We start from the raw sequence: 111,713 nt of genomic DNA on the forward strand, positions 1-111,713 counted from the left end.
CGCTCCATGGTATTCATAAATAATTTGTAAATTAGATAGACAGTGAAGCGAATTTATTCCGTTTAAGAAAAACAATATCTAAGGTTAGATTAAATGATTCGGTGTCAGAAGTTAAATATATGATTTGCATGACACTTTCGTCAACGTTTCGTTTGGATTCGGTAAAAATCTCGATGAGCCACGGTTCAGGCTCGTCGTCGTCGGTATCGCTGTCTTTGTAGGCCTCACTGCCTGAATCGAACAACTCGAGAGCGTTAACTCTAGTGCATAGATACGCATTTGATTCGCGAGTACGGCAGAACGTAAGCCGAGGTAGTTGTCGCTGTCGAAGTCACGGGTGCGCAAAGAGCCATAGTCGAGAGAGGGTTTTTTTAATAATGAGAGTATAATATTGGTAAATTAGGGTCCGACCTTCAATGTGAGAAGTCTACATTTGTACGTGCCTGATTTACGGTGGCACACGTAAATGTAGTCCGTACGTAATATCCAGCTGTTGCAGACGTAAATATGCGAAGCAACGATGGTGCCCTCTGGTAATAATCATTCTGGTCAATAAGCGTGGTCGCCAAAGAATCGACCGGATGGACCCGCACTACTAATGATTTGGAGTGCATTAAGCACGTACTTGCAATATTACATTTGTGGTGCCACTAAGAAATTGTGCGCTAGCAAAACTAAATTGTTAAACCGCTGAGAAAAATCTAGTAGCGAATAAGCGACTTCAAATTTAAATATTGTCACGCACAGATTTTTGCTTAGCTACGCAAACCCGGCTGCTCCAGGATCGAGCTATCGTCATTAAATCTAGCACGTACAGTTTATTTATCAATCATGTATGTTGTTTTCATAAATCATATCCAATAATGTGCGCTAAAAAGCGTTACAGACACGACAATTATGCGTGACGAATAGACAGGTTGCCGCAATAGCTGTTTAGAACTAGCTATTCGCTACGCGGCGGGGTGGTATGGTTTGTTGGAGATGGGTTGGCCATAAAATTAAGTACTTCGTGGTGTCGCGTGTTTCACGTGTCTAGCCCGCCCCGTTAAGTTGTGGCTTCGTGTACTTGAACCACTTACCATTCCGCAGACGCAGGGGGGGCTCTTACGATAATGTGGTTTCGTTCACTACCGTTGCCCCGTACCACCGATTGGATTTCATATTATTTCGTGGCCCGTCCTCTTCGGTATCCTTCCTGGGTTCGTCGTCCCCTGCTCCGCGGGACCACGCTGTGTAGTGGTTAAAAGGTCTCTCTTTTGGCTCCACATGCTTCCGTAGTACGGCGCTCTGTCGTGGGTGCTGGCTTAAAACGCTTTCGTGGGCCTAACACGTTTCGTGATCCACAATCTTTCGTGGCCGGTGGCGCCCCATCACCGGTACCCTCGATAATGGTGCTTTCCGTGATTTCGTTGTCATCTCCCCCAGTTATGGGACCCCGTCGCCCATGTATCGCGCTCTCCTGGTGTAGGTCAATCGACCGCGTTATCGCACAATCGTGCTATCGTGCTATCGCGGTGTGGCCGTGCCGTCTATGATATCATGCCCGCGCAGTATATCTGAGCTGCCCGTGTTATCGTGTTCTTCGATGCTATCGTGCTCATCGTTGTGCAATTATGGCCTTCCGAAGCATTCTCCCATGATTGCTTCACTGGCCCGCCGTCCGTGCAATCGTGTTCTATGAACCATCGATAATCGTGGCTCGGTGATCTCAGTCTCTACGCTGGTATCGTGCTCCGTGGATCGGTGATTTTCCGTCTCTAGCTTTAGTGGCTGCATCTTCTTTCATGGTTTAGTGGTTTAGCCACAGTCCAAATTATCGTGTTATTTTGTGTTGTCGCCGCTGGTGTGTCGCTCCTGCTACCGCAGTATCGTGCTTCGTAGATCAGTGAGCTCCGGTTCTATCCTGGTATCCTGCTCCAATACTAGGTGATCTTTAATTAATCATCATTTAACAAAACAACACCATTTCGTTTATGGCCCCTAGCAGGTTCATATTTGATCCGTCGACCGCACTCCCTGATCAATCGTGGTATTATGGGATAATTCCTTTTCGTGCACTGCCAAATTTTCGTATTCTACTGCGGTTTCGAACGTACGTGTTCTTCCGGGGCCCGTGCTTTTCAGCATGTTGGGGTGCCATTATTTCAGTTATCGTCTGTGGTCCGTACGCTCCCGTCATTTTCTTGTCCTTTCACGTTTTCATGATAGCGTGCTCTTTCGTGGTTCGTGCCTTTCATAATCGTTTGGTTCCTTTATCATCGTCCGTGGCCTTCCGTGCTTCGTTTTGTTCCTTCTATCCCATCGTGTACTTAGTCTGGCACGGTGCTCCTCCGCGTTTGGTGTTCTTGCTTAAGCATGGCCGTCCGCGCTATTTCAATCACAAACCCTGTTTCCAGTGCGTTTGATGTGCCCAACGTATCGGGTTCGAAAGGGCGCACATGCCCTTAGGGTCGCACACTACGATCGCAAATACAAAGTAGGACGATCTTTTCTCGACGGCAGAGTGGTTTGTGTGGTGTCGGATGTTTGGAAATTACTCATATAATTGCATTTTAAACGTTTTATTATACTTGTAATAATTCTGCTTTGCAGCTGTTTTGCCGTATTTTTAGGCGCTAATAAAGGGAGCCCGTCATTGTAATGTGTGGAAAAGAGTCATTAATCGATGTGGCCACAAGGCTACACCAGCAATAAAGCCTTACGTTTGCGTTGGTGAATCCATCCCAATTTGATTGTACAGCTACGGGCACAGGTGAACAATGCTAGAATTAAAGTATAAAAAGTGCAATATTGGTCGTTTTAGTGTAAATCATTCTGGATCACGGCTTTATGAGCTCGCATTATCGTAAATCCACCACCAACTACTTATAAATCTAGCAAATTTAATCCAAAATCGCTGCAAAGCACAATACAAAATCGTGCTTAGCTGATATTGTTAATAGCAATTAATATTATTATAACAACTAAACGTTGCGCTCAAAAAATTGAAAGATAATTTGAATATTACCGCATAAAAAATTAGTGAAACTATTATAAAAGTAGTACGAAGCTTTAGCCATCATTTTTTTAAATAATAAGAGCTAAAAATGACTATTTAAGCCGGTTTACCCACCACGGACTGCAAATTTTATCAGCAGTTTCTAAGACCATATTGTACGTGCACCACATCATGTCGAGTTTAGCTAATGGGGGAAGCCTTCGCTGCGAGCGGCATCTTTTTAGCCAATCGAGGCTTCCTCCGCTGAACTTTTCTTCGCTTGATGTAACGCCTCAATTGTCGACCAAGCCGTCACCACGGTCAGTGCTCTGTTTCTCATAAGCCAGAAGTACTAAAAGATAAGCTTGGCCGGAATTAACAAAATATGGACACCATTACTACTACAACGTCAGGAGCATGAAGTAAAACCCCGATGAGCTGCCTTTTGTGAAGCTGAAGACATGGTGCATCAGCGAAGATGTTCGTCATGCCGGTCAAAGAGCTTGAAAAGATGAAGGAGCCACAATCTTTTTTCGAGATAATTAAACGTTTCAAGAAACATTATGGGGTTTCTCCGCACTCGTCAATATAGCGGGCTCTTATCTCGCCAGGCTATACCAGAGAAAAGCAGGGTATCATCTGTTAAAATGAGTATTGAAATTAACCAGGTAAACGCTTAATTTTGCTCAACATGCCCTAAGAGACTAAGTATACCGGCTGCTTTGAAATGCCTAAAAATGACAAGAGAATGTTATCATAGCTGGAATAGCTTTAAAGGCTCCCGGAGTGCACGGGTAGGGAGCACGGTGCTAGTAGAATAGCAGTAACAAGAACATAAATACACTCTCACGCTGGAAATGACGTCTGGGAGCACTTTTCGATGAGCTCTTTGACTGTTCAGCTCCTCTAGGTATAGCCTTCTAATTGCGGAAATAAGCTTGTACTAAAGAATAATACACCTGTTCCGAGTAAAGTTCCCTTGCTCATGTACTTAAAAGTACATTGCTACGTTTATTTCTCTCGAGTTCACTTCAGTATGGCAGCACCGAGAAGAGAGCATAAATACATTTTTAGGGGCGACATGCAAGTGAAGTCGAATTTAGCCAGTAAACTCTTTTTTTTTAAAAAAGAAAAAAGAGTTTACTGGCTAAATAATAAACGATAACCTCGTCAAAGATTATAGGTTTCGCGGGCCATTCTTATGGCGGTTGATCTTGATTGACCTAAGATTTATAAACCACTCCGAATAGTATACTATGTACAACGAAGTAGCAAATTGAGGGGATTAGTTTAAAGCAACATCGCAGTAAAGGTCGTGACTCACCCAAGCTTTTGCGTGGGTTGTGAATGTCTTCAACGTAGACATTCCTCGTAGCCGCATACTCTACTGCCGCGACGAGACCGATAATGCTCCGGTATTTAAAAAAAATGGTTGTTCCGGCTGCCCAGACGTTTAAAAACGCTGGGCTCTCTGACCGTAGAAAGAGTCTCAACTTATTACACGTGCTTGTATGGTTATTCCGGTCAATATTAATAGTTCCAAGACTTGGCAAGCATCCTTGAGCACAGCCCCGTACTGGCTCCCCGAATCTCTATCCGCGGAGCCAGATGCGTGTATGTAATACAACGTGAATCAAAGGATGTCTGACCATAGTCAATCCTAGTTTTGGCAAATCCGAGGTGAAGGTTTCTCGCAATTGTACCACGACTGTTTAGGCCGCTCGTCGACGAATTTCGAGGTTCTCACAGACACACGTTGAGTGTATGCTGTCGAACCGAAGTCACTTTTCTTTTTAGCATTGCGTCAACTTGTCGTCATGGGCCTCGAAGAAGGTGTTGTGAAGCAGCCTCTAGGTGAATCACGGTCAACCCGAAGACCATGGACATCTTGGCGTCTCGTAGCGGTCGCAGCCATCGGCGTCCTACTCGTCGTCACCCAGTTAACCAACTGTACGCACCATTTCCACTCTCACATTGCCAAGCACCATATTCTTCGGAACCTTCAGGAACAACCGGCACTTCGACTCACTTTTGAGCTCAAGCGTAAGGCCATGTATGTGCATGGCGCGTCGACTTTTGACGTAATTGCGACTCCGGCACTAAAGCGCTCGGCTGACGACAACACTATGGTATACAACGGAATGGCGTCGTTCGAGGAGGACGGCCACACTCACGAGTACTCCCTCGTGGACGGTACCACCTACTATACTCGTCGTCCGAATGGTCTCCCGGCATCAGACGCTGAGTCGGGCTGTCTTCCGTCGGGCTCGGTACCACCTATCGAGAGTGTATTGAGCGCCATTTACGGGGCTACCACGGCTACACAGTCCGGTACCTCGAACGACAAGTGCCCCGGTGGCTCCGTTATGGTATTCCAGCTCGCCGGAGAAGACTTCGTGCTATGTTCAGACCAATCTTGGCTTGAGGATGGCGGATTCCAGGTCTTTGGTAAGCACCTGAACGTTGGAGTGAAATACGAACAGACTGCTCCAGTTATCGTCGCTCCACGCGTGTCGACGGAGTTACTGACCTCATGTGGAAAGGTTCCATTTGGAGAGCGTGTCACTCCGTCTCTGCCGTCAATGCTGACTCGATCGTTCTCGGAATGGAGACACCGTGCTCTACGCGAACAAGTGGCTGAGGGTTTCTTTGACAGCGCTTGGGATCTCATCACGGACGATAGTTGTGGCTGCAAAGGCGCTAAACGCGCATGTGTGTTCGTCGCTGGTCTGAGCTCATACGACGATTACGGTCTAACAGAGGACGACCCCGAAGGCTACTTTGGAGACGAAATTAAGGATCACTCGCCGTGCTGCTCCAGCAGGAAGTTCATTACACTGGCCACCAAGGAAAACTCGTGGAATGACTCTGCATTCCAGCAACGACTTGTCGATCTGCTAGTTCAGGTGAGCGATACGAGTGACCCGGCCACGGGAACTATCAAGGACACGATCTACGTGGGCCACTCGATGGCGAACCTCATTCTGGCAGGAGCTATCGCCAACAAAAAGGCCACTCTTGACGCTTCGACGACTTGGGTTTCTGCCAGTGCCCCCATGGAGGGAAGTATGGGGTCCAACTATATCCAGGAATCGTGTGCGGGAAAGCAAACTGGCTTCGTTGCCAGCATCATTGAGCTGCTGGGCAACTGTCCAGCCAACACGGGTGAGACGTCACTTGCCTACCAAGGCACCAACTTCTCGTCAATGCCGCTGAACGATGCCTACGCTGGCGCCCAAGACGCGTTTGCTAAGAACGTGGACGCTGTCATGTGCAGCACCAGTTTTTCGGGATTAGTGACAGTAAAGGCGGCTATCTATGCGCTGGCTGGTAAGATTCTGCCGCATCATTCCACTCAAAATGATGGTATTGTGGAGTACACAAGCTGCGCGTTGGGGCTCAATCCTGACATCTTCGACAACACTTACACAAGTGCGCACTACCGGACTGGATTGAACCACGTGGACACGTCTTTCCGGAACGGCGATGGCATGTTCAATGATAACAAGAAACCATTGAAGTGGTTCGAGTGCCTTCTGTAGGGAGTGGAGATGGTAGGTCAATGCCACGTTTACCTGTTGTGGAAGTACAAATTTTTTTGTATTGATGTTAACATCATATTGCTCGTAACGTTATTTCTTTAGTATTAGCAACTTTTAAGTTGCTTACACTGTCAAAGTTGAATGCTGTTTGCTCTCTTTAAAACTAGTTTAAATACATGTTTAAATACTGTGCGTCGAATAGTACTTCAGAAGTAGTAATTATCTCATTCACCGCCGGTGAATCACCGGTATCTGCATTTTTATCTATTGAATGTCAAAGCTACAATTAAATAATTACAGTAAAACCTTTCCTACATGATAAGTCCTATGGACGAGGTCACTATCAGATATAGCAAGTTTATCAGATTTGGGAGGACCATTAGCTTTTTATCACCATGTCCTACCTCGGCTGGCTCCCCTTCCTTCTCTACGACTCTCACTTTGGCTTTTACCATGCCTCGAAAACAGAAATACGTTGGCAACCTCAATTTTGAGCAAAAGACAAAAATGCTCGTGGAAACTGGAAAACCCGACGCTTACACAGGAGCAGCTTGCCCAAAGGGCACAACGAGAATTTGCAATAATCAAGAAGCCTGCTCAAGGGACTATTTCGGCAATACTATCGCAAACAGGTCGCTATCAAACCGTTCGAGAAGAAGATTTGCAAGCACGTCGGCCGCGACTACTTGCATTTCCAGAGCTAAATGACGCCCTTGCTATTTTGGTTATTCACTGTCAAGCACGGCGCGTTATGATAGATGGAAATATGGTGAAGGCAAAGGGGGCCCGGCTGCTCAAGCCAATGTCTGCTAATGAGTCGGACAGACTATCATTTTCGAATGGATGGCTTGATTCCTTCCAAAGCCGGCATGATTTTACAAGCTTTACGTCGCTCGGTGAAAGTGGTTCGGTGGATATGGCGTCACTTCCAATTCAACTTGAGCGCATTCGTGCTGCCGCGAAAGATTATGCGCTAGCGGACTTTTAGCAATTTCGACGAAACGGGCCTATTTTACAATTTGTATCCAGATCGGACGATTGCACGCACTCAAATTGAAGGTATCAAGAAGAGTAAGACACGAATAACGGTTGCGCTTGCCTGCAACGCAGATGGATCGGACATGAGAGAACCTTCTTTTTATTGGACACGCTAGTAAGCCAAGATGCTTCAAGAAGAAGACCGGCGCTGAACACGGCTTCACGTACAGAAACAACAAGAAAGCGTGGATGACAGCGATACTTTTTCTCGAGTGGCTACACGATTTTGACATGGAGGTGAAGAACCTCAAACGCCACGTTGTCCTTCTTATTGATAATGCGTCTTCGCGCATTACTGTTAGGTTGGAGTTGCAAAATGGGAAAATTCACTTTTTGCCGCCAAATACAACTTCCAAATTGCAGCCTCTAGACGCAGGAATTATTGCAGCAATGAAGCGGCGTTATCGTCACGGACAACTCCAGCACGCATTGGATCTCGAAGAAGCCGGTGATGACGGCAATATCTATGCAATCGACCAGCTACTAGCTATAAAATGGGTGAAGTCTTACTGGAGAGATATCGACGGCGAACTTGTACTGAATTGTTTCAAGCACACAGGGGTAATACGCGGCCGCTCATCATCCCACCGTTTCCGAAGGGAAGTTGACAGCATCTTGGAAAGTGAGTTGCTCGAATGTATGACACGGCTACGGGTTCGTAACCCAATGGACATTGCAGACTTCGTTTGCAACGCTGCGGAGGAGAACACGGAAATGCAGTCGTTTTCAGCAACGAAACTCTTGAGCAACACAGCTGATATTGCTTTTCTGGAAATTGCTACGGAAAGCATGCCTACCAAATATGATGATGCTGTAGAAGAAGAGAGCTACGCTATGACTGCAAAACAAGGTGTTGATGCAGTCCGAGGAATACTTCTAATGATAACGGACCACCCAGATTTAGAGAAGAAGTCTTAGAAGGGCCTACGACTCCTTCAATCGCGTGCGCGAGAGAAACCCCGGTTAGAAACTCAGACTTCGATTACGAGCTTTTTTGCTGCCACTTCACGCTCTTAAGTAAAGAAATGCATACAATTTATATATTTTTTGGGAGAAAAGCATATCAAGTTACGCGTTTCGGCACCATCAGATTTGTCCCATAGAATTGCTAAATACCAAGTCGGTGGATCGATTCCATATCAGATATATTAGGATATCAGACTTGACGGGGATCATTTAGGACAGGTCTTACTGTAGTATGAGCCTTTTAAACACTAGAAGTAGATTATAGTATCAGATAATTTGGTGCACCACAAGCGCGAGTGAAATATCAAAAGGAATGTTAGACGTATGACATAGATTATTGCTGTATTAGAGCATCTCCACCGTCGACAAAAACTTCAACAGTAGCAGTTTTTACCAGAAAAAATGTTGCCTTCCTGCAGGCAACGTGCCCTTGCCAACCCAGTGTCGTGTTGCTCGTGTAGTCGATCCTCGTAGCCTCCTCCGCTGTGGCGTCGTAATTTGTCTTATCGGGATCTCGGCCGTATTGGTAACCTTCCGACACTGGCGACAAGCTGGAGAACGATGTTACTGGTGTCTGGCCGGCCTTGCCAGAGAACGATCTGCAATGGCGGCAACTGTTGCGTATGACACACCGCAATTGGTTGATAAAACGTTCAGCAAAGCTCATAAGATTTTGAAGTTATTATTGACTCTTTTTGCGATGTGGAACGAGTTGTTGAAAAAGCAGGTTAGTAAAGGGAATTTTCTAACCAGGTAATAAAGCTCACTTTACATTCTTCTCCCTCGAGCGCAACAGAATCTGCCTTAAAATTATGAGCCCAATAGCACAGCATCCTCTTTAAGGTGCATCGAGGTCACCGCTTGGGCTCATAACCTGATGTTGCTAGGTAAGCTAATGAATCGCGGGTGTTCGCTGGTCGAGATCAACGGAGGCTAAGCCAACGCGAGCGGCAAGGAAATCGTGTACCCTGTAGAGCTCGATAATGACGTCCTTGTCGCTGAACTTACGGCTGTACGGAAGTCGACGACAGCATCAGCTGGCTACATTATAAGCAATTTGGCAGAAGAAAAGGCGACGACGGCACTGCAGCACGACACGCTCATGGGCTTCCACGAACGGTTTGGCGACTTAGGATACGACATAGTTTAGCGCAAAGCGCGTGACCTGAAATCTGACATCGCCATCACAGATTACACCCGTGAAGTGTGTATAACGCGCGCTGAGGGTGAGCAAACGAAGTCCACGCAGTCACAGATACCGGGAAGAAAGCGCCAATCGAGTGAGTCGGTGGTGTCATTTGCAGTGACTTAAAGAGCCCGATGACCCCATGCGACCGCCATAAAAACCGATACCTTGTCAGCTTCATCGACCACAAGAGTAATTACTGCCGCATTTTCGCGGCGAAGACGAAGGACGAAGCAGCTCGGAAGTTTAAGAAATTTCTCGTCTATTTTGAAGAGACGTTTTCGTGCAAGATCCATGTGCTTCGCACAGACAGCGATGGCAAATCGCAATAGACGTATTCTGTGAGGAGGAGGGCGTATCACGGCAGATCAGTGAGGCCTGAAACCAAGCTTCGAATGGCAATGCTGAACACATGCCACGAGCCATTTTAAATATGGCCTGCTGCATGTTATTTGGTGCAGGCATCGCGCTGAGTTGCCGGAGTGATGCTGCTGAATATGCAGCTTTCATCTTGAATAGGAGCCCGACCCGAGCCAACGAGAGGCGGGAATCTCCGATCGAAGTACTTACTGGTAAGGCACAGAGTCTACGAGACGTGTGCAACATTTGGCGCTAAGTCTACTGTGCGGCGCGATTAGAGAAGAAGTCCCTAAAGAGACGAGCTGTCAGCGGACGCATGAATGGAAAAAGCGAGACCACAAAAGAATACTTTGTGTACATGTCTACCGATCGAATTGTGGTGGCCACACAACCTGTCGCGAATTTGGAGGAGCCAGTATCTCTTAGCAACCCTTTCACTCGTCAAGCCATCAGCCAAAACGAAGAAGGATCTGCTACGAGCACAGTCGCCCAGGATCATGAAAGTAAACAAGCAGCAGCAGACCCAAGACGACTGCAACATTCGACTAGGAAACGACGCAAATCCCGCAAGCAGAAAGATGCCGATAACTCCAGTGAAATCGATCAAAATGAGACTGACTGGCTTGCGGACGTGGCACACGCGACTGTAAGTGGTCCTGAGCCCTCACCTGAGCCTAAACATTACCGAGAAGCTTATCGCAGTAAGGGCGCTTCTCAATAGACCAAGGCGGAAGAAGTTGATCTTTCAGCCTTAATCGCGAATGCAACTTGGACGCCCGTAAAATGCTCTTCTAAAACGGCGCGGTTGCATACCAAGTTTGTAACAGGACTGCACGCAAATGGCTAAATATAGTTATTTGGCTACAAAATTGGTTCTCACAGAGATACACAAATGGTTACATGTGGCAGACTGCTGGTCTGCATGCATTTAGGGCATATGTTGGCTAAAAGTCAATATCTTCAACCAGTTAGAATAGTAGGATTCTGTCAACCATTCGTTGATAAATACCTTTCACTCAAATATTAGATTAGGAAGCCCCAAGCAAACAAATAAACGCCTCTCATTTTACCGAAAATCGGCTTTGCATTCCTATTAAAGTAAATCTATACTTTCGGACGAAAGAAAGAAGCTAATCTAAGTGAAACGCAACTTACGCTTCCTCATACACGTGCGCTAACGTGTGCCGAAGTAGTGGGCTTAGCGTAGGCCCATTACAAAGTGAAGTACAAAGTAATTGAGCGCGGAAGGAGGTATCGAGCGTTACAAAGCTAAATGGTGGCGTGCGGAAAAAGCAAATATTGGGCGTTAATTACACGCTGATATTTGCACCCGTGCTAGAAATGACATGAGGGAAGGCAGTATTGGTAGTAGCTTGAATTTGGGTTGTTCCAGCTCGCCACGGCGACGTGCCGAACGCTTACGTCAAGGCATAGGCCAAAGAAGAAGTAGAGATCATCCTGTACATCCCGGACGGAATGAAGATCAGTAAAGAATTGATCTTAGAGATCGGTGCAACCGATGCCAAGGCGCTGGGGCTGCGACTGTACCGGAGTCTGTACGGGTTACAGCTGGCTGGCTACTTGTGGTACCAACATTTTGCATCGGACACTGCTAAAACTGATATTTCATCAGTGCATTATAGATACCTGTCTGTATTGTAAGGTGGACACGCAAGGAATGACAGCTGTGGGCACCTACGTAGATGACATGCTGGTGCCTGGGGCGTCGACAGACTATGTGGATACGTTTCTTGTAGACAGACAGGTCTTGTCACTTAAGGACCTCGGATCAGCTACTAAATTCCTGGGTGTCCGAATTCCGTTCGATGAATTGACTGGATATTCGTTAGACCAGGAGCAAGTCATTAAATAATTACTTGTAAAGCATGGACTCGAAAATGGACATGCGGTGCAGTGCTCGACTGGAGAAGAAGCCCGTAGACCGGAAACTGAAGTTCTACCGTCTGAGAATGCCCGTGTGACCCATGGCCCAGCGACGGTGACCATTATTGAGATGCTCCAATATTTAGTCGACAGTTTATTGCAGATTGCAAGATGCACTCGCCCTGACATAGCATTTGCGGTACAGTGAGCGACTCGACGCATACACGCGCCAACGTTACAAGACTGGGAATTAGCAAAACATATTACCCGCTACTTAGCAGGATCGATGGATCTAAAGCTACACATGAAGGGACGGCCAGGACCAGAACCGCCGGACATGATTCAATTGGAATGCTACACGGATGCGGATTTTGGAGGAGACAAGAATGTCCGCAAGTCGGTTAGCGGAATGGTGATCAAGATGAACAGAATGATTGTCGGCTGGCAATGTACAAAACAAGGAGTTGTAGCCCTATCAATGGCGAAAGCAGGATTTGTGGCTGCAGTGTGCGGTGGACAAGAACGGCTTGGGCGGGAAGAACTTCTGACCAAAATTGGGCTACGTGTCCAGCTGCCACTTACTCTGTAGATCGACAATCAAGCTGCTATTAAACTAATTGAAAGCGAGGCTAGCTCTGGATGAGCACAACACGTCGATATTCGCCTGAAGTTCCTGCCTAAATACGCTGTCAAGAGAATCGTTGCTCCAGTGCACATGCCTACCGATGACATGGTTGCAGACTTACTCACGAAAGCGCTGCCAGTTCCTGGAGTACTCAAGCTGTGTGGTGCCTGCGGCTTAAGTGATCTTACCAGCATCGAGAAGAGATAAAAGGTTACCAATACGGCCGAGACTCCGATAAGACGAAGTACGACGCCAAAGCGGACGAGGCTACGAGGCTCGACTACACGAGCAGCACGACACTGGGTTGGCAAGGGCACGTTGCCTACTAAAGGCAACAAAAACCAGGTTAGTAAAAAAAACCCAGGTAATACAGCTCACCTAGCATTCATTTTCCTCGAGCGCAACAGGATGTTCCTTAACCCCCCAACGCCCAACGGTTGTACGTACAGCAGGAATCATGTTGTACGTACAACATGTTAAAAGCTGGGCTATTTCGTTGCAAAAGATGGGCAAACTTGAGAATTCACAGGGCTGGGGTTGTTGAGATCAGTCTCTTTGGCAATAAACAATACAGATTCGCCCCTTGGTTGGTGGCTGAGAGCTCATTTTGAGAAAAGACCTGAAGGGGAGACACGTGTGCACAATGGCCCCGCCTCGAGAAACACGCCGCGAACGCCGGCAGCTCCTGCAACATCTGGATGGCCGAGCTGCGCACGACCGAGAGCGCATCAGGAAGGAGCATGCGGCGTACCTGGCAGACGAACGAGAGGAGGATGCTGACTTCGGAGAAGATCCAGCACCTACACGCAGCGCGACAGCTCGTCCTCTGCTTCCGGCTCCGATCGGCAAAGATGCCTGTTACATGCGTGCGCAGCGACGTTTGATCTCGCAGCAGCAACGTGCTGTCGCCGCAAAGACGTTGGCAGGCTCCGGCAAGAAACGGTTGGCTGCTAGTAGGGACTTGAGCGACGATGATGAGGACTATGATCTGTTCGACGAGGAAGCGGATGCTGATGCAGACGATGAGCGACTGGATGCAGCAGACTCCCCAGTCAAGACACGGCCATCAAAGATGAAGAAGAAGAAGAAGACGGTTGCGGCGACTCCGACCAAGAAGGCGACCCCGACCAAGAAGGCGACCCCGACCGAGAAGCCACGAAATCCCACCGCGTCCGCAAGTTGCTTAAGGCAGCGGCAAAAGCAGCGAGGACAGCAGCTGCCGAATCGCGCTGTGAAGATTCGGCGAATGCCGAGGAACAAGGGAGCATCGCTTTGGCCGAGGCCAGGAAGAGATTGGAGGCGATAGCTGAAGCGAACAAGAAGAGGAGCCGCCAACCAAGTGGGACACCTGAGAGGTACACCATGTTTTATGCTGTCAGATACTACATGTTCTCACGAAGTGTTGCTGTACGTTGCGCAGGTACATACAACATTTGGGACATACAACATGGATACAGCGTCGCTATGCTTTCCCTACAACGTTGTTATCGACAACATGTATACAACATGAACAGCAGCTAACATATATTGTCTATCGACAGGGGTTCCACCGATCCTTAAGATACGACAGAAGCACCGTAGCCTCGAACGTTGTCTGCAGCGCCTGCGCCACCACCGACTCCTGAATGTCCAGCTCCTGAATGTCCAGCTCCTGAATGCCCAGTTACAGCACCAGAAGACGATTGGTACGTGGCAAAGTCTTTGATGCTGATTATGTATACTAACGTTGTGCGTATCATAGTGAAAGCTCAGCATCCATTTCCCAGACTTCTGTCCCCGACGCGGCAAGCTCTACCCCTGTTTCGCCGACTTCTGCTCCAGCCTCGCTGTGTTCCGCTCCAATTTCGCCTCAAAGAACGTCGGTCCCAGCCTCTCCTATCGCTGCCCCCGCTTCCGCTGACGAATTTGATGCGTTGAACTCTGATTGCGAGGAAACAGAGACCGAGATTACGTTTTACGATGATGATGACGAGTGGAGTCGAGCGAGAAGTGAAGGTGAGGGCTTTGCGTCGGGTGAAGACTACAGTGATGAGGACAATAGTGAGGCTGGATCAGATACTATGAGTGCTGATGGAGAAGCAGCTGGCTCGACACAGCAGTGGAGCGTCTTGGATAAGCCGGATATGGTTGATTTTGTGATGGACGATGACAACATGGGTGCCATGCGAGTTAACGGGTGGAACTTAGGTTCGTGACAATGAGGGGTGTATCCTACAACATATTCTAACCTGATATATGATGTATATACAACATGTAGACCCAGACAGCTTCCCGCCTGACCAACATTACCCAGGATTATATTATGGGGAGTATGGACCAGCCGACGAGGTACTGGCCCTGGCACACCCACCGCTCAAGCTATTCTTCTTTTTCATGCCGAAGAGTTTGTGGAGACAAGCTGCAAAGGAAACCAATCGCTACTTTGTGCAGAACCTCACTTCACGAGTGGAGCGTATGTTCAGCTCGCAGAAGACACCTGCCAAGAAGTCCAAAGAGTGGTTTTTGCATCGCGAGGCCAAGAAGCGGGACGTCAAGCCGCACGAGATACTGCAAGCGCTTGGATTACTGATGGCAAGAATGCTGAACCCTCACCGCCGCAGGTTACGTGATCATTGGGGCACTAATGCAGTGGGAGCTATCCCACGGGGGACGTTCAACGATTTTTTGCCGCGAAACCGCTTTGAACACATCATGGGAAATCTTCACTTCACCAACAACGCAGACACGAGAGCAGCAACTGACCGCGCCTGGAAAGTCAGGTCTATCGTTGAAACGCTGCAAGAAACGTTTCCGTTGGGTTACAAAACGCCGCCGATCATATCATTTGATAAGGGCGTTCTACCTCTGAAGAACCGGAACAATCCTACGCGTCAATATCTCAAGGCAAAGCCTCACAAGTAGGGCACAAAGCTTTTTCTGACGTGTTGTGCAGATACTTCCTACTGTATGAGGTGAGATGACTGCGAGTCCGCAAGGACTCGCATTTTTTTTTTATTTTTGACCAAGTCTATAATGTTGTATCTAATGTTGTATGCTTGTATGCTGTATTCTACAACAAGAAGACTTGAGGTGTATTGTGGCAAAGCGCAGCAGGTCCATGAAGTAGGCAACGTTCCAGACAGTCAGCGATCTGCAGATCCAAACACCGGGCATCAGCAGTTATCCGAAACTTGGAAGCTGTCCTGCCACCACCCGAAGATGCCGTCTATTACATTGTAGTGACGGATCGATTTTATACGTCAGTTCAACTGGCGTTTCAACTACTCCACAGGAATGTCTACAGTATCGGCACGATAATGGGTGACAAAGTGGGCTATCCTTAGCAAATTGTTGAAAAAAATCGAGACCGACCCAAAAGCATACCGCACGGTTCACAAGAAAGTGTAAGTCCTGATGCTGTATCTGTATCATGTTGGATAATGCTGACATGTTGTATGACCCACATGCTGTATGTTGACAGCCAAGACCACAAGAGACGGCAGCTGGCGACGGGCTTCCACCCTTGCCACCTGGCCACGAGCCTCGGGAATATCCTGAGTACCAGATCGTGAAAGGCGTGCGCAAGCGCCGGCAGCGCCAATGCAAAGTGTGCGCAATTCTGAAGCGCCGGGTGGGAGAGCGTCGAGCCACCAAATACTATTGCGATGCCTGCAGCACTTCTGATAAAGCTCGGTACGTACAAATTCGATATGGCTGAAACGACTACTAACTGTTGCTCGTTATGTACAGCATGTATCTGTGTACTCGTATTTGGCCGCACCACTATCCTGGCAACGCTCTAAGCTGCCACCAGATCTGGCATCACAAGTGGGCAAATGGAGCAAAATGCCCCAGGGCGCGATGTGGACGAGGATTCCAGAATCGCGAGGCTGGAGGAAAGGGTAAGCGCCGCCGCCGAAGTAGTGATGGAGAGGAGGAGGAAGGCATTAGCGAGGGTAGCGACAGCGACAGCGTAGCGCACGACGACGACAGGGAAGGTAGCGAGACTGAGTGAGCCGATAACTGGTGGTGGATGAACGTAGTGCTGCAATATATGCTTTTTCTTACTGTATTCAATTGATGTGTGTTTGGTTTCGCTTTTTGTTGTCTTCAAACTCCCCAGCTTTGCACCGGTTTGATAGGCTTCGTACAGTCTCTTGATAAAAGATACATCGACACCTTTTTTTGAAACCTCCATCATGCTGGATGTACGCCATATTCAAGCAGTCTGCCGGTGTATATACAACTTTGATCTGGTGTACATACAGCATGGTGACGGGATTTGCAGAAATTGTCTTGTTGTGCGTGTACAAGAAAGGTGCTCGGAATTATACGAGACTATAGTAAAGTCAAGTGTTGCACGGTTTTACATGTTGGATGAGTACTATGTTGGATGATTTGAAATAACGTCAAAAAAACGGCTTGGGCGTTGGGGGGTTAGGCCAGTGTCGTCCACCTCCAGCTTTTCGTCAGTGACGTCCTCCTTCGCTGTGGCGCCGGCATCACAACACATTGAAATATGTTGTACAGAAGAAGGTATCAACGCTCTGTGGCAGTGATGTGAGAGCAACATTGATGGTGGGATCTTGCTGGGAGGATCAAAATTATATCGAAGATACGCTGACACTCTACATGGATGTATGTGGTGATGCCTTTAATCTTATACAATGCTGAACATTTCTTCGTGGCAAGCCAAAACGGGCTGAATGCGTTGGTGTACTCCATGCCACGCCGACGTTTACTGAATTTTGTACTGGAGCAGGCACGAGTGATGGTCGCTCCTCGGTTGCTCCGAGTGGTGCCCATAACGATGAAGGAAGTAGTCGTAACAGCGCTTAGTTGCAGGAACTGAAAGTCCAGCGGGGGAAAGCCGAGTGCTGCTACTTGCTCTTGACGGCGCAGGTTGTCGAGTGGGCAGCGGCACACAGAAAAAACCCGGTAATATTATCGTAATATTAGCAGTAGGATGGAGCTGGCGGCTCGCCAGCCAATGTTCCGTCGAAGTCCGGCTTCTGGACGCGAGCATTGCGTCCTGGAGGCACCTGAGCCTCAGGTTGGAGCTGGACGCCATCCTGGCTCTTCCTCCACACTTGACACTCCAACTTGATCTTGTCAAAGCGCAGCTTCAACATGATCATCTTTCAGAGCTCACCATGATGTCCTTGGCGTCTTCTAACTGCGTTGTAGCACGACGCTTCGTCCTTGGCAGCGCCCTTTCTCCTTCTTGTCCTTCGCTTGCATGAACTGGTAGTAGTAGCTTGCATTTACGCACGGCGATGATGTTTGGCTCCCACTGAACGAGCTAAATTTTGCTGACGGTCGACGCGCAGCACCTTCATACCATCACGACAGTGTTCGAACGTGTCCTTCGGTAACGGCTTCGTCATCGCGTCGGCGATCATGTCGTCGGTGCCAACATGGCGAATCCGTAGCTGCTCGTCCTCCACGAGGTGGCGTACCAAGGGGAACGTTCATAATGTGCTTGTTCTTGCTTTGCTTGCCCTGCTTGGCAGTCAGATAGACGCACGACTTGTTAGCGTCGATGGTCTCCGGAGTCGCAACTCCCAGCATAGTTTTTCACAGAGTCCACGTAGCCACTGTAGATCTCTAGTACCTTCATTCTTGGCAATGTACTCTGCTTCCGTTGTGCTCTGTGCGTTGGTCTCTTGCTTTCTTGATCCGTACGAAACCACGTTACCATTGCCGAACGTCACGAACCCGCTTACACTCTTTCGGTCATCAGGGGCATGAGTGTAGTCAGAATCGGTGTAGCTTGACGTCGTTCCCAGTAACAATGTCCATTACTAAGCCGTGGTCTTGAGTACCACTCAGGTAGCGTAACAGCTCTTTCCCATAGCGTAGTGTGTGTGGTCGAAGCAGGATAGGTAATTGCTGAGATTACGCACAGCGTGCGCAATGTCCGACCTTGAGGCTGAAACCAGATATTGTAGTGCACCAACGAGCCCTCGGTACGGGGGCGGGGGGTCATCCTTAGCATCTTTGTCCACCTCAGTGCGCAGTGCTTCCGGTGTTGCAACCGTATTGCAAACCTCCATGTGAAATCGCTTCAGCTCCGTAACATGTTGCCGCTGGCAAAATACCGCATGTCGACGCCCGCTGTCGATCAGTATCTCCACTCCTAGTAGATACTTGACTGGTCCGAGAGATGTAAATTCATATTCCTCACTGAATTGCGTAGCAACCTTAGCGCAGAAGTCACTAGGGCCGAGGAGCAGTAGTTCGTCGACGTACACCGTGAGCAACATGGTGACCTCTCCTCCCACTTACCTGGCGAAGAGTCCGTAGTCAGATTCGAGGCGTTTGAGTCCGATCTTCGTCAGGAAATTGTGCAATGACCTGTTCCAAACGCGAGGCGCTTGCTTTCGCCCATACCGACGCTTCTGTAGCTTGCATACGTAGCGCGTAAAGTCTTTTCCAAAACCTGGAGGCTGCTCCATGTAGACCTCCTCGTCAAGATCCCCGTACAGGAACGCGGTCTTGACGTCGAATTGCAAGATGGCCCGTCCGCGTTGCAACGCGTATACGATCACGCATCCGATCGTCTCAAACCTGATAGCAGGTGCATAGGTTTCACTGTAGTCGATACCCATGCGCTGTAGAAAGCCTCTGATCACTAGTCGAGCCTTATATCGCTTGATCCGGCCCGTAGAGTCTCTCTTGGGCGCGTAAACCCACTTACACGAAATAACACGCTTGCCCTTGGCCTCCGTGCGGCGCACGAGCACCTAAGTTTCGTGCTGCTGCTGTGAATCCATTTCGACTTGCATCGCCGCTTTATTCCTTCCACTTCTTTTACCTTGCCGCATGCCTGTGACTGACGGAGACCTGCACATCCTCGACATTCTGCTTCGTCACATTCGTCACTACGTAGTCCTTGCGTCGGGCAGATGGCTGTCGCTTCCGCTTAGGTCGCGAGGTAGCTGCACTGTCGTCTGGTGACGACTTCTGCTTCGTACATGGCTCCCAGTTCTCGTCTCCATGAGCGTCACGTCGATTGTCCTTGTTCTTCGAGGCTCCCACTCGATCTGCACACACTTTCGCCTTCTTCTTGTCCTTGGTGCTCTTCATCTTGGAATAACACTGAAGCGGCTGGCTTTTAAGCGTCTTCGCTTGGCCGCTGCAGGTCACCACTTTGAGTCGCAGACTCGGCTTCAACTTCAACCCCTTGATCCTGGCTCTCACCAGCCGTGGACAATCCGCTGCTCGCTTTTCTGCAAGCTCTGCAGGCAGCTGCAGGTACGTAGACATCGTCGTCCGGATCAGCACGATCGGGATCTCCGCGTGTAAGTCGGTGTCTCCGTAAGCGTAGGTGTTGGCAAGAAGCTGCTCAATATACACAGTGTTCACCTTGTACTTCTCATTTGCCTTTATGTTTCCATCTCTGCACGTCGTCACTGATCCTGTACGCAGGTTCAGCAGCTAGTAGCTCTTTGCCTTCTTGCTGTAGCCAAGTAGTAAACACATCTGCGTCCTTGGAGTCAGCTTCTTCTTTCTCTGCCGAGAGTCGCCAGGGATGTGCGCGTGCACCAAGCACCCCCACGTGCGCAGCACGCTGAGGTCTGACCGCTCTCCGTACAGGGCCTCATACGGGGACTGCTGGTCCTTCAACACCGGCGTCGGCGTCTTGTTGAGCGTATCGATTGCATGTAGGAAGGCTCATAGTGAAACAGGCATTTGCGTAGCTTGTAGCATAGATCAGACGTGCCGCATGGCAATCTGGTTCGTGCGCTTCACGATAGCGTTCTCCGGCGGGCTGTAGGGGATGTATGAACGCGTGTCGATTCCGAGGTCCTCACAGAAGGCCTCGCGCGGTGTGTTGTCGAATTCACCATCACCACCACCTGAGAACAGCACCTTGATGGTCGCCTTCGGGAACTGGTTCTGGATCCAGCGAAACTGCTTCAGAATCAGCTCCGTAGCTTCGCCTTTGTAGGCTAGTAGAGATCCCCACTTGTATCTCGTGGCTTCGTCGATAATCAATAGAAACTGGTTTGATTTCGATATTGTATCCACTCCAACACGCATACGTCGACACAAAGATTGTGCAAGGGCTTTGCAGAGCGAGAAGGCTTGCGCTTGTAGCTCATGCGTTTTGTCTTTGACTCTAAACATGGATTACATGCATAGGGAGCAAAACTCTTCGACTGCATGTTGATGCCAAAGTTTTAGTTTCCTGCCATAGTCTTGATAGTTTCCATGTTCACGTGGCCCATGCGGTTGCAGCAACGTCATGGGGCTCTCAGCTGACTGGTCCTGACGCTCATCACGTTTGCTCTGACGTGGCGTCCACATGCGGTACATCCTGCGGATGTACTTGAAGCGCAGCTTCGATGTGTTCTTGACCAGCCACGTAGTCTTCTGATCATGCGAGACGCGCACCTTGAAGTTTCCTTTGAGCTGCATGTAATTTTGCGAGATCAGGTTGAAGGCAGCCGACTTGACGTAGCTCACGTCAGCAAGGAGGCGCTCCTCGATCTTGTTCGTGAGCTCGTTCAACACCTGCATAAACACTGATCCCACCGTTGCGCACTCGGTGGTGCCATTGCCAAAAACTTACGCTGCAACGGAGTCTTCGTGCAGCTCCAAAAACAAGGTAAGGTAGCGCCGCTGTCCAACACCCACCCCACTATGTCCTGGCCCTTGACCTTGTCCTTGGAATTGAAGTTGTCACGCACCGCAAGTACATATTCTTGTCCTTCAGCTTGGGTCGGCACAGCCGACTTGACTGCCTTCACAGTAACAACATCTATCATCCTGCGCGGCGGGTTGCTCGAGCTGTTGCCGGAGCTGCTGTTGTTGCCACGCTGGCGGCACTCAGTATCGCCACTCCAATGTCCTTGCTCTCCCCACGTGTTGCACTTCGTCTTCGCCTTGCGCATGGCGATGTCGTCCCTCGCACGGGACGCGCTCTTGCTCTTCTGCCGCTTGTTCCGCCCATGCGGGGATGAGCTGCGGCTGCGACGATTGTTGCGGCTGTTGTTGCCTCGCGCTTGGCTGCTGCTCGAGTTTCGACGTCCTCCACCGTCGTTAAGTCCGTTTCCACGACTACCAACAAATGCGACATCTCGCTGGGCGGCACGTCCACCTCCACCGCGTCCTTGCAGTAACTCGGTCTCTTGGCGTAAGTGGTCAGCGACTCGATCGCTTGCTTCCACGTGATGGACGCATCGCGTCCAATGCGTACTTCATGCTCGCTCATCACTGCCGGGTACACACCCACTGCGTTCAACAATAGGATAGAGACGGCTTCCTGCTCAGGCAGCTGCTTGTTCGCGCGGCGAAGTCTCGGCTGGTATAGTCGATGTCCCGAATGTAATCGTTAAGTCGTTCGCCACGTTGCAATCGACAATTCAGCATATCTCGCTTGAGGAACACGCTGTTTACTCCAGGATGGTTGTCAAAGTGATCTTTCAGTGTACGCCACAGTAGGATAGGATTAGCACGTTGAATAACACTTGTAAATCGCATCTGTAGTTCTTGACTACGTCTCACCGTAAGTTCGCGTTGAGCAGCACGCAGTCGTTGCGTGAAACAACCGCATTGTTCTTCGTTACGTTGGTCTGCCATCGTCTTGCGCTCCATGATGGGTTCCAAGAGGTGTGCGACGTCGAGAATGGAGAAAATATCGACGCGCCACGTCTGATAGTTAATGTCGGTAAGTCTAGCGCTTAACTGCACGTGTCCACTCTGGTTCATGCTCCGCGTGCATCTGTGGTCTCCAACCATGGCTTCGTCTGTCGCGGAGTCGGTCCCGGCCTCGGTCTGGACTGGCTGCGCTGCAGCCACGGACGGTCTTGAGGTTCTTGGCGGCTCGCCCTGACGCATGCTGGCGCCGACAGTAAGATCCTCTGTGCTTGGTTTTCCTCGGCGGCGCCCGCAAGGTGTCGGTACTCGCTGCGGCTGTGCTCGAGCTACTGAGAATTCTTGAATGAGCTGCCTTTGTAGGCGTCGCATGGATACTTCCACTGGAGCGTTCTGCACTTGCTGCTGATTGGTCAATGTAGCTATAACGGTACCAAATTGGGCCAATAGGAGCTCGGATTGCTGTTCAGCTCGGGTAGATGACGATTGTGACGTCGCAGGTGCCTCGACTGACGTAGCCTCGTCTGCTTTTGCAGGTAGCGGCAACACGTCGGACGCGCGCGAGCTTTGCGCACTCCGGGCTGGGCTTCCTGCATCCCTTCTTGGGCTCATACCTGAGTGATGGTCGCTCCTCGGTTGCTCCGAGTGGTGCCCATAACGATGAAGGAAGTAGTCGTAACAGCGCTTAGTTGCAGGAACTGAAAGTCCAGCAGGGGAAAGCCGAGTGCTGCTACTTGCTCTTGACGGCGCAGGTTGTCGAGTGGGCAGCGGCACACAGAAAAACCCCGGTAATATTTTCGTAGGATTAGCAGTAGGATGGGGCTGGCGGCTCGCCAGCCAATAATTTGTCGACGACCGAATACTTATGCCTCGAAGCATACACTTTTCTGATGAATAGCAGAGAAAGGACGTGGGATGTGGTCCACATTATAACCATCTTTCCAGATTCTCGAATGAGAGAAAAGGCCTAAGCGGGAAACGAAGGCGGTGCCACAAAAAAGACAAATAGCGAGAGCTTGAAATCTGCATCGGAATGCGTCCTCTCGCTTCAGCGGTGTCGAGAGGACTCTGCCGATCCTGTTTAGAGGACTTAGAATACCTACTTGAGACGCATTGACTCAATGATCTCAGTCGAGAGCGTGAGGACACACTCAATGGAATTGAGCGCGTCCCCACGCTCTCGATTGGCCAAGCGGTCGGCATCGTTAGTACCTGGCTGCGGTGGAAAAGTGTATCCTCTAACTCTCCTTGTGAAAAAAGGCTTTGAAAAAACACTGCCGGTGTAATGTGCCGGCTCTCACTACTCGCAGCTACTACATGTAAAGTAATACGCGAACTCTAATGGCATCAGAGATGTGTCTCGCAGACTATTATTATAATACTGTCCTACACCACCTCTAGGGTCGGGTAGTCCGCGGCTGTTTAGGGAGTACGGTCTCGAGTAGTGGCAGGAACGGTAGCACAAGATAACTTAATACACCAAAAAGCTTCTTGTTTGTTTCTCTCACTCAGCTTAGGCAAGAGGTAGTAAATGTAAGACTGAGACTAATGAACGAGGGCCTACCGCCAACTCGCTTTCCTATACACGACACCGCTTAAGTATATCTTGATCCAAAAGAGTCCTTCTCCATGACATCCGTCCTCGTGCGGCGACAGGAAGGTCCGAGACGCGGTCCTCCTTGCGCATCCGGCCTTGTCCCCAGCCACGTAAGACGATAGGAGGGAACTCGCACACCGTTCCAGTACTCCACCGTAGCGTTCCAATACAATCACACCATAACTTCACCAGTCTCCTGTGCGAAGTGAGTGGGAGCTTGCGGGGTCAACGGGAACCAGCCTCCCGCCGTCGCAGCACGCTGACCTTCGCCGAGGTCCCTTGTCACAAAAGCCGGCCCGCCAGCGCCTGGCACGACGCCTACATTCCCGGGTACGGGACATACTCCCCGACTTGGAGTTTGCCGTCCTCGGCGAACGGATGGCCAACGCTGGCGGCACAGGCGAGCCATTGTTTCGGGCGCACCCGAAAGGTCAATAGGACGTTCCGTGGATTGCTCGGTTCCATAGGAGTTACCCAGGAATGCTTCCGTAGTAGGGGCCTCTTCTTCCGCCGCTTGAAAGTCGCGTAACCCTTCGAAACCATCCTTGTATCGCAAGCGTTCCAAGCAAAGCGCCTCGGCACGCCTACGCTTCGAAGCGTTCAGTTGGGTGTTAGCCAAAGCTTGACGGACCACACTCTGGGGAGCCATCGAAAGCAGCGGGTTATCCTCTTCGCACAGACGCAGGGCGTGCGAAATCACACCGGTCACTGCGACGAAGAGAGGCCCCAGCAGGTCCCAGCGAGTCCATTCGTAACAGTAGTCGTACGTCACTAGCAGCATAAGTCCGATGGCAACACCGATAGGTCCTTGTAGGACGAACTCCACTAGGTCGTAGAGGTTAATAGGTACGAACAGCAGCAACGACAGGCACAGCAACGCGACCCAGCAGACGAACTCGCCAACTCCATAACAACGAAGTAGAGTAGCCCGGCTGGCTTCCCATGAAGCGTTCCAGTAACGCTTCGCAGAGTCCTTGGTGTCCACGAGCACGTTAGGTAGGTACTCGGCGAAGGTGACCTTGCATGCCATCCACCAACTACGGAGCATCCTCCCATAAGCACCGTATCTCGCATCCTCGTCCTGAAGGACCCAGGTAGGGGCGTTAAAGAAAACACTCCACGCCGCGAAAGCGTACACCGAACCGCGTAGCTGGCGGAATTCACGGTCTTGCAGAGTGTGTCGGTAAGAAGAGGCACACTCTCCACAGATTTCGAGGTTCATGGATAGAACGCGCCAAACCTGCGTCAGGAACACCCACCCGACGCTCCTAATGGGAGTCGTCAACACCCAGGCGACGACCACGCTGGTGTATACTGGCCATAGCTCCCACCGCGCGTATTCCAGGACGAGGCTTGCTTGAACCCCCATTCCTTGTGAAGAACTTTCACAAATGAGAAGAAGACACGTCCGACTCCGCCGTGTACCGTTCCTCCAACTGCGTGGTCATCGCCCATCAATCGTTCACAGTCGACACCTGGGAGAGGGTAGTCGATAACCAACGGCGAGGTTCTCGAGAAACGCCAGAGACGGCAACCAGTCTGTCAATTTTCCGCCTCATTCGGCAATTGGCCTCCCCGCGACGCAGACGCCAACACCCGACGACCCGTCTCCCAGCACCAGCGCCAGCGGTATGGTCGGCTCCGGCAATAAGGATCGCTACAAGAAACTCCGTGAGGTCGTCGAGGAGGAGTCCTCCGACTCGTCCGAAAGAACGCCTCGGCCGCAGGACTCCGCCGCCGATGTCTGCTTCTGGCTGGCGATGCGCGACGTGCTCGCCATCAACGAAGGAACTGTGGGGATGGGGATACTGGACGAGATAGCGGCGGCCATCATCCAGGGCAGCGGTAAGGCCAGCGAGGCCTTGACAGGTCCAGTTATGATCCTGCCTTCGCCCTCGCAACAGCACGCCCGCGGAAAACCACCACAGGATCACCTCTTCGCTAGAGTCCCGCTCCCTGCGCCACAGAAGGCTAGACCGGGCTCGGGAAAGAAGAAGACGCAGGGCTCTCAAGGCACGTCGTCGCAGGGGCGCAAGGACCGGTCTTCCCCTCCCTTCGACTTACCATTCGAACTCGCCGACAGGACTCCCCCGCGGGTGCGCCGCGATCTCGAAGATATATATCAAGAGGCCGTTTTGCTCGGGCTGGAGCCGTTCATGATGGCTTTCCCGTGGAGAGGGTCCGTCCTCTGGTACAGTCCCTTCGATTTTCCCTTAGTGCACGTAGCGCATTGGCGCTTCTGGAACCGGAACCGCGCCCGCTTCTGGGACTGGCAGCTCAATGCGCCTCTCAAGAACTCCAGCGCTCGCCGTAAGGCTAAGATGTTGGCTCTCGTGGCCCGCGTGCGCTTCCTTAGTATCTGCATCGAAAAGTGGGGTTACTACGGCTTTCTTGAACTGTTCGAGAGGTGCACGAGCCGGCGTCGTTTAATGTGGATGGGCGGGCAACCAGGCCGGAACACTCCCGATGCCAAGTCGTACCGGGGCCCCGTGATCGATAGTTTGACTCGCCTATATCAGCACGACCAAAAAGGTTACGTTCGACGCATCCGGGGCGCTCTGAAGCCTTTCGGCATCGACGAGGGCGGCTTTGCTACTATGACGGAGCTCTTACTCCACACGGGCGCCCTGGATCCGAACAGCGCGAAGGCAGACAGTCAGCTCTCGGATCGCGCCTTGGCTCGGGTACTTCACGACGTCAAGTCCAAGGCCAAGCACGCTTCTCATTGGGTTGGAGATCTCTCAGACGGGGTGTGGCACGCTCTTACTCACTGTCCACGTCTCAAGAAGTTGGAGGTCAAGATAGCCCGCGAACTCCGCGATGGGACGCTCAAGGCACCTAGGATCGCTCCCTTTGATTCCTCTGAAGCTGATCAGGACGGGTACGCACCGCTCGAGCGTACCAACGGAACCTTCACCGCGTCTTGGGCAGGGGTCGAGGAAGAAGACGCCGAATCGGAGGACGAAGAGTCCGAGAACGAGGACGACGGACCCGACGGAGTTGACGGCAAAGACGCACGGGGCTACGAACCCTGTTCGGACGAGAGTGGGGCCGGTGGCAAGCGTCCCGTCAAGCGTCTGCACTTGTCATGTTCTCCTCCTAAGTCGAAGAAGTCGGCCAAGCGTTCCACGTCACGCTCTCGTTCACCACGGCGTTCGTACAAGCGGAAGAGTCGCTCGCGGTCGCGCGAGCGTTCACTGACGCCCGAGCGGCCTCCTTCCCCCAAGCGCGCAAGCGGCAAGCGCAAGGCTAGCATCTCGTATTCGGAGCGATCGCGTTCGCCTACTCCTGTAAAGAAGAAGTCCCGACGCGCACTGTCGCCCAAGCGTTCTCGCCATCCGTCACAGTCTCGGTCACGATCGGCGTCTCCGGAGAAGAAGAAGTCGAGGCGCACGCTTTCTCCTAAGCGCCCGGCGCCGCAGTCCAAGTCTTCGACCAAGCGGGATTCGGCGCAGGCCATTCGACAGCGTTCGGCTTCTAAGTCTCCTCCTTCAAAGGAAAAGGGGGCGGCGGAGACTGCTCCTTCGAAGCGCTCCAAGTCACGATCGCGTTCGGCCTCGCCTGCCAAGAAGACTCGACGCGCGCATTCGCCCAAGCGTTCGGCATCGCCGGCGGGGTCGTCGTCCAAGAGGGGAACTTCGCGAGTCTCGCGTCGGCGTTCGTCTCCGAAGCGTTCCCCACACCGTTCGCTCTCTCCGCCTCCTGAGACGAAGAAGCCCGAAGAGTCGCCAGACAAGCAAGCAGCGGAAACTCCGTCGGCCACCAAGAAGAAGTCCGAGGATCCCGAGGAGCGTGCCGAGTCGCATTCACCTTCGCCTAAGAAGGCTACGGTGTCTCCGGACCGTTCGTCGTCCAAGTCGCTAACATCGAAGAAGTCAGCGTAGTCACGCTGTCCAGCGTTCCTTTCCCACGCCCGTAGTGATCCAGACCGTCCCAATTAGAAGCGGGTAGGAGAAGTAGTGTCGTTTCATAACTAATTTTTCGTTTTGTTTTTCTTTCAACAAGCCCCTTGTAGAGTTCATCTCGCGTCCGATGACTTGTTGGTCTCTCTTCGTAATGCATGAGGCTTGAAACCGTTTCGTAATATCCAGAAATATGCAAAATAAAAGTAGGGAGTGTTTCACTGCACACTCCCCCTCAAGACTGACTTTAGAGTCCACCGTGACTCGAAAGGCCAATCTCACTCCACTACTCTTTAGAAGAGTAGTTCATCTTCGTCCACAGCGGCGTTAGCTTCTTCCAGGCGCGCGCTGCGGCGAAGTTCCGGAAGCCCAGCCTCCTTCCTTCTCGTATCTTCGAACGCTTTAATCAGAGTGGCGTAAGTAGGCAGTAGAGTATTTCTTGGTCTCCATAAAGTCTCGTAAGTCGCCAATAACACTAGGAACTGTTCCTCCCGATTCTTCTTGCGTCTCGCAACGATGTCTATCACAGGGCAAGGCACACCTGTCAAAGCCGTCTCCTCACCACCAATGAGCAGTCTTTCCACGTAACTAGTGGAAGGGAGATCACCTTCGGTCAAAGGACCGTCGTCATCCAAGCTGGGGCTGGTCAGTACTCCCTCCGGCACTTCAGACGGGAACGGTCTACTCCAGCGTCCACGGAAACGCTTCAAGCGGTTGACATTGATGGTCACCACTCGGTTCGGATGGGTAGGAATGGCTATACGATAAGCGTTTTCACCCACTGTTCCCACCACACGATAGGGACCATGCCACGAGAAGGCTAGCTTCTTGGTCGTTCGTTCGCCACGTCGAGCCCTGAAATACTGGTACACCCACACCGGGTCGCCTTCTGCGAGCTTCACTGACACTTGACTGCCCAAACGTTGTTCGTGCCGACCTTGAGCTTTCAGAAGTTGGCGTTCTACCATGCGTCTAGTGTCACGGAAAGACAAAAACAGTTTCCGACGATAGCTAGCGACCTCGTTGCTCTTCCACTCGTTGTTCGTATTGAGGAACGCTAGATCCAGAGGCAATACTGGGTCTCTACCATAGAGACTGAAGAAGGGCGAATCCCTCAACGCCTCATGATAGGAAGTACGGTAAGCAAAAAGTACCCGCGGCAAGTACAAATCCCAGTCGGTCTGCGACTCGTTGACGTACATTCGTAACATTCCCAAGAGCGTACCATTAAAACGCTCTACCAGTCCTTGCGTCTGAGGATGATAGGCAGCGCCAAACAGCTTCTTGATTCCGAGAGTCTCGTAGAAAGAGCGAGCCAATCCCGAGATGAAGTTGGAACCTTGGTCACTGAGCAGCCGCTCAGGAACACCATGGCGGGAGATCACTTCGTTCACCATCACTTCCACGAACGTCACCGTATCAAGCCGAGCCACCGGGAACGCCTCCACCCACCTAGTGAAGTAGTCCGCGAAGACCAGAATGAACTTGTTACCTCTAGGAGTAGCCACCAAGGGGCCTACAGCATCAACGACCAACAAGGAGAACGGTCCGGATAACTCTTGCACAGGCATCTTCTGCATGAGACCATTCTTCCACGGTCGATAACCTTTACCACTTCCACAGACAGTACACTCCCGAACGTACTCAGCTACATCCTTCTTCCAACCGTGCCAATAGGCATGCTTACGGACTCGATCCATCGTCTTGGTAACTCCCACGTGTGCCGATAACACATCCTTATGACAGTGGTGAAGAACGGTTGAGATGAACGGTAGCGGAATCACGGGCACTTCGAGGTTGGACGCGGGTCCAGCTCGAGCCTTCAGGTGTACTCGACGCATCAAAACACCGTTCTTCACAGTGTAGTTAGGAGCCATCAGTAAGACCTTCGTCCGTAGCTGGGGATCCAAGGCGAGAGCTCCGTCGTTCAGGAACGCGATCATCGCCTGAATCCAAGGCGTTCTCTTCTGCTCTTCTAAGAATCGAGTCTGCTGGAATCCGAAAACATCGACCGGGGACACCAAGAGCTGTTCCTCGGGCTCGTCTTCCTCCGCAGGCGCGACAGGGTCAGCACTCGCAGCGTTCTCGGTACCGGACGCTACCACGACGGGGTCTACACCGGGAGTCGAAGACTCCCCGACTTCGGCTGAATCCGGCTGAGCGTCGTTCGCATCGTTAAGCAGATCCGACATCGAGATAGCACTGATCGTTTGAGAGTGAAGCCGAGATAGACCGTCCACGTGACCCATGGACGTCCCAGGTTTGTGGAACACCTTGAAACGCAGTTGAGACAGCTCCATCGCCCACCTTGCCAGTTTAGCGTTACTAGTACGGTTAGTCTCGTTTAAAACCCAGGTCAACGCCTTGTGATCGGTATACAGGTCGAATTCGCACCGGTCCAAATAGCAGCGGAACTTTCGAGAGGCCCAGACAATTCCCCAGCATTCAATCTCCGAGGTGCCGTCCTCCTTGCGAATCCAGTTCTTCTCGGATCCTACTAGCAACTTAGAAGCGTACGCCACCACTCGCTCTCGCCCATCGACAGTCTGCATCAAGCACGCTCCAACTGCTAGCTTCGAGGAGTCCACATACAGCTGGAAGCGTTTCGAGAAGTCAGGATACCCTAGGATAGGAGGTTCCACCAGTTTGCGTTTCAGTTGTAGGAATGCTGATTCACAGTCTTCGGTCCAGACGAATTGAGCTCCCTTCATCTTCAAGCGTTCGATCGGAGCCGAAATCGCAGCGTACCCAGCAATGAAGCGTCTGAAGTAGCTCGTCAGGCCCAGGAACGCTCGAACCGTATGCAGATCGTGAGGTCTCTGGACGTGCATCACTGATTTCACCTTTTCAGGGTTGGGCAGTATGCCCGAAGGAGTGACGATGTGTCCCAGGAACGCCACTTGGTCCCGGGACCACTTGCACTTCTTCATCTTGAGCTTGAATCCAGCGGATCGGAAACGTTCCAGTACTTGCTTTAGCCGTACTAAGTGAGTAGGGAAGTCTTCGCTGAAGACCACACAGTCATCGAGGTACACCAGACATGTTCTCCACTTGAGATCCACCAGAACCGTCTCCATCAGACGCTCGAAGGCCGGAACAGCATTGCACAGTCCGAAAGGCATCACCAGCCATTCGAACAGACCGTACTTACAAGTGAAAGCTGTTTTCTCCACACTATCAGCAGCCATAGGGACGTTCCAATATCCAGAGGCAATATCCATAGTTGAGAACAGTTTGGCGTTCCCTAAAACGTCCAGGATATCGTCTATAAGGGGCATGGGGCAACAGTTCTTGATGGTGACAGCGTTCAACCTTCGGTAGTCAATACAGAACCGTATCCCTCCGTCAGGCTTGCGGATCATCAAAACTGGGCTGGCCCACGGACTGGTAGACGGTCGTATGAGGTTCTGACTCAAGTATTCTTGGATCTCAGATTCCATGACGTCGCCCTCGGCCTTGGACACTCGGTAAGGAGGTTGTTTAATCGGCGCGTGGTCGCCCGTGTCGATCGAGAATTCCAGCAAATCAGTACGGCCAGGACGCATAGAGGTCTCAACGAACATGTCCTTGAACGGTTGCAAAACTTCGCGGAACAGTTCTTTCTGTTCGTCTCCGAGCTTAGAGCTCTCCAAGTCGACTTCCAACTTTTCCGCGGGGCCACGGTCCTGGTCAGGCGGAGGCGTTTCGGTGTTCTCAGACCTCGCGTCCGCGGTACCTTTGACAGAGAGGATCCAGTCAGCAGGCTCTCTGGGGATAGCGTACGAGGGTGGCTGCGGTAGCTGAGGGATCGACTTCGCCAGACTGTTCGAACCGCGCTTGATAGTCGAAGTTCCCAGCGAGAAGGCCGACTCCGGTACTACCGTTAAAGAGGCCAACAGCGTTCCCCTTTTAATAACCACGTCTTCCTCCGTAGGGTTGCACACTTCTACAATAACTCGACCCTTGCCGACTGTACACAGTGAGCGAGCGATCTTGACAGTATTATCCAGAGTCGCGAGACCCTCGACGAGAACGGTCGTACCGTCTTCGACCTCACCCTGGACGTCAGCGACTACAAGAGCTTGCGCTCCACGGTAGACACGAACATTAGAAGTGATTCGAGACAAGTAGCATTCTTCGACGCGAGGAGAACCGATCGGGAACACCTCTCCAGTGTCCTTCAGCGTCACAGTGTTAGCGTCCAGATCTACCACGGCTCTGAATTCCCGTAGAGCGTTAGTCCCTAGGATAGCATCCACGTGTAGAGTATCGACGACTGCGAACGGAATTCTTCTCTCGACGGACCCTAGCGTCACCGGCAGGTCAATGACACCTCTGATGGAAATAACGGATCCGGACACTCCCTTTAGGCTTCCAACATAGGGCATCCTTGGAGCGTGACTTAGGCCTAGGCGAGCTAATACGCGGCTGTGCACCAGACACGCTACTGCTCCCGAGTCGATTAGTAGTTCCGCAGGAGTGTCTTCTATGAAACCCCACGATAACGCTTCTACTCCGCCAACAGATCCAATCACACGCTTGCCGTTCGGGACCACAAAGTCGTCATCTTCGGTCGAGGTGTCCGCCATAGAGTCAGGCACTTCTCGGAGACCAGGATTTCTCTTCGGAGCGGGTCGGTCGGCCACAACGCTCACGTAACCGTACAAACCACTTTCCGAGTCTCCCGACGAGCAGCGTGACCCAATAGCTTCGGAGCGTCGGCTGAAAAGAGATGAACAGTCAAAACTAACCCGTTTCGCGAGGGGTGGCTTCTCAGGGTCAGGTTCTTTCGGACGACATTTGCGGCCAGGGGACCTCCGCTCTATGATCTTCACGCGCTGTTTGTCTCCTTCCTTCCTATATAGCTCCATGATTCTCCGCACCAGCAGATTCTCCAGCTCGACTGCAGACGGATCAAGGAAACGCTTGAGAGTGTCCCGAGTCCTGGTCTCAAGGTCCTGCTTCCATACAGGAACGCTTCCCTCTTCCATCAGTTTCTCGGTCCTCAACTCTTCAGCAGGGCAACCGGGGCACAGCGATCCTTTCTGAATTTCTTCGGTCTTCACGAAATAATAAACAGTCTGCCAGATTAGAGCACGCCACCGCTCAGGCACTATTCCGTCAGAGATGAGAGCATCGTGGTCCTCCGCGGAAGCACCAGAGGGGTTACCCGGTTGTCGGTTGAAGTCTAAGGCGATATTGGTCTCGATCACGGTAAGGTCCACGACTTCCGGTTCCTCTGCAGGGGTTGATCCACTCGATTCAGGAAAGTGAACGGTTTCCACCTTAATCTCCTTGAGGGGACACACTTTGGGATCGGTTCCTCCTCCCTCGTCTCGGCCATCCGAGTCGGTCGTCACTACGGGATCGACAGTGGTTTCCACCTTAATCTCATTGAGGGGAAACACTTGGGGATCGGTTCCTCCACCCTCGTCTCGACCATCCGAGGCGGTCGCCACTACGGAACCGACGTGATCCGGGGGTTCTTCCTTGAAATTACGGTTGGCACGCTTGGACGCGCCCGTCGAGGCCAGCGTCTTGCGATACCACTCCAGCCAGTATTCAGGGGTAGACAACCGTCCGGGTGAAGACTCACGAGTCCGTTCCAATTTCTCCTCAGGAACGCCAAGAAGTGTACTGAGCTCGGCTAGGGACAGTTCCCTAGACCGTTCAGCGTTCTCCGCTTGTCTACGTTTCAGCTCGACCTCGTCCAGGGGAAACAGTCTATCTTCGAGCTCTTCGTCATATTACTCCTTCTCTTCAGCTGCTCCAATGTCCTTTCCTTCTTGTAGGGCATCCAGTTCCTCCTTCGAGAACACTCGCGCGTACGAAGGCATTATCTCGGGTTCTTCGGCAGCGGTTACGATCTCTTTAACGTCTCTCTCCGGGCTAGTGTTCTCTTCCAGGCTACTCTCCGAGTCCGTTCTTTCTAGTTCAACGCTACCGTCTGGAATGCCTTCCTCAGCGACTATAGGCTCTTCCGGTTGGGTTTGAACGAACACTTCTCTCTTTTCTTGACTGTGTCCGCTCCGACCCAGGTGACTCCTCGGGTCGTTAATGATGTTAGCGAGCTTACTCACACTCGACTCCACATTCTCGTAGTTATCCTTCACTATTGGGGCTCCTCGTTCCACTGCGTTCTCAGGTTGTAGTTTTATCTCTCGCAGGTAACACGGCTCCTCAGTTATTGTTTTCTCGTTGCGTCGGCCACTCATCTCGTTACTGTTACTGTCTTCTTCTTCGGCACTCTCTTGCACTGCACTTTCTCGTTCCACACTCCACTCTTGGCTTGCTCCGGGGACCATCGACGCACCGTCTCGTACGGGCTCGAGGGCTCCAAAGGTCATAGGTATTCCTTGCTCTACTTTTCCAGTTACACACTCTCTTTTTTCAGGCGATTCACACTTATCCAACACGGTGGGTTTCACTCCACCCAGCATAGGACGCACTTCATACCTCGCGGCCGACTCCTCCAAGGAGTTCAAAGTGTTCCTACTTGTGCCGTTCCATTGACAAGAGGAAGGAGCGACACTCCCTTCCCCTCCCTCTCGCCCCCATCACTGCTGTCGGGGCGCTTGTCCTTGGACTGGTGTAGACACTTGAGGAGCAGCCGTTCCAAGAGTCTTCAGAGACGCCTTCAAAGGACAGTCCGAAAGCAAGTGACCAGGTTCGTCACACAAGCAACACTTACGACCGTTCCTCGGCGGGTTGTTCCGATAACCGTTCGTAGGAGGATGTTCACACTCGACGCTGATATGACCCGCAGCCTTACAGTTGGTGCAAGTCGCCCTACCTCGGCGACAGTTGAGCCGGTTACATCCAAGAACGTGACACCTACCACACACAATCTGACCGTCTTGAGTGTACAAGTCCGGGCCATGACGAACGCCACGGAACGGGGTAGTAGGGGTGGTCGCGGCCGGTTGAGCCTGAGGTATCGGAGCACTCTGAGCAGCAGGAGAGTAAGCAGCAGCCACATTCATGGCAGGAGCCGGGTAAGCAGCAGCCAGAGGACGTTCCAGCAACTGTTGCTGCTGTTGCTGTTGTTGCACTAGCAAATTCTGGGTCTGTTGCATCATGTTCATCATCCGTTCCAAAGCAGAGTTCTCGGTGTGAATCGTCGAAGTGTTCTCGAACTCATCGTCGTGGTCAGAAGGGAGATGCATGTTCTTGAACAGTAACTGCGTTACAGCACCACGGATAGAGTCAATCATACTCCCGTCGAGAGCGGCTCTCCACTGCTTGTTTCGTAGTCCCGTTAGGAAGTACTGGTAGCGTATTTGCTCGTCGTAACACTGAGCGTCGTCACACAAGCCCGAGATCATGTCGCCCCACACTTCGGCGGACATTCCTCGAGGACGCTTAGTGTTCTGTAGCTTCTCGATCAGCTGCAACGGGGTCTGGCAGATAAACTGGTTATGGAACCGGGTCCGGAGAGTATCAAAAGAGTTGATACGAGAGTACGTCCACCAATCCTCACCAGTCTTGCCCTTCAGGCACTCGCGGAAAGCACTGAGACGAATGGATTCCTCCAGACCCACTGTAGCACGCTCAAAAGAGTCCCAGAATGTCTTCGCCTTCTCGACCGACGCTCCATCAGAGTAGAACGGCTGAATCATGCGGATAGCGTTCCGGATGTTAGTAGGCATCCCGAAAGGCACCACTGCAGCCGACGGCGCGGGATGACTGTACCCAGAGGCGTAGTTACTGCCATAACTTCCGTTAGGGCCGCTCCAAGGAGCTCCTCCAAGGTTAGCCGACGAGTAACCAGGCACAGCGGTCCCGTATCCTCCAGACGGACCAACTCCAGCAGCAGAGGGTTGAACAGTCGGACCGAACCCACTCGTCGTCGGGGAAGTGTTTACCGGGCCTGGACCTTGGTTAGGCTGAACAGTCGCGAAAGAGACGGCAGGCGCCCCTCGTGCTGGAACTCCTGGAGACACTTGGGACGCTTGAGTTACCACCGGGGAAAACCCCACGCCTACTCCTCTGCTAGGAGCCTGGGCGTTCCAGCTAGCAGCGCCCGGCTCACTCACCCACGAACTTGGGGCGACGGTCACGGGAGTGCTTCTCTGCGTCGCGTCCGACGTGAGGAAGGGATCAGCTCCTAGTCCCACTGTCATCGGACTCTGGATAGTGTACCCTTGATAGGACGGTATCGCCATCCGGACTCTCGCGGGGGAAGGGGTCACTTGCCCGCCGTTCGGGGGCACATTTCCCGTGTTTCCAGTGCTCCAAGGCTGCGAGGGCTGCTGCGAAGCACCAGGGAGGCTCGCCGCCACCTCAGGAGGCGCCATAGATTGGAGCCATCTACACGCGTTAAGCCAGCCTTCAGTCGAGTCGGTAGATCCGGGTGGGAACGCCACGAACGTGTCAGGGTTCGAGTCTTGAGGCACCGCGGGAACGCTCGTCAAGGTGTCTCTCGGGACCGAGCTTTCTTCAATTCTTCCAGTACCCGCATCCGGGCCACTCTGACCACGTACTCGGACACCGGCACGCTGTACCATAGAGTGCACGGCCCCAATACCTTCAGTAGTAGTCAAACTCGGTCGGGAGGGATCAGTTAGGATCTCCTGCGGTCCAGCGACCGTTTCTTCGTCTCTAGACTCGTCGTAGACGTCTTCATAAGGGCCTTGCGCGGAAGACATCTCAGCCCCAATGTTTCTCCGTCGAAGTAGTAGTAGTACACGCTCTTCTGCGAGTCTTCACTCAAACGAGACCTTCTCCAGCAAGCAGACTACCCTGCTTCTCCACCAAGTGTCCTACACCACCTCTAGGGTCGGGTAGTCCGCGGCTGTTTAGGGAGTACGGTCTCGAGTAGTGGCAGGAACGGTAGCACAAGATAACTTAATACACCAAAAAGCTTCTTGTTTGTTTCTCTCACTCAGCTTAGGCAAGAGGTAGTAAATGTAAGACTGAGACTAATGAACGAGGGCCTACCGCCAACTCGCTTTCCTATACACGACACCGCTTAAGTATATCTTGACCCAAAAGAGTCCTTCTCCATGACATCCGTCCTCGTGCGGCGACAGGAAGGTCCGAGACGCGGTCCTCCTTGCGCATCCGGCCTTGTCCCCAGCCACGTAAGACGATAGGAGGGAGCTCGCACACCGTTCCAGTACTCCACCGTAGCGTTCCAATACAATCACACCATAACTTCACCAGTCTCTTGTGCGAAGTGAGTGGGAGCTTGCGGGGTCAACGGGAACCAGCCTCCCGCCGTCGCAGCACGCTGACCTTCGCCGAGGTCCCTTGTCACAAAAGCCGGCCCGCCAGCGCCTGGCACGACGCCTACATTCCCGGGTACGGGACAACAAGAAGGTATTGTTATACATGTGCTTTTAATATAACAAGTCTGAATGTATCAATACATATATGTTTTGCGTTGGTTTTACCAATCTATTAATTGATTGGTAAAACCTACTGAAGTTCAGTTGCAAGATGGTCCCTTGGAAAGCCCGATTTTCGATAGCTCGAAGTCGCTTAATCGCTGGTTTTCTATTCAGTTATCTGTGCTATTCATTTGTTATGTTATTAAAAGAGGCCCTTTTAATCTGGAGCGCCAGTGAACAATAATCACTGATTCCGATGCTAAGGAGAGATCTGACGGCCCTGCACTATGTTCAACTAGGGTCACCCCATTCACAAATTGTGAATTACAAGTCGGGATCTTAACTACGTGACTAATAATAAATATTAATACATGCTTAGTTTGTGATAAAAAAATTATTATAAAACCCAGCCGACAGATCTTTCATCACCACAATAACACGTACTCAGCTTCTCACTTTTTGCGGCAAACTTTGCCATCAACACTATAGAATTTTCATGACGGGACTCACACGTGATTAAAAAGTGGCAAAAGCGGCAGTTGCGCTCTACCAGCAACCGGGAATCCGTCCACCTTTATCCTGGCGACTCGCACAGTCCGCCATCGTCGGCATGCTGCTCATTATCACTCAGCTCACAAGCTACTCTCACCACTTCCGCGCCAAGCAACAAATTCTTCGCAACCTCCAGAATCAGCCGTCACTTAGAATAGCTTTTCACCTAAGGCGCAAGGTCAGCTACATACATGGGGCGTCAACATTTGACGTATACGCGACGCCCATTCCAAGTTACTTGCAAGACGTTGATGCTACGGCTTACAAGGGAATTGCAACGTTCAAGGAAGACGGAGCTATGCACGAGTACGCACTACACTCGCCGTTCTGCAGATAACGCGTTGGAATCGTCGGGATGCCTCCCTTCTCACTTCGTGCCACCAGTTAAGACGCTTCTAGAAGCAATCAATGACGCCTCAATAGCGACCCATCTACTACAGCCCAACAACGCAGATGACAAGTGTTCCGGAGAGTCGGCATTAGTATTTGCATTCGAAGGCGAGAACTACGTACTCTGTTCTCGAACCTCAAGTTCATCGTGGTTTCACGACACTGGATTTCAGATTTTTGGCTCCGACATGACTATCGACGTGAATACGAGTAATCTGTACCGAGAATTGTGGCGCCGCGTGTTGCGTCTGACGTCGTGGCATATTGTGGTACGGCTCCGTTTGGCAAGCGGATTACCCCATCAATGTCTTCTCTGTTCGCGCGGTCCGTCTCTGAATGAAGTCGCCGTTCACTACGCACTGAAGAAGCCACGTTCGGCTTTCAAGATGTTATCCAGAAAATAACTGGAGCTAGTTATGGGTGTACATGCAAGAGCAAACAAAGAGCATGCGTCTTCGTTGTTGGCCTAAGCTCCTACAAAGACTATGGTTTGACTGATGATGATCCCGCCAACTACTTCGGAAAGAAAATAGCTGATCATTTCCCATGCTGTTTGAGCATCAAGTACATTACATTAGCGACACAGCTGAATGCCTGGAACAACGTGAAATATCGAAAACGGTTGGCGAACTTGCTGCTGCGTGTGAGCAGTACAAGCAGCAGATCGTCAAAAATGATCAAGGACACCATCATTGCCACTCACTCTCTGGCAAATCTCATGCTGGCGGGGGAAATTGCATCGGGTCTAGCATTTTTGGATTCGTCATGCAACGAGACCTGTGATGGAGCTTTGACTAAGGTCGTGGCAGCAGTGTTGGATCTGCTGGGCAATTGTTCTCCTAAGCCGGGCCGTGCTTCTCTGGTAAATCAAGGATCGAATTACAGCAATCCGAAACTGGACAGAGACTTTGCTACTGCTCAAGCCGCATACTCGTCGAATATTTCTGCTGTCTTGTGCAGTAAGAATCACACCGGTTTAGCCTCAATTCAGGGAGTAGTGTACTCGCTCGCGGCGAAGGTGGTCTCGCACAAATCTCCTCAGAACGATGGTATTGTCGAGTACCAGAGCTGTGCTACCTAGTAGACTCAAGATCGACCGCTCATAACTAAACTGGATCTAGTATTCGAACATCTCAAAATGTTCACACGGAAATATATTATTGGCAAATCCGGAGTTTTGCTTAGATATTCCTTTCTTCAACTACAGAAACTACAGTTATCTAATGTCTTTGCCAGCACGTTCAGCAGCACATTTTACGCAACAGGTCTGAACCATGTCGGCATCTCTTTCCGATACGGTGACAGTCTATTTAGTAATAGCAGGAGACCTATCAAATGGTTTGAGTGAAGGTTGATAGCGCTATTTTACGTAATCGCAGCGCTCGAATATTTTTATACTTCCTCCGTCCGAAAATATAAGCAGGATGGGCGGGCAAAACTACCGTCTTACCCCGCATATAAGGCATAGGTGCTGTAAATGAATACAACGCTACTTGTGTGTTATATTCATTTAGAAAGCCTATGTGTTGTACAACGAACAAATTGTTTGACTTTGAAGAAGCAAGTCTGTGGGTCCTGGAATATGGCTTGGTCGTTTAGGCTTGACCCTCCTACGCGATCGGCGTGGGTTCAAACCGCCACGCTGTGCTTCTTGCTAAGAGCAGCAAAGCCGTGACCTTTCACGCCTATCCGAGTCTGCTAGAACAGCGAGTTTCTCGTGGATACTATAGCTACGTCGCTCAGCACTCATGACTGTGTAAATTATTAATTAAGAGAATTAAAGCTAAGTAACAGCAGCACCGACTAGTTTGTTCAGAAGGGTGGTTGGTTGGGAGCTCTCAAGAATATTCATTGGTTGGTACAGCCTTGTGTTTTACACATGTGTTCTAATTAGATAGGTGGTCAAATTGAGGTTTAAGCTAGATGTCGAGCGAATCCCGAATTTATTTAGAACACATATGCCTTATATGCGGGGTAAGACGGTAGCAGAAAGCCTTTAAGCGAGCAGCTGATTGGTCTTAATTGCTGTTTAGATTACGGCAATTGTTTTGGTTGACGTTTGAAGCAAATCGGCCACCTGGTCGCAAAGTTATCGTTTTGCAAGGTTCGTGGTGTAGAAGTGAAATTTGAAGATCTTTCGCCGGGATGTCAATTTTTCACGAAATGTTAAAGAAACCTGTAGAGATGTAGCGTGTGTGATTCTCTATTGAGCGGTGCCACGTAGAGTGCCTAAATATCTCTACGGTCCGGTTTGCAGTGGCCGACAACAACAACAGCATTTGTATGGGCGTACTTAGGCGGATAACGACAGTACTATAAAATGACTTGAATTTGTAAGCTATAAAAAAATTGTACTTCGAACTATTGGTTTTTTTCTGATACTTTTAAATTATTGGCTTCCGATGGTTGTACCTTTACAACTCTTTTGTCTGTTAGCTACCGGTACCACTAGGATGGGGTAGCTCACCATCTCACGAACAAGTACCCGAAAATTGATAAGTTGTGATGCATACTGTAGACACAATTCTGTAAAATCCGCTCATAAATTTTAGAAATCATTTTTTTATTTATTTCTTAAACGCAGCACCTACAATAGAAACATCACATTAAGTGACGGCGAACGCCGAAAGTTTCGCCAGATCGTCGCCTTCAGCCTTATCAATAAGGCGCTTACCAACGTAGTCGGACACAAAGGCTAAATTCGAGCCGTCGCGAAAGGAATCGCTGCAAGGAACAATTTTAAGTACTCGATGAATTTCGTCCTCTTCTGTCACCACTCGATGCGTTTGAGCGTATTTAACCACTGTTAACGCGTCGAAAGACCCAATGGCGGACAACTGCAGCGCGTCCTCTCCTTCTTGGTCCTTAGCAAAGATGCTTCTCACGATCCCACCATACTTGTAAAATCTTGCTTCCAGCTCTTCCTCTTGCAGCATCAAGTCATCAGGTAACAGCGCGTTGCACTCTTCTAGCTCCTCCAACGTCCACGCCGGCAAAACAAAGATTGGGCAACAATCCCGACATTTTGTCGCGTCTTTTGACGACGAGAAAAGCACAGAAACTCCACGCCAATGTTTCAAATTGTTGGAGCTCCCATCGATAAGTCGGAGTACATTTTTTTGGAAAGAAAGCATAGAAATTTCCTCTTGTTCCAAAAACCGGAACGCTTGCTGATCAGCTTCATAAAGGAAGTAGCACTCTTCACAGTTCAGCACCAAGTCAAATGGAGGCAGCGACCTGACAGCTTCTAGTTGCGCCTTGATCAACTGAAACGCACAGTAGAGGTAGAATCGGCTCTTGCCAGCGCCGGGGTTACCAGTCACAACAACAAGTCCCGCTCGTTGGGTTTCCAAACAATCTCGCACGTTTTCCACCACTCCATTGAAGATAACTTCGTACATCTCGCGCACTATGATCCTCTTAAAGCGATCCGCTGAATTTACAAGCGGCGGAAAATCGGCCATATCGAAGTACTTGATTTGTTGAGCGGCTGGAATCTCATTCTGATCTTTAGTTTCGGTGCTGGCCCTAATGCTGTTGGAATGTCTGTGGTGGTCATCATCGTCATTGTCGATATCTTCATCTATATCTTCATCTGCATCGTCGAGTTTGATTCGTTTCGGTGCAGATAACAACATGTCGGACGCAAACCATTCCTTGAATCGCTTACGAATCACTCCGCTCTGCTCTAAAGGAGGCGGTGGTAGCTCAACAATGAGTGTTGTCTCGCCTTCAATATCTGCTAACGGTGATCTAGGATCTAACGGTTGTTTATTGCGTCGTGACGTGATGTCCTTATAGACCCGAAGGTTGGCTGCATCACAGCTCGCCGTGGTATTTGGACACTGGGTGTTTACAGCATACCGGAGACGATCAACAAGTGAATTGTCAGGTAGGTCATACGCTCGGGTTGGCCCCGCCTTCTCCTCTCCTTTGTGGTTGACCACCTGGAACCATACTTCGCGCCTCATGCTGTTGTAGCAGTTCTTTTTTTCTATTTTCTATGCTCTATTTCTTTTTTCTATGAAAGGAGAAATATTTAAAAAGAATATAAATAGCTTCAGAAAGTAGTCCAATTACAAGCCCGCTAATTATCATTATCGGAATATTTCACGCCGTGAATACATACCGGACAAGTTGCGGCAAATACGTAGCATATTAGCCTCAGGATTTGCATCACTTTTCAATTCCATGGGACTGGATCGTGCGTTCAGTAAAAATCGACAAGAAAAGGAGGAGAACGAGGTCTCTGATGTTGAGAGCTCGCTAGTGCACTGCATGACGTGCTCGGTGAAATCCGTTACAAGCATTTCGCTAAAAACTTGTACATGTGCAAGTATTGTTCTGCCATGGTAGTTTAGCATCAAGTTGCTGATCAGAGGGCTTCGATTTGCACAAACAGTGAGTGGTAAACATCCCTGATTATAAAAGGCGTAATCAAAATCTCTCACAAAGTTCTACAGTGTACTAAAGTACTTCTATGAAGTATATAATGAGCAAGTACACTGTACATGTACGTCCATTCTATCAACGCATTTAATATTGGCACAATAGAACTCTAGGCAAAAGGTGGTGATTACAAGTGTACGTAAATTCGAGGATTCCAACGCGCACACGCTGACAGTGAGTTTTTTTTTATTTACTTGCATCCTCAAATTCAGGCTAAAGCTCCAAGCACCGGATTCCCTTCGTGTACCCACCCACGCTTTTATGCTGACAGATCAGCTATGGAAGCCAGACAGTTCATGGCTGAAGTCATTCAGGACGGAGTTGCATTAGAACTAGGCCTTGGTATCTTCGTCAGTGTCTAAAGTTTTGGAATATGATGCATTCTACCGATCCATGGAATCTGACTTTTTCTACCAAATTTACGGTGTCGAAGGGAACGCAGACACAATTTTATCCAAGTTTGGATGGTTTGACTGGTCGAAGCCCAGGAGCTCGCCGTTCTAGTGTACGGCGGTGGCTCCATATGCGACGTAGAGTGCTTTTAGTCAGCTCAAGAAGTACGTGACGGCCAGTTTCTGCGGAACTACATACAACAAGCTGTAGTCCAAGGAATACTTTGGATTGCTTTTTGTCGGTCTAGTTATCCCGCATCATGCCAGCATTGTCGGTGGTTTTAATGTACTGACAACAACTGAGCAGTTTTTTTGCTGTTCTATACTGAATTCCAAAGCTGGGTTGGCGATTTAGTTCGACGCCACGTTCACCAGCACTTTGTATGCTGCAAAGCTGAATCACGCGGATACAACGTTCCGTGACAGCGACGGGTTTATTCAGCAGTGCCTATAAGCCCTTGGAATGGGTTGAATGCCTTCTGTAACACAAAAGAGTCTCAAACATTTTGAAATGTACGAAAATGCTCGTTACGTTGTCTTGCCGTAACCACAGTGTTATGAGGCTCCTAATTAGAGGTACAAACGTGATGGTAATCAGTTTCTCCGCGGGGGGCAACTTGTCAAGGAGGAGTGGCAAACACCCACCGTTAACTTTTGGTATAAACAAGGATCCGGATCCAAAAACAAGTTTCCGTGGCAAAAAAGCATAGTGTATCCTACTTCGAAGTATTAGAAATCGATTTGCTGCTGTCAGAGGGTAATATCTCGGCCATCCGAAGCTCAGATTCTGCGCCACTTCGACTGACATGTGAATGGGATCCACGAAGCAGAAGTTGACGAATGTATCCAATTCTTGTCCTTCTTTGTGCAACATCAAATGAACAAAGCGTGTCCAGCTATCAGCAAAACCTGTAAAAGCCTTAATACATGTCAATAAAAAGTTTCATTGCTTACAGTATCTAGAATAAATCGAGTTTGAACTATTATATCTTCACATTTTGGTTACTTGACGATATCCAATTGAAGAGGTATTTTGACAGTCGTCTGCTTCTCGGTGGAACGACGTTATCAAGACGTGAATCACGGTGCAATACTGTATCAGCTCGCCAGGATGGCGGCCACTGCACGAGAGAAAATAGGAGAAACACACGTCCATCGCTGGGATAACACACACGGGGCTGGGCGACGTGGGTGCCATAGCCGCGGCGCCAACTAAGGTGAGCGGGTGCGAGGCGCGTAGCCGCAGCAAACCCGCGCGGAGAGCCCGCGAAGCAGGGCCGCGTGGTATTGGCGGAGGCGGGCCCAGCGCTGAGCTCACCAGCGAGCCGAGCACTACACTTTCCAGAACATTCTATCTCCATATTGCGAGCGCAGCGAACCGCGGGGGCGCCGAAGGGGCGCCCAGCCAAGCGAAGCGCGGCTGGTCCCTTTTCTGCTGTGACCTCTAATCGTCGATTATGTCTTATTGCGACACTCAGAAGGTCAAAAGTATACATAAGTCAAGTCAAATGATTTGCTGTGTGCTGAAACAGTAAATACATGTGTTTGGCATGTTCTGTCACTGCACGAGACTCCACTTCATTACACAACTTGCTCAGTGGCTCAGGACTCGACTTCCTCGCTTCACACCATCTAAATATGAAGGCAGGACTCGTTCTGGCAGCAACTGCCTTCCATGCCGTCGCTGCAACCTCCTCGCTTCCGTCCATCAAGCTCAGCTTCAACATTCAACGGCCCGCTATGGAGGTCTACGGATCTTCCAGCTTCGACGTCTACGTCAAGCCCGTTCTAAGTGGTGCCAACGTCTCCTTCGATGGCAAGGTCACCTTCCAGCAGGGCGGCACCACCCACAATCTGTACGTCGTGAACGGTATTCCATACCACGAGGTCATTAACAGCACTACGGACTCCACGACATGCCTACCCACTGAGCTGTTCCCGAGTGTGTCTGAGATCGTGGATGCCATAGCATCGGCGACTCCTGTCTCCACAGTCAACACCAACCTAGACATATTATGCAACAACGGTACTTGGCTCAGCACCACCTTCGCTGGTGAGTCCTACGTGCTGTGTACTGGAGCTGAAGATAGCAACTTCACGGTGTATGGCGAGGATTTGAGTATCTCATTCGAGTATCTGTCCGAGGACGTGACGATCACCAGGCCCTCAAACGCTCCTAGTGACTGTAGCACCGTGTCGGATGGTTCAGTAGCTTTATCTTCTCTCGGTCAGCTCTATGGAATCACCATGTCACACTCTCATCGTGTACTGAAAGAAGAGGCCGGAGCTGTGCACCTCGCCAGCTCGACATGCACTTGTCAGGGCACCCCTCGTCCGTGTTTGTTCTTCCACGGCATGGACGTCACAGCGGATGGTGGCATTGTGGACAGCTACTCGTTCTTCGGTGATATCAAGCAGCACGCACCCTGCTGCTCCTCGTTTAACTTTGCGGTTTTAAACACCGTGGACTACGAATGGTACAACGATACGTTGCAGCAGAAGGCTTGCAACGCAGCGATGCAAGTGAGTACAGGCACTGCCAACAGTGGCTCGACCGAGATCAACAATCTGATTATTGTGGCTCACTCCATGGGCAACAATATGTTCGCGGGGGCGTTGGCGACAGGGAAATGTTCGATTGGTAGCAACGTCGACTGGGTGGATCTGAGTGGCCCTATGAGGGGCAGTATGGGCTCAGACTTTATTCACCAGATCTGCGATGGCGGTAACACGTTCAAGGACATTTTTGCTCAACTTGGCGGACTTATCGGCCAATGTCCTGGTACCACAACACGGCGGTCACTTGTGTACGATGGCGGTAACTATTGTGATGCTGAATGCTCTGCTCGCTATGCAGCGGCACAAGCTGTCCACAAGAAGTACGTGACTGCTAGTATGTGTGGCACGACGTACTCTGGATTGCTTTCTAGCGAGTACGCGGGCCTACTGGCTGGCGGTTTGCTCATCCCGCACCATTCGTCCAAGAACGATGGCATTGTAAGTGTTCTCAGACCTTGAAAGCTGGTTGTATAGCTGATCAATGACTTTCTTGATTTTTACTGTGTGGTTGTTAGGTTGAGTTCCAGAGCTGTGTAGGGAACTTGGACTCTTCGGCGTTCGAAGCCACGTACTCAAGCACCTGGTATGCTGCGGCATTGAACCACGCTGACACGACGTTCCACAACGGTGAAGGATTGTTAAGTAGTGCGAAGAAGCCTTTGAAGTGGTTCGAGTGTTTGCTATAAGGTCGTAGTACTTGACTCCAGTATAGCAATCGAATGCTCATTCCAGTGAAGTCTCTTCTATTTCGTATATTGCTCACTGTCTTCACCTGTGCGGCCATCTCTATTGCGGTGTGTGGATGACAGCAGACTCCAACACGGTGTCCACTAGTTCCATTCGCTTGTCCTTCGTGACCAACTCCAGTTCGACCTGGTTAAAAGCAGCAACGTAGTTGTACTTTACATACCCCAGTCTGCACAGTCAAATATTGCACACACAACAGCGAGTTAAAAAAGGACAGTCGATGTCAAGCCAACTTCACAGCTTTACTTTTCGAAGAGCTGGATTGAAGCTTGGTTGGTCTCGATGATCTTACAAATAAACCGAGTCACGTGGAGTGTGGACGTAGCTGCAAGCAAACAAACAAAAACGTCAGCTGCACGGCCATAACACCCCGACATTGTCCTCCATACCGTAAGCCATCATTAGCTTCACCGCTTCCATTGCAAAACCCTTTCGACGATATTTCTCTTCGGCTATCATGATCTCCATCTCACACGCATGGGGATCGTCGTAATCATTGAAGAACAAGTTCACGTCCCCAGCCATACCTACAGTACATTAAGTATTTTTCAAGACATCAGCTTTTCCAACTTCACTATTTCCTCCTCATAGCCGCCATCACTCACGGTTGATTGCGTTCTCGTCGACATAAGAGGCTCCAGTTTTGCCGTCACTGTCATCACTCGCCAACACGATGAAAGTGCACTCTATCCATACCATAATAACAATAAAATCCCCGTCATTTGCAGCGATTATCTCGAGCACTGCACTCGCACTCTCGGCGTCCTCTCTCCACGACTTCTGCATTTCAAATTCTTCCTCTATGGACAGCGGCTCAGACGCTGTCATCTCTGCAGACGCTCAATATACAGAGGACTATTGAGCTTAATACCGCGGCCAATAGCGAAAGCATAAGGTATCATAGTGCTCGCCTTGCAGCCATGGGTCCTTCATCCAGTTGTGATACTTGGACACATGCTCCTTCTCGTAGGGCACCAATGTCACCTGCTGCCCAGTCTGTAGCCGAGCCATAGTATATTATATAGCAATGGTTACGTAGCTATTATCAGAGCCGTAGTGTCAGCGGTAGTGCACGTACAATGACGACGCCTTCGTTTGCCTTCATGATGACCGTGTGAAATGCCGGGTTTTGATAATTATTTGCTGCGGGGGTTTTATGTCAGAAACGCAAAACAACACGCAAGTTTTATTAGGATTTAATGAAAACGCTGCTTTTTACACGCAACTTAAGCCTGAAAAAAAAAGAATGTGGTGTGACGCACCCGAAATTATCAATCTGATCGCAATCAAATTCAATATGAGCGCTTCGACGGAGGACGTCGCTCTCGATGCAAATATTGGGGAGGTTCTGCCTGTTCTTATCCATCATAGATGGGTCGATGTAATGTGCCTTATCAAACCTGCCCGAATATGATTAAGACTGCTGCATATTGACTTCCGTATGCGCTGCAAACTGCAGATCGATACAGTGGAAGCTGTCGCAACGACCAGTAAGACTCTGTGGTCGCTAGTGGGGCGTAAGAAGCTGCGACGACTAGCAGTTCGAGTCAACGGGTTTCCAATAGGCTCCAGATTCCGGTGCGTGCTGTAATTATCGACGCTGATAACTCGAAATGTAGCTGATTTTTTTACTGTCTTGTTGAAGCTACTGGCTGCGAGCAGGAGATGTCTCGACACTAATGAAGAAGGTTCCAGACGGAGTGAGCAGACGAGAATTTTATCTCAAGGTAGAGACATCAATTGCAGGAGATGAAGAGCATAACTAATAGTGCTGTCTAAGCTGGCGAACATCGAGAGTCTGGAAGATAGTGCAACGCTGGAGACCACAGGTGTGGAAGGAGAAATCGACCGAGATATCGAGCGAACTTTCCCGACGAATCTCTTCTTCTCGGAAGACGGTACGAACTATGAGATGAAGAAAAGAAGAAGGTTGTGCTGAGTGTATTACTGTGGTTGTCAGGTGACGGTAAACGTTTACTTGGAAATGTCCTGAAGGCGGTTGCGCTTTATGCAGACGACGTTGGTTACTGTCAGGTATGTTTAATTTATTCTATGCTAATTCGTGTTGTTGTATTATCAAACTGAAGGGATTACTGTTCAAGGGGATGAATTACGTTGTCGCTGCTCTGCTGCTCGTGATGAAAGACGCTCAAGAAGTCACAGATACGGATCTCGACGGACTCTCGACGCAAGAAGCGGCGTTTTGGCTGACCCTGGCCTTGATTCGACGCAAGGGGATGGCGGAGTTGTGGAAGCACAAGATGCCAGGGTGCGGCAGTTTGTGAGAAGTTGTTGCTGGCAACGTGCTGATGATTTGTGTAGGCTCTCGCAGTGCATTTATCTCTTCCAGCAGCTTCTCAAGCTTCACTTTTATGATCTATCGGCCCATTTTCGACATATTGGGATGCATTCCAGTATCCTTGTCACCCAGGTATCTGGAATCAGCTCAAGTGCATACTAAAGTGACTAACACGGTCGTGTTGTAGTGGTTTGTGACGATATTTGCTCGTGTACTGGCCCTGCCGACACTGGTCCGAGTTTGGGATCTCGTCTTACTGGACGGTTGGAAAGCTGTGTATCGAGTGGCGCTCGCCATCACCGCAGAGTTGCGACCGAAGCTTCTGGCCATGGTAGCACCCAGCGTATACTTTGTCCGAGTCGACGTATACTGATGCCAACTGATTCTGTCTAGGACCTCGAACAATGCAGCGAGTTTTTCCGAAAGAACCCCAAGCTGGGACTAGAAGAAGTGCTCAGCAGTGACGTGTTACTACAGCGTGCCATGAGCTGCAAAGTGACTCGTTCCAGTCTTCAGCAGCTGGAGGAAGAGCGTCATCTTGAGGTTGGGATCTCCTCGATTCTTCCTGCAGAGCATCCAACTAACGCTTCGTCTTAAAATCTCTGCAGTATCTTCGTCTTCGCTTGCAGCAAACGCCGCTATCAGAAGAGCATCGCATGTTGTTCCCTACACTCGAACACGAGGACGTCGCAGCCAAGAAAAAGTCGCTGGAACTCATCCGATCCAAGCTGCAGCGCTTCGACACGGACGTCGCAAGTGACACCGTGTTCCTCCAACACAAAATCGAGTTAGCCGAGAAGGCTCAAGCCACTGCCATGTCGGTCCGCTACGCCATCGCGTACGAGTTGTCGGAGGCTGCAATCGAGTTGAACGAGCGTCTGGAGATCAAGAACCGACTGCGCTCCAAGTTCCGGAAGCTCATGGCGACTGCGATCACCGAAGCCACCACATCGTCCAGCTCTTCTTCGTCCGGTTTCTCGCTCTGGATGAACCCATTCGACTTCTTAAACGAGCGAATGGCCAGTTGTTTCGAGCGCTTGCCCCTGATTTCCAGCTATCTGGACACGGACACCGACGATGAGGAAGACATAGAAGCGCAACAGAACTTAAAACATCTCGACATGTTGGTGCCGCAGTTGGCAGCAGAGTTGCGTCTATTGCAACGCTCCTTGGCCTACAACGAGCGCTTGGTCCGTCCACTTGTGCAACGTACAAGAAGACTCCAACGTGACGCGCAACTGGCTCGTGTGGAAGTGGAAGAAACGCAGCTGTTCAAAGACCGACTGGCAGATCAGTTGCTGCAGATTATGTTGACAAGCGAGAAGCTCAAGAACGAGCGGATGCAACAGCTTTTTGCTGAGGTGGACAGGAACAAGCTGTAAGTACCGGTACGTCGATAACAACGTTGGAAGTATCTACTGTATTACTACCTGTTGTGGAAGACAAGACACGAGAGTTACAAAGTTCCAGAGCCACTCACAAGAAGCTTCCTTGGCGTCGCTGTCCCCATTCCATGCTACGTACTTGACTCCATTCTGTCGTGAGACTTTTACTCGCTCTCCGTCACGACGTCGGCGTCCGCGAACTCTGCGGCGACTGCAGGCTCAGCGACGACAGGAGCCATGCCCGGACCCCACGACGGGAGATCAGCAGCGACGCCACCGAGTGACGGGAAAGCGTCATTGTCACTGGCGTTGAACTTCTTGTTCTTGTTGCTTTTCTTCTGAGGAGAAGTGGGCTTGGCAGGAGCAGCCGAGGGCTCAGCAGCAGGCTCGGCAGGCTTGTCAGCCTTAACACGAGACGTCTGCTCGTTGAACCAGACCTTCTTGGCCTTGACAGCCGTCAGCGACTCCGACACAGCAGCAGCAGACGTAGGAGGCAGCAAGCCGACGGTGCTGAACGCCTCCATCTGAGCGAGCGGCAGTACCAGCTTGGTCGCCTTCTTGGTCTTCTTTCCACTGCGCCCCTTCTTGCCCTTCTTACTGCCTCCTCCCAGCATCATAAAGTCCTCTTCCTTGCGTTGCAGAGGCTTCATTCCGTCCAGCACAAGAGGAGCCGCAGAAGTCTCAGCAGCCTTGTCGTCCTCTTCCTTGAGCTCCTTCGCGTACGTCTTCTCTAGGAAGCTCACAAGAGCGTCGCACAGGTCCATTTCGTCCTGGTGCGGGTGGATCTTGGCCATCTCCTTCTCGTAATCGGCCAATTTGGCCTCGTACTCGGCCTTACGAGCTTCCTCTTCCTTCTGGCGCTCCATCTCCTTCTTCTTGCGCACAAGACGGATGTTGTTGTAGTACTTGTCGTTGGCTTCCTTGAACTCCTTCCGCAGCGCCTTAATGGCCGTAAACTTGTCGTCCAGCTGCTCCTTGATCTCCTTACGCTCCTTTGCGAGCACTGGGAACTGATCCTTCTTGTTCTCCTCCTCGTTCAAGCGGTACAGCTCGTCCAACGCCTGTTTCTGCTCGTTCAGCTTCTCCTGAATAGCGTCAATGTCCTCGTTCTTCTTGGTCTGAAGCGCGCGGATCTCCTTAATGCTCTCGTTCTGCTTCTCCACGACGCCCTGGTCGTCCGAGTAGCCACTGACTTGCTGCTTCTGGGCCTGCAGCTGCTCGATCTCCTTGATCACACGCTTCTCCTCGTTAAGAGACATTGAACTTGTCTCCTGCTTGTGCTTAAGCTCGGCAATAGCAGAGTCGAACTCGGCCACAGAACCGTACTTAAGGTTGGCACGCACACTACGCTGCTGCTTAACAGTCGAGTCCTTCTCGTCGCGGGTTTGACGCAGACGCGCCGTGATCTGGTTACGCTGCTGGATGAGGTTGTCCTTCTCTGCACGCAGAGACGCGAATTTGGCCTTGGCCTCCTGGATCGGACCGCCGTAGCCGCCACGGTTCGTCTTAAGCGCGTCCATCTCGGCGCGGATCACATTGGAGCGCGCCTGGAGCTTCTTGATGGCGCCATCGAGCACAGAGATCTTGGCCTCGTGCTCGGCCTTGTCGGGCTTGGGAAGACGCTCGATTACGTCCGGGATCTCCTGCTCCTCCACGGCGACGACGACCTCTTCGCTACTCATCTTTACGACGGGGTTGGTGGGTCTATGCGGTGGAGGGGGGAGTTTGACTGGCATGCCACGTGTTGGAAGATCTTATTGGTTGATAACAGATGGTTTGAAGGGATTTATTGACCAATCGATATGTATCACGTCGGAGAACATTTAGAAAACCGCTCTTGTGTACATTCAGACGACATGTATTTCAGATGCTGCACGCGTAAGATGACCAAGATGTAGACATCTTTTAGTTACTTCTGACATTCAGCCATTGGTTATCGATGTCGGCGGTGATGGATGGGGTAGTCGTTCCGGATAATTACAGTACCAGCATTCGTGCCCACCGAGCTGTGAAGTACATGTACATGTACATGTAAGCTGAATCCGGAAGTTCGCCTGAGCCGTCGCCCGGTGTTGGATTCCAGACCAGCTCGTAGAATTTGTAGTATCGTCAGTGGCACTGCAGCCAACCAAATATAAAGCCTCCAATACACTCTATGGGCTCTCTCTGCTGTCGCCGTACAGCACTCTCGAATCTGAGCTCGTGCCTTCCTGCTCGGCCTTTTGCCCAGCAGTTCATCTGTTAGTACTTGAGTATGGTAACAACAAGAAGCAGCCATCACTCACCTTCACAGGTTATAAGCCCAACGCGGGCACGGGCCTCGGAGAACGAAGAACGTCCAGTGAGTTCTACAGCAGGGCAGCAGCCAGCTCCAACCTCGGCAGACGAGACTCTGGTACAGACGATTGCGACCGCCGTTGTTCGTGCGTTGAGTGTGGTCCGGACGGGGCCACAACAAGTCGTTGAGAATCAGTCAGGAGATCCACCCGAAGAAGAAAACAGCCAGCTCCCCTCTCCCAGACCACAAAGAAATTTGGACGCCGAGCTCTCAGCCTCGCTCACCCGGTACGGAACCAGCTTGAACGCACCGTTCGAGCCTCGACGTTCCTCTTCCAGTGCCTACGAGACCGGCACAAGATCGTCCAGCGACAAGACCATCAAGAATAACAACATGGGCACCTGGTAGGCAAGCCAGATTCGGCTAGCCTCGACCAAGTTCGATGGGAAGGTTGAAAACTGGAGCAGGTGGAAGACTAAAATGTTCCACTGGCAGGGTCTGCTGCAGCTGGTCCAAGGACGTGAGGAGTTTGGCCAGGCGCGCGCTGACCGCAGCCAGGAGTGGATGAGCTGCTTCGAGACTCGTGAGCGCAAGGCTCACACAGAGATCGTGCTGTCGCTGTATGGCGACCTGTTGGATCGCTTCGAGAGCCATAATGAGAGTGCGCGACCTGCACAGCTAAAGACAGCATTGCTGTGAACCTATGATGGGACTCAGGGCCCAGCTCAATGTACCTAAAGCAGGACATGTACGCCCGCCACCTGAGGCAGGGCGAAGGGGTGATCAATGACCTTCAGCGCATGCGGCGCGAGCTAGAGCGGATGGATGCATTGCTACCTGAAGGAGAAATGGCTAGTGTGGTGTTGTCAAATGCAGCTAATGTCTACCCTTCAATTACCAATAAGCACACGCAGTGTGTGTCTCGCCTAAGCGGAGGCTACGACAAAGACCAACGTGTACAAGATACTGTCAACCTCCTACTCGTCGCTGAACGAACGGCTTAAGAGCAGAAAGATCGTGGCAACCGTAATGATGGACAAGGAGTCCAACGCCAAGTCAATACTGTGAGCCACCACCAAGGCGGTAACAGACAGCAACACGGTGGCAAGCGCCACCACAGTGGTGACACCGGACAAGGCTCATCAAAGAAGAAACGCAGCGAAGAAGAAGCTAGCAAACGGCGTGCAGAGATTCAGGAGCGGAAACACACAGCAGTGTGCAAGTCCTGCCACAAACGTGGCCATTGGTGGAAGGAATGCCCCGACCGAAAGTCCACCAACCGAGAGAAGATTCGGACCATGGCTGGTTCAGTGTTGCGCCGTGTGGAAGCGACGCGTGTGGAAGATAGTGGCCGTACTGTCATTCAAGATGCTGTCGATGAACGTCGTTATGCCGATCTTGGTTGAGACGCACCCACTGCGCATTAACCCTGAGCGCCAGCGTAAGGATGCTCATAGCTATTCTACAATCTATGAGCGACATGGATTGTCTGCTCTCATTGACGGAGACTTCGAGGAACGCCTACTACGCGCTCGTGACGCTCAACGTGAAGATGAGTCTATTGCGTACTCACCGACGTCGCCGCTGAACGACGATGATGGAGACAAGCGTGAAGCTAGTGGCTTACCGGTTGTTCGTCGTGTGCAGGCGGCAACAACCAACGGTGATACCGGGGCGGTACCGGCCGACGATATCGAGTGGATCCTTGACTCCGGAGCGCAAGAGAATGTGACTGGAGAGCTACAGCTATTTAACAATGTGATGGAATTGCAGCACGCGGAGTTTCTAGAAGGGGCTACTGGTTCTTGCGAGCGTATTGGAATCGCTGGTGCTGTTCTTATGCCAGTGTGAATGATCTCAATGGTCGTGTGGAGATGCGCTTATTGGGAAGAAGTGCGCTACTCTGCTGGGACTAAGGTGAACATGATCTCGCAGACCTACATGCAGCTCACGTGCGGCTTCAAGCTGATCATGTCAGACGACCAGTTGCTAACCTGGTTGGTGAAGCCTAACCTGAAGTTGAAGTTTGTGCTGCGTGATGGGCTGTACCGCATGCGGGGCAGCGCCATCATCGACTGGCACTGGGCGCTCAGAAGCGAACCGATGTACCAAGCGGGATGGAATTGCTTCATTCGCGTAACCACGTGAACATAGACACTATCAAGAAGATGGTGGTTGACAACGTTGATTTTGGAGTTAAGGTCTATATGAATGACCTAAGCCTCTACGCATGTATTCCTTGTGTTTATTAAAGATGAAAAGGATGACTTATCGTCGGGATCCCCGGAATGCAACGAAGATGCTAGAAAAAAATCTCAGCGGATCTTTGTTCAATCAGCGAGATTGCTGTTGACAAGTCAACGATGTTCCTACTTGTGATGGACAAGCTCTCGCGTTTCAGATGGGTGTTTCTGCTGCAGTCCAAAGTGGACGCTAGTAGATATCTACGTCACCTGATGTTGAAGCTAGAGAAGGCTAAGAAGTACAAGATCCTCGTGTTTCATGCTGATGGGGGTGGAGAATTTGTTAGCAACGAGTTCAAGGAATTCTGTGCCTCACAAGGAGTGGATATGCAGTTTACTAATGCTGACAGCCAGGATGAAAACACAATTGTGGAGCGAGCAAATGGTGTTATTGTGACTCGAGTGAGATTGATGCTGGAAGCGACGCACTTGCCAAATCTGATGTGGGGTGAAGCGCCCCTGCATGCAGTGAATACGTCGAATATTTGTCCGTCCTGTTCATTGAAAAGGAAAAGCTCATATCAGGTCTTCTACGACAAGAAACCTGACCTACAATCGCTACGTACGTGGGGATGCATGGCTCATGTACACATCAGTGACAGCTAACGACAACAGAAGGAGGAGCTGAGCACTCGTGTAAGGACATGTATTCTTCTTGGCTATGCTACGGATTGCAAAAGATACAAGCTACTCGACGTGAAGTCTGGATCTGTGATTACTGCAAGAAAGGAGAACATCAGATTTCACGAGTCGTTTACCGTTGACGCGGAATATATGGAGACGCTTTTACTGAACTGCTTCTTCGGTGGAGAATACGAACTACCTGCGAACGTACCTGTTGTGCGCATCAAGGCTGGAATGGACACGTATGCATTGGCTGTGGCGAAAGATAAGCCGAAGGTACCGATTACAATTATGGATGAAGCGTCCACATCATCGAGGGGACCGGCTGCAGCGCCGAACTCGTCAAATGAAATACAGAAGAAAGGGGAGCGGAAGCGATCCGAAGCGGATCGTAACTTGCTCGTACGTGATGCTGGTCTTGATGAAGACTGGGTACCACCCTCGTCTGCAGCAGACGCTAGAGTGGAGCGAGCACCTCGACCCCAACGCCAGCGAAAGCCGTCTGTGCGTCTTCGTGACTACGTCATTAACAGTGTCATTGTCCATGAGGACGTGGTTGTGCCTACAACCAACAAGCAAGCTAGAGCATCACCTCAATGGCCGCAGTGGAGGCAGGCTATGCTGGATGAACTACAGTCCTTGCGTGATCATGGGACTTGGACACTTGAGCCCCGCACTATGGAAGGACGCAAAGCTATTACCTGTCGCGGGGTGTATGCTGTGAAGAGAGATAATCACGGCAAGATCAAACGCTTCAAAGCTCGTCTTGTTATTCACGGGCTTAAGAAGCTATATGGACTAGAGTACACCGAGACGTACGCACCTGTTATCCGGTTTGAGATTCGAGCGGCCATCTACTTTGCGCTGCAGCGAGGCTGGGTGCTTTTGCATTATGCTGTCAAAACGGCTTTCTCGACAAGCTAATTTTAATGGAGCAGCCCCGGGATTTCAGTGCGAGCCGGACGGGTTTGTGTGTCTTTTGCTTTGGAGTTTTGTATGGGCTACGGCAAGCCCCTAGTGTTTGGAGCCGCACCCTGCATGAGGCATTGCAGCGGCTTTGGTTTTCCTGATTGGATTCTGACTACGGCCTGTACGCGCAAAACGTGGGAGACACTGAAGATATTTCTATGCTGATGATAGAGTATGTGGGTGATGTACTGCTACTTGGACCACCAGCACTTTGCAGCAGCATTGCACAGCAGCTCTCTCATCAATTTGAATTGACAAAGCTTGGCCCAGTGAAATACTTACTTGGAGTGGAGATCATGATTGACTCGTGCAGCAGCAGGTGATGTACTGTCAGCGCCAGACGTGAAAGACGTGCTGAAGAGGTTTAGCATGGCAGAGTGCAATGGCTGCATGGCGACTGAGGCAACGTCGCCTCAGCAGACGAGAGCGACAACAGAACAAGTCTATCTACCCTACCGCGAGCTAGTGGGGGCACTGCATTATTTGGTTTCGGCGTCCAGACCTGACATTGCTCATACTGCTCGCAATCTTGGGAAGTACCTGAAAACTACACCTACGAGCACTACTTCATGGCGAAGCGTGTGCTCCGCTACTTGGCACATACCGTTAACTACGGGCTAGTGAATGACATTGGTGATGGTTTGAAAGTGCGATTGACGTGCTTTACTGACGCAGACTACGCTAATGATGTGGATGACCGCAAAATGGTTAGTGGGTACGTGACGATGATCGATGACAATGTTGTATCGTATGCTTCGAGGAAGCAGGAGATCAATGCACAAAGTACTACGGAAGCGGAGTACGTAGCGATGAATGAAGGGACAAAGGATCTAGTGTGGGTGCTAGAACTGTGTGTGGAGCTGAAGTGGGAAGTAGAAGGCCCTGTGCTGTTTGGAGACAATCGAGGAAGCATATTCTTATCATCTAAGCCAGGGAAAACGTGTTTAAGTACATGTACATGTACATGTGAGCTGGCTCTGGAAGCGCGCCTGAGCCGTCGCCCGCTGTAAGGTTCCAGACCAGCTCGTAGGATATATTGGTTCGCCAGTGCCACTACAACCAACCAAATATTAAGCCTCCAGTACACTCTGGAGGGCTCTCTCTGCTGTCGCCGTACAGCACTCTCGAATTTGAGCTCATGCCCTCCTGTTCGGCCTTTTGCCCAGCAGTTCCTCTGTTAGTACTTGAGTATGGTAACAACAAGAAGCAGTCATCACTCACCTTCACACGAGCTTCCTCGATACCAATCGAGGCAGCAATGAATTTCGCGACTGTGCATGACTTAGCCACGACGCTCTGACGACGCGGTATTCAAACAACGGCGCAGCCGTGGATGCACAACGACGTCGCTGATTGACCTTCGATCCACCGTGCTGTTAGGTCGATGAGCAGTTCTTTTGGGGTGGCCCTCTCATTTTCCGGTAGACCATTGTCATGTCCAAAGTACCTGTGACATACCATAAAATCTGCTTCACTTGAGCCCAGTGTGAAACCGCGAGTTGGTCTGCGTGGGCGACGATTGATTTACCGCAAAGGATAAATCTGGCCGAGCCATTTTTCTCAGTAGTAGGGTGTCAGCCGCAGCACGGTAAGGAACGCGGTCAGCCAGCTCGTCCTCTTCATTACCAAAACTTAGGAAAGAGCTGATCGACCAAAATGCTATCAGTAACAGCTCTCACCGGTGGGACACTTTGGAACTGGATCAGGTTGGGGTAATTTCTACTAGTTTTTTTAGCACTAATAAGGAGATTTGCTAGCAGTTTTACCCGTAAACCTCGTTCGCTTAGGACAGAGGTGATGCGGTAACCTTAAGCGTTTGTTTTTCCCCTGGACTCCAGGCCGGGGCCCTCCGGCCTCCGAGAAGGGGGGGGGGTCTCTCTATGCAAGCCCTAAACGGATTCATTTCACGATACATGTACTGCGTAAGCGTATCCTAGGCTCATATTTGTACGAGTATTCATTGGTACATGAACAATACATCAGTACCGGAATTAACGTGTTTTCTGCAACCGTGTAAAAAGTACCTTTCAAGTCAAAACCGTAAGAACGGCGGAAGGCGTAAAATCTCGCACAAGATACTCCTGTCAATTTGAAACCGTCGCTTTGCTCACAATATTGTAAGCAATAGCGCGCTTTAACTGGGATACTGTTTTGATGCCAAACTGGTTAATTTTGTTGGTGCTGCAGACTTTTTACGGGCCACTGGTTGCAAAAAATTAATCGGTTGCAAAAATACCGTTAATTCCGGTACAGTGCATAAATACTTGTAGTCGTTATTAATTCTTCTTAATTTGGTGAAATATCTGGGTTTTCTTTTCATAATGTGAAGACTGTTTCGTGCATTCGTCCTATTCTGACACTTCATGTAGCTCGTTGCTGTCTTGTAAGCACTTTTTTTAAAAGTGACTTTTCAGTCAATCTATTTATGAGTGCGGCTCTGTTCATTGGAACATTGGGATGGCGGTAGGCACGAAAGTCGATGGCAGCGAAAGTGTCAGCGTGGTGGAGCCTTCCTTTAATGCCGACATCTCTACAGCGTCGTCACGAAAACGCATTTTCGGATTCCTTGAAGAAAAGTGGAACAGAATCCAAATTGGACACCAGGGTACTTCCTCTGTAGAACGACTCGAAAGTTTCGACTACTATTGCAAAACGGCTTCCTGGACCCGAGTCGTTGTGGTCTATGTGATCGCACCAATTCCTGCGTTGTCAACAGCACTACTGCTAGAATGTCTGCCACTTCAGTCGCCTTCCGAAGGTTGGGCTGCCAACTGGGTGTTCTGGATCCGATTGACGTTAACGACAGCCGTAATGGGGTGTGCTGGAATGTCCAAACTCGTCACGCTCGTCCCTGATCTGGATCCTACATTCTTTAGAAGACAGCTTGTCGCTTGTAGTGCCAGTGCAGCCTACGTGGGGACTGCTTTAATTGCGGCAATCATAATTGGGTTTCCGATTCCTCTGATGTGGTATGTTGGAGGGTTCGTCGTCGGAATATACGCCCAGGTGATTATGGTACTTGTTTTTGGGCGAGAACCATTTGTGAACAGGTCCGCCACGCTGCAGCGATTTATTCCATACTTTGCTGCAATCATGACGCTATGCAATATTTATCCACTGTACAAGATTCTTGACGGATTTGTTCCTAAGCAGTAGCTCTCGCCGTTCTGATGCTGCCCATTTGGAGGTTTGCTGCAAAACAATTCATGGTGCGATGCACGCGAGGGTTAGAAGATTTTATGGCACAAATTGTTGCTATGACAGTCGACTTTTTCAGCGCACTCTTCGTCTCCGCTTGCATGTCTACCACATCATCAATGTATCTCTCCATGCTTTTCATTGCAGCAGACATCGGTCAATCGCTGCTTGAGTTTTGGGATGTTCGATCGAATGCAAACACGGTTAAACAACTTCTTCTAGATCGACATGAATCTTCTCTGCGTTTCAAGGGGGGGGTGTCAATAACTGCTATCAAGAACTCACGTGAAAGTACCTTCAATCTAGTGGACTGGATTCTGGCCGTGACTCGCGATCCTTTTGCGGTTGACATAACATTATTGAAAAACGTGCGATTAAGAGCTTGCTGTCCTCATCCGCTGTTAGCAGAACAACAGAGCAGACGTTGCAGGTATTAGAAATATCGGGCATCTTCAGTGCTGCAAGCAACACTTCTCGGCATCATCCAAGGCTACTGCCTCGATCAATACGAGTGGCTAACGCAACAATTCTCCCAAAGAATAGCGATCAGGTAACAGCATTCACAACGGCGCCTTCTCTCGAATCTATAAAAGACGAGCACGGTGTTAACCACGAAACGAGTGACCGTCTCAGACACACAGCAACGTCCGAAAGCCTAGTTCGACAGGGTCTGCGGCTCCTTTTCCATTGCGAATATTTGACACTAGTCGAGTACGTCGAGTGTGTTGTGCCGCTTGTTTTCATGATATACAAGTCAGTGCTTAAGCAACTACCGAATGCTGTCTACTACCCTGGCGGTGCTGACAAGTGGGAGACTGGTGCAGTAACAAATATCCTGATATTTGCCGCATTGGAAGTTGTGTCGCTACTGCTTCTGCACTTTTATCTGCAGCGCCAGTTTTCGTTCTCACCGCTCTACCAACTCGCATTCGTAGATCTATACGGTGCAACCACAACTCAATGGTAAGCAAATTCCCCAGATACGCATATATCAATACTTTCTGGGACTGACAAACATGCTTTCATGCTGCAGGTACTGATTTTACGTTTCAGTTCAAATGGCTTAAAGTTCGCGAACCGTAAGACCCTACCTATTCACGTCAAGTTAGCCTGCTCTACCGACCGCCTTGGGCATCTTCTTAGCGCGTGCGTCCTCGACTTCCTTGGTTTTATAATAATGCGGTGCGAGTTCCATGAGCCAGTCGGACTTAATGGGGATCACATTCCGCATATATTCCTTGGTCGTGAAGGCCAGTTCGTGGTACACCACCCATCGCGGGACTTCCTCAAGTTTAATCAGACACGAGCTTGGGTGGATGTGAACAGATTGCGCCTTCTTCACGGTCTTGTAATGTCCCGAGTTATCCAGTTTGGCAGTGTTATAAAAGTAACCAGCACAAATAGCCTTCCGGATCGGCTCGTGGTCGCTCCGGTTGCTAGTCCGCTCGAGCTCCACACGGTCACAAAGCCCTTCCAGCTGTTCTCGAACATCACGCGCAGTCTTTAACGATCGCATGATCACAAAGTTCTCGTACGTCCATTGAGTGGAGTAGTTGGTCTCCACCCACTGGTTGTAGACGTTCATCAGTGTGATGTGGTCTCCACCGCCACCTCGCGCGAAGTTGACACGCGCATTATCAGCATGCACCGCCTTGTCCTTGGGTCGATAGAAGATCGAATTGTTCACACTTAACATGGCACAGACCGTCATGACTTCTTCAACGCAGCCAAACTTCTCCGAAGCAAGTAGCGCCTTGGACATCATGGGATCCAGCGGGAACTCCGCCATACGACGTCCAAGCTTCGTTAGTTCACCCAACCCATTCAATGCACCAAGAGCGTAAAGCTGTTCGAGAGAGCGGATCAGCGCCTTCTCTGGCGGTGGATCCATAAAGTCGAAGTGCAGCAGATCGTTGATTCCTAGCGACTTCATGAGCAGCACCACACTAGCGAGATTTGTACGCTGGATTTCAGGCACAGTGTTCTCGTCCAGCTCGTTCTTGTACGACCAGGCAGTGTACAGACGGAAGCACTTGCCTGGAGCTGTACGACCAGCTCGTCCAGCACGCTGATTGGCCATGGCTTGTGAGACTGGCGCCACTAATAGCGACTCCATTCCGGTCTGTGCGTTGTAGTTCGTCTGCTTACAGAAGCCCGTGTCGATCACGTAGCAGATACCAGCGATAGTCAGCGAAGTCTCGGCGATATTCGTACTTAAAACCACTTTCCGAGCTCCCTCTGGCGTTGGTTCAAACACTTGAGCTTGACGTTCCGAAGGCAACGTCGCATAGATCGGTCGGATCAGTAGCTCGCGTATTCGAGAGCCAAGACCTCGCGTTCGTTGTAGCAAGATCTCTTCTGCCGCTTCAATCTCTTCTTGGCCAGTAAAGAACACGAGAATGTCTCCAAGTGGCTGGGTAATGTGGATCTGCAGCACTGTAACGATAGCAGCATCCAGATAATCCGCCTCGGGGGCTTTCGTGTACAGAATATCCACGGGGAACATCCGTCCAGGGATCTTGAAAATCGGCGCATCGTCAAAGTACGCGCTGAATTTGGTGGCGTCCAGTGTGGCACTAGCCACAATGATCTTGATATCGTCCCGGAACCGAGCGATATCCTTAATCAGCCCGAACAAAATGTCGGTACTGAGCGTGCGTTCGTGCGCCTCATCAATGATCATAACGCTGTAGGATTTCAGATCTGGCTCGGTTAAGAACTCACGCAGTAGCATACCATCCGTCATGTACTTGATCACTGTCTTGTCACTCGTACAATCCTCAAAACGGATCGAGTAACCCACTTCGTTGCCCAATTTCACGTCCATCTCCTGAGCCACTCGAGCTGCCACACTCATCGCCGCTACTCGTCTTGGCTGCGTACAGCCGATTTTACCGAGTTCCGAGTACCCAACTTCATGTAAATACTGCGGGATCTGCGTCGTTTTCCCCGATCCGGTCTCTCCTTCAATGATAATAACCGGGTAATTCCGGATGGCCTCTAACAGCGACTCTCGATATGGATACACTGGCAGCTGCTTCCTTCCTTCTTGCATACTCAAATGTTTGACTTGCTCCATCTTCTTCCTCGCCTCCTTAACGTCTTCGTCACTCACGTGATGACCAGACAGCATTTGCTGCGAGATGAAGTCAATCTGGTCGTCGAATACGAGCTCGTCTTCTTCCTGAGTCTCTCGGTGTTTATCCTTAGCTCCGAACCTGCTTGTAGCCATCTTCACTTGCGTTTCCTCCCATACTTCCTGCTCCGTATGAAGCACTTCTTCCTCTTCGTATCTGTCGGTTAAAAGGTCCTGTTTCTTCCGAATTCGATTCCCTTCGTCGTCCACTTCTTCGTAGGAATCTGGAATCTGATAGCCGTCTACTTCTTCTTTTCTAGATCTAGCTTTAGCGGTCTCTAGAATTCTCTGGTTAAGTTCCAGTTGCTGCTGTTCCTTTTTGGACCTTTTCGTCTCTTGGAACAGCACGTCTTCGTCTCGTAATTGGAATTCTAGGAGCTCTAACTCTTTCTCTTCCCTCTTTTTAAGGTACTCTTGTCGGCTCAGTTCCCTCAATTGGTTCAATCGTTCGCTCTGTGCGGCGTCAAGTGTCCCGCGCTTGGCGAGCTGCTTGATCTCGTCGCTTGTGAGCCCTTTGCGGCCCTCGATCTCCTCAGCTTTGCGTTTATGTTTAGTGCGTTCCTCATCGCGCTGACGTAGGCGCTCAGCGAAGGCGTCGCGTTCCTCGCGGTCGCGCAGTCGCTCACGTTCGTCGGGTGAGAGCTTGGACTCGTCTTCGGTAGCTTCTAGCTCGCGCTTGGAGCGAAAGTCGGTAATAATCTCAATGTCAGAGCCATCATCGGCGTTTGGAGGAGCAGATTCGGCGTTGTCGTCGCTGTCTGAGCGTCGGCGGCGACGGGAGAAGCCGTCTGAGCGACGCGATCTGCCCTCGTTGCCGCTACGAGCCATTCGGGAAATGGAAATTTAGAAATGGGGTGCTGAAAAAGAAATGGTAACCAAATAATGGGTAAGAAAAAATAACGAATTTTAGTACTGTAGGTGAATGCCTTTTTTATTTGTCAGCGCTCTTTTTGAGAATATTTTTTTTGCCACGACTATGGTTTCGGTGCCAGCTAAAATATATTGGATATCAGTTCAACAATAGTTTGGGGCGCTTTAAAGGAGGCTGGCAAACTAGTAAGAGGCGAGCGTCAATTTTGCGTGAAATGAATCTTTTGGTCAGATTCTGCAATTACCACCAGATTGCCTTGAACATTAGCATGCAAAGAGTGAGATCGACATCATCAGAGATTCCACTATAGTAGTTCCACAGAGTTAAAACGGTACGTTGTCATGTGCATCACGTTCCTCTTCATAAACACCGCAATTTGATCAAACTGCATAGCTTTAAGCTCTGCGAATAAGCGTGATCGTAAACTCCGCAAAGAGTTACTCGAGCAGCAACTTACCATCTTATACGTTATCACGAGTAGGCTAGCTCCTTATTTGATGAACAGGCAAAAAGGTTAAAATGCGTTCATATACTTCGTAAAATCAGGGGAATCACTACAGTTAGATGCGGAAGCCTGACGCAGGTAGCAAATCGATACGCTTCTCCACCATCGCTTTTTGTATAGGGAACACGTTGGTCAGGCCACGTTCTCGAGCCTCTTCTAGCGCCCGTTGTGCCACAGCCTTAAACCGATCATCCTCGTGGTCCAGAACACGACGCGCAGCTTGGTCGTCTAGTAATTGAGTGGCACGTCCATCCTTAAGCATTTGGCGTCTGGAATCGGCTTGTTGCTTCTGTCCCACTGCAAGGCGAAGGTCTTCCAGTCGACGTTCCTGTTCCTCTTGCTTGGACTGCATCTCGATACGCTTGCCGAATTGCTCCCACTGGATGACGCATTCCAGCGCCTCTTCTGTCTCACGCTCTTTCTCGCGTTGCTTGCAGTCGAGTTGATACCGTCGACTACGTGCAATCGCCTCCTGCTCGACTGCACGTCGATCTGCGCGCTCTTTCAGCAGTCTATCTTCCTTGACACGCACCTCGTTACTCTGGTTCTCAAGCCGTTCCTCGTTCTTTAGCTCCAGCTTCACGAGGTTGTTAGCGGCGAGATCAATCATGCGCTGCTTGCGCGCTTGGGCATTTTCTTTCTTCTGTCGCTGTAGATCCATACGCTTAGCATCGCGTAGCTGCTTTTTACGCTCTCCTTCTTCGCGTTTCAAATCTTCCATACGCTCCTTCTCCTTCTGCATCTCTCTATGAACTTGTAAACGTTGATTTGCCAGCTGCGTATCTTCACTAGCTTGCTTTAGACGCAGCTTCCGTTGCCGATCTTTCTCCTTTTCGTCCAGATATTCCTGTTCTGCCTGCTGCTTCATCAGCTCACCTTCTCGTTTTTCCTGTGCATACTACCGACGTTAGAACATAGACAGGTACGAGGGTTATCGTCGACGCATTCGTACCTCGCGGAGCTCGCTAATGTAACGTTGCTTGTATTCTTCGAGCTGTTGCTTCTGGATAGCTGCGAGTCGAGCGTTTTCTTCCAGTCGCTTCTTTCTCTGACGTTGTTCCTCGGCTTCACCTTCGATTACCTGGGCAACAACCTGCTGGTCATAGTGGTAATTGGTCAAGTCGTCCTGGTCCTTGAGCATTCGCTTGTCTTCAAGCTGGAGCGTGCGATGCTATCCGACAATAACAACAGCAAGTTAATTTTTTCAAGAGAAAAATAGTATTTAAACTTCAGTCGAAATACTCACATGAACCACATCGGCTAGGAGCTGCTTGCTTCGAAGTGTTTTCATGCGGTCGGTCTGTTCGTAGAGCAGCCAGTTGGCGCGTTCAATTTGCTTTGTTTGCGCTTCTCGTTGAAGTCGCATCTCCTCCTCGTCGATCTTCTGTCGTTCTTCCTCCAGACGCTCCTCCTTGTCTTTTTTCCATCGATCCTTTTTCATGCGCAAGGCCTCCAGGGTGTTCGGCCATTTTGCTGTTCGTTGTTCCGACTTGAGTTTGATTGCCTGGCGTCTGGCTTCGCGATCGCTTTGAGCTGGGGGAGACACGCTCGCTCTCATGCGCTCGAGCTCATCAGCACTTAGTGTAGTCGAGTGTGGCATGTCGCCAAGAGACCTCTTACCACGTGCTATTGTAATCTATCTACCTAGTGACAGAGCTCCACTAACGCAGTTACTAGTAGCGCAGTGCTAGGAGTGTTATGCTAAAAAAACAAGCTCGAGTCCACCTACCTACCAAGCTTTCCTAAAATAGGTTGAGTCGAAGTGTCCAAACACATTTTATTTTCACTTGGCAACCATCACGGCTTCATTTTAACAAAAATGTAACAAAGCAGGAATAGAGTAAGCTTAATCAAATCTTCATGCAGCAGAGCTGTTAGCCTCTCGTACTCGGGTCCAATGCTTGGGAGCTGTCCTGGAGCTCGGATTTTTTTAAAGAATATGGAATGCAAGTAACGGACGGATTAAAGGAGCAAATTCCGTCTTACCCTTCGCTTGTGTGTACTTATGAGTTCATGACGGCAAAAGCTTCCTAAGTTTGGAATATTTAGCACGAGCAGGTTGGATATGGCGAGAGACCTTAACATGATGTAAATTACATGACAAGTCGTACGTGACACCCTCCTGGTTCAGTACCTCAATGCGAAACCTGCTTAGCAGTCCAACGCTAACCGGCTTCATCTCAAGCATGGCCAAGCTCATACATACCGAGAAATAACGAGGCCCAGCATTGAACGACGCGAACTTGTAAGCCGAGATAGTGAGCAGTTTGCCGGTGCGGGAGTCATTCACTACTCGGGCCTGAACGCTTCGGCGTCAGCTGCGTTATGCAGCCCATAGCGTAAGTTGCTAAACCGATGGCCGAACCAGCGGGAATAAAAGCTCCATCGGAAAGCGTCGTCTCTTCCAGTGTTTGCTTTGGTTCAACAGGGACAGAAGGGTGAAGCCACAGCATCTCCTTCAACGCAGCTTCAAATTACACGAGCTGGCTCACATCCTGCATTGAAGGGGTGGCGTCAACTCTTTCCACGCCAATTTTTGGTAAATTGTCCATGATCCCCTATCGAATAGCAGGATTCACTCGAGGATTCTTCGAAAGGTTGAAAAAGAACCAGCTAAGAGCTTGAGCGGTGGTGTCCCGCCCAGCAATGAGGAAGGTCACAATGATAGTACGTAAGTACTACGGGCCAAACTGGCGTTCTTCCGCGTCTGGCGAATTGCTAACTCGGTCAAGAATAAGAGACACGATGTCTTCTCTTCCCCTTTACCGAGTTTTGCTCGTTGTGCCAAGGCCTGCTCTACAATTTCGAACAAATTGCTGTCGATCGCATCAATGTCGCGTCGAAGTTGCCCCTCGATACCCAAACCCAACCAACGTTGAGTTTTCCAGAGCAAACCTGGTCGTGTGAAGCGGAATCGAAGAGCTCGTTGAGCACGATCGAACGCCTTCTGGAATGGGTGTTTTTCCTTTGGATCAAGACACCCCATGTGGACTCCGAAGTGAGGCAGAGCTCGGAAAATTAAATAAAATATTGTATTGGATTTAGAAAAAATAATCCGTTATTCCGTATCGATAAAAACAATAATAAGTACTGCAATTATTGTCAGGAATTGGTAGGGTCAGAGCGGTGCAGTGGTTTGGGATGACCCTACCAATCCACTGCACAGGGTTCAAGGCCCACACCTGTAAGAGAAGCTGGTGGCTACCACCGGGACTTTTGTCCGGGCTTAGGGTACTCTAGCAAACAAAAATGCGCCGGCGACGGCAGGCAGTCCACCAGCGGATATGGGTTTTGTATCTGAAAGTTTTATACCTGCTATATTTAATGATAAGACATATTATCATTAATAAGAGGTTATCCTTCTTAAGTGACTTTCATCTACTCTGCGTCTTCATCGGCCGACTCATGGAACCCCAACAGAGAAGTGAAGTCCCAGAGCTCACGGTTAGCGCGTAAGAACACCAACATCTCGAAGTTAGCTGGCAACAGGCTGGAGCGTAGAGGGTTGAGCACCAACTTGCACTGCGAGAAGAGGCGCTCACAGCGATTGCTGGTTGGAGGAACCTTTTGTAGCACGTCAATGTACTTGGTTCCAGCGGTTCGGCGAGATCTCTTCGCTTGACGAAGCGTTTCCGTCGCGGAATCTGTTTTCTTCTTCGTGTTCGGTGCTGCTGGTTCGCGATCAGCAGGGCCAGCAAAACGAGCCACAGCTTCTTCTTCATCGGCGCTTAACGGTCGATCCGACAGCAGCTTGACAATTGCATTCTCAAAGGCCGGCGAGTGGACAATTCGAGCCGATGCACTAAGGTGGTGTGCCGTCCCTGGGTACTTGGAAATGACAGCGTCGAAAAGGAGTCGCACATCGGCAAGGTTACCTTCTTCGGCCTGTAGCTTGACACAGACGCTGTCTAGCGCCTCAAGCTTAGTGACAAGCTGGACAATCTGCCGATGGGTGCTTGGTCGGGGTAGGAGGTCCTCCACAGCTGTCACCATTTTGATAGCGTCCCGGATCTCCACATAGCGAGCCAGCATCTGGTAGTGGATGACCAGCGCGTAGCGTTTGCCTTCAGCGGCTTGTACTTCGTAAACCGAGCTAGGTCCGCTGCATTGTTGGCGTGCCGCAGCTGAATACACAGCGTTTGGACTTGGTCGATCAGCGGCTTGTAGTCTTCAAGGTACCGGCCGACAGCGAGGTTGAAGCGATGACTTGCGCATCCTACGAGCGGTACTCCCATGCGCGTAGCGACGGCTTGGTTTGTAGGGCAGTTGTCAGCAACCATGAACAGGACCATACTTCGATCCTTCTTGTAGACATCCAGCACCGCATCAATCATGTCGATGTGAGCATCAGCGGTCTGGCCGTGCTCGGCAGAAGACAGCCCGAGCAAAACTTCGTGTAGCGCCCCGTCCTTCGTGAAGACACCGTAGATAGCGATGAAATGGTAGGTCCCTGAAGTCCAGCCGTCAAACATGAGGCCAAACTGGTTGCCCATGTCTGCCGCAATACGCGTTCCCACCTTGCCCGCCACGTGACGCATGTACTTGACCAACGTCTTCGAAGACACTGGCTTGATTGCAGCCAGCGCACGCGTCATGGCGTCGTCCACATCACTCAGGGGCATGTTCCGGACGAGAACCCACTCCATCCACTTGAAGATCTTCATAGTGCGCGGGTCAATGAAGCCGTGTGCTTTGAGGGACTGGCCGAACGATCGCTGGCTCTCGTCGTAAGTCTTCTTGTAGCCGGGGTGGCTCGTTGCGAGGTGGTTGATGAGATTTGTGTAGCCAGTCCCCGGCGTCTGCTTGCGAGCCTTGCCGCACTGCTTGCAGGAAAACTGCCCGTTGCCGCAGTCCGTGAAGAAAAAGCTGGAGATGGCGCGAGAAGTTGACATGGCACTGGCGAAATGAGAAATGAGAGGCACGAAAGCTCAGCCTGATGCCTTCGGCAAACTCACACAAACCATTCGTTTTGATTGCATGCTTGACAACCACTACTTTACTCTCTGTTGCTTTTTACGTTGGGTAAAAATTCAATATAATTATTACGGGCACAATTGCATATTTTACGGAAAGATCAGTTTCCCAATAATCCATTATTCCGTCAATACAATTGCACATAATATTTTTTTCCGAGCCCTGGCTGGAAGTACTTTCACTTGAGTTCTTAATAACAGCTATTTACATTTATCCCTTGAAACGCAGAATAAATTCATGCCGATCTTGAAGAAGTTGTAGAACCGTGTTCGCATTCGATCGAACATCCCAAAACGCAAGACCGATATCTGCTGCAATGAAAAGCATGAAGAGGGCCTTAATGATGTGGTAGATATGCAAGCGGAGACGAAAAGTGCGCTGAAAACGTCGACTGTCACACAAAGATTTGTGCCATAAAATCTTCTAGCCCTCGTGTGCACCGTACCATGAAATGTTTTGCAGCATACCTCCAAATGGGCAGCATTAGAACGGCAAGAATTACTCGGATTTGCTTGAAAACAAATCCGTAAAGAATCTTGTACAGTGGATAAATATTGCACAGCGTCATGAATGCAGCAAAGTATGGAACAGATTGTTGCAGTGTGACGGACGTGTTCACAAATGATTATCGCCCAAAACCAAGTACCATAATCACCTAGGCGTATATTCCGACGACGAACCCTCCAACATACCACATCAGAGGAATCGGAAACCCAATTACCACTGCCGCAATGAAAGCAGTCCCCGCGTAGGCTGCACTGGTACTCCAAGCGACAAGTTGTCTCCTTAAGAATGTAGGGTCCAGATCAGGGACGGGCGTGACGAGTTTGGACATTCCGGCACACCCCATTACGGCTGTCGTTAACGTCAATGGGTTCCAGAACACCCAGTTGGCAGACCCGCGTTCGGAAGGCGACTGAAGAGGGAGATATTCTAGCAGAAGTACTGTTAGCAACGTAGGAATTGGTGTGATCACATAGACCACAACGACTCGGGTCCAGGAAGTCGTTTTGCAATAGTAGTCGAAACTTTCGAGTCGTTCGACAGGGTAAGCACCCTGGTGTCCAATTTGGATTCTGTTCCACTTTTCTCCAAGGAATTCCTGAATGCGTATTCGCGACGACGCTTTACTGGCTTCTGCATGTTAGGAAGGATCCGCCACGCCGACACTTTCGCAGCCGTCGACTGAATTTTCATAGGTGGTTTTTTCAATAAAAAAGGTGTTTATAAGAGCTAGTCTCTACAATTCGGAAAGATCAATAAAATCCGTCGTAATGTTTTTTAGCGACCGAAATAGTCGTGACTCAATCCGACCATTGACCGTCACAGACTATTGGGACTAGAATTTCACCACGCGTAATGCGTTCCGATGCGGAAGTGAAGATTCCGAGACAGTCGTGGCTTACATTCAGGCAGGGAACCCGAAAATGCAATACTTAGATTAATACATCGATGTGAGCTGAGAAAATTAATAATTCAATTATTTGCAAAACTTCGTAAGTCACGATTGTAGTTCAGAAACATTATCATCTCGAGCCTGGCTGGAGACATTCGCTTCCGTAGATCAGACAACACCAGCTTAGCGAGAGAGAAGAAGCGCTCACACTCGATAGACGTTGGCGGGATGTACGCGACGTCGACGTAGTGCGCAATTGCGTTTCTTGAACGCCGCTCTCACAATAGAACGCTCTTCGGCGGCTCTTGAAGACGACCGTTCGAGATCAGGCGACCTAAATTCAGCGCAGGCTAATTTTTCCGCGACGTTCAGCGCGTCCCCACGCTGTAACTTGACTAGACCTTACTCAAAATTGGGGCTGTTCCCGTTGCTGGCAGCCATAAATAAATAATAAAATTAAAAAATTGGGATTAATTTTAACGCATATTATTTTTTCGGGTTCCCTGCATTCAGGTGACGATTCGAAGCGAGAAAAAATTTAAGAAAGAAAAAACTACGCCAGCTGATCGAAGAGATGGAAAAACTTCAATCACTGAAAGCGCGCGTTTGTGGTAGTAGGTCCTGGCTTCAAAGTCTGCGAGAGAGATATTCTTCATGATGCGCCAGACCCGACTAGCGGTGATAGGCTGCTTGGAAGTAAGCTGAGGTGCTTGTCGGTGGACACAAATGCGTTTAGCTCCAATATTTGGGCTTTATCTACGTCGAACCTGATGTTACTTACAATCCTAAGTGCGATTTGCGAATAACGGTTAAAATACGCCGTCTTCTTTATCGGGTGGGGCCGAGAACGATGTCTCCAAAGAAAATATCTATCCAGTGGGCTCATGCTTGCGATTGTTTATAACTAATCTCTACGTAAAACTTCACAAGGAATCCATTGTTACTGTCATGTCTACGTAATTCTGACTTTAACATCGTAAAAACTGAATTCGAAATCGGTGTTTACAAATCCCAGATGGTTTATTTTAAAATTTACTTCTCAATATTTGAATTTGGACAAAAGTATATTTCTGCTTTCGCTTGAAGATTGTAAATTCCGACAGCATGTATATTCCGACTTAAAATTTTATCCAATCAAATCACACCAAGTAGAACAGCCAATATCTATATGTTGTTTCCGACAACGTCAAATCACCACAATTAGAACAGCCAAAATATATATGTTGTTCCCGAGAACTTAAGAGAACCAGCCATTCAGCCGACCGTCATGCTTCAGTTTAGATCTCACATTTGAAAATGCCTCGTGGCCGAAAGCCAAAGCGCGATGGTGGCGGCAGGAAGCAGCGTGAGCACAAGCACACTACGAGTTCCGACTCGCCGTCGTTAACACGTACGAAAGCACGGGGATCCAAGATACACTGAATACCTTCTTTCCAGCGCTTGAGGGACACAAAACGAAAGAGCATCTATCTGTGGGTCAAGAAGAAGGGCAAGCTGGTCACCATGTGTGAGATGGTGACAGGGGCATCGAGTCGTGGGATCCAGCTTGGGCTGAGCACCTCTTTAGGCGCGGACGCTGAAATAGACCTCGTCAGATGGGTGAATAACAAGTGGGAGGAAGGCGCTCCGGTGTCGTCAGCAATGCTCCGTCTATGAGCCCTGCGAGTGGCAACCGAGCGTGGTATTCCTCATGGCTTGTATAAAACTATAGACCCGTAAAAAGGCGGATATTTGCGTCGCCACCATCTCATCTTCCGAGCGAAGGCTCGACAAGGTCAAATCTACCCAAGCGATGCATCGACAGTGGCAAAGAGCTGTCGGGTCGAAGTGCTGGCTAAAGTGAAGGCTTTTTACATTGATATGATCTATAACGTCGACCAAACGCCAATCTTCTTCGGTAAATATCCCGACGTCTACTATTCAGGAGAAAGGCAGAATGACAGTGTGGATTCGCTCGAGTGGTTGTGATAAATATTGCATCTAGGAAGCTCTCATGGGGAGAAAACAAACTCTCTTCTTGGTTCTCAAAACCATTCCATCCAAAAACACTGTCATGTCTGCTATCAGTACTCGGCAGCGCCACGGTTTTGAAAAGCGTTTGTGGAAAGATATTTAGGGACTACAAGACGCCTTCGGCCTGCAGATATACGGCAACTCCAGCGGGTGGTGGACAACCGCGATATCGCTTACATTCTTGCATTACCAGTTTTGGGACCGCCCTGACATGTCAAAGCCTGTGGTAGTTTTGTGGGACGACTTCTCAGCCCATTGGACTAACGAGGATGTCGAGTGCGTGAAGGAGCTGAACGTAGTACTCATGAAGGGTATACTTGCGTCTGTCAGCCGGCTGATGCCAGCTGGAACAAACCATTCAAGCAGCATATCAGGCGTGCACGGGTAGACGACCTGCAGAGGCAGCTGAACGAAGCGAGCGGTCATGCCTTTAAGCTGACACCTCCCGACCGCAAGAAAGTGATTGGGTGGGTTTTAAGTGCTTGTGGATGTACGAGCTCAGCTACAATTGCGAATGGGTTATCTTGTGTTGTAGCAGAGAGCCCCTTGGATTCTGAGCTTGCCAGCAAGTGTAACAGCTTAGCAGAGCGACTTGCAGAGATAGATCTACTAGATAGTCAAATCGGTCCGGTTGAAACTGATATTGTTGATCAGCATATGCTGCCGTGTACAGTTTAATAGACCGTGATGCCCCCCCCCCACGTGCGTACGCGCACACGCACGTTCGTCAATGCCTTGTGTCGGACTTCATTTTAGCCGCCTCCCGTGTTGGGAGGGTTCTGTAGGTAAACCACCCTCCTGAATTAAACGGTATCATTGCGATTTTCTATCACTGCTCGTTTTGTACCAAACATATTATGACAACAAATAATTATTAAATATGAAAGGGTGCTATTTCATTTGAGAGATGTGTAAATTCCTGAAACCTTACCCAGCCATTGTAGTCGGAGTCTAAAAGTGCGATACGGTATCCAATAGACCACAGGCTTGAAAAGTAGATTATTCGCGAGTTTTGTTTATGTACCGTGAATACCAATGAATGGCGCAAACAATACAGTTTCTGAGCCTCGATAATTCTAGATGCGATATTTACGGATCTTTTTCAATGCACCCAGCTTGTATCAGAAATAATCACATTTCTATTATAAAGTAGTAACTAAAAAAAATTGTGTAACAAGTGCGAGACCGTATTCTCTATAAAGTATACAAAAATCACGAAATCGTAGCCTATTCTTCTCAAGGTGACCAGACAGACAACATCAAGAGAGCCTACCTCGCTTTTGATTAAAAACAAATCAAGATGCCCGGCGCCGCAACCCAAGGCGTCGAGCAGTTTCATGGCAAGTAGCAGGATAAGATCTGCAATCTTGTTGCGAGCCACGAAAACTTCGTCGATTTTGCTCATCACGTCGAAGAAGAAGCGTCGGATTCGGAGTCCCCTTTCCTTACCGAGTACACTGCTTCGGGATGGCTGTGACACCCTCAAGGCCATGACCTTTTTTTTGCCCCCGAGCTGGATGCTCTCGGGGCCCTGGTTAAGGATATTTATCAGGAGTAACCTCAACATCAACAAATGTTGCAGTAAACACCTCAAGTTTAGTTTTAGCCAATTAGAACATGTATATAAATACGCCACGAAAGAAAACGGCTTGAGGCCAAAACAAAAAAAGACGAGTTCTATCCTCCATTCCCCCCCCCTGGATTCAAGTGGTAAGCTCGCTGGAAAATATGTAATCATAAAATCGTATTGCTGCTAATGTGCTCGGTATGCGCCTTGTTAGGCCTACTCATTATCTCTACATATGTCTGCTTAATCTTTGGAGCGACATGGTCTTACCGATGTCACACTGCATGACGATTTTCAATCTGCAGAGGACGCAGGCCTCTTTTTAAAAGACGTTGCGCTTAACGACAGGAAATCGATCTCTCTAGAGTCGTACACTGGATCCTCCAAACTCTGGAAATGCACAGGTCAAGATTGCCCATGGTTTGTAAAATTGGGATTGCGGCGAGGTCAAAACAAAAAAAAATCGAAACTCAGCTCAATTCCCCCAGGTGCCTGGTTCGTTAGTGGAATGCATTTACAGCATCGTGATGTATGTGATGCTGTACCCGTGCTGTCTGTTAGTCAAGTTAGAGGTCTAAGTGGTTTTCAGGCTGCTATCGTTCCTGGACGCGAGACCTCTCGACTGCGAGTAGTCGAGTCTGTGAAAGCTATAAACCACGTCGATTTAAGCGATCAGGCGGCTACCGTCTATCGTGCGATATCAGCAGAAATATTGGCTCGTACATCGCTAGCAGAAAAACAAGCTGGTTATGACACCCTAGTCGCGTTTCTGAAAAAGTTTGCAGTTTTGAATTCTGGATCGCGAGTTTGCTGCCAAATGGACAATAAGTGTCGATTTTATCGAGGATTTATTGCGATCGGTTCTGTCATTTCTCGTTTAAACAATTTGCTGCCTGTGTATGAGATCGATGGAACTCACATGAAGCACCCTCAGTATAATGGAGTTTGTCTGACTTTGATTGGTAAAGATGGAAACAAAGGAAATGTGCTCATCGCAGCAGGCTTTGTTTCAAAGGAAACGAAGTGGAATTTCGCCTGGTTTTTATCAAACTGTATTGCGGCAGGGGTGAGTTTGGCCGACGTCGCGCTGTTCACAGACCGTGGCCTTCAGTTAGAAGCGCAAATGTTACTATCCCAGCTTGGCCTTCAGATACACCTAAAGTTCTGTGCGCTCCACATCGTATTTAATGTCTGCCATCGCTTTAAGATCATTGATCCTGACATTAAACGAGTTCAACCATTTGTTTTTAAGTTACAAGCTTGTAATTCCCGCCGTGGGTACGAGTCAGTACTCAGAGAGATTCGAAAAGAATTTCCTGTTCCCTTTCACGCTCGCTCCGCTAAAGAGGAATATATAGACGACTACCTGCGCAAGATCCATCCCACAAGCTGGTCTCGGTTCGGTAACTTTAGCCATGATGAAGACGACATTGCTTACATTAAAAAGCATTGGAGCAAAACCCCTTCATACGGATCTCCAAAGCCATTGTGTGGCGTTCGCACGACTAGCGGTGCAGAAGGTGAAAACAATGCCCTACTCTGGAATAGTTTACGAAGCAGTCAAGTTCCTGCTGCGTCTATTCGTTTTTGCTCTCGGGTAATGATAGCTGTTAACAGCAGTGGACGTATTTCTAGTACTTGGCAAACTGCAAAACACGACGTGACCCCTTACGCCAAAAAGGTGTTCGACGAAGAGCTACGAAAGTCTACCATGCTAAAATTGATAAGATCACCACCGCAGAGTTATCTCGCTGAGGAATACTACGCGTCTCAAATGGAGACTTCGTCACACATCATCCGTGGATCTCAATTCTACCGCGTAAATTTGGAAAGTCAACAGTGTTCTCGCTGTCCAGTGAGAGAGATGCAGATGATGCCATGTCGGCACTTAATTGCAGCCATCTTCAAGGAGAAATGTGTCAACAGAAGTTTAAGCATTAGAGAAGAGCTTCTACGAACTTTCCATCGCGCGTACACGATCTCCTCATTTCACAGGGCCTTCAAAGATGTTTCAATTTTCTTGCTGATTGAGTCCGAGCTGGACTCGGATGTAGCGATGCATCCCCCACCACCCTATCGCCAAGCCGGACGTGCTGTAGGTCCTCTCAAGCCTAAGAAGGATCGTCAAAACTACGCAAAACGATATCTTAGCAACGGGGAGGTTCCTTATACTAGACCTCCACCTTCCACAGAGCCTGACCAGGCCTCAACTGTGAGCAATATGCTGACTGAGATTGGTGAGTCGATTTTAGGCCCCACAACAAAATCTAGATCGCAATACACTTGCAGCACCTGCGGGGTACCCGGGCATAACTCACGTCGTTGTACGAACACGCCAGGCGATGTAGAATCGGTTGATGAAGGGATAGTAGCTGGTGAATATGTGGTCAATACCTCCCCGTATACCGCATGTGGAGTTCCGCAAGGATGGATATTACTGTATATCGGAGACGAACAATAAAATTATAAAACTTTAATAAAAAGATATATAATATCCGTACGCGTGAATTATGTTAATGATGGAATTTTTCGTAATGTACACGCAGTATCGCTGTAGTAGCATTGAGATCCTTGCAGTATCCTCCGCGGGTTTGGCTTCTGCTACGCCTCCGAGTACATCTGCAATCCCGAGTAGATATTCGGCATCGACTGCCGCTTCATTCTTGGCCGCGGTGCTGATTGCAGCCGGCACTGCTACTGCTTGTCCATTATGGGCGCGAGACTATCAAAAAGCAGAGAGCTTATCTCTACATAACGGGCTTGCCGGTGCGATTCTACTGTCCAGTGCATGCGGAGCTTGGCGACGCGCTTACTATGGCTGAACTTCCTTTGGTTGCCCTCAACCGCTTGCCCGGTGCGACTACCGCCTGACTTAAAAAATCGACTTTGCTTTGTTGATTACGTATTGGCTAAAACTAAACTTGAGGTGTTTACTGCAACATTTGTTGATGTTGAGGTTACTCCTGATAAATATCCCCTGGTTAAGCCTGCTGAAACGATTGCGTGGACGCAAGGGCGAGGACACAAGCCGTCTGTATTGGGGATAGGCGTATTGTTCATCACGCTGGCCGTGCTGAAGTACCTCGATACATGGCAGAAGCATGCTATCGACTTCAACATCGGCATATCCACACTGGAGAAATGGTGTATCGCGTCATGCGGACGTTAGAGCCCGTCTTGTACGCCCAGCTTGTGAAGCGTGACAAAATATCATATCATATGGACGCTGGCAACACCTTCGCCAACTACCCCCATTTCCTATACGCTACTGACGTCAAGTTCCAATCAACATATTGACCAAGCGGTCGATTTACGGAACAGCAGGTTTCATTCTCGGCCAAGCACAAACGGTATGACTTCAATATTGAGTGCTCTGTCGCCCCATCTGGTGCTGCTATCGACGTTTTATCCCAAGTCCCGGATCATTGCTCGACCTGGCGATGATGCTCGACCGACTTTCCATTCATCGCCAGATGCTACGCAAGGAAGACGGCTCGGCTTCTGAAAAAGCGGATGAGCCGACACAGTCCCATCAAATGAGGGCAGGTTTGGTGACCAGGGTGCTGGACGAGTGCTACGTACGATTCAGCTTAAGAAGTAGCCTCCGGGTGGCGCCCCCGATCAAGACGACATTGCACGCAATAGAGCTGTTTTAGCGGATCGCGTTCTCGTAGACAACATCTTTGGTCGCATGGGCACAGTGTGGAAAGCAACTTACGCGACCTTCAAGTGGAGCGAGAACTGATTCGACGGTTTTGATCGACTTTGTGCAGCTTTCACGTTGATGTAATGCCTATGCGAGCCCGTGATATGGGTCTTTCTAGGTACCAGTCAATCGGCGATGGGTCCGTACGCAACGTGCAAGGGCCCAGCGTCAGTAACGAATGCGGTAGCAGCTGTGATCCCGCCCTGCACCGTACAGTGCTCGTCTTTCTGCGTTTTAGCGCGAAACCCAGTATGATTCAGATGATCCGCCTTCTTTTGCTTTGTAGACGGCTACGTTCAGCGAAGTTTGCTAGCGATTAGCTTATTAAGTCAATAGATATTGCTTTCGGCTTTTACTATGCTTGACTTTCCACCTTGCCGTCAAAATGGATGTAATCAGACTCCGTGCAGCTAAAAAGGAATAGGCAGCTACTCCATTGCGGCTAATAACCACAGAGGTTGCTTATGCAGCTGCCCACTAATACCACACCACGCGCCCTCTTAAACTCCACAGTGCATTACAGGGGGTTGAATGTGACGCTCTCAGGCCATCACCCCTTCGCTAATTGATGGCAAGTTGGAAAGTGAGGATAAGGCTGCCTGTAGTGGTTGCACTTGTAGACTACCGGATTCTAAAATGACAGAACACATGTGTTATTTGGGTAGAGCTGTAACCCTTTGGAATTAAGTGTTTTGGCCGCAAATGTGGCCAACCGTTTCTCAGAGGACCGTACTTATCGCAGGGGGTAACACGCTGAACCGAAATTTCTCACGATATTTAATTTTATTAAAAATAACAGTTGGAGTGCGAGACACGCGCACCTGCTTTAAAATAAGTACCTTTTCCGCTAAAAAAAGATGTTATCCGTATAGAAAGGTGTTTAACACGAAATGACGCGCGATATGGCTCGTCGAAGAGGGTTCAGGGGAAGCAATTACACAAAAGCGCCTTGTGCTGGTGTGCTCAATATTACAGCAAGTAGAAAATGGAAAGCAAGGAGCAGTTTGTTCCTTCGAAACCTAATATTGGCTAAGACCGCCCGCATTAACTTTATCCCATCAAAATTAAACAAGCTACTGATTATAAAAGTCCTTGTCTATCTACCCCTAACTAGCCAATACAAACTTTAATATGCGCATAATACGTATGTGGAATCCAAGTTTGCTGAATAATATCCAGCGGAAAGGCTTATTCTGCAGAATCCAGAATAGTATTATGAGAAGTCCGTCCTACAGCAGTTAAAAAGATATTCGAGTTTTTACACAGAGCATCTCGGCAATACAGTAGGCTATGTTGGACCTGCGACTACTGTTTTGCCTTATAAAAAATGTGGACAAGAACTGATAGCTTATTCGTTGTAATAGCCACTATCATACAGCTGACCTTACTTGGTTTCTGTAAATCGCTTTGGACATATAAGACACTGACTTACTTTACTTGGTCTCGGTAAAACTCGTTGTAACATAAGACACTGGAGTATATAGTACACAAGTATCGATTTTGTACTTATATAAATCGTAGAGAGCAAGCGTTTTTGGCCAGAACAAGATGTATTTTCGAATCTATTCTTTAATTCTTTTAGGCTCCAATAACTATATGTTTCTTCACTGTGGAGTAGAAGCTAAAAAAGTCTTCGTATTGAAGTACTGTAGACCATGTGTACATCCGGACGTTTTGTTCATCCGGACACACCCTCTGACCAATCACAGCAATGTATCCATCACACTGAAGTGCATTTGTTCAACCGGACAGACTTATTTTTACCCAACCCATCGTAACGGATAGTGCGATTTTAGCACAGAAAAGCGTCTTGTCGGGCACTCACAGCGAGTTTTTCCAGCATGACACGAGGGCGGAAGCGAGCACCTGGCAGCAGCGGACGCCGTGACAATGGTCATACACGTGACTGTGAAAGTTTTAGTAAAAAGCTCGACATAATAAACTACGTTCGAGATCACGGCATGCCTGCTACTCTAAATAAGTTCTACAGCCATCTCACCAAGCCCAAACGAGAGTCGAAGAGGAAGAGAATTTACGACTGGATCAAGGATAGAGAGAAAATAGAGTCCAAGGCATCTTCCTCGGCTGACGTCCCTCAGAATATCGTAATTCAACAGTTAGAGCGTCTTCACGCGGTTGAAGAGACCGTCAGCGACGCGGATGATGTCGTTCAGCATTTTCTTGACGGGCAAGAGCAGTAATGAACCAAGCAGGAAGATTTGCAATTTGTATACGAGAAAAAAAATCCTCTTTTTCTGACACGGTTTTTTGTTTGCATATAATTTTGGGGTGTCCGGATGTACACATGGTCTACAGTATTGACCATTTTAATAGCTAAATAGCTAGAACTCTAAAAATAGTATAACTTTTTTAGCATCTTTGTGTACTACTGCAAGCAATATTTCCAGAAACTAGTATTGAGATTTTAACATCTTCGTGAACTTCAAGTATTCTAGACGATAAATGTTCTAAATTTTATGCTCCAATTTTAAAAAGTTTGTTTTACCAACGCATGCTACATGAAGTAAGCTACTAGTCGTATCTTAACTGGGCAAGCACTCGCGCGTTGGAACTCGCCTGAGGGGTTAGCGACGTCACTTCGCAGGGGGCCAGCCCTTCTCTCGCTTCGGTCGGGGGGGGGGCTTCAGTAAATAACCGGATGACGTCACTGGCTAATGCGTTTGGCGAGCTTCCAGAATATTCTGCCTTTTTTTCGCGACGAGGACGACTTTGTTTTTGGTGTCGCATTTATCAGCGCGGTCCAAACCGATGGGGTGAGTCTTTGTTAGCTGAATGGACTCACAGCTCAAACAATCCTCGCTTCCTCTTAGGTAACTGAAAAAACTAGCTAGGATATTGTTTGGATTACACTTAATGCGTATGTTTATAGGTGCGTTCATGTGTACAACAGCCAGTGGTAAAGGCGCCTCTGTTTGCGATATGGTAATTGCAAACCGGCAGAAACCAACCCTCAATTTATGTTTTAAGTTTTTTCGGGACTCGACCGAAGAACATATCGTAGAAACGTTCGTGATTGACATGGACTTTACTGAGTGGCGTGTGCTAAGCGATTCTTTCAATACAGCCAAGGTAGGCGTTGTTTGCTCGCGAGTGATCATTGTGCGACTAACAAGTTTTTTAAACAGGTTATACTATGTCAATTTCATGCCATAGTAGCCGTCCAGAAAAAGCTGGCAGATAAAACGTTTGATACTGTGCCGAGTCTGCGATGTGAGCTTGATATCATGTGGCGTATGCAAAGACAAACAGCTGTTTTAATTTAGCGTGGGACCGGACTGCAGTGTCGTATCACCAGCATTTACCACGTACATCCATAATATTTGAGTTAGTTGTCGGGGAATGTGGGCCGAATATGTTCGATGCAATTACTAGATCTGTGGTAACACGGCGAGCAATCGGTTGGAAGCCACCTGGAAACAAATTAAAACGCCGGTGAACGTATCGAGCACATTGGACAGGTGTTTTGGGGCGTATTTATGTACCAGAGAGCTCGATTGCAAGAGTTGAGATTGCAATTAATTTCATGTGAGTATTTTACGGCGTTCAGAGAGGCTGAAACCATTTCCAATTTGTGGTTTCTCGAATGTGGTTAGCCCATTGGTCTATCAGCTCATTGCGGCGCAATACTGGAAGTTTGTATCGCAAGAAATAGATACTGTTTTTCTCATCGCACGGGCGATATAGCGATTGTCGCGAAAAAATCTCTCAGGTCGTCCCTGGTGGAGTTGCGAGGGCGATGCAGCTGTTTGTTCCTCAAGTCTACTCATATTTCTTGTTGACACGTGATCTATGCGGTTCTTGACGTTTAAAAAGCACGACAAGGTGTCATCGGATACTCTCGACAGCCGTTGGAACCTAGTTGCCGCTGCTTCACTCGTAAGCATGCATGCTGCTAAGCTGACGAAGCTCGCAAGTCTGGAAAATGTTTGTTGGAGGATGGTAACGGAAGCTGTGCTGGTCGACGTCAAAGAAAGGCATCCGTGACGGACAAGATGCTATAAGTTGAACTTGCCGCCAACGATTCTGTGGTGCGGCAGATGTGAAAAATACAATATTATCATGGCGCTACTTCAGCCGGATATTGATACCATGCTAGATTTGGCTTCTCATCACTTTCTTTACCATGTAGCATCTTTAGAAAATGTCTATGCTAAATTTTCTTCTTCTTTGCGAGATTTCGATCCTGGTAGTAGCACCATACCCCCCCCTCCTTTGTCGCCAATATTGCGGATTGTGATCCCAATTGTGAAGAGAAACCTTTAAAATTGACTGGCTTTCAGGCTAAAGCGAATGCCTAAGAGAAGGTGCTACAGATAGGTCCATTGTCTCTAACTGCAACCTACAACGTGTTTCGACACCACCACGGCGCTTTAAGCAACTGACGATTCGCCTACATCTAAAACCCCGCTCGCATCATACGCTTCGCAGGCGTGGAAGCACCAAAAACAATTAACGAACTCAGAGTAGTTGTGGAAAGAACGGTTGATGACTGGCATGAAGGCACATCAGTGCGCTGTGCTACTTTAGCAGCTTACTCTGTTAATGCAGATCTTCTAGCGATCCTATTTAAATATTTTCCGGTGGTGCTGCGGCCTAGCATACATAAAACGAAGTTAGCGGTGGCAGTGTTTGACCCACCAAGAAACAGTACTCGTGTAATGTCGGAAGCTCACACTGGACGCTTGTGGTGGTCGGCCTTAAAACGCTGACAACCGTGGTGTACGACCCATTGATGCAGGTGCATTACTTTGAAGAACTCAAAACGCGATGTAGCTAACTCATTTTCCCAGCATATTTACGAATGGGGGGAGAAACTAAAAGAGCAATTACTACGCTGAAGTCGTACACCGTCCAGTATCTACGGCAACAAAATACGGATCTTTGATTATCCGGTATTACGTGAAAATTCGCAACATGATAGTATCCCGCGGCGCTTTAAATATAAGGAGTTTGCGAAGGAAAATCAATGTAGTCATGGGCTCTGCAGCTGAGGCTTGGAAGACACGATGGACATGCTGTGGTTTGTCGGTATATACGCTACCCATAACGTTGTGGTGACAAACACGTACGAGCAGATCGACGTGGACGGCGAACGTTAGATTAGCTCGCCAAGCTATTGACGTACGACGAGACGTTGTTGTCTATGCGCATCCGACGGGTCATGATGTAGATGCGTTGCGGATCAGTATCAAAGTCCATGAGCTTGAAAAGAAGCCCATGTACGCTCAGAATGGGTACAAACATATTTACAAGACCCCTTTTTCTGAAGCTGAAGCGGCTTGACAACAAGTTCGTTGATCTAGAAGCAGAAAAGAAAAAGATATAGTATCAACGTGATACCAAGTTGGTCTCCGGTTGCAAATCTTAAACGTACGTGCAAACGTCGTTTTTATATTCGCGCATCTTGGTCTTTTGGAACGTCGGTCGCTGTTATCGTGACGTGAGGCGACGCTATTAATAGTAAGTGCCACAAGACCCGAATGCGAAAAGCAAGTGCATCATGGCGTCCGATCCCACGAATTTCCCTGAAATCGTCCTCTTTATCGCCCATGAAGCACCAAGCCATTGCGAACACAAACACGCCGCAATTGTAGCCGTCGTTTTGGATTGGATTTTGGAGCAACGTCAGATCCAAATAGTTAGAAACATCCTAAAGCACAAGCAGCCATACTGTTGGAAGCTCTGACTTCAAAGTCGCATCGTTCGGTCCGCATTCGACAGTTAGACTCAAAATGGGTCGGCTGGTCGGCAAAAAAAACGCATTTCTATTATTTTATATGCAATGCGATTCGATCTTAACATTTAGCACCTCTTTTTGCAGGAAAATCAAGAGGCAAACATCAGATGTCACAACTAGTCGACCTTAACAGAGCGGACCAAATCAATATTTAAGCACCTCTGAATAACAATATATGTTTTGTCAACCGCAACATACTAGTATAGAGGATTGAGGTCAGTTTATCTTAAGTTTGTAAGCAAGCGGTCATCGGGAGACTGTCGACCACTTAATGTGGAGGGAATTACAATTGGCAATATTAATGCAGAGAGGATCGGTCGTCTGTGTTTTAATTCTAAATTACAATGCCCGATTGCATGATCCCCGCCAATTGCAATGTACTCAGTTGCACTTGAGAATAGGGGCTGATGGTACCAAAAACTATACAATATTTTTGATAGAAATTGTACTATTTTCGATATTAAATATCAATAGTAGCTCAGTTTCAACATAGCGCTTTAATATTAATTTAAGAAATTGGAAATTATTAGATACTAGATGATATTTTAAGAATATGTATTACTAGGTGATAATATCCCTATATAACTTCACCGATTTTGGAGTTAATTGACCTTTAAAGAAGCTAACTGCAATGTACTGTATTAATACTTGTAAACTACTTAAGGGGTAATCCAAGAATTCGATGCAAATATTTTTCCCTTGCCTGTAAGGAACTACGAAGTATCGCAATTTGCCTAAACTGCAGAGATCTTGGCGTTGAGTTGTCCTTTCACGGGAAGTGTGAACGAGATGGCGTACGTCACGTCTCTGGATTCTCCAACTCGACGTGATATTGCTCAGTAAAGACGCTACTATCAGCTTCATCTCGAGCATCGCGAGGTTCTTGCCAAGACACAGACGCGGACCAGCATTGAAGGCCACGAATTGGTAAGCCGAGACGGAGATCAATTTACCTGCCTCGATCCACCGTTCCGGCTTAAACTCGGCAGCATCGGGGCCCCACACATGCGGCATCCGTCCTAGTGCATACATGGGCAAACCAGCAAGCGTTCCAGCTCCAATGAACGTGCCGTCAGACAGCACCGTATCGTGAACTGCTTCCTTACTGACGATGGGGACAGAAGGATACAAACGCAGTGTCTCCCTCAATGCAGCCTCCACATACACGAGCTCACCCAGTTCGTCCATCGACGGACTGCATTGTCCGTTTAACAACTTAGGCAGCTTTGCAGCCACCTCTTCGCGGATCTTGGTCTCCGCTTCGGGGTTCTTACTGAGGCAATAGAAGAACCAACTCAGCGCTTGTGCTGTAGTGTCACGACCAGCGATGATAAAGTTAATAACGATGTCTCGGAGATACGTCGGGTCAAAGCTGCTCTCGTCTGCATCTCCCGATCGATTCAGATCGTCTAAGAACAGTGACACAATGTCTTTGCCTCCTTTATCGTCTTGCGTTCCCTTCGCACGGTGTTCAAGTGTCTGGGCTACGATGTCGAAGATGGTCGAGTTGATTACCTCCATGTCCTTTTTCACTTGACCCTCTGCTCCTACGCCCAAGAAACGCTGAAGTTTCCAGAACCAACTCGGTCTCACAAAGCGCAGTATAAACAACTGTTGACTTCGATCAAAAGCAGTCTGGAACGGGTGCTCCTTCTCAGCATCCAGACAGTTCATGTGCACCCCAAAGCCGATCTCCGTGAATGCCTCCATAGTAAAACGATTGAGAAGCCGGAACATATCCACCGTATCGTTGGTCTCCGCTGCCCGGTGGAAGATCTGCTCCAAGACGACCAAGTGACGCTGAATCGTACTCGTCATGGAATCTCGAAGAGATCTCATTGTAAACAAGTTGCTGGCTGTTTTACGCTGACGGTACCATTTTTCATGGTCCACTGCAAAAATACCTTCTCCCAGTAGTTCGCGCAGATACTCGGCCTTCTTGGGTCCTTTGGGGAAGTTGTCGAACTGGTTCTTGAGCACATCTTCGAAAGCCTGAGGAGTCGAAAGTAGCGTCATGTCTGGAGTTCCAAGAGACTGAAGCAGCACAGGCTCCCCCTTTGCTTCCAAGCACAAACCGGTAATCCAGTCGTGTCGTATGGGAACATTGCCAATGACATCCAGTGTGTTGCCCAGCAACGATTTAGTCGTGGAAGGACGCACCACCTTGCGAGAACCGCGTTGAGTCTTATTGTCATAAGCGACCAGCAAGCGCCACGCCAGCGGCAGCACGACGAGGCCACTAAGTGCAGCGATCGCAATGCTGGACGAGAGTTTATCGGTCATGCGGTCGATTGTCAGCATTTCGGTCCTTTGCGGTCTTGGCAGCGAATCTCGAAATGAGCCTGTTGGGACGCGACACCATTGGACAATACATAAAAAAAACAAAAGAAGTAAAGAAACCGATGGAACCCATGGCCATGGATTTGACATGTAAATGGACGTCATCATGATACGGACTCCACGAAAAAAAAATGTTGATGGGATATAGACAGCTGAGTTGATACCAAATCTCGCTTGCACTGATCGCGTGATTTTTTCAGTATAATATACGAAAAAGAGAGCAAAGCTTTACGCAACGGGTACAATAGTCACGTCCTTTCGGTTTATGAACTCGACGTGAAATTCACAAGGCAACACAGCGGGCGTTGGTGAAATGAATGCATACAGTAGACATCCCAGCTTTTAAACTGAAAATATCGCTACTCATTCCCGAGTACGCGGTGAACAATACATGTAAACTGGAACGAATCATGAAATCAAAGAATAGCAGAAACAATGATGCATGCAACTATTTTTTATTTTTCCTTACTACCGCTTTAGTTTTTCTTGTCTTCGCTATTCTGACGCCACGCGTCCACGAGCGACTTGAAAATGCCGTCCGGTTTGCGCTGCAGCTCTGCCGGAGACCCGAACTCGGCCACTGATCCCTTCTCCATGACTAAAATGCGGTCCGAGTCCAAGATCGTGTTGATACGGTGCGCGATGGTCAGCGTTGTGCAGTCCCGGAATTCCTCTCGGATACTCTGCTGGATCTGGCGATCCGTCTCGGGGTCGATGGACGCAGTGGCCTCGTCCATCAAAATCACCTTCGACCGCTTCAGCAGCGCCCGAGCAATGGACAGCAGTTGACGTTCACCCACACTGAAGTTCGAGCCCTTCTCGTCCACGACGTCGTCCAGCGACGTGATGGCCTTCTGCAACGACGCGCGCTTCACAGACGTCCAGATCTGGTCGTCCGAGAACTGGTCGAACGGGTCCAGGTTTGAACGCACCGTGCCGGAGAACAACACGGGGTCCTGAGGGATGATCGCAATGTTGGAACGCAAGTCGTGCAGGCCGATCTTGCTGATGTCCACGCCGTCAATCGTGATGGAGCCTGCGTCCAGCTCTACAAGACGCATGAGACCCACGATCAAGCTGCTCTTACCGGCACCCGTACGACCGACAATGCCGACCTTCTCCTTCGCGTTCACACTGAACGTGAGTCCACGAAGCACACGCGGGAGGCCAGGACGGTACCGTAGATCAACGCGCTTGAAGCTGATGGCTCCAGCCATAGGCCAGTCAAGCGGTGGCTTCTCAACTGCAGTGCTGACTAGACCCGCCTCCGTCGGCATCTCTGTGTACGTCTGAATACGCTCCACAGACACCATCTGAGTCTGCAGCTGACTGATCATACGTACCGTCCAGTTGAGCGACTGAGTGACCGTGAACGCGTACGTCAAAGACACGCCAACCAGACCAGCGAACGCAGTCCCATCCGCAGCATTCGTACCGTGCGCCAGAACAGCAGATAAAGCCGCAGCAGCAGCGATACACGTGCCAACGAACTCGAGACGCAGTGCCAGCCAGCAGTTGATCGTGAAGTTGAGGAAGTACGCGCGCTGGTTCTTGTCCAGTAGGTAGTTGTTGTGGCCGATGAAGCTGGTCTCCACACCGAACGCCCGGATGGTCGACAAGCCGTCGAGTGTCTCTGACAGCAGCGCGAAGATTGGGGAACGACTGATCGAGTCCAGACGCTGCAGCTCCCGTGACGTCTTGATGAAATATCTCTGCGACGTGTAGTATCCGACAAGAACCGGTAGCAGGATGGCCATGAACATTGGCGTGATGTATGAGATGGTGACCAGAGTGATGGCGACGGCGACGATGGTGTTGAGCAGACCCACTACCGTGCCGGGAATGGCTTCATCCAGAGTGTAGATGTCCTTAGACATGCGGTTCACAATGCGACCAAGTGGTGTCGTGTCAAAGAAAGAAGTGGGCGCGCGTAGGATCTGGCTCAGCAGCTTGTTGAACAGCAGACGACTGGCGTGCAGTGAGCCCACGTACAGCAGCATCACACGGACAAACAGCACCACTGCATACGCCAAGTTGATCAGCATGTAGACGTACACGTAGTACATCTGAGAGTCCGGGTACTTCTCCGCCTGCTCCGACCAGTACGAGATCCACACGGTCGACAGCAGAGTCAGTCCCTGAGCCGCGAAGAACCCAAAAACAACCAGAAAGGCAGCGCACATGCCACCGAACGCGTTGATCCACACACGGTAGACCGACCACGACACGTCCCCCACAGAGCGATCCTCCTCCACCATCAACTGACCTTCATCATCAACACCAGCCTGGCTGTCGTCGCTCCGTGTGGACACGCGAGAACGGCGGTGCATGCGACTCTCACTGGACTTCCGACGTCCCGTGATCGCCAACTCTTCCTCATCACCGCAATCATCCATAGCGTCCTCCACACTCTCAGCCGACGTCGAGTTCTCCTCGTCCTCTTCCTGCTCACTCTCCACGTAGTTCGACACCATCTGAGCCAGCAAGTTCTTCGTCGCCATCAGCTTCTTGTACGATCCGTGCTCTGCGATCCTGCCGTCGGCGATCACAGCGATCTGGTCGCACTGGCTCACGAAGCTCAGCGAGTGCGTCACCAACACCACCAGCTTGTCCTTCAGTGTCTTCTTGATGCACTCGTTGAAGATGTCAGCGCCCACATGACTGTCCACTGCCGACAGGATGTCGTCGAGCAGGTAAATGTCGGCGTCCTGATACACAGCGCGAGCGATAGCCACACGAGTGCGTTGGCCGCCACTAAGGTTGATGCCCTTTTCACCGATCTCCGTGCGGTCTCCAGCAGTCAAGATACGAAGGTCTCTTCAGGGAACTCACGCGCAAAGCCTCCTCGTACTTTTCGGCGTCGAACGGCAGTCCGAACGTGATGTTGTCGCGCACCGTCGCGTTCTGGATGAATGGCTGCTGCGAGACGTACGCCACTTTGCCTCGAATCGCCACTGAGCCGGCACTGCAACGAGCGTCGCCCAGGATACCGGCCAGCAGCGTCGACTTGCCACTACCCACGTGACCCACAATGGCGTGCAGCTCTCCGTTCTTGGCCGAGAAGTCGACATGACGCAGCGTCGGTCCTTCAGCCACTGGCGTCACCAGAGCCTCCTCTTCCTCCTCCTTCTTCTCGTTAATCTTCTCCTTGTCAGCCGGTGGTGCAGCGTCCCACTTGAAGTCTGCACCTCGGACCGAGATGCCTACCTCTGTTAAGTCGCCCTCGCCCACCTTCGTGCGCTCCTTGGCCAGAAAGTAGCTGCGCAGACGGTCGAAACTCACGCTCGCCTCCACCACGTTGTTCAGTACTTGCGGCAACATGAACAACGGGAAGCGCAGGATGTTGAACAGAGCCAGACTCGTCAGTGCCGTGCCCACATCCAGTGTGTGGCCCAGCAGCACGTACGCGCTGAAGGACACCACCGTCACTAGCGACGGCACGAAGCTGAAGATCGTGTTCGACCCACTACGCGCGAACACGTACGTGCGCAGACGCGCCAACTCCTCGTCGCGAAACTTCATGACGCGCTGGCCGAACGAGTTCTCCCACGCCTTCAGCTTCACCACCTTAATACCCGACAACACCTCGACGCAGATCTTGATACGTTCGTCCTTGACCTGCATCAGACGCTGTTGTAGTTTGCGCATGACCTTCGAGATGAGAGTCATCAACGGAATGACCAGCAAGATCACGGCCACGCCGGCGAACGTCGCCACGCCGATCTGTTGCCACAGCAAGACACAAGATACGACGATCTGGAACGCCGCGTACCACACAGCGTGCAGGTACGGCGTCATGTCCTGTAGACGCTGGGCGTCGATAGACATGAGGTTCGTGATCTCTCCGGACGTGCGTTGCTGACGCGCCGCCGCCGATAGCAGCAACGACGTCTCGAACACGGCCGTGACGATGGCACTGCGGAGCTGCAGACCTGTCTCGTAGCAGTAGAAGAAGTATTGACGCAGTGCAAAGGACTGCACCACGCCCGCCGCGAAGATGACAGCGGCGTACGTGAGTCCCTCGGACAACGGCGCCGTCGGATCGCTCAGGTACGCGATGATATCCTTAATAACCATAGGTCCGACGAACTGTAGCGAGTCGTGGATGAGCTTGAGGAAGCCGGCGACTATGAACTTGAAGCCGAACGCCTTGCTCAATGCCCATTCGAGACTGGGTTTGCCAGAGCGCGTCTGCTGCTCCCAAGCGTCCGCGAACTTCTTAGATACGTTCGCGGCGCGGTTGTGCGGGTCCAATTGGAACAGATCGTCGCTCTCCAGCGGACGTTCGTTGCCCAGCTTCATGAGTGGCGTGACCCACGAGAAGAAGACGTTGCCCAGACAGCCAGATTGCTGCGACGGGTAGCGGTCGCCCAACCCGGGCGTGTCCACGGGCATCCATGTAGCCGTGTGCTTGCCAGACGCGGCGCCATCGTGCACGACCGTCACGCCCTGCAGCAGTGGCTTACGTTCCTCCTGCTTAGAACGCGCCATCCCAAGCGTCGCGATTAAAAGTGAGATCTAGAGCCGTTGTCACCTGTGGCGCGAATTAGAGACTGACGAGATAGACCGAGAGGTTTTGGAATGCATAATCGTCCAGAGTGATGGTCAGCATTCGTTGTTTTGATTACGTCGGCACTTTCCGATGATGGGACCAAGGGTTAATGGAAACCAAATATATGAAATTTTCGATTTTATTAGTATATTATCATAATAAATATTAATAGTAGCTCAGTTTTCTAAAAGCTAACTTTTTTCTAATATTATGGTATTAGCTCAGAAAACTGAAAAAAATATTCTAGAAGATATTTTATGCTATTTACCCACTTAAGTACGTTTCTTGACTGTGACGCAGACAAAGGCGATCGAGATAGAAAACTACAAACGCTTGAAGTTGTTTAATGTCGATAGAGCAAAATCAAGGTATTTGTTCTTGTCCATATCGTGCGTCTAATAAACCTGCAGCCTGTAACGCTAGATTAATGCGCTCAGCAGTGCCAATACACGACGCTTACCTTGCCGACGGCACGGCAAGTTGCCGTCACTCGTACAATTGTCCCGGACTCCATCTCCCTCACGGATAATTAGTAATCCTTCAGCTAGTCGAACGTTAACAACATCTGGTTAGTGGATTTAAACTGACTACGCAATCATGGATAGATATAAAAACCAATTATTTTTTAACAAATAATATATGGAAGTGACTGGCTAACCGACTCTACAATTATACCCCCCAACATGCATAAAATGGACTTAGCCGACAGTCTTGGCAACACTCGCTCGGAATTAATTTCTAATCCCAGACACAGCGCCTTGCCGAGTCGAGGACTTAGAGGCCGGGGTGGGACAGGCCGCGCAGCGGCGCCCCCCGAGCGCAGCGCAGCAAGCGAAGAGAGGGGCGGGCCCACGGCTTTAAGTCCGCAGACGAGTGCAAACGCGCTAGTGTCCTACCATTACTCCAATTTAACCGTACTATACTATTTGTACACGTATAAAAGGCGATGCTATGTTACCTCAGTCGGGCAAAATAACGAGTGCCCTAATAAATTGATTTTTAATAATATCATATTGTCTCAGAGGAAAATATTAGGTATTATGTTTTATATTAGCTGGTCTACAGGCAGGGGTTAATAATATTAATCCCTGCCTGTAGACCAGCTATTATAAAACATAATACCTAATATTTTACTTTTTTCTCGGTAATATTATTACCGAGAAAAAAGAGGTAGTAATATTACCGGTAATACTAGCGTATTTTTGCCCCGATAATACTACTAATATTAGTCAAAACACAACACGGTAGTAGTATTAGTAGTATTATTACTAATACTTAAAGTACTACTCTGGTACTTTTGAAGCGTCGCGCACCTTGCGCGCGTCTTGCTTCAACCTAACAATCTCGTCCCTGTTGTGCCTCAGCAGTAGCTGCTTCTCCGACCGTCTGCTATCTGTTCTAGTACGAAGCGGCCCCATGATTATCCCCCCTGTGGAAAACACTCGCTCTTGGAAGGCCGAGGATGAGATCTTGCCGAGGTGAATTCGTGCCAGAAGCGCCATCGAAGGGTATAGGCTTTCGCCTTCATCACGGAACCACTGTAGCACATCAACATGTTTGTACAGCCCCAGTAAGGACCAGCACATGCCGTTGCGGCTGTCAGTAGTCATTGCGGAGGACAAATCTTCTTTCTGGATGTCTGGATTTTGGCGTTGGGCAACCTCGAACCACTCAGGCTCCATCTCTAGCCATTCTCCCATGATACTATCCGCTCTCGCATTGATTTCGGACTCCTTCACCTCTTCTCTGGTCTTGCTCGTTCGAATTGGAGCACCGAGCAGCAGCTCATCTTCATCGTCCCAGCCTGTCGACGACGAAGAGGAAAGGGGGGAATTTACGTCCTGACTGAGTAAGCTGCTCTGCGAAGAGGGCGGCGACAGCGACATCTTGCCCAACTTCGCCATCTGCGCGAACACTTTGCGGTGCTCAGCTCGGAGGTAATCAAGGCCGTTTTTGTAGGTAGCCTTTTTCTCTTTGCGCGGGACGTTGCCGACAGCGGCGATTTTCTTTGCACTTGACTTAGTCCGGGGATCGAGAAGTATACGCACCATTGCTTCCTTCGTCACCTTGGGAAATCGTGCTTGTAGTTGTAGTAACGTCCTCCTCAGACATGTCTTCCCTGCTTCCGAGAACTGACCTATTGTCTTCACCGCGCGGCGATGCATTTGCATCCTTTGCCCGAGGGGCCTCGACGACCATCGCGTCGAACTTGAACGACTTCAGCTTCTTTTCGGCAAGGCGTCGGAATACTACCATGTAGGACGACACCAGATTTTCGCTCTGCGTTTCTATTAGCGCCAGGTTGGCGATGAAGTGTGTAACGGCCTCCATCTCGGTAGCAAGAGTCCAGTCGTCTGGAGATAAATTTGACCACACGCTACTGGAGTCCTTGGTTGACTGGAAGTACGCTTCGAACGCTGCATAGTTCACCACCGACCGCCTAATGAGCTTGCAAGTATAAGCGACTCTGACGTCCTTGTCGACCATGGGGTCCAGCTCAGGATAGGAGAGAGCTTCTTGAATTTTTTTCAGCGCATTGCGTTGTTTCGGGGATCTGAAATGGTTATTCAAGCTCCTTAGCTTCTGAATGACGTCACCTCCATCCTCTAGAGATCCACCAGGAGTTACTATGGCCACCACCTTATCCCAGAAAATGGCACGCGGCGTTCCAAACAGTTTTCGTTTGAATATTGTGTTTGATTCCAAGTCCATACCCAATGCACAAGTTGAGTGGATGCATTGAGCAGTCCTCTTGCTCGCCGTCGATATGATCGGCGACGTTCCGAGCCGAAGGTGTCGTGTCGGACATAGTGAAGCGAGTCATAGCATTGACGTCGATGTTGTACTTCGCCGTGAATCCACTCTCGATCACCTTTGCAACTAGAGGTGCGTTGTGTCCCTCGTTCTTGACGGTTGCGAGCATTGCAATGAATCTCAACCGCCACGAAGTATCAATGAAGGCCACCGACGCTCCGACGATACTGTCTTTCCCGCAACTCGTCCAGATATCGTGAAGGAGATTTAAGTATGGAAGACGACACGCTTTTTCGTACTCAGAAGTAAGTAGCTCACCCACAAGATCGCAGAAGAGTTGGAATTGCCTTGGAGCAACCGGTCATGTTGGTCGCGACTGAGCATCGGGAAAGCCGGATTGCCTGTTGCGGCGCGCATCATCTCTTCGAATGGCGCCGATCTGCATGCCGGAAATGGTATTCCTTGACTAATTAACCACTTGGAGATCAGCACGTGCAGCGTCTTTTCGTTGGCTTTGAAGAATTGCTGCGGTGACTTCGCGGCAATAGCCACAACAGATGAGCCCGTCATACTAGTCGCCTTAGTAGCCGATGAAGTAGTAGTAGTGTCCACGTTCGAATCAATCGCCAAGTCTAGCACCTCCATAGCTTCAGCTTCAGCGTTAACGACGTCCGCTTTTGCCTTTTGAGTTGTAGACTGCTCCGCTAGCACTGCCAAAGGGTGGTCAGCATGTTTCGTCTTGATATGGTCCTTGGCATTACTGGTATTCTTCGTGCAGCGTAAAGCGTCCTCCCAACTGTAAAGTGTGATTTTTTTTCGGCCTTTAATTTTCTCGCAACAGAGCAGACAAATGTTGCGATACACCTGTACAGACGGCTTCCACGGGTTCCGCTTCGTGTATGGTTTATCCAAGACGTGAATGAGATCCCAAACCGAATCCGTAGCTCCAATCTCCCTTGAATGTGAAACCGAAAGCGGCACGCCAAGATCCGAGACCGGTGAAGTTGGTGTTGGAGGGAGTACAGTATCTAGACCGCCATCAACACGAATTGTGGTACTCTTCAAAGCCTTGGTCCTATTTACCTTCGCTGCCGTCTTGCGCCGCTTCACTGGACGCGCAGATACTGCTGTGTCCGATGTGGAGGCGATCTCCGGAGACGGTAAGAAGTCGGAATCAGATCGAGTCCAGATATTAGTCGAAGCCTTATAAGAATTAGTCACTGGCCTCTTCGAAGAAGCGGCTACGGCTGGTTTAGAGGCACCTGTGCCAGGGTAAACATGCAGCACGCACGACTGGCTGCAAAACCTGCGACTCAGCAGAACGTAAGCGTTGATATTATACAAAAGTTGAATAAAATACCTTTCGTTCAGTGCCGACCCCTCTCCTTCGAACACTCCAATTGCGCACATGTGATGAGTCGGCTTTCCGCATACGCTGCACGGACCCGTTTTGAGATCAGGACCTTCCTCACAATTGGTAACAGCACAAGGCATCCTCGGTCGCCGTTTCCAGGTCAGTGATGCGGGCAATGGCGAAATCCAGTTCTTTTAAAAAATGTCGAGCTTGCGAGCAACGCAGGACAGCCACAGGTTTATAAGATTGCGAAATGAGGGTCTGTTGCTCGTTGACTGGCTTCATGGAAAATATTACTCCTTAAAGTAGTATAGTACCGACTCAGGTTAGTAGTACTACTACAAATAGTTATTACCACACTATGCGGTATTAATAATATTACTACTCAAATATTATTAGTATTAGTATTACTCTAAAGTAATAGTTTCAAATTACCCTTAACCTCTGTCTACAGGTGATATTTTCAGAATATTAACCTCATCGATTTTTTTGGAGTTACACTGTACCATTAACCCCATCAAGGGACGCTTTTCGATTTAGCGCCACTTTTTACTACGGTACCGTAAAAATTTGCGACAAACGGGTCCAGTGCGACGCTCCCATTTTTAAGGGTGGCACACCTTCCACAGACAGATCTCAAACTGACGGTTTGCCGCCTGTTAAAGACGGATGTCATCAAAGAGTTCATTTAAGAAAACCTGGATGAGGTTTTATATTAGACTCACCCCTGGGACAAAAAACCAAATGGGTACGAGTCGAAAAAGATTCAGTAGCCGTTCCAACATCGGTTCGGAGCCGGTAATCTGAAAAATTTCATTCTTCCCCGTATTTAACGTCGGGAATGAACCCGTTCGAAAGTTCCTCTCGTAAGTAAAGGGAGCCTGAACCCATTGATATGTGAGAGGGCGAGGGGTTCTCCAGTTTGGCGTACTTCATTGGCTAATTTACGGTGCGTTTTGGCATTTTTTTGCGCTGACTGGAGCTTTAAAAAGCTATTTGCTTCCTGCTATCACACCGCGATCTTCAGCAGATACTCATGGACCCAGAGCGAAGAAGGCGTCGCAACGAAGCCGGTAATCCGATCGCTGTACGGGAGGCCATCTAGGCCTTTGTCCCCGAAGCTGAAACCAAGATCTTACGCGCCAAGACGAGTGAGACGTCTTCGTCTACGACTGGGGTGTCCGCGTCGTCAGCACGGCCGACACCAACGCACCTGCTGTGTGGATGTGCATGGCGACCTTTGTGCCATCACCTCGCGAGCCTTTGATTCAGCTGCCGTTTTGGCAACAGCTACCACTTGACGAAACCGTTCCCCAATGTGGTCGTTGCGGACGTCGCTCTCCTGCTGTTGGCGCACCCTCATTGCACTGTCATGTTGGTGAATTATACCTCGAACCAGCTCAGCAATACGAGTCTCGGGGCGCGCGATGGACGCTTGTTCTATGTTTCGATGATCTTGTAGCTCGTTGTTCATGAGCGTTCGTGTGTTGTCGTCAGCGCGTTGTACGGCCAATTTGAGCTGGTCTTTCACGTATTCAGTGATATCGCGGCGCAGGTCCAGAAGGAGTTTCTCAACCCGCAGGCTCATCTCCTGCTCCATATCTAGCACGGCAGCGTGCATACGCTGCTCCACGAACTGGCTCAGCGCAACTTGATCAGCAATCTGGGCCTCTGCAAATACTCGAGCCTGTTGCTGAGCTCCATGCTGGAGCTGCTGTAAGACGTCCTGAATACGAGCGTCAACACGATGCTCCAGAGCCATCAGGTCGCCGTAAGTCTGCTGAATAGCGAGAACGAGCGCGTTACACCGCGCATTTGCCTCTTCTCGGGCTGCCGCAACGCGTTGCTCGACGAATCGCTGCTGCTCTTCTTCGTGCCGAGACTGTCGATGCTGGAGCTCGGCTTGATGCTCTGCGATACTGTTCGCTTGTGTAGACACATGGGCAAGAGCCCGCCCAAGGCGTTCACCATCGACACGATAGTGTTCCGGCAGCTCGATGATCGCGAGGTCATGGAGGTCATCCATCGGCGATGAAACTCGAGTTGAAGTTGTAAAATGCTGGAAGCGCAGATCTAAATTTTAGGTAGCCATAATAAATTTGGCCAATGAAATGCGATAGCGTGAGCCAATGAGAGGCGATGATTCATGGAACGAATCCCAGGTTCGGTTCTGTGACTTTTTGCAGGAACCGGGCTCCCTGCCCAGTTCGGGTTCGTAGAAAACAGACCAAAAATCGATGGGGCCGATTTTTACGGTACTGTACATGTACTGTATCCGGCAAATTAGATCAACGGGAAGTGGTATGGACTGACTTGGTGAGCTTATAAATGGTGACTACAGTACTGTAACTCGTTATAGGGTTTCCCGCCGCTCGACCGACATCCTGGTATTGCTTGCCAAGCAATGCTTGGTGCAACACCAAAATGAGTTTCCAGCATCCAACTTTCATCGGAAAGGTGCATGTACCGGTACCGATGAAAGTTGGATGCTGGAAACTCTAGTACCGTCGGTACACCCTTCATGTGGCAGCTGAGCCGACAGACGCATGCGTATCTAACAACAACTTCAACGAGGAGCTTATTGCATTGGGCTCGACGGCGATCTCGTCAGAATCAAAGCCGACCTCAAGAGCTCAAGTCTCCATCGAAAATGCTGTCAATCGCCTCGCTTCGAGACAAAATCCCTTTCAGTGTCGGCGTCGGGAGTCTCGTACTGGTCTCGGCCGTCGTTCTACTGGTCAAATCTCGCAATGAACCAACTGACAATGGCTCGACCAAGTCAGAGCTCCGTAAGACCCACCGCCCCGATACGACGCTTCCACTTCTGGAAAACACGCTCGATATGATTCGAGCTGCTCGCGACGGCGACATGCACGACCGAACCGTGGAGATCTGCAGTATATTCAATGGAGAACCTATTCTCTTTCGCTCCATCGGGCATGCCCGACGAACTCGTTGTATCGACCCCTGAAGCCGTCGAAGATGTCCTTAAAGGGCAGTTCAATAACTTCCCAAAGGGATCGTACATGTGCGAGAATCTAAAAGATCTACTGGGCGACGGTATCTTCGCTGCCGATGGGGAGAAGTGGGTGCACCAACGCAAGACGGCGAGTAACCTTTTCACTATGAGAGCACTAAGAGACACCATGACAGCCACGATCCAACGTCACGCTGTTGTATTGTTCGAAATCTTGCAACGTGCAAGTGACAGTGGAAAGACACTGGACTTGTTCCGACTCCTCAACCGGTTTACGTTCGAGGCATTTGCCGAGATCGGTTTTGGAGTTCGAATGGGTTGTCTGGATTCAGATGAGGAACATCCGTTCCAAAAGGCGTTCGACCATGCACAACGAGCGCTGCTGTTGCGCTTTGTGCGTCCGGGTTGGTTCTGGAAAACGCAACGGTGGTTGGGTGTGGGTGAGGAAGGCAAGCTAAAAACGACATTGAGGTGGTCAATTCCACCGTTCTGGGTATCGTCGAGAAGGCTCTAGCACGGCGCTCGTCCAACAACAACGACGATACCAATGACAGTCGAGATATTGTGTCACTTTTCTTGAATAGTGTTGGAAACTCTGGAAGCGCACAAACCGATCCGATGTATCTGCGCGATATCGTCGTGAACTTCTTAATCGCTGGACGAGACACGACAGCGCAAACACTGAGCTGATTCTTCCTTAACCTCACCAAGAACCCACACGTTGAGAGTGCCATTCGTAGCAGGGATCCCCAAAATAAAATAAAATCGCTCTGGCGAATCTACTAGAAAATACAGATTTCATTGATGCTTCAGATTGAGGTAAATAAATAACTGGAATACTTGGAAACGTGCAGTAAATTATTACTACAATCGTGTTAGTTGACCTACACAGCCGTCGATAAACAAGAGTCCACAGTAGCTACGTTCCAGAAACTCGCGTTGACCTTCAGAAATAAGATCATTTCTAAGGTCAAAGGCGACATCCGGTGACGCTCGAGACGCAAGACCGCTCGAGCCACGCTGAAGAGCCTCTCCACGATGTTTGACGTCGGAGGGATGGCACTTAACAGCTTGTACCTGACAGGCTCCGCGGAAATCTTGCGGCGCTTTAGAATCTGGCGAGCAAAGCCATCCGCATCCGGTGGAGACGCTGGTGACGCGCTCGTTGCTGCCGCTTCGAGCTGACGGAATGGCTCCAATACCGTTATCTCCATTGCCGTCAACTCAACCGTTTTCCCAGCCAATACCTTGACCACAGCTGCCTCAAAAGCCTGCGCGTGAATGATACCTGCATCTGGAGCTAGACATAAAAAAATTAATACAAGAATCCAAAACATTTCAAATAAAAAACACTTACCAAGGTACTTGCTCATTGAAGGACGAATCTCCAACAGACCATCAAAAAGATCCCTGGCATCCAACAGAGTAAGTCCGTCGGACTGTAGCATCTTGGAAACGGACTCAACGCATCGAAGCTTGGACAAGAGCTCCTCTAGCTGGCGGTGTGTCGTCCGGGATGGCAACATGTCGGCCAGCTCGTCGTCGTCAGCTGAGAGGAACTCCCTCAGCCTGAAGTAGCGCTTCAGCATCGAGAATGTCGAGGCCCAGCGCGTGTCCTGACGCATAATTGGTACCAGCGGCGTTTTGAATCTGTACCAAAAAAAAATCACAGACCAAAAAATAGTATTCCACAATTACATTAACAAAAATGAATTGGATACAAAAATACAGATCACGGTACCTCAGCTTTGCGGCTTGCTTGAGGGTACGTAGCTTGCGCATTAACTGCTGAACCTCCTCTAGTGCGGGTTCGTGCGGAGCCAGGTAATCTCGAACCGCGAGGTTAAGTCGGTGGCTGGCGCATCCGACTAGCGGGACGCCCATGATGTTGGCAAGGCGCCGGTTAACCGAGCAGTTGTCCCCAACGAGGAACTTACACCCCTCAATAGATTTCCCAAAAAAGGGTAAAAAACGCTCAATAGCAAGCAAATGCCCATCCGCGGACAGCTGATCGTCCGGTTCCTCCATTATTGGAGCCATTGATAAAAGGGGGTAGCATGGCCCGTTGGGTTCATCGTAACAAGCGTAGACAGCCAGGAAGTGTTCCGTTCCGTGGCTCCAGCCATCGAGCATAAGCCCAAACTCATCGGGCATCTCCTCACCAATAGACCGCTCTACAGCCTTGGTGAGGTCTTCCATGTTAGACACCAAAGTTCCAACAGAGACGGGCGCCAAGTTCGTATTCCTGTTCAAACGCACGTATACGAAATTAGTTCAAATCATAAATAGTCCGATAGAATTTGTGTACTTACTTGCGCGTCCAACTCGACTCGCAGAAGTTGAGCGGCAGATTGCCCTCGACAACCCACTTCAACCACGCGTAACGGTTCGATGCCTTCTGGCTCACCCAGGGAACAAGTGTTCCAGTCGCAGCAGCGCTCGCGTCACGCATCTCGCTCTCGAACCTTGGGTGCGACGCGCGAACGTGCGTCACTAGGTTAGTGTAGCCGCTCCGAGGAGCGTGTTTACGCCGTTTGCCACAGGCCTTGCAGGCATGGTAGCCTGTAATGTCGCCTTCTTCGTCCAGCACGGGCTTGAAGAAGAAGGCGGCAATTTGCCTTGGTGAGAAAGGCTGAGTTTTCTGAGTCGTATCGACGAGATTGGCGAGCATGGCAGGTATTGCGGCGTGTCGGCAGGATGGCGGAGAAGTGGCAAATTTAGAAATGCAAACGAAGTGCTGCGGTCAGTGACTCTCCGGGAGTACTTGGAAGCTGACTGCCAACGCTTTTGGGTGGTGTAGGCAGCTTGAAAATTAAGCATTACTTTTTCAGAATTGGTGAGATCAATTATTTGTGACTGACCAAATATGTGCAAAATAAGTAATTGTTTCAAACAATACAAAATTATTTTTCCGAGTATTTATTTTTGGGCATCCCTGATTCGTAGCGAGATCTTGGAGAAACTCCAGGTAAAGCTGCCAGAGCTACAATGCACGACGTGAGCCAGCTCGTCACGCTTGAAGCTGCGTTGAAAGAGACGCTTCGTCTGCATCCACCCGTCCCGATGGTTCCAAAGTATGTAGTGGAAGACACTACGCTTGCTGACGGAACGTTTGTCAAGGCGAACTCCTTGATCGTCCTGGCAACGTACGCGATGGCAAGAATGACGCACGTGTGGGGTACAGATGCTGCTGAGTTCAAACCCGAGCGGTGGATCGACGCAGCCACCGGAAAGCTTGTGTCGGTGTCTCCGTACAAATTTGTATCTTTCAATGCTGGTCCTCGTTTATGCCTCGGAATGAACCTAGCCATGCTTGAGATGAAGCTGGTTGTGGCCGGTCTGTTGAGCAAGTTCCATATCGAAGTGGAGGATCCTGAGAACGTGACGTACGATGTATCGCTCACTCTGCCAGTGAAGGGCTCGCTTGATGTGAAGATTTCGCCTACAGAACCGGCATTTGCATAATATTTTTGTAAAAAAAAAAGCAGCTCTATTTTTGTAACCTGCCATCATCTCGATGATTATGGTGCCACTTGAGAAAACCCCGAGTTGCCGACGGCCATTAGCGAATCGTTTAAGAAGGAAGCGCAACAAACCTACAACACTGATGGTGCAGCGCAAACAAGGAGAGCGTAAGCCACTGCTAAAAGGCGTGGCGGTCGTGCACGACGGTGCGGCATCCTCCAAACACGCGTCCTCATGGATGCTTGTGGACACGCCCGGACTGGGCGACCGCTACCCGTCGCAGCAATCTGGCTGTCTGGGCAACGTCTTCTTCTCATGGGTCACGCCACTCATGAAGCTGGGCAACGAACGTCCGCTGGAGAGCGACGATCTGTTCCAATTGGACCCGCACAACCGCGCCGCGAACGTATCTAAGAAGTTCGCGGACGCTTGGGAGCAGCAGACGCGCTCTGGCAAACCCAGTCTCGAATGGGCATTGAGCAAGGCGTTCGGCTTCAAGTTCATAGTCGCCGGCTTCCTCAAGCTCATCCACGACTCGCTACAGTTCGTTGGTCCTATGGTTATTAAGGATATCATCGCGTACCTGAGCGATCCGACGGCGCCGTTGTCCGAGGGACTCACGTACGCCGCTGTCATCTTCGCGGCGGGCGTGGTGCAGTCCTTTGCACTGCGTCAATACTTCTTCTACTGCTACGAGACAGGTCTGCAGCTCCGCAGTGCCATCGTCACGGCCGTGTTTGAGAAGTCGTTGCTGCTATCGGCGGCGGCGCGTCAGCAACGCACGTCCGGAGAGATCACGAACCTCATGTCTATCGACGCCCAGCGTCTACAGGACATGACGCCGTACCTGCACGCTGTGTGGTACGGGGCGTTCCAGATCGTCGTGTCTTGTGTCTTGCTGTGGCAACAGATTGGCGTGGCGACGTTCGCCGGCGTGGCCGTGATCTTGCTGGTCATTCCGTTGATGACTCTCATCTCGAAGGTCATGCGCAAACTACAACAGCGTCTGATGCAGGTCAAGGACGAACGTATCAAGATCTGTGTCGAGGTGTTGTCGGGTATTAAGGTGGTGAAGCTCAAGGCGTGGGAGAACTCGTTCGGCCAACGCGTCATGAAGTTTCGCGACGAGGAGCTGGCGCGTCTGCGCACGTACGTGTTCGCGCGTAGTGGGTCGAACACGATCTTCAGCTTCGTGCCGTCGCTAGTGTCGGTGGTGTCTTTCAATGCGTACGTGCTACTGGGCCACGCACTGGATGTGGGCACGGCACTGACGAGTCTGGCGCTGTTCAACATCCTGCGCTTCCCGTTGTTCATGTTGCCGCAAGTACTGAACAACGTGGTGGAGGCGAGCGTGAGTTTCGACCGTCTGCGCAGCTACTTTCTGGCCGAGGAGCGCACGAAGGTGGGCGAGGGCGACTTAACGGAGGTAGGCATCTCGGTCCGAGGTGCAGACTTCAAGTGGGACGCTGCACCACCGGCTGACAAGGAGAAGATCAACGAGAAGAAGGAGGAGGAAGAGGAGGCTCTGGTGACGCCAGTGGCTGAAGGACCGACGCTGCGTCATGTCGACTTCTCGGCCAAGAACGGAGAGCTGCACGCCATTGTGGGTCACGTGGGTAGTGGCAAGTCGACGCTGCTGGCCGGTATCCTGGGCGACGCTCGTTGCAGTGCCGGCTCAGTGGCGATTCGAGGCAAAGTGGCGTACGTCTCGCAGCAGCCATTCATCCAGAACGCGACGGTGCGCGACAACATCACGTTCGGACTGCCGTTCGACGCCGAAAAGTACGAGGAGGCTTTGCGCGTGAGTTCCCTGAAGAGACCTTCGTATCTTGACTGCTGGAGACCGCACGGAGATCGGTGAGAAGGGCATCAACCTCAGTGGCGGCCAACGCACTCGTGTGGCTATCGCTCGCGCTGTGTATCAGGACGCCGACATTTACCTGCTCGACGACATCCTGTCGGCAGTGGACAGTCATGTGGGCGCTGACATCTTCAACGAGTGCATCAAGAAGACACTGAAGGACAAGCTGGTGGTGTTGGTGACGCACTCGCTGAGCTTCGTGAGCCAGTGCGACCAGATCGCTGTGATCGCCGACGGCAGGATCGCAGAGCACGGATCGTACAAGAAGCTGATGGCGACGAAGAACTTGCTGGCTCAGATGGTGTCGAACTACGTGGAGAGTGAACAGGAAGAGGACGAGGAGAACACGACGTCGGCTGAGAGTCTGGAGGACGCTATGGATGATTGCGGTGATGAGGAAGAGTTGGCGATCACGGGACGTCGGAAGTCCAGTGAGAGTCGCTTGCACCGCCGTTCTCGCGTGTCCACACGGAGCGACGACAGCCAGGATGGTGTTGACGATGAAGGTCAGCTGATGGTCGAGGAGGATCGCTCTGTGGGAGACGTGTCGTGGTCGGTCTACCGTGTGTGGATCAACGCGTTCGGTGGCTTGTGCGCTGCCTTTCTGGTTGTTTTCGGGTTCTTTGCTGCTCAGGGGATCGCTCTGGTGGCTACTCTATGAATTTCACACTGGTCCCAGCAAGCAGCGAAGTACCCGGACTCTCAACTGTACTACGTGTACGTATACACATTGATCAACTTGGTGTTGGGTGTGGTGCTATACGTCCGTGTGATTCTTCTGTACTTTGGTTGTCTCCGTGCTAGCAAGTTGCTTTTCGGGGGTCTGCTCACTCGGATTCTACGTGCACCTACCTCGTTCTTCGACACTACGCCACTTGGTCGTATTGTGAATCGTCTATCGAAAGATATCTATGAATTAGACGAGACCATCGCGAACACTCTTGTAGATCTAATCGACACTGTCGCTATCGTCACGGTTACACTGGTCACGGCATCCTTCATCACACCTGTCTTCATCATTATCCTGCTACCGGTTCTCGTTGGATACTACAGTTCGCAACGGTACTTCGTCAAGACGTCGCGGGAGCTACAACGTCTGGACTCGATCAGTCGTTCCCCGATCTTCGCGTTGCTGTCAGAGACACTGGGCGGACTCTCGACGATCCGTGCGTTTGGTGTGCAGAAGCGCACAACAATTATCGGTTGGATATGAACCAACGCGCGTACTTCCTGAACTTCACAATCAACTGCTGGTTGGGATTGCGCCTCGAGTTTGTGGGTAATTGTATCGCGACCGCGGCTGCGTTGGCTGCGGTGCTAGCTCACGGTGCGGATTCTTCAGGAGGCAGCGCGTTCTCTGGACTGGCTGGCGTGTCTTTAACGTACGCGTTCGATGTAACTCAGCCTCTTAACTGGACCGTGCGCATGGCCAGTCAGCTGCAGACTCAGATGGTGTCTGTAGAGCGTATTCAGACGTACACAGAGATGCCGACGGAGGCGGGTCTAGTCAGCACTGCAGTTGAGAAGCCACCGCTTGACTGGCCCATGGCTGGAGCCATCAGCTTCAACCGCGTTGATCTCCGGTACCGTCCCGGTCTCCCGCGTGTGCTTCGTGGACTCACGTTCAGTGTGAACGCGAAGGAGAAGGTCGGCATTGTCGGTCGTACGGGTGCCGGTAAGAGCAGCTTGATCGTGGGTCTCATGCGTCTTGTAGAGCTGGACGCAGGCTCCATCACGATTGACGGCGTGGACATCAGCAAGATCGGTCTGCACGACTTGCGTTCCAACATTGCGATCATCCCTCAGGACCCCGTGTTGTTCTCCACCACGGTGCGTTCAAACCTGGACCCGTTCGACCAGTTCTCGAACGACCAGATCTGGACGTCTGTGAAGCGCGCGTCATTGCAGAAGGCCATCACGTCGCTGGACGACGTCGTGGACGAGAAGGGCTCGAACTTCAGTGTGGGTGAATGTCAACTGCTGTCCATTGCTCGGGCGCTGCTGAAGCGGTCGAAGGTGATTCTGATGGACGAGGCCACTGCGTCCATCGACCCCGAGACGGATCGCCAGATCCAGCAGAGTATCCGAGAGGAATTCCGGGACTGCACCACGCTGACCATCGCGCACCGTATCAACACGATCTTGGACTCGGACCGCATTTTAGTCATGGAGAAGGGATCAGTGGCCGAGTTCGGGTCTCCGGCAGAGCTGCAGCGCAAACCGGACGGCATTTTCAAGTCGCTCGTGGACGCATGGCGGACAACTAGATCTATTCGGTGAAAAAAATATAGAATAGAATAAAACTAACAGTTTCAAGCTGATTACGAAACACTGTCTGACATTTTAGTTTTTAAAAAATATGCGAATACGAAAAATATGCTTCTACAGAGTGGCTCGAAAATAAATGATTTTGAAATCAGATCAGAGCTGTATGGGAACATAACAGTTTCAGTTTACATGCAATTTTAAGAATATCTATCGCTGAAATAATTTTTGGCTAAACTTTTTTAAATTTAAAACAATAAAAGGACAAGTACATTCTTAAGGAATGTCATACAACCACCACAACAGATGCTTAGCCAATTAGAGCGATATCCGAATAGAAACTAATTTGTTTATAGGGGCCTTAGCATTTTTGGTTACCCAAATGTCATTATTCAATCTATGAGAATGACTATTTTAGCATTGGAGCCGCAATTATCACATTTTTTCTAATAGTCAATTTCGACTCCTAATATCATTATTCAGTCTACAAGAATGACTATTTTTACAGCTTGGTTCTACAGAGCAAGGGCTTCATTATTTATAACGTTAGGACCGTATTTTTACTTTCTATTCTGGAGTGGATGTCTAGATTCAAACATATTGAAACTGTAGAAAGAATGTGATGTCTTAACCGTGGTGGCTGATCGATCCCGAACGGTCGATTTGACTGCCATAGCTCGATTTATCAGCCAGTCTAGCTAGGTCGATTTGTACTTTTTATAGACCTCGATTTATTAAAGCGGTCTCTATTTATTATAAATCGAGACCCAGGCCAAGTGAAAAGCATTGAAATGCACAATATAGATAGATGAGATAAGTCAATTTCTAAGCATACCGGTTTGTAATGAGAGTACGGGGGTCAAGCCGTCAAGGCCAAAGTATTAGTAAAACATTCGCTTCTTACTTTGTCCTTGTCGTAATAGATACCTGAGGTAAAGATTGAAGCAGCACCGTAGAACTCGATCACAGATAAAATAAATCGATGCCTACCTCTTCCCATCTCATTTTATGCATGTCGACCGTGCTCGATCTACGCATTAAAACGGAGGGACGTTCCATCTGCAAAGCACAATACATCTACACTTTATTTGTGATGTTATGCTGAAAGATTATCAAACTGTCCATGTAGTATAGAAGGCTGCTTTACGGTTTCTTTTTCAGAGTCGTTTTGCGAGACTTTGGCGCTCTTCGCCGCCTCCGGCACATCTGGAAAGTATTTTAAATGCTGCGATGGTACTTCGCAGATAACGACTTAGGTTCTCTTGAGGGTGTGGCACGGTTAATTAAGAGATACCTGAGGCGCAAGACGGCATCTTTTGCAGCTCTTCCTATTTACTTAAATATCTTCATCTAAATTAATTTCATCTTAAGTATTTTTTTAAAGCTTAGCTAACTTTAGCTCAAAATAATATTTATAGTTTATTTAAACTTTATAAATCTGTTCACTTCATTTTTTAAATTCTTAGTAAATTCTATTTTAAAGAAGAATCATGTGTTAGAATAATTTTATTTTTATAGGTCCAAATGGAAATAACCTCCTCTTACTACCGGTAGTCCCAGAATATAATAAAACTGACACTACCGGCATTGTATGCCATTTATTTAAATTACAATACCGCAATGTCACGTAACAAACTTAAATAATTAATTAGCTTTACTTGAAAAAATACAGAAATCTAAATACAATATTTAGTCTATTATTGGATCACAGCGCACCGGTGAATCGACAGCAATGAACTTACAGTATCATAAAGCCGCTCGTTCGTACATGTACATGCATCCAGATTGCAACGAATTGTTCGTCATGATGACGAAAATTCAAATCAAAGGAGCTGCCCACAAGCCATGGGTTCACTCAAATCATCAGTTTCGGTCATTCTCTGGTCTCATTAATAGGTTTTCACCCCGTCCATTCCGGGTTTATCAGCGTAGGGAGGAAAGGATCAACAATATGCTGACGATCGACCGTCTGACCGATAAACTCTCGTCCAGCATTGTAATCGCTGCACTTAGTGGCCTCGTCGTGCTGCCATTGGCGTGGCACTTGCTGGTCGCTTACAAAAATGACAGCAAGTCTCAACACGGATCTCGCAAGGTGGTGCGTCCTTCCACGACTAAACCGTTGCTGGGCAACACACTGGATGTCATTGGCAATGTTCCCATTCGACACGACTGGATCACCGGTTTGTGCTTGGAAGCAAAGGGGGAGCCTGTGCTGCTTCAGTCTCTTGGAACTCCAGGCATGACGCTACTTTCGACTCCTCAGGCTTTCGAAGATGTGTTCAAGAACCAGTTCGACAACTTTCTCAAAGGACCCAAGAAGGCCGAGTATCTGCGCGAACTACTGGGAGAAGGTATCTTTGCAGTGGACCATGAAAAATGGTACCGTCAGCGTAAAACAGCGAGCAACTTTCGCAATGAGAGCTCTACGAGATTCCATGACGAGTACGATTCAGCGTCACTTGGTCGTCTTGGAGCAGATCTTCCACCGGGCAGCGGAGACCAACGAAACGGTGGATATGTTCCGGCTTCTCAATCGTTTTACCATGGAGGCATTCACGGAGATCGGCTTTGGGGTGCACATGAACTGTCTGGATGCTGAGAAGGAGCACCCGTTCCAGACTGCTTTTGATCGAAGTCAACAGTTGTTTATACTGGTAGACTTTTATTTGGATCATATTTCGATCATCACATAAATGGTCAGCTGATCAAATCCCTTGACCCTGTCGAAAGTTGATCAAATCCCTTGACCCTGACGAAAACTGATCAAATTTGAAGTGACTTGAAATTGTTTTCATGCACAAGTCCTTCTACATGCATTTCTAAATATACAGAAAATTGTATTACCTTTACTACTCTACGTAATCTACGCGTTCGTCGTTAAGGTGTCTGCACTTCCTCCAAGTTCCACAGGAACAAGGAGATCTAGTGGCTCAGGAGCTCGACGTTGCCGTTTCTTCGCTCGGGACTTTGACATATCCTCAATTCGGTTGACATAGCGTTTCGACAGAGCTTGGATTATGCCGACAAATGATGGTAGAGAAGGGTGTGGAGCTGTTAGCTCCGCGTTTATCTCGCGGTTAAAACGCTCTAAAGGATTATTAGTACGACTTACCATAGCAGCATCCACCTCATGAACATTCCAAACACTAGGTGTGTATGTCTTCAGCCACGTTGTACGAAAATACGACCAAAACCGCTTCCACAACACATCCGAATACCGAATGCTCTTAGCCACACACGTGTCTCTTATCTTGCCTTTCACAAATCTGATGCCTTCGTCTTTGATCTTCTCGTGCGGAATGACAGTCAGCATATCCGGACAGCCCTTACTCATTGCAATGATGACCTCACTTTCAGGGAGGCTTAGTGCCTTCATCTTCCTTCGGCAGGCCTGCTTAAAATGAAAGTAGCAGCCGACGATATCTGCATCTGGAAATTGAACTTGTGCTGCCTTTTGCAATCCAGCCTCAAAGTCACAGACTACCATGCTCGGCTCGATTTTGTCGTCTGCAGCGACATTGACAGCCTCCATCAAATGCCAGTACGTATCTTGGGTCTTTGACGTGCACAATGTATAAAATACAGGGACAAATAGGTCCGTTGCATTATCAAAAACCATCATTACCACGCACTGGTAGAATGGGCGCGGGACGCACCTGATGTCCCGTCGAGAAACAACGTAGTCTGTTTGTACTTCAGTAGCTTGATCAGATCAGAATGAGCCCAACCGACTAAGCGCTCTAGTGTTGTTCCATTCATATAGGACCCGTAAAATTGAAAGAATGGCTGTGTGGTCCCCGATACCAGTGACAGCGGCGGAACCTCCACAATACCATGCAAATCTGCGCCAAAGTGAGCACGTCTCGCTCGGTGAACTCGCTGGAGGACTTGCTCACGTGTAAGTCCGAATTGCACCAGTGATACTTCCTCAGGGTAGAAGTCGCTGCGAATCTGCTTCCAGATTCGTTCCGCCGTCAAGTCCATTCGAGTGATAGCCATCACATCAGTGGCCTCCTCCATGTCTTCGGTAACATCTACTCCAGGTAATTCCACTCTACGCCGGTCGCAAGAATGTTCACCACGAAATTGGTACTCATTTGTCTTGATATTGTAATGTAACTTTGCCTTGCATTTTGTACTCCGGTAGGAACTACACCTGTACGAAATCTTAACCTCCGATTTATGGTAGCCTGTAAATGCGTGACCAGCTGCATGGACAACAGTGCGACGATGATGCTGAACACTGTTTGCTGGAACATGCAGTGGAATACCTTCAGCGGCTTTTTCGTCTGCAGGATGCCCAGTAGAAGGTGAATTTGATATGGCACACTGGTGATCGCCTTCTCTACTCAAAAAAGCTGGAGGTGATCCCCTTAAGCTGCCAGGCCAACGCTCGCTGCAGGCATCGCTAGAGCCTCGTTGAGGAGCTGGGCTTCTTCCCTGAGCTGCACGTTGTCGAGGACTGCAATCGCGCCGAGTGTAAGAACTACAGCGACGACTTGGGCTTCGGCGTCGACTCGACCAGCTCACGTAACTTGATCTTCTCCGACGACTCCGTCTCTGATCATGTCCAACGGTACGCTGAGGACTTCGGCTGTAGCGGCAATGCGAAGAGCGCCAAGACAAACTTGTGCCGCGCCAGCGACTTTCACGGGGTTGTACAGAAGAGATCTGGTGCCTTGGGCTATATCCTCGGAGAGACGTGCGCCGACGACTTGTACTGCGGTTGCCACCGCGAGTGCGCCGCCGACTTGGGCTTGGACTGCGACCGCGACCATACCTCCGCCGGCGACGTGGGCTTGAGCTGCGACCGCGACCACGACTATGACTGCGCCGACGACTTGGACTGTGCTCGCGACCGGACGAGTGACGACGACGTGAGCTGCGGCCACGACCAGCAGAGTCTTGATGGCGTGGACCGTTGCAGTGGTCGTCGACACGCCAACAGCTTGGACTGCGGCAGGAACGAGACTTACTCCAGCGACGTAACATACGTCGCGAGACTGAGACGCTCTGAGAGATTGGGTTTCGCATGCGTTCGGGGCTGTGCCGAGATCTAGCAGTGGTCTGGTGCCTTGGACTGCACGGAGGCGAGCAGATAGTGGCCTCGTGAAGTGGTGAAGAAGGTGCTGGAGACGCTACAGCTTGCTGGTTTATGGTCGTACAGGAAGGGCGCTACTTATCTTCGTTGTCGGGAAAGTGTAAATGACGGAGGTGGTCGACCACACATATCCGTGCTTAAGATGGATATTTGATCAAATCACTTGACCAGGTACGAAATAGAAGGTTGACCGTTTTTGTGATGATCGAAATATGATCCAAATAAAATACTTCGGTAGCGTCTTTACTGAGCAAGTACCATGTCGATCTGGAGAATCCAGAGAACGTGACGTACGCCATCTTGTTCACACTTCCCGTGAAAGGACAACTCAACGCCAAGATCTCTGTCGTTTAGCTACTCATTCTTCCTTAAGTAAGCAAAAAAGTATTCGCTTATAGTTTATGCCAAAATTCCAAGAATAAGTCACAAGATGAGCAGACCTCTTTATCAAAAGAGGTCGGCAAGACAAACATCCATGCGAAGCAACAAAGCTAACAGCGACAGAAGCTGTGGCGCTGTGGAACCCCCGACAGACACTAAAGCTCCTTCAACTTCTGCGCGAGCGCGCGTCTGGGATTTTCTTGAGAAGAACTGGGACAGAATTCAAGTTGGACATCAAGGAGCATAGCTTCGACTTCTATTCCCGAACAACTTCATGGACTCGAGTTGTATTAGTCTGTGTGCTAACACCGATCCCTGCACTGTTATCTGCACTACTACTGGAATGCCTGCCACTGCAGATCTCCTCTAAAGGGTGGGCTGCGAACTGGGTCTTCTGGACCCGCTTGACCTTGACGAATGTCATAATGGCGTTTGCTGGGATGTTTCAACTAGTCACACTCGTACCTAAACTTAAGCCTACCTTCTTGAAGATACATGCTGTCGCTTGGGGGGCTAGTGCTGCCTACGTGGGGACCGCTTTGGTTGCTGCTGTCGTGATCGGATTTCCGATACCTTTGATGTGGTATGTCGGAGGCGTCTTGGTCGGAATGCACTACCAGTTGATGCTGCTACTTGTGTTTGGGCGAGAACCTTTTATGAAAACGTCAACGTGTCGACCTCATTTGCAGCGATTCGCTCGCTACGTTGCCGCATTCTTGACGTTAGCCGCTCTACAAAGTACTATACGGCTTTGTGCCCGTGCAATACCGAGGAATTGTTGCCATTTTGGTGCTGCCAATATGGAGGTTGGCTGCAAAACAATTTATACTGAGATCGACACGTGACTTGGAAGATTTTGTGGCGCAAAATCGTCGCAATAATTGTTGATTTTTCAGCACTCTCTTCGTCTCCGTGTGCATGTCCACCACAAAATCATTGTACCTTTCAATACTTTTCATAGCAGCAGACATTGGTCAGTCCCTGCTTGAGTTTTGGGACATTCGCACCAAGGCAAAGACGGTTCTACAACTGCTTCAAGGCCGACAAGCGTCTGCTCAGTGGTTCACACCCGATGGCCCCACTACAAGTTCTTCCGACCTAATAGGTTGGATCCTAGCTGTGACTCGTGATCCGAGTTTGTATTACATTACCTCATTGAAGGGGGTACGTCTGAGAGCTTGCTGTCCTCATCTGATGTCAGCAGAACAAGAGCAGATACTACAGACGCTGGAGGCATCTGGCGTGTATAACGACCATGTCTCGTTATCGGGCAATCAACCTCGACGCCATTCACGACCACTACGTCGAGTGATAGGAGGAGTAAAGACAGCGACTTTTACCACGCGCAGCCATACGATATCAGATTTTCTAACGGAAACCGAAGCTACAGGTAGCGAGTTAAAGGACGAACGCCGTTCTGACAGTGAGTTGGCTGTCACGTCTCGTGCACGATCTGAAAGCCTCGTGCGTGAGGGTCTTCGGCTCCTATTTCACTGCGAATACTTGACAATGGTAGAGTACGTCAAGTGTATTGTACCGCTTGTTTTTGTGACATACAAGTCGGTGCTTAACCAGCTACCAAATGCAGTCTACTACCCTGACGGCACCGACAATTTGGAGATCGGTGCCGTGACAAACATTCTGGTATTTGCTGCATTGGAGATCGCGTCGCTGCATTT

The 111,713-nt window shown here is 49.8% G+C and overlaps 13 protein-coding genes across 13 annotated transcripts; 6 read left to right on the plus strand and 7 right to left on the minus strand.

Annotated features, from left to right (window-relative positions):
• Nucleotides 1-4,794: 4,794 nt before the first annotated feature.
• Nucleotides 4,795-6,519, plus strand: PITG_14003 (uncharacterized protein; the record flags this gene model as incomplete). The annotated part of the gene is made up of 1 exon (XM_002899610.1): nucleotides 4,795-6,519. One exon carries the CDS (start codon nucleotides 4,795-4,797, stop codon nucleotides 6,517-6,519), a length of 1,725 nt encoding a protein of 574 aa, XP_002899656.1.
• A 37,826-nt stretch (nucleotides 6,520-44,345) lies between these two features.
• Nucleotides 44,346-45,998, plus strand: PITG_14005 (uncharacterized protein; the record flags this gene model as incomplete). Its single annotated transcript, XM_002899611.1, has 2 exons — nucleotides 44,346-45,750; nucleotides 45,828-45,998. The coding sequence occupies 2 exons, from the start codon at nucleotides 44,392-44,394 to the stop codon at nucleotides 45,996-45,998; spliced, it is 1,530 nt and encodes a 509-aa protein (XP_002899657.1).
• Nucleotides 45,999-46,074: 76 nt separating this feature from the next.
• PITG_14006 (N-acetyltransferase, putative) lies at nucleotides 46,075-46,904 on the minus strand (the record flags this gene model as incomplete). The annotated part of the gene is made up of 5 exons (XM_002899612.1): nucleotides 46,075-46,228; nucleotides 46,306-46,384; nucleotides 46,449-46,586; nucleotides 46,665-46,745; nucleotides 46,815-46,904. 5 exons carry the CDS (start codon nucleotides 46,885-46,887, stop codon nucleotides 46,099-46,101), a joined length of 501 nt encoding a protein of 166 aa, XP_002899658.1.
• Nucleotides 46,905-47,347: 443 nt separating this feature from the next.
• On the plus strand, nucleotides 47,348-49,740 carry PITG_14007 (uncharacterized protein; the record flags this gene model as incomplete). The annotated part of the gene is made up of 10 exons (XM_002899613.1): nucleotides 47,348-47,440; nucleotides 47,519-47,637; nucleotides 47,705-47,786; nucleotides 47,840-47,957; nucleotides 48,020-48,093; nucleotides 48,162-48,328; nucleotides 48,382-48,490; nucleotides 48,546-48,689; nucleotides 48,773-48,808; nucleotides 48,967-49,740. The coding sequence occupies 5 exons, from the start codon at nucleotides 48,165-48,167 to the stop codon at nucleotides 49,738-49,740; spliced, it is 1,227 nt and encodes a 408-aa protein (XP_002899659.1).
• Nucleotides 49,741-49,742: 2 nt separating this feature from the next.
• PITG_14008 (uncharacterized protein) lies at nucleotides 49,743-51,448 on the minus strand (the record flags this gene model as incomplete). Its single annotated transcript, XM_002899614.1, has 1 exon — nucleotides 49,743-51,448. One exon carries the CDS (start codon nucleotides 51,423-51,425, stop codon nucleotides 49,908-49,910), a length of 1,518 nt encoding a protein of 505 aa, XP_002899660.1.
• An 8,712-nt stretch (nucleotides 51,449-60,160) lies between these two features.
• PITG_14009 (pre-mRNA-splicing factor ATP-dependent RNA helicase, putative) lies at nucleotides 60,161-63,019 on the minus strand (the record flags this gene model as incomplete). The annotated part of the gene is made up of 1 exon (XM_002899615.1): nucleotides 60,161-63,019. The coding sequence occupies one exon, from the start codon at nucleotides 63,017-63,019 to the stop codon at nucleotides 60,161-60,163; it is 2,859 nt and encodes a 952-aa protein (XP_002899661.1).
• Nucleotides 63,020-63,622: 603 nt separating this feature from the next.
• PITG_14010 (uncharacterized protein) lies at nucleotides 63,623-65,167 on the minus strand (the record flags this gene model as incomplete). Its single annotated transcript, XM_002899616.1, has 3 exons — nucleotides 63,623-64,456; nucleotides 64,520-64,738; nucleotides 64,814-65,167. The coding sequence occupies 3 exons, from the start codon at nucleotides 65,165-65,167 to the stop codon at nucleotides 63,623-63,625; spliced, it is 1,407 nt and encodes a 468-aa protein (XP_002899662.1).
• A 6,066-nt stretch (nucleotides 65,168-71,233) lies between these two features.
• On the plus strand, nucleotides 71,234-72,638 carry PITG_14012 (uncharacterized protein; the record flags this gene model as incomplete). The annotated part of the gene is made up of 5 exons (XM_002899617.1): nucleotides 71,234-71,327; nucleotides 71,661-71,834; nucleotides 72,181-72,226; nucleotides 72,325-72,417; nucleotides 72,632-72,638. The coding sequence occupies 5 exons, from the start codon at nucleotides 71,234-71,236 to the stop codon at nucleotides 72,636-72,638; spliced, it is 414 nt and encodes a 137-aa protein (XP_002899663.1).
• An 11,077-nt stretch (nucleotides 72,639-83,715) lies between these two features.
• On the minus strand, nucleotides 83,716-85,282 carry PITG_14013 (cytochrome P450, putative; the record flags this gene model as incomplete). The annotated part of the gene is made up of 2 exons (XM_002899618.1): nucleotides 83,716-83,788; nucleotides 83,829-85,282. 2 exons carry the CDS (start codon nucleotides 85,280-85,282, stop codon nucleotides 83,716-83,718), a joined length of 1,527 nt encoding a protein of 508 aa, XP_002899664.1.
• Nucleotides 85,283-85,797: 515 nt separating this feature from the next.
• PITG_14014 (ATP-binding Cassette (ABC) Superfamily) lies at nucleotides 85,798-89,812 on the minus strand (the record flags this gene model as incomplete). Its single annotated transcript, XM_002899619.1, has 2 exons — nucleotides 85,798-88,089; nucleotides 88,154-89,812. 2 exons carry the CDS (start codon nucleotides 89,810-89,812, stop codon nucleotides 85,798-85,800), a joined length of 3,951 nt encoding a protein of 1,316 aa, XP_002899665.1.
• Nucleotides 89,813-95,552: 5,740 nt separating this feature from the next.
• PITG_14015 (uncharacterized protein) lies at nucleotides 95,553-96,007 on the minus strand (the record flags this gene model as incomplete). Its single annotated transcript, XM_002899620.1, has 3 exons — nucleotides 95,553-95,569; nucleotides 95,663-95,686; nucleotides 95,728-96,007. The coding sequence occupies 3 exons, from the start codon at nucleotides 96,005-96,007 to the stop codon at nucleotides 95,553-95,555; spliced, it is 321 nt and encodes a 106-aa protein (XP_002899666.1).
• Nucleotides 96,008-96,887: 880 nt separating this feature from the next.
• On the plus strand, nucleotides 96,888-97,472 carry PITG_14016 (cytochrome P450, putative; the record flags this gene model as incomplete). Its single annotated transcript, XM_002899621.1, has 1 exon — nucleotides 96,888-97,472. One exon carries the CDS (start codon nucleotides 96,888-96,890, stop codon nucleotides 97,470-97,472), a length of 585 nt encoding a protein of 194 aa, XP_002899667.1.
• Nucleotides 97,473-99,946: 2,474 nt separating this feature from the next.
• Nucleotides 99,947-100,423, plus strand: PITG_14018 (cytochrome P450, putative; the record flags this gene model as incomplete). Its single annotated transcript, XM_002899622.1, has 1 exon — nucleotides 99,947-100,423. The coding sequence occupies one exon, from the start codon at nucleotides 99,947-99,949 to the stop codon at nucleotides 100,421-100,423; it is 477 nt and encodes a 158-aa protein (XP_002899668.1).
• Between the last annotated feature and the right edge of the window lie 11,290 nt (nucleotides 100,424-111,713).

This window comes from Phytophthora infestans, genomic scaffold, assembly GCF_000142945.1.
Source record: "Phytophthora infestans T30-4 supercont1.30 genomic scaffold, whole genome shotgun sequence".
NCBI lineage: Eukaryota > Oomycota > Peronosporomycetes > Peronosporales > Peronosporaceae > Phytophthora > Phytophthora infestans.